This window comes from Lacerta agilis, chromosome 3 (assembly GCF_009819535.1).
Source record: "Lacerta agilis isolate rLacAgi1 chromosome 3, rLacAgi1.pri, whole genome shotgun sequence".
NCBI lineage: Eukaryota > Metazoa > Chordata > Lepidosauria > Squamata > Lacertidae > Lacerta > Lacerta agilis.
Genome location: NC_046314.1, coordinates 87,607,912 through 87,752,090, shown reverse-complemented (window position 1 = coordinate 87,752,090; position 144,179 = coordinate 87,607,912). Strand labels below are relative to the sequence as shown.

The following is a 144,179-nucleotide window of genomic DNA, read 5'->3' as shown; positions in this document are numbered from 1 at the left end:
CTAAGGCAAGCACTCCTGGAATTTTGGCATACCAGATTATTGTGATTATCCATTTTGCCTGTATTGTTAAGATGCCCCTGCTCACATCCTGGAGAAAGGTCCCTTCCAACACCTTGCATGCAGTGCAACTCTTTGCAATATTCGCACTCTAGGACTGGGCCAGTCATTCTGTTTGAATCTACACCTGACTTGTCCAACAAAGTGACACTGGGGGGGGTGCTGTTATGTGAGAGAGGTAATATGATGGTGTAAAGGGGGAAATTCAATTTGGAAGACTGGAGAACAGAAAGAAAAAAGGAGGAAAAGAGGGCAGAATTCTCTTACCAAGAAAAATAAGTGAGAAGGCAGAGAAACAGAAAAGAAGGGAAGGGTATAGGTGTGAAAGGGAGAGGGGATTATGGGGACATTTAAAATATGTGGCATGGTAGGAACAGTTCATGTAACCTGACTGAACTGTACATATTACTGGAAGTCACTAAAAAGTGAATTAATTAATGATGATTTATTGTCATCTTATGCTAACATAAAAGTTGCCCTGCAGGATGCACTGAAGGACCATCTAATCCATCATTCAGCCTCTGACAGATGGTTCTGAGAGGCTCACAAGCTGCACATGATGGCGATCCCCAATTATTTTTCAGCAAATTAATCTTGCGGCAAACTTATGCATACACAGTGTTCCTGATACAGAAATAAAAGTGGCCACATAACTGTAATCTTAGACTTAAATCTGAACTATTCTTTCACTAGTCAAATGTATTTTCCAAACTGGAGGGGAGTGAAAATGAAACACATTTCCTATGATGATCTAAAGCGTTTAGACAGATTATGAAATTCTCCAGAAACTTCTATTTGAAAAAGCATTTTCTATAAACTCTTCCTAAGCACACCAAAATCACAAAAAGAAAACAAAAGTATACCCTGTGTTAGATTCTACAGTACAAGAATATTAATATCATTCCAATTAGGACCAAACAGAATAGCATGCTTAGTCAAATGCATTGCAGGGGATAGAGGAAAAAGCACAGCTGTTCCAAGTCTGTTAAGAATCCTCGTCTTTCAGCAGAGCCAAATGCAAGCCAAACTGGGTAAAAATACTTGGATTTCTGAACAACTACCCTGTGGCATTTTCAGTTTGAAATGTTAAAATCCAGATTTCTGGGTGTGTTAAGAACTATTTTAGGCAATTGCCCAGCAGCTACAGAGGCCATTCATGAAACAGGCACTCATATATAAATATGGAAGCAGTATACACCACTCTTGCAGTCTAAGGTGGAATAGCCGTGCAGTTAAAGTAAAAACCCATTAATTACTGTCAATTGCATACACATAATCAAATAGATGGTCAAAAGTATCCAACAGTTCCATGCATTTCTCACTATAGTTAAAAGTTACAAATAAATATGGGTGGGAAGCTACAGCATGAGAACACTCCAGAAACATGTACTTAAAGGCCTGTCTCTCCCCATATGAACTGACCTGGACCCTGCAATCATAATCTGAAGCCCTTCTTTATTTGCTCCATCTGTGAGAGTTCTGGAGGATGGCAAGACAAGAACAGGGCTTTCCAGCAGTGGCTCATTTGTGGAATGCTCTCCCCATGGAGGCTTGCCTGGTGCCTTCATTATGTATCTTTAGGCACAAGGCAAAGTGCCCTCCTCTCCCAGGCCTTATGCTAACTGAACAATTGATGGCCTTTTAATTTTTTTTGGGGGGGGGGTAATTTTTTTGTTACTATGCTTTTGTGTTTTTATATTGCAAACTGCCTCGTGATCCTTGTATGAAGGGCAGAGTTTGGCTAAACTGCGGGAGGCAGTGGAGGATAAGGGTGCCTGGCGTGCTCTGGTCCATGGGGTCACGAAGAGTCGGACATGACTGAACGAATGAACAACAACAACAACAACAACAACAATAATCCAAGTCATGCCACTAGAAGTCAGTTTTTTCTTCAAAGAAGAAATGCCTTTGGTTATAACAATTATAATGAATGAATCACTATTCATTCATTCAGGTTATGCATCATTTCCATTGTCGAAGAACTCTAAGAAATACCTAAATTTGGAATGAAACACTTGAAAACTTTCAAAAATCATTTACTTTTAGATATCCTAAATATGAAAAGGAAAGAAAAGAGGGAGGGAAAGATGCTAGTGATTTAAAGTCGTAACATTAATTTGTGTTGGTGTACCAGGAAATGAGGCTCAGTAAACATGCATGCCAAAAGAGGTTATGTGAACCAGCAATCGCATGGCTTCTCAAGTGGCATGAGATTTTATCAGCAATACACCTGAAAGAGTCAATAATGGGTGTTTCTGAGCAAACGCTCCCAGATTCAGCATTGTGCTTAGTCATATATCCTATACTCGGGAAAAAATATTCATTAATATGAACCTTACAATAGGCACTCACAGATTTCCTGTTAAGCTTATTCTATTCAGCAGCATTTGTATAACTGTTAGGCTCCCAGATAAAGTAATGTACAGTATCTCTTGCTTCACAGAATGTCCTTTCCAATCTTAATTATTTTTTTCTTCCTTCCCCTCTCCCCTCCCCCAATTTTAGTGCTTCTTTCTCCACTGGTATAGGCAGAATAGTCCAATGGTGAAGAGAATGGGGAAGCTGCTTTTGTTACATATTAGCTCAAAGTCCAACAGTCACAAATTTTACAGAAGCATGGGATTAAAATGGTTATTCTGTATCAGCCTTGCTTTTTTACAGATAGGAAAAAAAATAGAAATTGGGGAGCGGGAAGGGTGTAACTAGCTGTCATCTCAAAAATATTTGCTATACAGTATATCACAGGTCCGCCAAAGTAGGTAAGTGACTTCATTTGATAACGAATCACCCAAGTAATAAAGCAACTGCGAGACTATGCAACAGTACAGTATATGTAAGTTATATCCAAAAGATCAGGAAAAGTAGGCACTGGTGTAACTTTTGCCCTCAAACTCCCTACTTATGGCACAGTAATTTGCTATATTTGTGTGTTTTCAGAGTTTAAGTTTTGGAAGAACAGTTTTATGATATCCAGAGCTTTGGTTGTTCTCAACTGAAGGATGGAGATTCTATGTAGATTCTAGATGTTTCTTCTACCTTATAACAGCACCAATACATTTTAGTTTAGCAGGGCAAAACACCCCCCTCTCCACCTCCACCCCAAGTCCTAACTTCCATGGTTGTCATGAAAAGTAATATTTGAAAAGTACATTGTTTTGTTATGAGTTTAATTAATAAACTTAAAAACAAACTCATGGCTCTTGTAGACAAAATACTGGATTAATTCTTAAAGCTTCAAATATGCTTAGGCCCTATTTGGTTCATTAATCATGTCATAAGACTTGCAACATAGCTTCTAAAATAGTTCAGATCTCTCTATTTTTATGTTTTTCTAACCAAAAGCATACCAAGTATCTCAGGATGGAATAGGAGGAATTCCTAAAATACTTGTAGATGCAGCATTAAATATTTCTCTCCTGTTCCCATTTATTAATTTAGCTTCAATCCTCTGAAATTAAAATAATCAAACTTCAGCCGTCAGGCCAAACTATACATATGTTAAACACACTTCTTTTTAAAGCGTCTTTAAAGGTGGCCACTTTTAGTCTGAAAGTTTAAAAAAAAAAACTGCACAAGGACCTAATCAAGGATCCTGCACTTGTTTCACATCTCCTTGCCAGCCATTATTTACATCCAAATATGGTACAGTAGCACCTCTGGAGAAGACTCCCTGGAAAAGACCCTGATGTTGGGAAAGATGGAGGGCACAAGGAGAAGGGGACGACAGAGGATGAGATGGTTGGACAGTGTTCTCGAAGCTACTAACATGAGTTTGGCCAAACTGCGGGAGGCAGTGAAGGATAGGCGTGCCTGGCGTGCTCTAGTCCATGGGGTCACGAAGAGTCGGACATGACTGAACGACTGAACAACAACAAGCACCTCTGGGGGCAAAAAGTAGCCAGGGGAGCTTTTTGTCAGGAAGTGGAGGAGAGGAGTACAGAATGGATCAGGGCCAATGCAGCTGCTTTTCCTTCAAAATAAGAGTACCCAGATTAAGCACACATTTAATGTCATAAATGTGTCAAAGTGTCTCATAAAAAGGGCATGTTGAACCTACCACCCTCCATCTTGAAGTGTGCAAGTCCAAGGCTTGCAAAGTCAGCAAGCAGATGTAAGCCCCAAGAGCTTTACAGCAATAGCTCCTAGGCTTAAGTTCAAGGCAAGGAATCCTGTGGGTGACCTGAGCACCCTGCATGCCCCAATCTGAGAGCAGTGCCCAGCAAGATGAGGCATAACTTCTTCTGTCTGGGAATACTTTCTCGCAACTTTCCTCATCCTGGATACAATCATTGTCAAGGGATGAGACTCCCCAGGAGGTGAAATTCCCACCACCAGAGATGCAGGCGGCTCTGCCCTAAACCCAGGGTTGCTATAGGATAGTGGCTTTCCACCTGGCTGTTCCCATCCCCATAGCTCCTCCAAAAGCTTCCTTTCCTCCCTGGGGCTTTTGGCTTGGCCCTCTACACCTCTGAGCTAGAGACTGCCAGACTCCCCAACCTGCTGCTCCCATCCAACCTGTTTGTGTAGGCCACTCTTCCTGCCCCCTTTCCTCTTTGTCTTCTCCAGTCCTACTCTCCATGCTCCCTTTCTGCTGCCTTCCTGGTTTCTTCGGGCCATTTAATGGTTCCCAGTGCATTGAAGCCACATCCCTATAGTGACCCTTGACAGCACGCACTTTTTACAAATCTAGAGCTCACCTCAGATAGCTCAAACCATAGTTGGCTTGCAGTGAATACAACATTTAGGTTGAATTTCTAAGTTCTTTTCAATTAAGAACTATGTATGTGAGAGTGTGTGTGAGTACAGTCTCAAGTATATGCCAGCAGTTTCACAGTGGAACAGCAGGTGTGTCTTTTGGAGACCAAAGCAGAATTCCTACATTAACAAATGGTCCTACATTTATCATAGGCTCTCCAAAGCAGTCACAATAAAACTAGTCAGTACTTAGCAAACCGTACAGAAGCAGATCAAAAATAGATGTTGTAGACAAGGCCAAATAATACGGGGGGGGGGGACTGGAGAGAGAGACATGTCAGGAAGTTAGTGCTGTAGCATTCCTAATTGTAGGTTTGCTCTGCATGTTGTTCTCACTTAAAATTGTAACTTCAGCCTGACAGTGTGAGCCCACAAATGGGATACTCCCATGCTCTCCTCCCATCAATTACATTTCATGTTTAAATATTTAATGTCAAATATATTAATTCAGTGATTAGATAGACTACTATAAATGAACTCAGCCTCAGATACAAGATTATAGTCAAGCACATGTATATTGCTTATCTCATCCTCCAGTTCCAACTCTGAAAAAATATATATGTAAATTTCTGATATATATCCAGTGTATATATCCTTTGCTTTCAATGAGAATTTTCTAAACAAAATCGAAAATTCTTTCTAGTAGCACCTTAGAGACCAACTGAGTTTGTTCCTGGTATGAGCTTTCGTGTGCATGCACACTTCTTCAGATAGAAGTGTGCATGCAGGTATCTGAAGAAGTGTGCATGCACACGAAAGCTCATACCAGGAACAAACTCAGTTGGTCTCTAAAGTGCTACTAGAAAGAATTTTCGATTTTGTTTTGACTATGGCAGACCAACACGGCTACCCACCTGTAATGAGAATTTTCTATTTAACTTTAATGTACTTAGGTCTTCACTTTGCTGTGCTTAAGTCAAAACATCAAAATGTAATTACCAAGTTATAGTAGTCAAACACTAGTAGCATATAATACAGCCTCTGATAAATACAAGACTAGCATTAAATGTCAAATCTCTCTTTAAAAAAAGATGAGTTGCTTGCTCTATTTTTTTAACATTTCCAGATTAGCTATCAACTGCATGGAATTGGAAGTTCAAGTACAGTACTTTTAATAGTAAGGTGGTCTCAAAAACATTCATTTCTGCATTTATTATGCAAAGCCTGGGAAAGAAGTAACATTCACCACCCCCTGCCACATGCATGTGTAGAAAACACTTCCACATATACATACTGGGTGAAGGACATTCGCCTCCCCCATAGCCCTTCATGCTGCTCCAGGAACATCTTGGGTAGAAGCCTTTTGGAGGAGGGATACATGTGACTGCTTTATGGAAGGGGGTCCTTAAAAGTCTCGATGTGCAAGTAGAGGTACTCAGGCTGCTCAAGACTGCAGCCATAATATTTTACTTCCCACTAATAGAAAAGGGGAAAATTCCAAATAGAAACATTTTATATAGATTCCCCCATATCATGGAATATGCCACCTTTGGTGGAATAGAACCATCAGCACTTTTCTAACACTGGAAGTATATCAATGACCAGATCAATAATTCTGAATTACTTATAAAATAACATAACTATAATATAGTAGAGTCCAAAATATGAAGTTGTGTTTTTTCTCATTGGTATAAAAGACTGTAAATCATTAATAATGCTAATTATTGTGGTGGTTGTCTATACACATATTTCCAACAGGAGTAGCTGAGTTTTAACCGTGATTTCCATACAAGTCACAGTTCGTCACCTGACTTATTCTTGCCACATTATTAGGTGCTTATGATATATATTTATCTCATTTATTAATTTAAGGTAAAGAGGCAGAATTATCCATGGCATGCTGAACATGTCATCTCTGAAAACCCCTGCAGGCTGTGATGACATTGGTACTTCAGTTTTGGTTTGACGCTATAAAATTGAGTTATTGCCATCTTAACGCATAAGGCTGTACAAGTGAGAGTCTAGGTTGTGCAACAATGGGCATACATTAAAAGTGGTGTCATAATGATGAGCTATTGCAGACTAAGGTGTGAACCAAGATCCTTCAGATCTCACATATTCTATGAACTCAGAAGGTGGCCTCAGGCAAGCCACTCCCTTTCAACCTCAGTTACCATTGGCAATATAGAGATAATACTACCAACTCATGTTATGTGGTTATCATAAGCATAGCTAAGATAAAGTACATTAAGCATTTTGAACATGCTACAGCACTATATAAACACCATTATAATCATTTTAATAGCTTAAATTACTCTATATGATTTGCATGTGACTTACTAAGAAATTAAAATAGTATTAGGACTGCAGCCTTAAAAGTTTCCTACTTGTAGCTTTCATTCCAACCCTAGAAATAATGCTGATATCTTCCTTTAAGGGGGAATTTTTTTAAAAAAAATTAACCGATACCACACTTTTCGCATTTATTTCACTGCTGTATTACTTCTTCTAATCCTCTGCATCCTTGTCCTAAGTTACCTCTTCAAGGGTCACCAGCGACAACGGATGCTGTTATACAAAAGGAGGACAACATGCTTTGCATTCTCAAATCTTTCCAGCTGGCAGGCTCCAGTTGCTACAAGGAAAGGATCTCCTTATTCTGTCACTTAAATGTAACTAGGGTTCAGTGGATACTAAAATTGTTCATGTATACATGGAGTACACTCAAATAAACAAAGTGGCTCAATACCAACATTGTTATGTATTTCCAGGATTTATAAAGATTGGTCCTCAAGGATTACAAAATAGTAAGTTATGAATGAATGAAGGTGTTCTGTAAGGATATTTTTATATCCAGAGTATTTTTAAAATACTTTTTTAAAAAATAAAGAAGACATTGTGTGTTTCCATAAACAAAAGCATAGAAGTATATTTAGAGATCAACTTATGTTAAACTAAAAACAGCCTATCCCTGCCATCTTTTTTCCACTACTCCCACCATGATTAATATGTAAAAATTAGCTCTACAATCTTTAGCTAGCAAATTATGCTGATTACAACCCTAACATGAAGTCTTTAAAACAGTAAACTGTACATGATAGTCCTGGCTTTAACTAAATACAAACATGCAACTATAAACCATTCTATACATATTTTACCATTCTGCTGCCACACATTTTCATTCTGACATGCATTTTAAAGGCAAGTCATAAAGAATTTTAGAAGATCACTCAGAACTAAACTCATTTGGTAGCCATCATGAAACCTAAAAGCTGGAAAAACAATAACCACACAACAGTGTAAATAAAATGTGCAACTTATTAACAAAATGTGTTATCCTTTGCATATACATCTTTAAGCACGTTACAAATATGATAGCATTTCCAGGAAAACATTCTTTCCACCTTCAGTTTTGGAAACTATTACAAAGCGGCTACAACAGAAGAAAAGATGGGTCTGCAGAGCCACTCCATTACCTCTGAGAGACCAGTTCCATTAGGCTCCTCCCTCCCTCAACTGTCAATTAGCAACAGCCATTCCATCAGGCTGCAGCAGAAAGATAGGAAGAAGTGTTAATCCAGCTCTGCTGGGAGATCAGTTCCAGCAGGCTCTTTCTGACCCATTTCCATTTAAGCTGGTCATTCTAATAACTTCGCAGCCAAGTTTGCTCCCTCCCCATCCTCAATTCCGTTTGTGTTATGTCTTTTAGATTGTGAGTCTGTGGGCAGGGCTGCCTTGTAATCTTATGCATGCCACAGGGAGCCACTTTCCCCTGAAAACACCAAAAATGTTTTAAATACATAAAATAATCATCCTCCTGATCAAACACAATAAGAGGATTGAACAAAATCCACATCGAGCCCGTGTGAATGACTTCAAAATGATGTTTCCTACTGAACTGCTACAAATATGAGTGAGCTGCTGCAGCCTTCACAAATACTATTCACACCCATCAATGTAACTGCAAATTTAGGTGAAAGCAATGAAAATTCAGGTGCTCAGCATGATTCCTCAAATAATTTTTGTCCCAAAGAACTGTCCCTAAGAAATTAATATAAAAAAGCTGAAGACAGGTCATGAGAGCAAAAGCTATAGCCCTTATTCCTACATTACATTTCCTGTTTCCCATAAGCCCTACAGGAACTGCACTATCCTACAATTTGCCTTTAAATACTCTTTGTTAATATATGTACTTGCTTGCCTGCTCTCTCTCTGTAAATTATATAACCATACATTTCAAACAAACTGAGTATCCGAAATGAATATTTTCCTTCTGTAGTTGAAAAGTTTTATGTGAGAATAAAGTAAATTTAAAGACTACAGAGGCACATGTACAGAAGTATTAAAATCTTCATGATAGTATTTTATCTTTCTACAGTGTACAGTGTAAGTTCCTAATGAGTGTACTAATTTAAAAATCTGAAGTTACTTCGAGAATCATGAAACAATATTCATTTGTCAAAGAGCTCTCACTGAGAGACTGAAAGATGTACGTTCAATGTGATGGAGCCTTACTGTCATAAGTTTATCCTGCTTCACACAGATATTAATCTATTGATTTAAACCTGTTTGGTACAGCATTTTAAAAAACATTTTACATAAGAGAAACTGGCAAACTTCATTTATACAACCAGGTTAACAATTTCAATCTAGTTTTCTTTTTAAAGGCATCTAATCAGGGATATGACCTAATATCAAGCTGCAACTGTTCTAAACTGTGCCAGAAACAATACAGAAATGTCTAGTATTCGAATTGTTTCAATGATGCTTAATCCCAAGTAAATAGGTATAAAACTGCAGTGTTAAGTAACACTTAGGCTACAATCCTTTACCCACAGAGATCAATGAGACTTACCCAAGAATAAACAGTTCAAGTCTGGACTGTTAGTGCCTAAGCTGCCTTAACTATCTGTACACCAAAAATGAAGGAAAAAAGAACAACCTGCTATGCTTATTTTGATTGCAGGGCACACAATGGCTTTCTTTCAGGGATTTTATTATAAAGATCCTGGTTATTTGAAGTACCGTAACTAGCTTAAACCAAACAGGTTTAAAAAGTTTTCTAAAAATGTTTCAGTCATTTTGTACTATTTTGGTCAAACATTTTGAAAAATACATGTTTATCTACAGTATGACTTTGACATTTGAAGGTCATACAATAACTGTTCTCATGTGACTTCATCTCTTGTGCTCTAACTACTGTATATTTAGAAGGAAATAAATAACCAGCCTTGTCATGATGCCAGCATTGTTCAGTCACCAATTATCATTTGACTTTCATTAAAAATCCTGAAGTATTACAATACTGTGTTTAGAATGAGAAAATGCGCATTTGCCTGCCTACCAACTTTACATTTTTACAATGTGTTTTACACAGGTCAGCAGTAGCTGAGGATACTGGTACATCTGACCCTTTTGTACTCCCACTTCCCCAATTTTTGCAGATATTGCAAATATTTCAGGTAAGCAACATACAATTTCACTACCTTTTAGCTAAGCAAACTTATACATATATATATAATAAGTAAGTCATACGGTGTTCCACTGTCACTTATTCTACAGATGTAAACTTCAAATGCAGAGCCTTAAAAGGCCCATCATCAAGACCAGTACTCCCTAGATTTGCACCCGAGATTCCTGATGTAAAATTATGGTTATTCACCAGGTTTGTATTGTAAAATACCAACACAAAATGACTTAGTAACTATAAACTCTAGCTATAAACACATGCAATCTTAAAAAAATAATAATACCAAAATACTAAAAGTAGACAGGAATGTCATGTTTGATCAAACTTACCCCATTCTAGATACTCCAGAATATTCTTCTCTCTCCTCAGGGGTGAATTATTACATTCATCATAAAGGCAGATGAGTATATCCAGCAGCGTTTCCACACTAAAGCATTGCCCATTTGTCTGAGTTGGTCCATCCAAAATAAACTGTTCCAACTGTCTCAAGCGTACCTCTCCAGACATGATTGCTTCAGTTCTTAATGGGCCTCTCCTCAATTATTATTATTGGTTATTTTTGAAAAATCTAACACATCAGAATGTTTCAGTTTCTAAAAAGTGTTTTGAAAAGTCAGTGCTTCTTCAGGGATGGTGTTGAAGGTACAATGCATCTCAAGAATTCCCACTCAAGAGTACTCTGTCTTGGTCAGCTGTTTCCACACACACACACACACACACACACAAGCATATACAATATATACAGGATATTGGAGAAAAATAATTACCCTAAAATCTCTTTTAATACATTTAAAAAGAGAAAATATATATTATACATTTAAATAATATTAAAAAGAAACCCAACCCAAGACTGAATCCACTCTTCTCTCTCATACAGATGCGATTTTATTCTCTCTTTTTTTAAAACGTCTCCTTCATTCAAAATTCAGATCATGCAACGTAATCCCGAAACGAATCCTTACTGCATCATTAAAGTGTAAAACCCCCATCCAATTTGCACCGGCAATTCACTTTTCAAGGAAAGAGCAGCAGAGGGAAAGATCGCTGGAGATGGGGAGAGGGGAGGCCCCCGGCGAAAAACAAAATGCACAGGCTTGGGAAGGTCTAGCGCTGGAGAATATCCGCTGCCGCCTCCGCCTTCGCCGCCACCTCCTCCACCACCACCACGGCTTCCACCTCCACCACCTCCACCTCCACCACCCTTTGGAAAATGCATCAGTGGCAATTCTTCAGAGCGCGGGGGGTGGGGAGAAGAGGAGGAGCAGCAGCAGAAGGGCAGGAAAAGTCCCCGGGAACGGAGCCTTCTTCTTCTTCCCCTCAGGGTCGGGCTCCCTCTCTCTTCCGTCGCACCAGCTCCTCTCTCCGGCTACCCCAAAAAGAAAGGTGAAGCCTTCATTTCCTCAGGCCGCCGCTCCTTCTTCCCGCGGGTGCATTGGGGGGGCCCAATATTCGCCCTCCCTGGAAATGCCGGCCAAAGGGAGGCTGAGTGAATAATCCCTAGCAAATCCTTTCCATGTCGCTGCTCCTTGTTTTTGTCTTGCGGGTGGCGGAGGAGGAGGAACAGGGTGACACAGCCGGCTTCCCCCCCCCCCACCCTGCCGCTGTTTTCCCAATCCGAGTGCCGCGTTTAAGGCATCTTCTCAGGGCGACGCGCTGGTGCTGCAGCTTCCCGGCCTCCTTCTTCTCCTCCTCCTCCTCCTCCTTCTCGCAATTGCCCGCCCGCCGCCGCCGCCGGTTTCCTTTTCCTTCTCTCGGCCTCCGCTTCTCCCCCGCCCCGCGGCTGCTCCTGACGCCCTCACGCACAAACTGCCGCCGCCGCCGCCGCTACTGAAGTCTCGGGATCCAACATGGCGGCCTCTCTCCCCCCCCCCCCTTTTCTCTCTCGCTCCCCAGCAACTGAGCGAGCAGAGCAGCGGAGAGGACAAGCCGCGGCTGTTGGGAACGAGAGAGAGCGAGGGGATAGAAGGGAGGGAAAGGGGGAGCGAGGGAGAGACGAGCTGGCTTCGGAATGGCCGAGCCTGGGAGGGATGCTGCTGCTGCTGCTGCCGCCGCTTCTCTCGCAGCACGGAATGCAGGGATACAGGCGGACTGAGGGGAGGGGACGGCAAGCGCGGAAACGCCCTGCGGGCTGCTGCAGGACCAGGTTGCTAAGCAGAGCTGCGAGATTCTCTTGCTGCCTCTTGAGCACCTCACGAAACTGGCCCCCTGTTTTTTCTTGTCTCATGGATCCCTCAGAGGAGGGATCCCCCCACCCGCCTCCCCCCCTCTCTCACACACAAACACACACACACAGTCCCTTAGGGCTATGAACCCCCATGCCTAGTTTGCATTGTATGCTCCCACCTCTTAAAAAGAGCACCCTCCCGGGTTGGGGGCTCTCTCTGTGACAGAGTTTTTAATAGCCCCCCCCTTTTATTACTTAAAAACGAAAAGGAAAGTCATTTTTTATTTTTTAGAAAAAGGCACTTGGGTGAAGAGAGCACTCATCATTTCAGAACTACGGCTCTTGACTTTTTTTTAATGAATCACTTGAAAATGAGAATTAAGAGAGAGAGAGAGAGAGAAATTAGGATGGCCTTGATCCCCCTACGTTAAAGGTGTAATTGTACCCAATTCCCCAGGAGAAAGTCTCATTGAATTCAGTGGGGCTTTCTGAGTAGACATATTTAGCATTGTGCTGTTAATATTCGGAAGGTTTCTTTCACACGGTGTTGTCTACACAACCTTATTTTCCTTATTCCCTTATTTTCAAAGTGCCCGCAGAGGATCGCTACTCAAAATGCAGGGTTGACAAAGTAACCATAGCTGTCAACCCTCCCTGCTGTTTCCCAATGCTATAATAAGGGAATTTCCCGCAAAAAGGGGGAAAGGTTGACAGCTATGAAAGTAGCTATCACACTGATTTGGCACTTCCACCACACACACTGAAGCTTTTCTAGTAGGTCCTTCCAGCACTTTCCATTTTTAGGTACAGGTGGGTAGCCGTGCTGGTCTGCCATAGTCGAAATAAAATAGAAAATTCTTTCCAGTAGCACCTTAGAGACCAACTGAGTTTGTTCTTGGTATGAGCTTTCGTGTGCATGCACACTTCTTCAGATACATTTTTAGGTAGTCCTCTTTCTATTGTATGTGTATTTTCTCCCCTGCTTCCCCACATTCACCCTTACATTTCTTTCTAGATCCTGGTGTCTCTTCATCCCCTGTGTGTGCTGCATATGCATGGGCATGGGCGGGGGGGGGGTGAAGCTGCCCCCCCAGTTGCGTAAATAAATTTTAAAAAAATACTTAACAAACTGACCAATCGCATCACAGATAACTCTGTTCTGCCCCCCAATATAAATCCTGCCCCCTCCAACATAAATCCTGGCTACTCCATGTGCATAGGCACACAGTCTGCAAACACAGTAGTATGGTGGGGACATCATGTTTTAATATACAGTGGTACCTCTGGGTGTGAATGGGATCCGTTCTGGAGCCCCATTCACATAATGAGCAGTCCGTATCCTGAGCGCTGCGTCTGCGCATGCTCGCCGTGCGATTCGGCGCTTCTGCACATGCGCATGATGTCATTTGACGCATTGGCGCATGCGCGAACCGCCAAACCCGCAGGTAACCTGTTCCAGTACTTCCGGGTTCGGTGGGCTCGTAACCCGTGACGAACGCAACATGCAGCGTTCATAACACGAGGTACGGCTGACTGTACAGGGAGACAAAGGTGTATTAACAAAGGCCAACATTTCTAAACAACTTTGTAGTAACTTGCACTTTTAGAATTACAATAATTTCACAACTTCTTCCTGAAACACATTTTTCCATATTTTCTCATCCAGGGCAATAGACTGTCTTTAAAGCCAAAGCTGCCGTTTGGGGAAACGGCAGGCTTTGTAATAGAAATTGTCTGCAACTTAAATATAAAAAGGGCTAATGGATTTCCATTATGCTAGCATGTCATGCCAAGGTACACAAAGGTATAAATAAAACCAACACATATTAAGCCCATAAAACTTAGTGTTTTATTCCAGATGTCTTGCATGATAATATCACCCCATCTTAAAGCATCATCCCATTTCAAAAGTTCCAAGAAAATAATGAACTAACAAATCTAAGTTGTGGGAGATAACATTGGCATAGAAGATTATTTCTACACCCAGTGGAGTTTTGCTTTCCTGCAAAGTTTAATTATTATTTTTTAATGTTATAAAGATTTATGTTGCTATGAAACAACAAAATGAAACCTTTAAAATGTTTTGGAGGATTTATGAAAAGATAGTACAAAAGAGGAATGATGTATTTTAAAAATGAGGACGGGTAAGTAGATACTAATAGCACAATTGGAGACATGTCTACGCAGAACCAAGTTCCATTGAGCTCAATGTGATTTACTCCCAGAGGGTTTCAGCTTAATCCTTGGAAGACAAGTATGGGTTTAAAAATATTTTTTCCCTGAGTCAAGCTTTGCATATTTGTGCAGGGAAAGAAATAAATGGTTGTTGCTCTAAATTTATCTAATGGTATGCATTAATTGAGCACTGATGCTCTGTTTAAGCCCTAATCTTCAAACAGATTCATTTCAGCAGACATTCACAGTGACAATCATATAATTTAGCCCCTATTTTGCAAATCCCACATCTCCTATTAACATTTACTTGAAAGTCCAAAGAACATGGTCCCACTAATTTTTATGAAAGTCCAAAGAACGTGGTCCCACTAATTTTTTTTTTTTTTGTCATCTTTGCAGCTTATTCTTTCACATGAGCTGGATCACAACTGATTTTATTATGAGGCTCAGCATCCAGTCATATAAACAGTAATAGTCTGAATCTTTTGACTATACTTACTACTTCTAAAGACCATTTCCCAGCTTCCCCACTTCATAAGCATGAGATTTCCCTCTGTTTAGAATGCAACAGTATAATCTAAAGCAGGGCTGTACTCAGCTCTAATGAAAGCAATTGTAGTTGATTAACCATATGAGTTTTGCAGCACAATCCTAACTATGTTTACTGAGAAGTCCTACTGAATTAAATGGTGCTTACTCTCAGGTAAGTAGGGTTACGATTGCCGCCTTTAGTCAATAACTATTGACTCTGCTACTGACAGCAGAGCTTAGCAAAGCAGCAGGACCACCACTTCATCCACTGCCCTGCCAGCCAGGCATGCCAGCTGGGATAACCAGCCTCATACAACCAACTTGCTTAAGTCTACCTTAGAAGTTCAACTTTCACAAGCTATTATTGAGTTCCTATACCAATAATTTAGGAACTTACACCACTTTGGAACTAAACTTAAGTTTTACTGCCTGTGCAACTTTTTCTGAATGCTTTATGGAAAAGCACATGAATCTGACCTTTGGGGAGTTTGTATGTAAACTATTTTTAACTTACCAAATGTGTAGCCTTTTTCTGTGCTAGAGGAAGAGGGAAACTTGGCAAGAAACTTAGAAGGTCATATTTTAAACGTCTAGCAGCCTATATCTCCATGCTTTGCATTGCTGCATATTTTGTGATCACACATTTATTTTATATCCTGTGTAAAGATTTGTGATTTTGGCCCCCTTTGGACAATGGCTTTGGACAAGTCATTATCACATAGCCTCAGTTCCTTGGTGCATAAAAATGGAATAAACATCTACTTCACAGGTTTATTGCGTGGTCAAAAAGAATAAAAATCAGAAAGCAATATGCAAAAAACCTATATAAATTGCAACCAAGGGAGTCAGCTCCTGGAGGTTGAAGCATTGGGGGGGGGGAGTTAGGGGGCCAGGCCCCCTCAATGATCAAAGGGTCCTGCGCATTACATTCTGACTTTGTGCGACGTCATGTACATTCGTCATGTACTACAATTCCCACCATCCCTGACCACTGGTCTTGCTAGCCAGGGATGATGGGAGTTGTAGTCCAAAAACAGCTGGAGGCCCAAGGTTGGGAAACACTGCTCTAGAGAAGGTGGCACCTCTGCTAACAACAAACTGCAAAAGAACACAGTACCGTACCCTGTAATGCTTGCAGGTTTGTCTGTCATGATTAACTGTTACTGAGTAAGGAAAAGAAAATGGTAACAATGTATTTGTTGGGACAAACCAAGATTAGAGCTTTTTATGTAGAGCTCTTTTAAGTCTGAAGTTTTACTCTGAAGTCACATCAATCAACTGGTTTGCCAACAATGCAAATATCCTCTGTACGACACAGAAGATAAAAGGTGCGTCGTGTGACTTAAAATATCTGTTAAGAATAGCACGTTTATGTATGTAGATAGCTATCTCAGCTGTGCAGCTGTAGTTAAGTATCTGTCAGTCTATCCATTACATTTGTATATCATATGATATATGTAAATGAATATGTGCTTGTATCATAGCTATTTATGGACATATGCACAGATAGTATGGCAATGTATGCATAGATAGGCATGATATAAGCACATATTAATGCAGAGAATTTAAATATAGTTAAAAGTGCTATGCTGAAAAATACATGCCATCTGTTTTCAATCAAAGCATCCTATTTTAGATGAACAGTGGGATCCTGAGTCTGGATTCTTGGATTCCATCCCTGTTTCTGCAAGGGAGCTTCTGCGCCATGTGTGTACAGTACCTTCCATGCCCCATGCAACTTTTTTCCACTATTTGCATAGAATTATAGAAAAGCTAAGAGGAGCGCTGAGCATAGAGGCTGTCTGGCAAATGATAATATGGAAATTGATTTTAAACGTTCCGTATTTCCATTTTAATACAAGCAGAGAAAACTTGCATGCTGGTAGACTGTAGTCAACAGAAGCAAGATAAATCTCTTGAGTTGCGTTGGAGTTTGGACATTTTCCAGAGATGGCAGGAAAGGAAGCATGAGTGACACACCTGCCACCCCCCAACATATTTCTGTTTGAAGGGGGGGAAATATGTGTGTTCTTTTCCCACATTGGGGGAAGAGTCATATTTTGCTTTCAAATATGACTCGCAAGTGTGAAGATGGGAAAAGAGACTGAATCCAAAGACATTTGAAGCGGCACTAAGTGTGTTTGAAGATTTGGTGTCACTAAACCCACCGAACTGACAAAGATCATCAAACGTAGACTGAGAGTTAACACTTATTTATTCACAGTAATGATAAATACTGGACCCAAGTAGGAATTAATTTCTCTGCTGACTCCCGAAGGAACAGAATTTCTGACATGGATAACACAGAAACCCAAAGATATCTGTTCCACAGTAGATCAGTATTAAAATGGAATCAAATTTTGGAACACAGATAAGTAAGTTACATTACAATGGCTACTCTTAAACAAAACAACAGACAGTGGAGAATTCTGCCTGCACACCTGGAACAATTCCACCACTGGTCCATCCAGTGTCCAATTCTCACTAAGTTTTGGGAGAAAGTGTTTGACTGTATAAATATGACTATATAGGAAAACTTTAAAAATTCAGAGGAAAATATTCTTCTGAATTATAAACTATTAATGGAAGTTGACAACTGAATAATGAAAATGGACTCTAGCTATGAACTCTGCAGCAAAGAGACTGGTCCTGATGAACTGGAAGAACAAAATTATGGCCCTCTTTAATCAATGGATTGAAGACATGACACCACTCACAACATATGAACAGATTGCTTATAGATGCAGACTTTGTTTGGGTAAATATATTGATATTTGGAATGTGTTTATACAGAATATAGTAGGTTATTAATAATAATATGTGTATAAGCAGTGCTTTTTCTAAAAAATGTTTAGTGGTATGCATACTTCTGCGTGTAACCCCCCCCCCCCGAAAAAGCACCTTGTATAAGCATATACAGTCAAACTTTGGTTCTCAAATGGCTCTATTTTTGAACATTTCGGTTCCCGAACACTGAAAACCCAAAAGTAAATGCTCCAGTTTTTGAATGTTGCTTGGAACTCGAACGTCCAGTGTGGCTTCCGCTTGAGTGCAAGAAGCTCTTGCAAACCAATCGGAAGCTGCACCTCAGTTGTTGAAGGTTTCGGAAGTTTAACCGTCTTCCTAAAAGGATTACGTTCGACAACTGAGGTTTGACTGTATAAGAACCATATATGTATTAACATATATTGCACTTTTTTCTTCTCTTTTTCTTTTCCTTTCCTTTATTTTGTATAACTGAAAAATAAATAAATAAGAATATATTAATCAACACTGCATTTTTTTAAAAACAACAACAACAACACCAGTATCCTATTGCACTAGTCTTCTTATTCATTTCCTGAGCCTTTTAAACCTAAAACCAAAATTTAGCAGGATGTAGGCACAATCGTATGTGCTGAGGAGAACTCAGTGGGACTTTGAGGAAACACGTATAGGATCAGGATGCATGGTAACCAAAACAGCAATTCTACACATAGAAGACAAGACATGAAAGCATCTTGACAACTGGGGTTGGGGATGCAGAGTCCTGCAATAAGCAGCCAGGTAGAGGAGCAAGTACTGTCTCTAGGGCCACCTCCTCTTTCCCTAGTCTAGAATCTAATGCCAGGCAGTCATACAGAAAAGTGCCTTTAGAAAGCACCTGTGTGAGAACCCATAGGGAATAAGGGAGGGGAAGCACAGAGGCAAGGAGAAATGGCTTTCTTGCACTGTTTCCTTTCAGCCATGACAGTTGAATTCACTGCTTACCTAATGTAAAACTTCATATAGGATAGGCTAGTGGCTCTCTGACTTTTCACAGCCAGAGAATCCTCTCTACATCCAGTTGCATGCTGAAGAACCCCTGTGCACTGCAAAGAATTCTAGGGCATTTTCTAGAAAGCACAGACTGCTTATGAAGATGATTTGCCAGGGCTTTTCTGCCTCATCATTGCTTACTTGCAAACTGGGAGTGTGCCTTAGAACACACCCAGCACTGCCCCAGAGCGGTGCATTGCACAAGAAGATCAGGAGCGGTGACTGAGCAGGGAGGTTTTTCTGCTTTTATGGATTTTCTCTCTGAGAAACACCTGGTGAATCTTAAGAGTTCCCTAGAACAGTTTGGTTGCCATTGGAATATGCCATTGTTTTCCATTCATGTTAGTAGGAGTGTTTAATGTAGATATTATATACTAAATTTATATCCCATCCTTCCCCTTAAAGGAGATCAGGATAGCAAACATCAGGTGATAAAACAATAACAACTTAAAAAAAAATTCAGTACAGATGCAGACTGGGAAAGATTTCAACTTAAAAGGCTTCAACTTAAGAGGCACCGAAAAGACAGCAAAGGTGATTCCTGTCTAACATGCCAAAAGAGGGAATTCCAAAGGGTAGCAGCCACAGCACTGATTCATCCATTGTACACAATAGACCTCCTGATAAGGTGTTATCTGCAGGAGGTCCTCACCCAGAGGTTACCAATTCAGTATACAATGGGTACACCAATTGTTCAGGTATGCTGGTCCCAGGCTACACCCAAACCAGCACCTTGAACTTAGCCTAGCAGTTAATTGGCAGCCAGTACAATCCTTCCAACAGCGGCTGACCTAAGACACTTTGTTGCTTGTTGTTGTTGTTCAGTCGTTCATTCGTGTCCGACTCTTCGTGACCCCATGGACCAGAGCATGCCAGGCACGCCTATCCTTCACTGCCTCTCGCAGTTTGGCCAAACTCATGTTAGTAGCTTCGAGAACACTGTCCAACCATCTCATCCTCTGTCGTCCCCTTCTCCTTGTGCCCTCCATCTTTCCCAACATCAGGGTCTTTTCTAGGGAGTCTTCTCTTCTCATGTGGTGGCCAAAGTACTGGAGCCTCAACTTCAGGATCTAGTGAGCACTCAGGGCTGATTTCTTTAAGAATGGATAGGTCTGATCTTCTTGCAGTCCATGGGACTCTCAAGAGTCTCCTCCAGCACCATAATTCAAAAGCATCAATTCTTCGGCGATCAGCCTTCTTGATGGTCCAGCTCTCACTTTCGTACATTACTACTGGGAAAACCATAGCTTTAACTATACGGACCTTTGTCGGCAAGGTGATGTCTCTGCTTTTTAAGATGCTGTCTAGGTTTGTCATTGCTTTCCTCCTTTCTTTAAGAATGGATAGGTCTGATCTTCTTGCAGTCCATGGGACTCTCAAGAGTCTCCTCCAGCACCATAATTCAAAAGCATCAATTCTTCGGCGATCAGCCTTCTTGATGGTCCAGCTCTCACTTTCGTACATTACTACTGGGAAAACCATAGCTTTAACTATACGGACCTTTGTCGGCAAGGTGATGTCTTTGCTTTTTAAGATGCTGTCTAGGTTTGTCATTGCTTTTCTCCCAAGAAGCAGGCGTCTTCTAATTTCGTGACTGCTGTCACCATCTGCAGTGCCAAATGGCATCTGATCCTTACTGTAATGCTGGTGATTGGCATTTTCTTCCGCTGTTCTTGAGGGCAGCAGCCTAGGTCAGGGGTCGCAGGGCAAGGCCATGTGGCATACATCGCTCTGTCTTCCACTATCTTGCTGCTGCTCCCCACCCACCAGCACTGGCTGCCTGAGGCAGCCACTTCACTCTGCCTAACGGTAGGGTCGGCCCTGAGCCTAGCTAATCCAGAGGCTTCATACTGCATGTGAGACACAGAGGCTGATGTTGCATACTTCACATAGACATTTGTGCCTGAAGAGAGTGCTGAGGTTTGAGAACCACTTTGTTCAAGGTAGCTCCCCAGGCTAGGTCCCAGCCTCACTCTGCAAGTTTTCTGGTTCAAATACTGAGCACCCTGGCAACATCAGACAGAGAGAGCAGTTTGCTGTTATTATAAATCAATGTATGATTAAATGTCTGCATATTCCAAACCACAGTCTTCCTAACATCCTCATTGTTCCAAGTTTGATGAGGATCCAGATGCCAAGGAAATTTTCCAAAAAATGAAATGAAAAAGGTGGAGCGGGGAGTGAGATTTGACTCTGCTTATTGAAACCTGCAAGGGATCTAATACAGTTCTTCAACGTTTTCTTTGAGGACATTTTCCATCCCTCTGCTTAATGGATCATATTTACTTTTTCCATTTTGTTCATAGTTGCTGCTCTGACTATTTTCATAGTCAAGGTTAGATGCAGGAGTTCTGTTTTCTCCCTTACCCTCCAACTAATCTCATAATCCTCACCCAAGTTGTTGACAGAAGCCAAGATGTAACATGTAATTTGAATACTAATTCCTGCTCTTTCTTTGCACTTTTCCTTGTGCATTTATTAGATTAGCTAAAAAAATCCTGATGGCTGTTTTTTTTATAGCAACACTGGGAAATGGGGAGCCATGAGAGTACCAAGGGCTGGCTTAGACGACGGAAAATGAAACCTTTTATCTCCACGTGTGGTTTTGAGTCTGGTCTAGGTCAGTAATAAGTCAGAAGCTACCACAATCCGACATCTGGGTGGTGATACATGTGGAAAGAGCCTGTCACAAAGAAAACTCCAGCCAAATGACAGACTGCCATTAAGCTGACGTCTTTGCTATAATTCATTTAAATAATCAAAGGCAGCCATTCCTAAGCAGGGTGCCAAGAGTGTACTGCTAGTGTGCTTTGAGAAATAAGTGAAATGAGGAAAAGTTCCTGGGATTCCAGAGTGCACGCCCTCAATCATTGCCTCTCTGCAATGATTCACAACTTTGGCCTTGTTTCCTGAAGCTGCAGGTATGTAATTTCATTGTGAGTCTTGGGCAGGTGTGAATGGAGCATTCAACCACTTTTTATGTACAGAGGTAGCAGAATTATCTGGCCTCTCAGTGTGAGTCAGTACTAATTAGGATATTGTCAGGGTTGGGCCAGATGAGGAGGAGTGGTGGCAAAGTGGTGAGGCTGCACCCACGGAAGAACCTGGGGGAATGGAGGAGTTCGTACCTGGAGAAGACTGGTGGCGGCACTCCTCAGAAGAGGAAGAGTCAGATGGAGAGGGGGAAAGACCAGAACAGGAGGAGGAGGAAGTCGAGCCAGAATCAGGCCCTTGTGAGGAGAGAAACAGCCCTTCCCCTCCTCCCTTCTCAGCTGTAGAGCGTAGAGCTGAGAGACGCAGGGAACAATTAGAGGCAGCTGCAACTCGTAAGAGACGTGGTTACAGGCCAGCTACTTAAGAAAGGCTGGCTCCTCCCTTCACTAGCACCTGCAACTGCTATGCTGAGTGCATGGTTGCTCTTGCTTGTTCTGTTCCTGATTCCTGGCTTGTTCCTGACCCTCGGCTTGTTCCTGACTCCTGGCTTGTTCCTGACCCTTGGCTTGTTCCTGGCTCCTGGCTTTTCCCTGACTGACTTGGCTGGTTCCTGACTTCGACTGTTCTGACTTCAGCTTCTCCTGATCCCATACTGATACCTGACTTCAGCTGGCTTCTGACCCGGACGGTTCGACCTTGGCTTATCTGACTGACTGCTGCACTTCAGCACGCCAACTTGTTGGCGCCCTAACAGATATACACCCTGGACAATGAGTCCGCATTCGTGGGGACACTTGGCTAAGATGTCTTCAATCTCTCTTTCTTTCTCCCTCTCTCATTCTGAATGGAATCTAGTGATTGAAGCATGCAGCTGTATTGAGGCAGTACCGGGTGTTGACATTTTGTGATCCTAACAATTCTGCGCCCGGGGCAACTGCTCCTGTGTTCCCCCCCTCCATGCTACGCCACTGCCTCCAGTCAGGACACCTCTTAAGGGGCATTTGAAAATTACAAGAACCTCAACTTCCTGCCTTCTGACTGCACTAGACATCTAGCTGGACAGAACTTGGAAAGTGTCTGCAGTATGCAGAGTTGAGAATGGCTGATGTCATCCTTCATGCTGTATTGTAAACACAGACTGGCCAGAAGTGACTCAACATGGCAGGTGGCAGTCCAATGCACTGCCTCACCTGCAGCAAGATAAAGGGGAGGTTCGGTTGGCAGAGGAGATAGAGGGTGATATTGGAAGTTCTTAAGAAATGCAAACAGGATATCCTTGCCTTGATGAGCACATTCTGTTAGCAATAGGTCCTTGCCCTGCTCAAAGGGCTTGGATTTCACATGAAAGACAAAAACATTATTTGATTTCATAACAGTTTCATGCTTCCCGGCTGATAATAATTTATTCCCAGTGGGAATTGTTTGCTGAATTAAGGGTGTTGTTTGCATTAGATGTGGTGTTGGATTCTGGAATTAGTTGGGTGCTGTAACTCACATGAGCTGGGTATCATCAATGACTCTCACACGTTATCACTTCCTCAGTCCAGCACTGTGAAATTCTTATGAATCAAGCCAAAAAAAATCATATAGTCATGGGGCATGTGCAGAATTCCAGCTGAACTGAGCTACCTGGTTACAGGATATGGCAGAACCCTAAGCAGGAATGGGTTGCTCTCTGTAAAGGTTCCTGTGGAAGGTCCCGATGATGAGCTTGGTGTCTGAACTCTGACTAAAAGTGGCAAGGACCCTCTGTCACTCCTCTGAAGTAAGAGATAGTGCCAGAGCCCAGGACACTTTTCAAGCCCCCCATCCCAGCCTTCTCACACAATCATCACTTTTGCTAAAGAAGCAACTTTCCTCACCAACAGCAGCTTGAGTTAAATCTCATTCATCTTTGTATTGATTCCATATTGGATTTCCATATAGCTGAAGGAGCATCTCCACCCCCATCGTTCAGCCCGGACACTGAGGTCCAGCTCCAAGGGCCTTCTGACGATTCCCTCACTGCGAGAAGTGAGGTTATAGGGAACCAGGCAGAGGGTCTTCTTGGTAGTGGTGCCTGCCCTGTGGAACGCCCTCCCACCAGATGTCAAGGAAATAAACAACTATCTGACTTTAGAAGACATCGGAAGGGAGCCCTGTTTGGAGAATGTTTAATGTCTAATGTTTTATTGTGTTTTTCATATTCTGTTGGGGTATAAATAAATTCTTATTCTTATTCTATGTTATTGAATGTTTTCTTTCACCACTGGACTTTCCCCTAGAGAACAAGCCAAGACTTCATTGAACCAAAAAGAAAGAAAAGAAAAGAACCACTTAAACCAATTATCAGACTATACAGAGTTCTGGTTTGCAAGATCAGGATGAGGAACCCATGCTTCCCCGCACTATTGCTGGACTACAGCCTCTGATCATTGGCCAGGCTGGCTGGGGCTGTTGATAGCTGGAGTTCAACAACATCTGGGTGAGGGGAGCAAAGCTCCTCTGTAATGCTATTAAGTAGTTTACCAGCTATATTTGTATATATGCTAAAATAAAATTCAACTAATATGATATGTGACCCCCATAACATTGTATTATTTCTTTTTCCCTTTCTCTAAAGTGTTTTAAAACGGCAGCTGCAAGAGAAAGAGAAAGGCACACCAGGAGAGGGAGGGAAAAACTTCAAGCTGAATCCTCACATTTTATGCTTGAGTAGGACAGAAGTCCTTTCTTCTTGCTGTAGACCTACTCTGTGGGCATCTAACTGTGACTGTTGGGAAATAAAAGCCGGCGACCTCATGTCATAGGATTGCCAGCAAATTCTGGGGGAAACTGGAAGTTTGGCAACAGATGCTGGGGTTCAACTGAGCTGAACATACCACTAAATTTGGATGGGAACAAGACAGTAGGAACCTACTGGCCTAGAATAGTGCTCTGTCATGCCAAGTTGTTGTTGTTCAGTTGTTCAGTCGTGTCCAAATCTTCGTGACCCCATGGACAAGAGCATGCCAGGCCTTTGTCCATGGAGTTTTCTTGGCAGGGATACTGGAGTGGCTTGCCGGTTCCTCCTCCAGGTGGATCACATTTAGTCTAAACTCTCCACTATGACCTGTCCATCTTGGGTGGCCCTGCATGGCATAGCTCATAGCTTCCCTGAGTTATTCAAGCCCCTTCGCCACGACAAGGCAGTGATCCATGAAGGAGCATGCCAAGTTGTACTGAGATGCATAAAGGGTCTCACAGCTCACGAGTACTACAGCTTCCACTGACTCCTGTTATGCAACGTATGAGTGGAACCAACCAGATGCCCCTTGTCTTCTGCAAGCTACACAACCCCAACCTGGACATTCCCTGGTCCCTAAGGCGACTATACTGTAGGAGCAGCAGGGAGGGTGAACTTTATTCACAGGTTACACTAAGCACAGATTATTCTAGTCCCTGGTGCTGCTTATCAGCCATGCACAACAGAGCCTAGAGGATTCTGGGAAGGCACAACATTTCCTTGCATAAAAGAAAAGATATAGCAGAACCTAGCAGGAGTGCGGACTGCAAGAAGATAAAACCTATCCATTCTGAAGGAAATCAGCCCTGAGTGCTCACTGGAAGGACAGATCCTGAAGCTGAGGCTCCAATACTTTGGCCACCTCACAAGAAGAGAAGACTCCCTGGAAAAGACCCTGATGCTGGGAAAGATTGAGGGCACAAGGAGAAGTGGACAACAGAGGACGAGATGGTTGGATAGTGTTCTTGAAGCTACTGACATGAGTTAGTGGGAGGCAGTGGAAGACAGGAGTGCCTGGCGTGCTCTGGTCCATGGGGTCACGAAGAGTCGGACACATGACTAAATGACTGAACAACAACAACAAAAGCAGGAGTGCATGAGAGGCACCTTCCTGGCACCATTGCATTCACTGAGACTGTGGATAGGGCAGTGTGAGACACAGGTGAGGTCTGGGGAGCACTGTGTTGGTGTTGGCATCCTTGCAAGTGTGCACGCAAGTGCAGGCCATCATTGCTGTCAATCTATAGCTCCCTTGACCTCACCTGTGTCTCATCTTGCCCTGTCCCCATGAAGATAGCTACTTGCCGCTGAGAGGATGCCCCTTCTGCTCCCTCCTTATGTACAAACCCCAATAATTACCCAGTCTCAGAGCACCAGATGGGTTCAAAAAGTGCAGCTGTTGTGAGAGAGAAGGAACTTCCTTATATTTTGCGATTGCTTGCAGCAGAGGCAGAAGCTTTCTAGAAATTGGATGTTCAGCTCTATGACTAAACATGGTGTAACACGCCTCTCTTCCTCAACACTTTCAGTTGGGAAACCTACAAGAACAAGACTTACTGGATCACTCAGGATTAAACACACAGCAGGTGTTGTCACCCATGTTATGGTCTGGGTGTTTGGGGAAGCCACCACAGCTGGCGTTTCCATAAAAACTGGGGGAAAATGAAATTAATGCAAATCAAAGAAATAGCTTTAATCCAGTCTCCTTTTTGAAATGAAATCTCCACATCATGTTTATGTACCATAAAAGTCAAGGGAGTGCAGTGCCCTATTCAAACAGGGAGGAGTTCCCCGTAGGCATTTAAGCAATCTTAAATGGAACAATTGCTTTCTTTCCTCTTGAGTTTCCTCCAGGCATTTTATAAGTAAGAGCTCTATAGTTTCTGTTGACTACAGCAGGAAACCAGGGAGATGTCTGTCCAGCAAACCGAAGCCAGACTTCAACAGAAAAGCTGATTAACTCTGGGAAAACAGTAATGTAAATCTCCACCCCCCCCTCACCTCCCCGATTTAATTCCCCAGCCTTCCTCAACATGTCATTGTATTGCACCACAGCTTCAGCCTGATATTATCAGGCCCCATAGCGCACTAACCCTTTTTTCATCATTAATGAAAGATTTCTGAGTTGCCAGACACAGTGCAAAGGTTTACGGGCTGATATTTCTCTGTGTCCGGAAGGCTAGCACGAGGCCTACAAACCTCTTAGACCACTTAAGCCCTTAAGTGGAGTTAAGTAATACAAGGGACATGCTCTGGCCCTCAGCAGAGAGAGGAATTTAGAGCTGGTCAAATAAGGATTCTTGGATTTATTTATTTTTCTTCTTCTTCTTCTTTTAAAAAACCCCATTTTCTTTGTATTAATGTTTTCCAAACACCATGCATGTGTACTTCTAGGGTCACCAGACAACTGCCAAATTGGCTGGGCTGGTTGTTTTGCTTTCCGGCCAGCTGGAGAAAAGCATGGGGCAATGTTGTTGTTTTGCCCTCACCATTTTTTCCATGTTCTATATCTCTGTATTGTATTGTCATGCATTTGGGGGTGGGTCTGGATGATCTCCCAAAGAGTCTCACTCCTACCCCAGCCGCCCTGTGAGTCGATAGCAGCCTTTCTCAATGTGGTGCCCTCCTAATGTTTATTGAACTCTGACTCCCATCAGCCACAATCAGCATGGCCAATGGCTAGGAATGCTGGGAGTTGTATTCAAAAATTCTGACAGGTTGTGGAAGGCTGGTTTATGTGTGCCTAGATCTTGCCTGGGCATGTCCCTGTGTTCACTGATGGTTATCAGTTATGGTTATCGGATAACTACTGTGAATGGGCCAGAAAGAGGGGGGGAAGATGACTCATCCTTTAGTCATCTACCTGGCCAGCAGTTTTGAATTCAGACCGAGTCATTCAGAGCAAAGGGTCAGAGCTATAGATTTTCTTGGAACCTCTGAAGGAACTGAGTGTCCCCACAGAAACCTAATGGGGGATCAGGATCTGTTGGAGTGTCAGTGGTGTGAGCCCTTCCATCTTCTGCTCAGACATGGAGCTTTAAAATATGGACCTGTGCCTGGAAAGAGACGGGCAGAAGGTAAAGTGCAGATAAGCCCAATTCTATGCCAAACCCCCCAAACCCCAAAGTGAATTCTTCCATTTTTGAATGCACCTCGGAAGTTGAACGGCTTCCAAGGCACGTTTCTCCATTTCCCCCATTGAACTTGCTGGCAGCCCTTTGATCCTTGGTTTTAGAACATTTTGGAAGTCGAATGGACTTCCGGAATGGATTACATTCGAAAACCAATGTTCCACTGCACATGGATTGCACTATTAGCAAGTTTTCAATTTTGTAATAATAATAATAATAATAATAATAATTCAATTCTCCATAATTGTTAATAAATTTCAGTATGCAGTTTAATAAGGATTCCCTTTTTGGACATGTTTTTAAAATGCCAAAGAAGAAGAAAGAATTCCCAATTAGAATATTTGCTTTAGTTTTATTGCTTGCTCTTCAAAGTAGACTGCCTTATAAATCAACTCTCCAGTTTGTTTATTTGAAACACCCGTGGTATTGAAATACCCTAGAAGTTATGAAACACCTTCCATGAATAATCTGACATCATTTACATCCTATACACAGTTGGGAACCACCTAAATCACGCCTCTTTTAAAGACATTTGTTTTTTGTTTGTTTGTTTGTTTGTTTATTATATTTATAAGTAATATCTCTCCCCTCCTCATGCTTGTGAACATAGGCAGGTAACAATAGTTTAAATTTTTTTTTAACAAAAGTTAAAATGTCACAATTTACCCAGGAGGACACCATACAGAACAGAAAGGCTGCAGCAGTTATTGATACCTTCCCCAACAGTACCAAAACTTTACTCAGCAACATTATAGCAGCTACATACAATAGAATATATTCCACCAGTCCACTCTAAAAGCCTGGGAGAGTAAAAGTTGTTTGAATTGGCACTGAGTTGTATCAAACTCCATGAATGGTCCATCAGTGCAAGGATTTCTGCTTGCACAACAGAATGTTCCCCTGCCTCGTGTTCCAGTTTTTCTAGGGGTTCCCCTAACCCTCAGGAGCAGATTTGTGGAGGTCACTGGGGCTAGTCCTTGTGCCAGTGGGATGTCTTAGTTGAATACTGCCTATCAAAAGGTGGACAAAGATGGCAGCAATCATGTTTCAGAATGGGACCGAGTTCCATATCTGTGGTCCTGTCACAGAAAACCTCCTATTTCAGTTTTCACTTGTTTCACTCATATAATAAAAGTCTCTTTTTAACATGGATGCAACTTCTGTCAAATCAGCAAATCCTGGGAACTCTTGTTATTCTGTTCATGTGCTGGGAAAAGGATGATGTCTCATTTCCCTCAACATTCTGGTTATTTGTGTGTTTCCTTTTGTCTGTCTGACTTTTTTTTTTAAGCAAAAGGATGTGTGAGAAAATTGAGCACTGATGGAACTGAAGCCTTTCATCATGCACTAGTCATGTCTCTGAAAGGTTCAGGTGATCAGGGCCATCTTTACCCGGGGGCGCAAGGGGTACCGAATTCTGGGGGGGGGGTACTGTATACCGGTTCCTCTTGATGGGTGGCAGTGAAAAGGAATGGAGCAAAAGTCCCCACCCTGCTCCTCCGTCACTCTGTTACTCTGTAGCATCAAATATTCCCAACAAGTCAGGAAACAAAAGCAGTTTTTTTTCTGCTGCATCATCGTTACAGGTGAGCAATTCCTCCTCCAAAATCAACTTTGGCTTCCCCCTCCCAAAAAAGCTCAACAACTTTGAATAAAAGTTAATTTGGGGGCGCTGGGTGGATCTTTGCACCCCGGGTCGCGCATATGCTAAAGACAGCCCTGCAGGTGATTGATAGTAAGTGGACAGTGCTGATTTGCTTATTCTGTCTTCCTAGCTGGAATATAGCTTTATGACCAAGGTAAAATCCCCCTGCTTAATAAGGATGCAATCTTGAAATCACTTATGCATGTATCTCAATTTTGGGGAGTGGTGGCGGTGGTGATTTATGAATGCAGGATTTTAGCGCAGGAAAATCCAGTGCAGAGAACAGTTCAGCATGCACTGGATTGTTTACAAAATGTGCAGTGCCCTACAGCACTGGTTCCCAATTGGTGGTCAGCAGACCCCAGGTGATCTGCATAACCCACCCGGGGGGGCGGGCGGGGGTTTGCAGCACCAGTCACATACACCAAAAACTACTATAGAGATATCAGAATTTTGAACAGCAGGGGTCTATGGCTTGGCTTTTGAAAAACGGGGGTCTGAAGTACTTAGCTAACTGAGAACCACTGTCCCTACAAGGCATGAGATTATCTTGGGATCACTGACGGTGTGTCCATGGACACAATAGCACTTTGGAAGTCTTCCCCTGGTGCCTACAAAGCCTTTGAAACCTCTGCCCAGTCACTGGCCCCTTTGCCATGAGATAGCAAGGGTGGTTTCCTTTCCTCTTCCCAAGTAAATGCTAACTTGTGAAAAAAAGTCTCCTTTGTAGCAAGCCACTGTAAGCTCTAATTTGGTGATGGTTTGGGGGACCATATATAAAATCAGGCAAATCAAGGGGGATCTGCTTTTATTTGTACCAGATCCAACTTTTACCCAGACCCAGTGGAAAAAAACAGAATGGGAGACAGATAAGAAATCAGAAGTGATGATGCCTGGTGCATTCTCCATCAACATGCCCAATATACTCACATGCCCCAAAAGGTTGGCAATCCCACATTATGTTAGGGCGCCAACAAGTTGGCGTGCTGAAGTGCAGCAGCCAGTCAGATAAGCTGAGGTCGAACAGTCCGGGTCAGAAGCCAGCTGAAATCAGGTATCAGTACAGGGTCAGGAGAAGCCAAAGCCGGAAACTGTCCAAGTCAGGAACCAGCCAAGTCAGTCAGGAACAAGCCAGGAGCCAGGAACAAGCCCGGAGTCAGGAACAGAATGAGCAAGAGCACTCAGCATAGCAGTTGCAGGTGCTAGCGAAGGGAGCAGCCAGCCTTTCTTAAGTAGCTGGCCTGTAACCATGTCTCTTACAAGTTGCAGCTGCCTCTAATTGTTCCCTGCGTCTCTCAGCTCTACGCTCTACAGCTGAGAAGGGAGGAGGGGGAGGGCCCTGCCTGTTTCTCTCCTCACAAGGGCCTGATTCTGGCTCGACTTCCTCCTCCTCCTGTTCTGGTCTTTCCCCCTCTCCATCTGACTCTTCCTCTTCCGAGGAGTGCTGCCACCAGTCTTCTCCAGGTACGAACTCCTCCATTTCCCCAGGTTCTTCCGTGGGTGCAGCCTCGCCAGGGGGGGCTTGCCACCACTCCTCCTCATCTGGCTCAACCCTGACACATTAGTTGATTGTAGACCCATTTAAAGTAGCCTTGTCTTCTGCTTCCCAAAAAAGCTAAAGGACTTTTGGTACTTTTGGTACCTTGTTCTACCTTCACCCTCAGAGGCAGTCGGCATCTGGATATCAGTTGCAGTTAGACAGAGTGCTGTTGTGCTCAAGACCTGCTTGTAGGCTTCCTAAGGGTATCTGGCTGATCACTGTGCAAACAGGATGCTGGATTAGATGGGCCAGTGGCCTGATTCAGCAGGCTCTCCTTATGCTCTCTTGCACCTCATTTTGTAATTTGTAGAGAAGGTAAGGCATTACAATACCATAGATACAAATGCCAAGACTCCCCTTGTCAACGTTCTGAAATCTCAACTACCATTTCCATCAACTCAGTGGGAAGATAATTAACCTATCTACTATACCTGCCAACAGTTGAAAATGGAAATTAAGTCAGGGAAACTAGGTCAGGTGTATTAATAACTCCCTTCATTTAGACAGCATTTCAACATTACATGTTAAAAAAAGAAAAGAAAGCCTAAGTAGCCTGATTCAATGAGCCACAATACGGGAAAATAAGGGAATAATGCAGGACACATTTAGGATGCAATCATGTCAGTTTTGGAAGACTTTTAACCACATGCTTAACTTCCCAATTCTATCGTGCAAGTACTTTGGATGGGACACAAATCTGGCGCCAGTGTGCCATCTTAACATGTGACATGGTGGTGATGTCATGAATTGATCCATGATGGATGAATGCTGCTACTACACCAGCATCAATCTCTATGGCTGCCTGCATGCACAGAGACTTGGGCAACAGTGGCTAATGAATAGGCATGGGTGAGGCAACGGCAGTGAGGCCAGGGATGCTCTGGGGCTGTGGCCTTGCAGGACCACTGTCACCAAGCCAGGGCTCCCCTGTTCCTGTGTCCCCACACCCATGTTCTGAGAAGTGCAATGCTTCTGGGGATGCTGAAAGGACACCCTTGGACTCCCACCCCCAAGGAACCACCACTGGAGCTGGGTGATCGTAGAATCATGGAATTGTAGAATTGGAAGGGACCATGAGGATCATCTGGTCTAACCACCTGTGATTCAAGAATCTTTTGACCAATGTAGGACTCAAATCCACGATCCTGAGATTAAGAGTCTCATGCTTTACCGACTGAACTATCCCTGATGACTGTTTCTTAACCTGTGTGCAATCTGACACGTAAGAGTTTCTTTCTGGTTTAACAACATTTTAAAAAGAACACCACACACCCATGCTTTATTATTTCCTGCATTCATCTCCAGACCTTTTTACCATGGGAAGTGTTATTTTTGCAGCATTCCAGCGGCTGTTTCCTTGGCTCGACACAGTCACCCCCTCCCTTACCTGCAAACTTTGCAACATCTTCTTGGCAAATGTGGTATGACATATTATTACACTTAATATTCATATTTCAGATGTACTTGTCACTGTATCTCAGGTTGTACATTTTTTAAAAAAGAATGTACAAATGTAACTAAATATATAATCTCTGTTGACTCAACTCAGAGTTTGCCTGACATAATGTTTTTTGTGGTTTCATCCTCATGGAAAGTGGGAGTAAGAGCAGCTTGTGGTGTCTCATGTTTTCATGAATTCCAGAAGAGTGTTAGACTGTTATAAGGGAAACGGCACCAAGTCCTTTGGCACCAAGACTGATACATGTATTATGGCTCGAGCTTATGTAGGCTTGAGCTCACATCATCAAAAGCAGCTTGCATCTGATGAAGAAGGCTCTGGTCCAGTCTATGAAACCTTATGCTACAGTCAACATCAGTCTATCACAGGCCTGCACTAGTTCCCACCCATTGTCGCCAATCTTGGTGGGGGGTGGGCTAGCTTCATGTCGGGGATGGGCCTTCTAGGAACATAGGAAGCTGCCTTATACTCCATCAGACCATCTGTCCACCTTGCTCTTTATTGCCCACTGCACCTGGCAGTGGATCTCCAGGGTTTCAGGCAGGAGCTTTCCCCAGCCCTACCTGAAGACACAAGAAATTGAAACTGGGATCTTCTGTGGGAGATTTGCTAGTTAGTATATGAAGGGGTTATATCTAACTGCTAGAGTAGGCTCAGTGGGGTCCATAGCTGTCAACCCTCCCTGCTCTTCCCCACTGCTATATACATAGCTGTCAACCCTCCCTGCTGTTTCCCAATGCTATAATAAGGGAATTTCCCGCAAAAAAGGGAAAGGTTGACAGCTATGGTGGGGTCATGCCTCTTTATCCCTGTGAGGAAGGAAGTGGTGTTTTTCTTCTCTTCTTTTCCTCACTCTCTTCTTCACGATGCAAGCCATGGAGGAGGACATGCGTCACGATACCACCCAGCTTCAGGCACAGGTTTGAAGCTATTTTTCTGTATTTATATCCAAGAACCCGTGTTGTCTTTGCTGCTGCAATGAATCATACATGCATCTGACCTTGGATTATGTAAGTAAATAATTTCGGCCGCTTCCCAGGTATGACTCAATCTCTATTGTGTGTACTGTATAATCCCTCCTTCTACCTGGCCAATCCCCCTGGCAACACCTCCCCAGCCAGGATTGGGCGGCTGCTAGAGTAGGTGGAGTCCACAGGTATCCCAACCTGGGAAGGTGAAGCCAGACCAACTGCCAGGAGCTGCCACCGTGATCCAATGGGTCCACCCGCGACCTCGCAACATGCACACCCCATTTGATGTGGGGAACGCTCATTGCAGTGTGTGGTCTTTTCATTGCAGAGACGGATAGAAAAAGGTTTAATAGTGTATTTAAAGTCTTTTAGGGGTGTCTCCCATCGTAGAGTCTGTTCGGCCTCACACTTTGAACACAGGCAGTAAGCGGACTATTTCTTTGTCCCCACACTCGGGTATCTAGGATTAAATATCACCTACGATTTATTCCACATCACCTTCTGTGTGCAAGGCAGATGCTGTACCACTAAGCTATGGTCATTCCCCGAGAGAGATGGCTCCAGGTTTCCACTGAAAAATTGCCACCCTTCACCAGGAAAGTACGAGGTTGTGTGGGTGGGATTATTTTCTTAGGGGGGTGGCTTTGATAAAAACTGGGCCCCTGTAGTTTCTTTACCCTGCAAAGACCATAGCTTCCTGTCCAGGGCTATTGCCTCTCAGTCCCTTGGGGCCCCCACCTATAAAGAGTGAACACCTTGCTCTACCCTCAGGGCACCACTTTACCTCTCCAGACAAGCCTGGCCTTCACTATCTCTTCCTAGCCCAGTCCCTTCTTTTACTAGTATCAGCATCATCACATGGTGGGTGTCACTTCTGAGTACTGCCTGCCAGCCTGGATGTTGTAGGGGACCTCTGATTTGCAGAATATTTGGAGAAAAATCAACAAAGTGGTCTTCTGTCTCTAGGTGAGGGGGGGAAAAGCGGGACAATAAGATTTCCAGCCAATAAAATGTCTTATGAGAAAATGCCCTTCTGAGAAACAAGTTGTTCTATGAGGAGTAGAAGCAGCTTCTGAGATGGCTACAGTACAAAGGAAAGCATAAATGATTCCCTGGGTTACTGATGAACTGCTGAGTAAACAGGGATCAGCCTGAGTGTGGCAGACTTAAGGCTGACTGTGTGTGCAGTACCTCCTTTGGCCAGCTGCCCTAGTGGTGATCAAAAGCAGCAGCTAACCAGCTTGATGGACTTGTCGCTTCCTTTTCTAGCAAGCCGCCTTTTGTGGCACAGAGAATAGAAGAAGAAGAGTTTGGATTTGATATCCTGCTTTTTCACTACCCAAAGGAGTCTCAAAGCGGCTAACATTCTCCTTTCCCTTCCTCCCCCACAACAAACACTCTGTGAGGTGAGTGGGGCTGAGAGACTTCAGAGAAGCGTGACTAGCCCAAGGTCACCCAGCAGCTGCATGTGGAGGAGCGGAGACGCGAACCCGGTTCACCAGATTACGAGTCTACCACTCTTAACCACTACGCCACACTGGCTCTCAGTGGGAGTAGCTCTCAGTGGGATATTGTTGGGAGTCTCCCTGGTTACTCGGCTCACCGGTTCAAGGCTTACAGAGCCTTACTGGGAAAGATCATGTGGGTGTATTTCTGTTCTAAGTCTGTGGGTTCCCCCCTGCCCCCTCCTTACAGAAAAGTGCGGCTCTACTTTTAGACCTATAATTTATTACCAAGGGAAATATGTGTACAGTGTTATGTAAGAATTTGCTGCTGCTTTTTTTTCTCAACTCAGCCACTTGTCTAGCTCTTGAGGCATTCAGCATTCCATTATAACAAGCACTTGTTTTTCCAAGCAGAGGGTGACAATTGTTTCTGCCTTCACTCATTCACTGGCACTCCTGATTGAAATATCCATCTCCTGAAAAGGAGAAGCAAGCCCTGAGACTTGGTCTCAACTTTCTTATTGGAACTGAAAAAAACAACCAAGAGTCACGCAACACCTTGAACAAATCTATTGTGGCATAGGCTGCAAACCTCCCTGGGGGCTTACTTGATAAAAATGTAATGAATAAAACAAACAAAACAAATGAGCTTTGGTGCATCTGATATGTGGGTAAATGCGTATGCCACGCGTTATATAATCTGTCAAAGGGCTGCAAGACTCTTCGTGATTTTTGCTGCCGTAAGAGACTAGCACGGCTACCCCTTCGTTCGTAAATGGCATCCTTGACAATCTGTCTGAATAAAAATAAACATCGGGAAGAAAGAGCAATAAAGAAGAAGAAGAAGAAGAAGAAGAAGAAGAAGAAGAGTTTGAATTTGATATCCTAAGGAGTCTCAAAGTAGCTAACAATCTCCTTTCCCTTCCTCCCCCACAACAAACACTCTGTGAGGTAAGCGGGGCTGAGAGACTTCAGAGAAGTGTGACTAGCCCAAGGTCACCCAGCAGCTGCACGTAGAGGAGCGGAGACACGAACCCGGTTCACCAGATTACAAGTCTACCGCTCTTAACCACTACACCACACTGGCGAATGGTGTTGCAGCAGCCTGAGTCACAGCAGGTACTGGACAACCATTGCCCGTCATAATGGTTGAAAGAATCTGCCATAAAGCCAAAACCTAGAAAAAGAGCAAGTGGGACCTCCAATGAAATATTGCAATGTGGAGCGCTCCTGTTCAGGGTGCCAGCCAGCCACATCCTAAGCACACTCCATTCTATTTGCCCTCCCCACTGGATTTCCATCTCTCCCCCTCCATCAGCCAGTCAGCATTCCATGCTCACTTAGTATTTTCAGTGCTCATTGGCCTGTCCTAAAACCCTTTTTGGTTCCCACCCAAACCCTCCCATTCTGCCCCCGCCCCCCAAAATTCCGAGTTTTCCCTCAAACATGCTGATGCTTATCTCTTGTGCATGGAGAGTGTCATTTTGGCTACATGACTATGGAACTCCTTCTAACCATTATTAGAATATCCAACCTTCCTTAATGTTCTAGGAACATCTGCAGTGCTGGTCAACCCTTTTGTAGGACAGATTCAGACAGCCTGCTTGCACAGAGTTAAGGGAATGAGTTGGAACCTTCTTCAAAGGGCTGATATTTATGGAAGACCCTGGAAATGGAATTCCACACTGTGTGAGGGCAATCAATTTCTGCACAGAAGAGGTAGCCTGGAAGCAGCTGCTGTTGGGAGCATCATTGATTTATTGATGATTGAATACTCCCTTCCAGTTATAATTAACATATCATGAGCAAAACAACCAAGAGAGAAATAACCCCACCTATTAAGAGCTGCATTTTATTACAGGAACATGTCTGAAGATGTGCCATGGTTGCAACAATCATGATGTGGTACATTTTGAGCACATAAAGACAATAACGGGTCTCCAGATAACTAAATAATTATCGTTCATTAAACATTTGCCTTTTACCTATTCATTATAAAACTGAAATACATCTGTACATTTCCAAAACTTTGATGTACAGTAGGTACCTTTAAAATACTGAAAGAAAGTAAAGATGACTTACAATGTAATAAGAACAAGCTACCTCTTGTTGTTTTGACACTTGTTATTTTATCTTTGACCCAGGTGGCGCTGTGGGTTAAACCACAGAGCCTAGGGCTTGCTGATCAGAAGGTCGGCGGTTCGAATCCCTGTGACGGGGTGAGCTCCCGTTGCTCGGTCCCAGCTCCTGCCCACCTAGCAGTTCGAAAGCACGTCAAAGTGCAAGTAGATAAATAGGGACCGCTCCAGCGGGAAGATAAACGGCGTTTCCGTGCGCTGCTCTGGTTCGCCAGAAGCGGCTTTGTCATGCTGGCCACATGACCCGGAAGCTGTCTGCGGACAAACGCTGGCTCCCTCGGCCTATAGAGCGAGATGAGCGCCGCAACCCCAGAGTCGGACACAACTGGACCTGATGGTCAGGGGTCCCTTTACCTTTACCTTTATTTTATCTTTATCCCCTGATGGTATAACAGACAAGAACTAAAACTAGGCTGGATAAATAAATCACCATTCCCTTAACCAGCCTATTAAGATTTTCCCTCACAAAATTTCCCCTACTGCTGATAAATCAACTAAAGCTTTAGTTGATTAATCTACCAATTTAAGTCCTTATAGTTTGAAGCCTTTAATTAGGACAAGAAAAACAAAGTTCTAAACCAATTATTAATCTGTTCTTTATTTTTTATTTTTGTTCTGTTGAAGCTGATAAAACTTTGCAGTGCTATAAATGTTTTGTGTCCCACACCTTGAACAATTGTTTGCTTTCTGTCTCCTGACGTTTAATAGTTCTCATGTTAGGCCATTAGCAAGTCCAATGATCTGTACCCTGTATGTTTCTGTCTGAAAGGCAGATGCTGATGAATAAACACAAGAGCACACAGACAGCTTCTCTGTGGTGGTGATCTTTGAAATTTGTAACTGCTTTTTTACCTCAGCAGAGTATTAACAATTGGGGGATTCCCTTGAAGTTAAGATTTTTTTTTATTAAGGCCCAAAAACATACTGGTACATTCATACTTCTGAACACAGTTATATGTTCATCAGTGCTTACAGCAAACACTTAAATGTGTGTGGTCTGATTAGCAATTCACATTCTATGTGCAAATGTTATTTTGATGTGGGGAAAGAAAGACAGAACTGAGTCATGAGTGGTAATTTTTATGTCATTGCTATGCCTATAAAACAGCTGTGATTATCTATACCTCATGGAAATAAAGGCTCTGTGAAGCCCACTGTCACTGGTCAATGAGACAATTTGAAGATCTAGGAATATCTGGCTTGTTACTCTGGCTTGTGATCTGAATTTCGAGATCACAGCTGAGGTAAAAATATTGCCCTTCAGGTGAATCAAACTTGGGGTTTATGCCAAGAAGACTGGGTGGTAACTGGGAATGTTTACAGCTGTTGAGATGAAGGTAGCTCAGGAAGAACTCTGTGAGTTTGGTCAGGGAGGAAAGAAGGAGGAGTATGTAAGAAAATAAGATGAGCCTGCTAGATTAGGCCAATGGTTCTTCTGTTTCCACATCCTGTTCTCACAGTGGCTGAACAGATACCTGTGAGAAGCCTGCAAGCTGAACATGATGAGTGCAACAGCACTCTGCCCACCTGCGATTCCCAGAGTCTGGTATTCAGAGGCATGATGCCTCTGTAGTGGAGGTAGAAACCAAGCCTAGAGATGGTTGAACCATAGAGACCTGGGAGATCATTGCAGTTGCTGGAAGATGCCTTGCTGACTGTGTCCCAACGTACACTATAGCTGGTGGCAACATGGCAGCCAGCATTCTCCATGGTGCTACCCACTTCTTGGAATGAACCTTAAATGTGGCAGGCATCAGCCGTGGTTTGTTTCCGTTGCCTATTTTAAAAAGCACCTTCCTCCATGGGCATTCCCAGCTTTTATCTGACCCTCTATGCTGTAGCTTGGACATTTTATGGTAGTTTATAGCATTGTTTTATTGCAAACTTCTTTGGGAATCTAAATGCATCTGAGAGGTATTTTGAATAAATAAATGAAAATAATGAATAAACTAGGGGCCAGCACCCAACTATGGCCAAAGTGGAGCACTGTAAGGGGATAAGCAATACCTAGCCAGAGAAGACTCCTTGCACCAATAGGATAGAGAGGATCAGCTGATACTTTCTGTCCATCATAAAAGGATCCAGGCCAGGCTTCCTTGCTGATATGAGCAACAAAGTGACCAGCCCTGGGTGTCTGCATGTCACCTCCATCACTTTCCCCTTTATCTGACCTTATTCTCCTCTCCCTTTGTATTGCTCCACCACAAATGCACAGGTACTGGGTCTAGCAAGGAGGTGGAAGGAAAAAATAGTCTACACAGACCTGCCATTCCAGTTTAAAACTGAAGCTCATTCTACACCAGGAAGGCCTTTGTGGTAGAGAAACATGTCTCCTCTCAAAGATTTGTATGTTACTCATGAAGAATAATAGGAGGAGGAGGAGGAGGAGGAGGAGGAGGAGGAGGAGTTTGGATTTGATATCCCGCTTTATCACTACCCGAAGGAGTCTCAAAGCAGCTAACATTCTCCTTCCCTTCCTCCCCCACAACAAATACTCTGTGAGGTGAGTGGGGCTGAGGGACTTCAAAGAAGTGTGACTAGCCCAAGGTCACCCAGCAGCTGCATGTGGAGGAGCAGAGACGCGAACCCGGTTCACCAGATTATGAGTCTACCGCTCTTAACCACTACACCACACTGGCTCTCATGAACACCCCTCTGTCTCTTTCTAGCATGACTTTTCTGAGATTGATGGTACCAGCAGTGAAATCTGAATTTTTATTTTTTATAGAGAAGATCTTTACAAAAAATTTCACAGAAGGACACATGAAATTTTAGACACCTTTTTTTTGCTTTTTAATCAAAACTTAAAACCAAGGGGAATTATATTGTAATATTCCGTGTATAGTCAGGACTTCCTTGATAAACCAGACTGGGAATCATGCTAGGGAAAAACAAGTGACAGTCCTGTGGTACTTTAAAGACCAACAAATTTCATACGGCACAGGTTTACATTTGCCAAAGCCATGCATCTGAAGAAGTGAGCTCTGGCCCATGAAAGATTATGCCACAAGACTCTTGGTTATGATTGCTTAAGTTTGCACTGCAGGCCATTCAGAGAGTCCATATCAATCATTATCTGCTAGGAAGTTTGCTGAACAGGCAAACAGGCAGGGTGCATCAAAGGAGTTCTTTAAACAATGAGGTGCGATGAGAGATTATTTGCATTTGTTGGCACATAACATTTAGCCAACTCTCATGTCTATAACTACAGGAACTGAAGTCTATAATTTTGATACACAACAGCATCATAAACAAACACACACTTTATAAATGTAGGGATCCTTTCGTCACAGATGTTGAACTAACATATCATCACTAGCTATGACACAAAACCGGCAATGAGCAGCAAAGTATTGTGTATATTTTAAAACTGTTTATCTTATAGCTAGGGAAAAGATGCATGTCTTTACTCACATAAATCCTAAAATAAGCTTTAGAGCTGATTTTTTTAAAATTAAAAAACAACAACATGCTGAATATTACCTTTTTCTCTAACATGGGGCATAGCTTCTTTACTCAATGTTGGGTGGGCATATATGGGTTAAGGTGATCCTGCAAGTAAACTGGTCCCAAGCTGTTATTACCACAATACGAATTGTACTTCAACACAGCAAAAACTGAAGAGTCAGAGGTTCCTCACCCCAGGTTTAACCCCTTCAAGAGCTGTTGCCCAAGGAGTCAACTCTCCAGCCAATACTTCACATGGGAATCTGCATTCTTATTCTTCAGAAAGTCTCGTGCTAATTCCAGTTTGCTGCTGGGATTTGAACTCAAACTGCAGTGGGAAAGGCCTCATGTGCCTTTGGTGGTTTATGGTGCAGAGCTACTCCATTCAGCCAGAGCCCAGGACTTTATTACAACCAGATGGACAAACAGTAGTCTTGCTGCCAAGTGTATGCTCAGTCTTTCAAGAAACATTTTATCCCTGAAGTGGATTAGTGTCAGTGCTGCCAGGGGCAGATTTCGGGAGACATATCAGGAGCACAGAGACCTTCACTTGTATGCAACCTCAACAACCCAAGATGGATTTAGTTTTGGAAAAGGCCTTCTTATAAGTATATAGTTAAAAATTCCAGAAGGGTGAAGCAAACGATGGAAGAAAAGACAGCAGAGTGACTGGAGCCAAGCTGAGTCTAGGAACTAGTAAAAATGTTCTGTGTAACTCACCAGCAGATGACTTGTTAAGCATTCAAGGAAGGCCATGTGGAAAATACAGCCGTGGTCTGGACTACAGCTCATTTGCATACTTCATTGGCTTGTAATAGGCGCAGTACGCCTTATCATTTCCAGGAGCATAATAGATGCCAAGACATGTTGCACTTATTTTAAGATTTATATCTTCTGGAATTGTTTACCTTATTGGCAAACTCCCACTCCACCCAACACTACTTTAGATTGTCTACCCTCTGGCAAAGATGCATGTCACATCTGGGCTAGCATGTATTGTTGCAGCTAAATTAATGCCAAATACACTACACTTGCGGGGGAGGGGAGTACAGCTGATTCCATAGTTCAGCATTTTAGGTGGGAAAGGCTGACATAATCAGCCCTGGCCTCAGAGTAGCTGCTTGGGTTGGGAACCACAAAGTAATGGCTCCCATGGAGCTTGTGGACAGTGCTATTTTTTTTCTAGAAAAAAGAGTTTCTGGAAGAACTCACCTTTGTTCTCTTAGAATGGCAATGGTGCCCACCGGAGAGATGCCAGAACTGAGCTCCAGTGAGTTATGGCTGGGGAAAAAAGCCCTGCTTGTGAGAGTGTGTGTGAAGTGGGTCTTTCAGTGTTTGCAAGTGACCATTCCAGCATGTATTTTGTGACTCCTCTGTGTCTCCTGACTGCTTGGCAGAATGACGCAGAGGAGCCTAGTTTACTGGGCTTGCTCAAGAAGCTTTGTTACCTTGAGGTGAAGGACAAGATGGTGCCCCTCCCATTCCAAATACAAAACTTGACATGACTGGTAATTAAATCTCTTTTTGGTTGGTGATGGTTTACTATCCTCCAAAGCACCTGAGGGCAGGAGCCTGGCTGGGAGGTCACAGGGCAAGCTGTGAGGCATAGTCAGTGGGATGATATCCTCCCAGCAACTCATTGCTACTCCCTGTCCATCAGCACCTGCTGCACTTCACTCAGCCTAATAGTAAGGCTAGTTTTCTTGTCCTTATGATTTTTATTTTTTTTAGCCATGCAGTGCATTGACATGCTCAGAGTGTCAGGTGGACATTGTGATAAGCAGATCGCTCTGTCTGCATAAGTTAGACTGGAGGTCTTCTTCCATCCCTCAAACCACCTACAAGCAAACTTTCGCCATCCTTTAGCAAATTCTAGCACAATTGTCAAGTGTTTCCTTACCACCAGAGGGCAAACCAAAACAGCCAAACAGAAAGTCTTCCACAAATGAGATGTTAATCCAGAGCAAGGGTCAGCAAACTTTCAGCAGGGGGCTGGTCCACTGTCCCTCGGACCTTGTGAGGGGCTGGGCTATATTTTTTTGGGGGGAAATGAACGAATTCCTATGCCCCACAAATGCACCCAGAGATGCATTTTAAATAAAAGGACACATTCTACTCATGTAAAAACAAGCTGGTTCCCGGGCCATCCGTTGGCCAGATTTAGAAGGCGATTGGGCTGGATCCGGCCCCTGGGCCTTAGTTTGCCTACCCATAATCCAGAGTATGAAATGCAATATTAGTAATTGTCATCCATAAACCTAAACAACAACAACAAATCTAGGAAGAAGGAGGTCAGAGTAATCCAATGATGGTTGTGAGCTTCGGAATCCGCCTTGAGAACAATAGCAAGAGCTATCAAGAATTGCTCTTCTGAGTAGGGCTGGGATATATTTTCAGGGATTTGAAGAGGCTGGGCAATTATACTTTTTGAAAATAGATGGGTCAGCCTAGAATCACATGGTCTCAGATGCTGTTATTTCTTCCAACACACCACCAGGTCAGAAGTAAGTGGCGTTTTGTTCAGTGGGACCGAATAAAAATGGTGCTAAGGGATTGGGGGGCAAGGAGAGACAATCACCATAGCTGGCATATTTGGAGCCACCACCAAGCCTGTTGATTTTATAGCTATAAGATGTGATTATGTAGGAAAAGGGACTGCTAAAGTGGTCAGACCAGTCTTTCGGTTGAGTTCAACCTCCCTGGCTGGAAATGATGCTGCCAGTGAGCATAAGAGAATAACAGATGAGGGGCCATTTTGTCTTGGATCTGGGCTAGGGAGAGATGCTGAATCCAGAGCTATCTATTAAATAGTGGAATGACATAGCAGACGACACAGTGATTTTCAAGCAGCTCTCTTTATTCTCAGGCTGGAACAGAACTGAACTGAAGGGCTGAGCCAGCCTGCTTATATAGTACTCAGTAACATGCAACAGTAACAACTCTCTCTAGCTACCCAATCCGTGAACGGCACTCTCAATCCTTCATTTGCATGTGCAGACCTGAGTGAGAACTGCAGCCACGGTAGGCAGAGTGAAACTATATACACAACACCCCTAGTGGCCTAGGGTGAGAACTTCAATACATAACACTATCCCTATATTGTTGGTTTAAGGGGGGGGGGAAATAGGTGCGGAAGAATTCCCGGATGCCAAGTTCCAAGTACTCTTTAGGGAGAGAACCCCAGCAGATATTTAAAATCACCAAATATGCATCAAAGCAGGCTCCCTCAACCTCGGCCCTCCAGATGTTTTGAGACTACAGTTCCCATCATCCCTGACCACTGGTCCTGCTAGCTAGGGATCATGGGAGTTGTAGGCCAAAAACATCTGGAGAGCCGAGGTTGAGGAAGCCTGCATCAAAGTAAAGCATGGAAATATAGGCCATTAGATCTTTAAAATATGCCCTTGTGTATTCCAAAACTTCTCTCTTTCCCTAGCATAGAAAAAGGCTGATACCGTATATACCCGAGTATAAGCCGACCCGAATATAAACCGAGGTACCTAATTTTCCTACAAAAACCCGGGAAAGCTTATTGACTCGAGTATAAGCCGGTTCACCTTTGCCGCTGTGGAGGAGGAGGAGGAACGAGCAGCCTGAAAGCAGCCCTTTGGGCTGCTCCTTCCTCTTCTTCCTTTGCCAAGTTTGCATTTATGTGAGCAGTTCAGGAATGGAACAAGCTGCCTGGGGAGAGTAAAGAACCGCCATTCTTGTACACTTCTTAAGGAATGGTTGACTGGGGAGAGCAGGTGGCGGCACGAGCGGAGAGAAAGGGCTTCTTTCTCGCCACCCCCACCATCCGCCTCACTCGAGTATAAGCCGAGGGCAGCTTTTTCTGCACAAAAAATGTGTTGAAAAACTAGGCTTATACTCAAGTATATAGGTAAGTTAAAAGTGGTTTAAATACAAACATCAATTTAGAACATAAGCAGAGCCTGCTGGACCAGGCCAATGGCCCATCTAGTCCAGCATTTTGTTCTCGCAGCGACCAACCAGGCGCCTGAGCAAAGCCCCAAAGTAGGACTCAAACCCAGGAGCCCTCTCCCTTCCTGCAGCTGATATCCTTCTGGTATTGTGTGGGTGCAAATCTGGGGATTAGGCCTATTATATATATATATTTCCTGTCATATGCATCCTGAGGTCATGGTTCTATTCTCGAGGATAATTGGACAAAGCTGGCTACAGAAATAAAGGAACTGCATTCTCCCTTGTCTCGCGCCGTCTGCCCCCATCTTCATTTCTCATATAGTCATCGTGTTAGCAATGTAAAGAATGTGCCAACGGCTGGGGTAGTATTCAATATTTACTTAAGCCGGGAGCAACTTCCTGTGTCCACTTTTAGTCATCCACCTCCCTCTGAAATGAAATTCTGGACATGGTTCCCATATGAAATATCCCCTCACCCGCCCCCCCCCCCCGCAAAGTAGTTTGTCAACAATTGCTGGCACTGACATAAGATCCCACTGCTCCCATGGGATTCGTGAATAACTGCTGTTATGCACTGGCCAGGTCACTCCAATTTTAACAAGAACTGTGCTTCTAATTAAGGTGGTAGGCTGAAGCAGGGCATGCCATTTTCTGGAGTCAGTGGCAGCAAATGTCTCAAGCAGCTGAGGCCACCGTGTGGGTCTTGAATGAACTACAACCAAGCTGCCAAATGGAGACAGCAACAGAAAGTGCGTCGTCCTGAGCACACCCAGCCAAGGAGGACCAATTCAGATTTGTCTGAGAATACAGACGTTTCTTTTTGACTCTGGATTCTGATTCGAGAATCCTGTCAGCTGATAGGTGATAAGAGTTGTCTGTCAATCCTTAAAGCTAAGGTCCAAACCAGATGTTAAATACGTCTTTGCATTTAACATACTGGTGTAAAAAAATTAAAATGCAAATAGTATCATCCAGGGAGGGGAAGGGTAATATCTATCAGGATTGCGGCAGGTGGGGAATACAGTTTAACCCAGTCCTATTCTGTGCTAATCCTGAGAAGTATCCCTCTCTAATGAAGTTACTTGCACTTATAGGGCGGTGATTTGCAGATGATAGGTGTAGATTACTGACAACCTTGTGCATGTTTTTTGAAGACTCACAAGGCAACATTACAAGACTCAAAAGGCAACCAGCAGCAGAAATGAGCCCACAGGGCTGGCAAAGGGCCGTGGAAAACTTGGGCCGTGGCCTAATCTATCTTGTGGTGTTGCCATTACAGAGTTGGGAGACATCTCCTGTAGAGCTTCGTCCTTGAGAAACAGCAAACAGCAATCATGAGATCAGTCCTTGGTGAAACCAAAGAGTTCTTCCAGATGGCTGCTATTTGAAGTGGGAATCAACCACACACTGGCAAATTCAGGTTGTAGTTTTACTAGCTTTTACACAACAAACCCAATTACCCTCAAAGTGGACTGTTTGCGATAAGGAAAGTGATAGGAAGATGTGCAGGAAAGTGTGTGTTAACCCTTGCTTGAACACAGCATCCTCTAACCTCCCTGTAAATAAACAGGTCATCTGGAAGCAGCTGCAGTGGTGGAACCTTCTTGTTCCTTTTTATTAAAGCTACTCTTTTCTTCCACAAAACCAGCTCAACTTGTTCTTTTGTTGTTTCCTCATCCTTCTCAGCCACCCTTTGCTTCACTGTACTTCGTCCAACCAAAACAAAGCAGCTACAATCTTACCTTCAACTTTCTTACTAGAGCATACATGCTCATTACTGTAGTGCGCATGCTTATTAACTGCTTTCGTTATTGGGGGAAATTCAGTGTGAAACGATTCCTTATATAACACCTTGATGTTTGCAGATCACCTTAATGACATGGCTTGCTCCAGCTTTGAGTTCTTTTGAAACGCAGGATATATGTGATAAAAGTTGGTTATAGCTTAGTAAACAAAGTAGAGCCATTAAAACATTAGATGAGATGACTAAGGTGCGGGCTTCAAATCCCTGCCGAATAATAAATCTCCCAGGGAATTCTTGGGAAGAGTTATGAGTTCTTTCAACCTAATCTACTTTATAGGATTAGAATCATGGAATCATAGAATCTTAGAGTTGGAAGGGGCCCCAAGGTTCACCTAGTCCAACCCCCTGCAATGCAGGAAACTCAGCTAAAACATCCGTGACAGATGGCTATCCAACTTCTGCTTAAAAACCTCCAAGGAAGGAGAGTCCACCACCTCTCATGGGAGTCTGTTCCACTGCTGAACAGCTCTTACTGTCAGAAAGTTTTTTTTTTTTTTAATGTTTAGTAGAAATCTCCTTTCTTGCAACTTGAAGACATTGGTTCGAGTCCTACCCTCCGGAGCAGGAGAAAACAAACATGCTCCCTCTTCCATGTTAGAGCCCTTAAAATATTTGAAGACGGCTATCATATATCCTCTCAGTCTCCTCTTTTCCAGGCTAAACTTACCCAGCTCCTTCAAGCACTCCACGTAAGGCTTAGTTTCCAGACCCTTGATCATCTTGGTTTCCCTCCTCTGCACACTTTCCAGCTTGTCGACATCCATCTTAAACTGTGGTGTGGTTTGACTAAGGCAGAATAGACTGGGACTATTCCTTCACTTGATCTGGACACTATACTTCTGTTGATGCAGCCTAGAATACCACTAGCTTTTTTGTTTTGCTGCTGCACCACACTGTTGACTCATGTTAAGCTTGTGGTCCACCAAGACCCCTAGATCCTTTTCACATGTACTGCTAGTAAGCCAGGTGTCCCCCATCCTATATTTGTGCATCTGGTTCTTCCTGCCTAAGTGCAGAACCTTACATTTGTCCCTATTGAAATAGATTTTGTTACCTTGTGCCCAGTTCTCCAATCAGTTAAGGTCATTTTGAATTCTGTTTCTGTCTTCTGCGGCATTAGCTATCCCCAAACCCCCCGTTTGATGTTGTCTCCAAATCTGATGAGCATCCCCTCAATTCCTTCTTCCAAGTCATTTATAAAGACATTGAACAACAACGGGCCCAAGACAATAAAAGCCATGGGTTTAGTGGACATAAGATGAGCTTCAGGTGCATACAGAGTATCTCTCCCAAGTAACCAGAAACAGGTATATGATGTAAGGCATTACAGGAGGTAACCTGGTCCAAATTTTGTTAGAGCAATATGCCACCATTTCATTTAATGTTGTAATTTATCTCAAGAATAGAATAGAATAGAATAGAACAAATCTTTATTGTCACTGTCCCCTTGTGGGAAACAACGAAATTCCTCGGTTGCTATATCAACTCAGATAAGGCACTCCACATAATTAAAATACTGATAAACACAATACAATACAGAACAATATAACAAATAAAATAAGATGACTTCAAAGTCCAGAGTTTCCATTTAAGGCCAAAATTGCTCTAGGAAAGAAACTGTTCTTGAGACGGCTCATTCTTGCCTTCATTGTTCTGTATCTCCGTCCCAATGGCAGAAGCTCAAAGAAATGGTGACCAGAGTGTGATGGGTCTCTTGATATATCTAATGCCTTTCTGTGGCACTCGATAGTATATAGATACGTTCTAAGGTAGAGAGTGAACAGCCAATGATACTCTCTGCTGTTTTGATAATTCTTTGCAACACAATCCTATCCCGTGAAGTGCAGCTTCCATACCACACACATAAACCATTAAGTGAGCACGCTCTCAATGGCACAGTGATAGAAGGCAAGCAGCAGCTTTTGCGGAAGATGGACAGTATGCTCTGTCTCAAAAGTAGTACCAGCAATGGATAGATGAGATGTCTTTAAAGTGTCTGAGTTTGAGACGTTTAACTGTCAGCTTCTCTTGATTTCTCAATGGCTTCATTGCACAATGTAGGTTTCCAAGGGCATTCTTTTTTTAACTTTTCAGGACATCTAGTGAAACCGCAGTTGCAGTATTAGATCAGCAGAAATGGCCAGACAACCATCTCTTCCAAAGATCATGAACAACGGTTGCACGTGGCCCCGATAAACACTGCCAAAGTGCACAAATTCAGCTGACCCCGTTTTGAAAGTCTCTCCCCCCCTTACAAAGCTGTTTTCCCACACCAATCAATTCCTAGGTTCACTGGAGGTGTGTCCCCTTGCCCTCGCAGCTGCGGCTTCTTCATGGGAATCTTGCATTGGCAGGCACTCTGTGCAAATAACTAACTCATCCAGAGTTTCATAACATGGCTGTTGTTCACAGTTAAATTTGCCTGTCAATCACTGTCTCAAGTTACACAGTGCGGCAATTTTCTGCAAGCAGCCACTAGATGGCCAAGTGGAATTCTGAGAACTCTGAGTAGCCCAGGAACACACTTTTCAGTTCTGTGGAAGATGCCATCATTGTTGTTGTTTTCGTTACAGATAGACATTAGGGTCTAGCTAAATATGTTCACATTGCTCATAACTTTAGCCCTTGAGTGGCTGTCCCCTCAAATAAGTAGCCAGTGTGCCCCTGCCTCATTTTGAGTGGAATAGTGGAAGAGTGGCATAAGGTGAGGGGCATTTTAACCCTTTGCCCTTGCTGCAATCCTGTCCCATTCAGGGCCTCCTATGATATGGATGCGGGTGGCACTGTGGTCTAAACCACGGAACCTAGGGCTTGCCGATCAGAAGGTCGGCGGTTCGACTCCCTGTGACGGGGTGAGCTCCTGTTGCTCGGTCCCTGCTCCTGCCAACCTAGCAGTTCGAAAGTGCAAGTAGATAAATAGGTACCACTCCGGCGGGAAGGTAAATGGCATTTCCCTGTGCTGCTCTGGTTCGCCAGAAGCGGCTTAGTCATGCTGGCCACATGACCCGGAAGCTGTACACCGGCTCCCTCGGCCAATAAAGCGAGATGAGCGCTGCAACCCCAGAGTCGTCCGTGAATGGACCTACCTTTTATGTTTGATATATGAAATGGAAAAAAATCTCATTGCCATCATTGGGAGCTTTCTTCCCCTGGCAAACAGCAGACCCACCCCCAATTTAGGGGTGCAAAGGGTTAAAGCCCTCTCAATATGGCCCTGATGCAGCTTGTTCCCCCCACCCACACTAATTTATTGCGATGAAAAACCCAGCCACACAAGGGCTAATGGCACCGATAATTTCATTTGCAGTTTGGTTATTAGAGTGATGCGCATACATTTAAAACACCCTGCTTCCTGAATCTTGGGAACTGTAGTTGGTTAGGGGTGCTGGAAATTTTGCCTTTGTGATGGGTAAGCTACCGTCTCCAGGTTTCTTGGAGGGAGGAGAGTGCTTTGAAAGCATGGTGTGTATTCACCCACCATATCCCACTGTTCAGTTCCTTGGACTCTGATGCAAACTCTGCAAGAACAATTGTATTTTATGCAGACTCTAAGGGAATGAAGGGGAGCTTTGAAAGGGTACAAATAGAAAAGGAAAGAGGGAATGTTTTATCCTATGTGGTGGTCATGTGGGGTGGTAAAAATTTTCTGGGAAATGATATATAATGAGTTGAAAAAAATGTTTAAGATAACTTTTGTTTAAAAAAAAACCCAGAGGCTTTTTTGTTAGGCATTATAGGTGTGGAACTACCAAAAGAAAATAAAAGACTGTTTATGTATGCAATGACAGCAGCAAGGATGCTTCTTGCCCAGAGATGGAAAGAAGAACTGACCAGAGAAGAGTGGCAGACCAAGCTGATGGAATATGCAGAAATGGCAGGACTGGTGGGAAACATCAGAAATCAGGAGGACCAAGTATTTTTTAGTAAAGGTAATGGGACCCCTGACGATTAGGTCCAGTCGTGGACGACTCTGGGGTTGCGGCGCTCACCTCACTTTACGGGCTGAGGGAGCTAGCGTACAGCTTCCGGGTCACGTGGCCAGCATGACTAAGCCGCTTCTGGCGAACCAGAGCAGCAGCTTAGAGGCAGTTTATCTCCCCAAAGCAGCTATATTCCTGCCTACCCGCCCCCCGCCATTGGTGGGATTTTTTTACAGCCAGCAGGCTGTAGTTCATGTGATTGGTGGCTTTGTCAAGGGTTTTCGTTGATTGGTTGCTGCCTGCGATCCTTGAGACTATGTGTTGTTTCTGCTCCTTGTGCCATAGGAAGCGTTTATAATTCGTGTGAGTGTTCTTCTCCCCCCCAAAAAACAACTGTGATCCAAGCCCCCTCTAAAAGCTCTGCTAGTCTTGGCAACCCCCTCCCCCCAAAAAACTCTGGGCAATGCCCCCCCAAGCTCTATGTGTTGTTTCTGCTCCGCGTTTATAATGCGTGTGAGTTTTTTCTCCCCCCAAAAAAACAACTGTGTTCCAAGCCCCCCCTCAACAACTCAGGGCAGCCCCCCACTCATTTTATTACGGTATATTAATTATTATCCCATATTAAATTGCCGTGTTGGCACTTTGCGATAAATTAGTAGGTTTTGGGTTGCAGTTTGGGCACTCGGTCTCCAAAAGGTTCGCCACCACTGCCCTAGGCTCTGTGGTTTAACCCATAGTGCCATCCACATCCCAAGTATTTTTTAAAAGACTGGAATAACTTTCTAACGTATTTGAGAGATCACTGTAAACAGGTGAAATCATTGGCAGGAATACAATGAAATTTGTAATGTAACTTGGATTTTGGATACTATGATTATATAACAGTTAGATTACAGTAAAAGATGCAGGAGTAAAATTTAGAATTGGAACCCATGGAGAGTGTGGGGATAGCCAGCAGATGGGACGACCAGTAATTCTGGAGTTCCTGCTCCCACTGCGTCGTGAAAGGGTCCGCCGGCTATGATCTGAAGGTAGTTGTCGTGAGTTCTGAAGGTTGCTGAAGTTTCTGAAGGTTTTCTGCAGGTATCTGGAAGTTCCGAAGATTCCGGAGGTCTCCGGAGAAGAAGATAGACTAAACTAGGTAGCGGCCAAAACTTAGAAGGCCAAATAAAAGCTTTTTAAATAAAATGAAATAAATACTAAGAGACTGCAGTCAATGGTGAAGAAGCTCTCAACTGCTCTGTGCGGCTGGTTTCGCTTTCGGTATCTCTCTGGCTTGTCTCACACTGATGTTCTCTCTGGCTTGTCTCGCGCGTTCTCCACACACGCTACAGAGAGCGGAGGCTATTTATTGAAGAATCAAACATCGTCATAACATTTACATGAACCAATCACAACCTTGTCTCTATGCTAGTTTTTGGGCAGGAAACTAATTACTGACTGTTACATTGGCCAAATTGGCGCGCTTCGCCCAAACGCGGAGGGATCCATGCAGCAAAACTCCCTGCTGGATCTTTTGCCCTTCCTTCCTAACGCGGAAGGATATCCCAAAGTAAATACAAACAAACAGGTGCAGTAGCACCTTAAAAACATATTCCCACAGGTATGAATTGTGAAAAGGTGGCATACAAACAAAATTACGTTCGTGCGTATGTACCGTATAAAGGTAAAGTATCTTTGTCTTGGGAGAACTGCGATAGGCAAACCTTTTAGAAAGTGAATAAAATCTCACAATGCTGCCAAGATCTTCTCATCAGATGCAAGGGGCAGGAGGTTGGGAGCAGGAGGGAGTCTAAAGGTAAATGTCCAAAGTCCATTAATACGGATTTGATATTAAATGGCCAGTACCAAAGTTAATTGTTAAAATTCAAGGAAAGCGGTTGAACTTTGTGTCTGATACTAAAATGAAATGGGTTGGGTTGAGTCTCTTGAGCATAAAGCTTGATGGAACTTGGTTAGAATATCAGTTATCACGCAATATTAAGAACTTAGGTAAGAGACATGTGGTTATTAATCTGATTCAGTCTTGTTTTGATCGCTGCCAATTCATTCAACAGGAATAATAAACAAACTATTAAATACTGTAAATATCATATCTGAAAAACAGAAGAGTTTATGTCTTAGTTCTTCTGCAAAGAGCCGTGCAAAATTTGTAACCACAGAGAATTTCCTTAACTATTATAGAATTATAACCAAAATTTTATTAACACAAAAAGGGGCTTGATTCACAGTAAGGCTCCGTGGCTAACAAGACATTGGATATGGTATCAGATGCTTCCATGCATTTCTTGGCAGGGATACTGGAGTGGCTTGCCAGTTCCTGCTCCAGGTGGATCACATTTAGTCAAAACTCTCCACTATGACCTGTCCGTCTTGGGTGGCCCTGCATGGCATAGCTCATGGCTTCTCTGAGTTGTTTAAGCCCCTATAGTGATGCACATAGAGACCTATAAGTGTTGTGTATTAAGTAAGATATTCTGTCAGCCGGGTAGAGTACTGTCATTGGTCAATTTAAAGAGTACAATCACAATCCACAGCCTGATTGGGTCCCGCCGGAAAGTTTGAATATTATTGGTTCCCGCTAAAATGTATCTTTTCCCTCTGTACCAATGTGTCTATAAATAGAGCTTTCCCTACCCCCTATTCCCCAGTCTTGTCCTATCCTTACAATAAAGAGCTGTTCACTACGAAGTGTTGCTGGACTTATTGCTCCCAGAACCCACGACACAACATACTGGCGACGAAGGTGGGATTGAATTAGGCCGTCTGAGGGTTGTCGACCCTAGCGACCTGATTCTGGCGACAAGACTCCCTGTGACTGACAGGACAGATCAGTCCACTAAGATGGCAGCGTCACGGTTCATGGAACCATTTCATCCCGGAGCAACTGAGGCGTGGGATGCTTACCTCGAGCGTTTTGAATTCAGCGTGGCTGCAAAAGGGGTCACTGATGAGGATAAGAAGAAGGCGTTGTTCCTGAGTTGCTGCGGGGCAGAGACCTTTGAGTTGGCTCGGGCAATTCTGGCCCTCACAACACTGCGGGAGGCGTCGTTCGCGAGTATTACGGAACACCTCTCAAAGCACCTTAATCCTACAGCATCTAAGATGACATGGCGCATCGAATTCCATAAGAGACAACAACGACCTGGAGAGACGGTAGCAGTTTTTCTCACCGAATTAAGGAAGCTGGCGAGACACTGCAAGTTCGCCAACTTGGAAGAAGCCCTGCTGGATCGGTTTGTGTGCGGTCTTTGCAGCAGCAAGGGCCGCAGGCGGATTGCAGCAAAACAAGACATGGATCTCACGACAGCGCTCCGAGAGGCCATTGCAACGGAAAGTGCTGAGAGAGAGGAGCAAAACCCGGGCCAGCGAGCTGAAAAGAGAGCTGGAGAGACAACCCACACCGTGGACAACCAGGAAGTCAGCCCTAACCAAAGCCCGGTGCGGGGAATAGAGATGGTGCAGCAGGAGAGCACAGCAAAGAAAGACCGTCGGGGGGCATGAGAGAAGAAAGTGCCGGTTCCGAGAAGCAACGTGTCATGCTTGTGGGAAAACGGGGCACATAGCAAGGGTCTGCAGGTCGAGTGGCACGTCGGGGTCCGCAAAACCAAGGGGTCAGAGGACGTCCACAGCGACTCACCAACTCGACGATTGCAACCACCAATCGAGGGCAAAACTGTGCCATTTCCAGCCCAAGGAAAACCAGCTGTGCGGGTCCTAATTGAAGGGAAGCCGTGTAACATGGAGGTGGATTCCGGATCCGGATTTTCCATAGTCTCGGAGGACACGGCCAGATCGTTATTCCCTAGAGGTAAGCTTCCTAGATTGGAGCCCTTCCCGGCTACGCTACAATCCTATTCCGCCGGCTGCATAGACATTATGGGTATGTGCGCAGTTAACGTACAGTTCCGCGAGAGGGAGGCCGTTTTAAAGCTAGTGATCGCAAAGGGGAAGCGCACTAGCCTGCTGTGTACGGACTGGTTCCCGGCCTTAGGTTTGGGAATCTCAGGGCTCAACACGGTCCAGATAGCTCCCGAGACATTTGACACCCTGTACAAAGAATTTGGGGAGCTATTTAATGGAGAGTTAGGATGTTATAAAGGGCCTCCAATTGACCTAGAACTGGACCCGGGGGTTGCGCCAATCCGCCTCAAACCCAGGCGGGTGCCATTTGCACTACAGCCTAAAATAGAGACTGAATTGGAGAAGCTAATACAGCAAGGGGTGCTTTCACCAGTGGATTCTGCTAAATGGGAAACACCCATTGTCACACCCCTGAAGGCTAATGGGGATATACGAATTTGTGCGGATTACAAATGTACGATTAATAAGGCCATCAGGGGCAACTCTTATCCAATTCCAGTAGTGTCCCAACTATTAGCGAAGCTGGCTGGGGGCAAGGTGTTTGCAAAGATTGACTTGGCACAGGCATACCAGCAGCTTCCAGTGACTCCAGCGTCCACAGAAATCCAGACAATTGTGACGCACAAGGGCGCCTTTAAGGTGAATAGGCTACAGTTTGGAGTCTGCGTGGCGCCTGGCATATTTCAAAGTCTGATGGAGCGCCTGTTACGGGGCCTGCCAGGCGTCCTTCCGTATTTTGATGATGTGTTAATCGCGGGAAAGGATGCTCAAGAGCTACTGGGACGCATCCAGACGGTCCTATGCAAATTCAGGGATGCGGGTCTAAAACTAAAAAAGGAGAAATGCAGTTTTGGGGTAGCAGCTGTGAACTTCTTAGGATACAGAATTGATGCTGCTGGTATCCACCCCATGGAAGACAAGGTTAAGGCTATCGCCGCAGCACCGACACCTAGTAACAAGGCTGAGCTGCAGTCCTTCTTGGGCCTCATCAATTTCTATCACGCCTTTGTGCCACACAAGGCATCGATAGCCGAACCATTGCATCGGCTACTACAAAAGAAGTGTGCATGGCGTTGGGGGCAACCGCAACAGAGAGCTTTTGAAATGCTGCGGGGAGTGCTGTCAAAGGAAAGTACACTTGCCCACTACGATGCTGCTAAACCATTGGTGCTGGCATGTGATGCCTCACAATATGGCGTGGGGGCTGTCCTGAGTCACAGGGAGGCGGACGGGTCGGAGTGTCCAATCTCCTTCTATTCCAGAACCTTGAGCCCCACAGAGCGGAACTACGCCCAGATTGATAAGGAGGCACTGGCTATAGTAACAGGAATCAAGAAGTTCCATGACTACGTGTACAGCCGCCCTTTCACAATTCAAACGGACCACAAGCCTTTGTTGGGTCTGTTCAGCCCGCATAAACAAACGCCTCAAATTTTGTCTCCACGCATGCTCCGATGGTCCATCTTTTTGAATGGATTTCAATACGAACTGTGTCATGTGAAGGGTAAGCTGTTGTGCCATGCGGATGCACTGAGTTGTCTGCCACTACCTAGAGCAGCTGACGACGACCCAGCCCCGGCCGAGCACGTCATGATGATGGAGACACTTCCCGGACCACCCGTGACAGCCATCGAAATCGCTGCGAGAACAAAAAGGGACCCCGTCCTCGCCCGTGTCCTTGTGTGGGTGGGGAGGGGATGGCCAAGAGGGACTCAGGAAGAGAAATTTAGACCTTTCATGGCAAGACAAAATGAGCTGTCCCTCCATAAGGGTTGCATTTTGTGGGGTGACAGGGTGGTTATTCCAAGTTCTCTACAGAATGAGGTGTTAGACACATTACACATGGGTCATCCCGGCATGGTTAGGATGAAATCTTTAGCCAGGTGCTATGTGTGGTGGCCAGGCATGAACAAGGACATTGAACAATGGGTGCGCACCTGTCGAGCGTGCCAGGAGGTGCACCCAGAAATGCCCAGGGCCCCAGTGCATTGGTGGGAGCGGGCCAAGAACCCGTGGAGCCGGCTCCATGTAGATTTTGCAGGGCCGTATCAGGGAAAGGTGTTCTTAATCGTAGTAGACGCCTACTCGAAGTGGCTGGAGGTCTCGATTGTTCCTAACATGTCCTCAGCTGCTGTAATCAGGGCCCTTTGCCTTTTGTTTGCAACACATGGGTTACCCAAGACCATTGTGTCAGACAACGGGGCGGTTTTTGTGTCCCAAGAGTTCAGGGCATTCCTGGCCGATAATTTCATTTGAGGGGTAACTTCAGCTCCCTTTCACCCATCCTCGAACGGACAAGCCGAACGGATGGTGCGCACGGCCAAGGGTTCAATAGCACGCCTGCTGGAAGGGGATTGGTCTGCTCGCATTGCAAGGATGTTGTTCCTGCAGCACACAACACCGTGTGCATCTACAGGCAAGTCCCCTGCAGAGTTATTAATGGGGAGGAGGTTAGCCACAATTCTAGACTTCGTCCATCCGGACAAGGTGCCAGGCCGCTATGCTAGAGAGCCACCGGCTGCCGAGAATGATAGAACCCGATACCTGACAACTGAGGATTTGGGTCCGGAACTATGCAAGGGGGCCAGCATGGGTACCGGGGGCCAGTGTCGTATTTTGTGACATTAGAGGATGGCAGAGTAATGCGCCGCCACATTGACCAGCTAAGGCGCCGGGTTCCAAGCAGGGTAAGCACGAGTGGGGAGGAGCCGCGCACAACTCTGCTGGCGTTCAGTGAAGCGCAGCAGTCTGGCCAGGAAGGCTCCGGGCCACAGGTGGTGGAGGGCTCAGAGAGTCAGGAAGCTGAGATCACCACTGGTGAACCTAACCCGGTGACAACTAGTCAGCCTAGGGAGTCAGCTAGCGAAACAGTTCCAGCTGAGGTACCCGATGTTAGTGGGGAGAGAAGTTTGACCATGGATAGTCCAATGAGTGACACACCGGGGGTTAGGCGATCCGGTAGGATTCGAAGACCTCCGCAACACTTGAAAGATTACGTGCATAGTATCAACTGGGTGCGGGGGAGTGTTGTGTATTAAGTAAGACATTCTGTCAGCCGGGTAGAGTACTGTCATTGGTCAATTTAAAGAGTACAATCACAATCCACAGCCTGATTGGGTCCCGCCGGAAAGTTTGAATGTTATTGGTTCCCGCTTAAATGTATCTTTTCCCTCTGTCCCAATGTGTCTATAAATAGAGCTTTCCCTACCCCCTATTCCCCAGTCTTGTCCTATCCTTACAATAAAGAGCTGTTCACTAAGAAGTGTTGCTGGACTTATTGCTCCCAGAACCCACGACACAGCAATAAGCACAGCTAACTAGCCAGGCTAGAGGCCTTGTGCCTTATCTTGTGCTAGGAGCAGCTTTACTCCCAAGGTTGTAAACAACATTCTTAAGTGTCTACATTTGACAAGAGAAAGTCCTTTGTGTCCTTGCCTAATGAATAGGTAATGAAGGAAATACCATACATGGTATAATTAGTATTGTGTTGTAACTTTAGACTGGAGGAAGTTTATGCATATGTATTGCTTTAACAGATAACAGCTCTGTATATAAAGCAGGCACCACCCTTTTGGGCTTTGCTAGCAATAAGCACCCTTTTGTTATTCCTCAACGCTGCTGGAGTTTTCCCTTTCAGCCCAGACATTTATTTTGCTACAATAGAATGTCCCTATTTTTAACAGAGAAATGTTGGAGGGTAAGCAAATGTGATTTGAAACACAGTGTGTGTGTGTGTGTGGGGGGGGGACACACAACTTCATCAGGTTTTAAGCCCAGGGTCTAGCTGGCCCATGAGCCTCATTGAGGTAGTTGCCTCAGATGGCTGGGTAGGGACAGCTGGGAGGGGTGGCAGATCCGGAAAGAGAGGGGCATCCTTGTATGCCTTTGCCACTCATCCGTCAGCTGCAGATGGGAGCCACCACTGCCACCCCAGTCTCCCCCTGAGGAGGAAGGTCCCTCCACTGCTGCCACTGCCTGCTCCTCTCGGGCCTCCTTTTCTCCCCCATCAACTTCAACGTGCCAGGGCTTCCCCAGACAGTCTCTAGTTATCTCAGGCGGCGTTTGAGGAGGAAAAAGAGGAGTAGGCAGCAGCAGGAGCTCCCCTGCAATTTTCTGTTTGACCTCAAGCTGCAAAATGTCTTGTGCCTGCATAGGCCGATAACATGTACACAAACACTGAGGACTTGGGGGATACCCTTTCTACATGCAAGCCAATTTGAATTAGTCAAGTACTCCCACCAGTTTTCTGTCTAATCCTGTGGGTCTCAGTGCTGACTTAGAAGCAGTTCACAGGATCAGATCCCATGACTGGGGCAGACATCAATGCTACCGCTTTGTATCAAAGCTGGCTTCCAGCACTTGCATGTCACAAGACTGTCTCCTCTGGAAATGCTTAGCTCAGGTGAGTCACACAAGCGGCTTTGGGTAGGATGAGGCCGAGCCAGATTCACAGCACAATCCTAACCATGGTGGCTCAGAAATAAATATGGGGGCCCCAGTCTAACTGGGACTACAGAAGGGGGAGGCCCGTGCGGGGGGGGGGGCAGCAGCGTACACTTGCCCTGCTGGCTGGGGGTCCCACTTACACTGTCATGCCGAGAATGTCCTGTGCCTCTCAGCCGACTGCGGACTTCCAACTTGGGCCTCATACGAACTCTGCATGAGCCTGGCAGGGGGCACTGGGTTAAGTCCCCCACTGCCATGGCAGCGCAGGGTCCCAATCTGGAACAGCCCCTCCTCTCACAAATTTGTGGAAGGAAATAAATAATAATAATAATAATAATAATAATAATAATAATAATAATAATTTATTTGTACCCTGCCCATCTGGCTGGGTTTCCCCAGTCACTCTGGGCAGCTTCCAACAAAAGATTAAAAATACATTAAAATGTCAGACATTAAAAACTTCCCTAAACAGGGCTGCCTTTAGATGTCTTCTAAAAGTCAGATAGTTGTTTATTTCCCGGACATCTGGTGGGAGGGCGTTCCACAGGGCAGGAGCCAATACCAAGAAGGCCCTCTGCCTGGTTCCCTGTAACTTCGCTTCTTGCAGTGAGGGAACCGCCAGAAGGCCCTCGGCGCTGGACCTCAGTCCGGGCAGAACGATGGGGGTGGAGACACTCCTTCAGGTAAACTGGGCCGAGGCCGTTAAAAGTCAGCACCAACACTTGCATTCAATACAAAATAAATGTGACATGTACTTTGGCCCTTAGATTGCCACATGTTGACTCATAAATAACCAAGCGCTGATTTTCAGGCCATTAATTTCTCCACTGTAGTTAAGGTTTGAATCTCCTTGAAACTCTAAAACGCAGAGACCTATGACAAGGCACCATATTTCAAGGTCATTTATACATCTGCGCTGAGGCATAATCAATCACATTTATATAGGCCATTAATTAAGACTTGCTGAGCATAACTGTCCTTCATGTATTATACCTATAAGTAGGAATGACTTCCTCTTTCACAAAGTCTTGATTACATTAGAATAAATTCTATATACTGTACTTGGAAGTAAAACTCCTGATCAGTTCAACAAGAACTGCTTCTGAGTAAACACGTACATGAGCAGTCAGTCAGCATAACAAGTAGGTGAACAATGGTACCCTAAAAACAGAGGTGGGGACCCTGCAGACCTCCAGATGTTTTTGGACACCAACTCCCACCAGCCCCTGCCAGCCTGGCCAATAAAAGCAGCAGGTGCTGGGAATTGGGGCCTAGCAACATCCATGTTCCTCACCCCAGCCCAAAGAACTTTATTGTGGGAGGAAAATAATATGCATTCATATTTTACAGGTGATTCAGATATTGTCATCCTTTGGCTCTGTTTTACCAGCAATTGTCCCAGGTTTTCCCCTACTGCAGATATTCCTGGTTAAGAAAAACAATGGACCATTAACATATCCACTCTGCAGGTGTGGATATGTTTCTTCTTGCTATTTTCCCTTCCTTTTTTTAATTTTAAGGCTCCTCCTGTCGACCCCCCCCCACTTAACCAATTGCTTCTTCTTTCTACCACAGCTAATCTGATTTCAGGGCTCCTCCTGCTTGCCTGATGGTTTAATTACAGTCTACCACACCATACATTCAAAGCACCTGGCTTCCCCCAAAGAATTCTGGGAGCTGTAGTTTACCAGGCACAGAGCTACAATCCTCTGCACCCTTTAAAAACTCAACTTCCCAGGATTCTTTGCGGGCAAACACATGCACTTGAAAAGGATGGGCTGCAAAGAGGGAAGGAAATGAGTTGCAACTGTTTTGGATGGGCAGAATCTACACTTTAAAAAAAATGTATTAAAGCACAAAAAATATTTCATGGCTAGAAGAAAAGGTCCTCTATGCAGATTCCATTACTGTTTCATGCTGAGAATACGTAAGTAACTATGAGGGATTGGGGTTCGTGCCCACCGTGTTGTAGATTGGACATAAAGACATGTACATGTAAAAGCCCTGCACTAGCGTAGGTGCCCTGTTGTAAATTTTGGTTGCACCATAAAATGGAAAGGCAGCAGTGCTGAGCCCTCCCAGTTAGATGACTCGAGAGAAACAGTTTACCAGTTTTAACTAGTTCACTAGCTGTAGGCTTTACTTTAAATAATAGAGAGTAGCTTTAGATACACATTGTAAGGCTCCAGAAGACCTGAACTGGGAAATCTGGCAGCAGATTTCTCTGCACCAGTAAAGTAATTCTAGGGCAGAGAAAGTGATTGCTCTGCTCTGCTGTGTTGTCCAGCAAATGGTCAGAGAGGGGAATTGTAGCTGTTTGGCCCAGGTGATATGGAGAGCTTGTTGGGGTCTGGTTTAACTGTTGCCTTGTTCTTGGTTTCTCTTAACAACTTGTCATGTGGTGTATTTGCATTGCATTGTTTACCTTACCGGGACTTGCGTACTCACCATTCGTCCTTGAAACTGATATCTTGCAGGGCTGATGCTGCAGGGCTGTGACACTCCTGCTCCAATTATGTCCTCATCTATTAAGATGTCTTGGAAACTGCAACTGGTCTAAAAGGTGGGTGCCAGAATAATCCCAACCTCAATTACAGAGATTACTTTTTTTCTGGGTTCAATTTAAAATGCTGGTGCCAACCCTGGAAGCCCTCAACAGCCTTGGTAGGACCAGGTTCCTTCAAGGCTCAGCTTCTGAACCTGCCCAAGCCCTAAGACTGACTGCAAAGAGTCTGCTCTCTCTCTCTTATTATTGCTGGAGGAAGAACAAGTAATAGGGCCTTTTTAATGGCAATGCTGAAACTTAGAAATGCCCTCCCATTGGTTTCTCTTTCTGCCTTCATTTAGGTGGCTTTGGAAAATGAACAGGTATTTAAACAGGTATTCATTGTGCTTAGTGATTTGCTCTCTTAAGTTCCTTTTTGTTTAATCCTACTGCTTATAGTTTTTAATGGTAGGATTTATTTCTTAGGGTAGGGTTAAACAATCAATAAAACCTATCCTTTGCCTATGTATGTATTAAATGAAGAAACACTGACAATATGTAATCTAAATCTATGATCAAGTGTCATCTAAATCTGTGATCTAGTGTATGTTTACTATGGATATTTTTCTGGCATTCAAATCTGTTTCGTTGTATTCCAGCATTTGGATATTTTAGGTTTCATCTTCATTCTTATTCCCCCTTCTCCTTTGATTCTATGGAATAAACAGATGAGATTTTTCTAAACCATTTTTAATGGCTGGTGCAGGTGCCCTGATGGCCTTTGGGAAAACCAGAACAGATCATTTGGAAGATTATTTGTGGTTCTACCTCGCAAAGGTTTTGATGTGGCCAACCAAAATGTTTCCTCTTTTTAGGAAATGATTTTATCCTTCTCAGAGCAGTTTTCATGTAAGGGCTCTCAATTAATCTCAGGGGAAATCCCAGGTACTGTACTTTAGGCAAAGGCCTTTTGTGCGCAGTCTTGACAGTCCCTGCCATTCAGGCCACCCAGTTAAAGATTGCTGTTATGCTGGTGCCTGCAGATGTGTCTTTTCCATCAAAGCAGCTTGTGTCTCCCTTTTTAACCCTTATTGGGTACAGGACCCCACAAACTGGAAGGAACTCAAGGGATCATGCAAACTGAACCCCCAACTCAAAACAATATATATTTTTTTGTGGGATGGGTTACAGAGATGTTTTCCCCCTTTCACTTCCTCTCCTTGGTGTTCCAGGAATACCTGGGGATGGCAGAAGGCTCTTTCACTTCCCCCAGGAAATGCAGATTGAGCAAGGCTGATGGGTTAACAGTCCCACCAACAGCAAAGCAACAATCCCATCTTTCCGGGATGGGAAGCTATCTCCTAGAAGCAGTTCTGTGTTGTGTCTAAGTGAGGAAAGTACCACTTGCAGGTTCCTCAAAATAGTGCAATGACTTCATAAGTGAACTCGCATCAACTTTCAGAACCATGTGATTCTCACCACACGGTGACTGAAAACCTAGACTTTAATAATAGGAAATTGGTGGCCACCTAAAGACACAGAGGAGGAAAGTTGGGGTCAGGCTTGAAGGAAGTGCAGCAATAAGATTTTGCATCTAGCGATATGGAGCTTGCCTACCCGTCTTGCTAGGTGCTGAATGTGCATACAATATCTGAAGAGTCAAAATGTAGTGCTAGCAAATAGCTTTTGCTGCTTCATTCAGCTCCCTTGGCTCCACTCTTATTCTAATAGGAAGCAGAGCAAGTTCTAGAATGAGCTTCTTTGGGAGAGCTGGAATTGCTTGAGAGAAGGAGAGAGCAGGTGAGAACAGCCACCCCACTGGCCCAGGAAGGCAAGGGAAAGAATCAACCGACTTGACCTGGATGGTACTGTACACCTACTGGCTTCCCCTAAATGCCTAAATGGGAGCAGCCAGGAGAACAGGATTAAGTGCATCATCTTTATCTCAAATTCATCCCCTCCCTTTCCTTCCCCACCCACTTGCTGCCTGTCATTTTCCTGTGATGTGTACATTCCATTTTCCAGCAAGGCACAGGGATGTCTTATGTTCTGATATGTTTATCCACCTTCATTTTTAAGGGCTCAAGTCTCAAGAAGGGTTTCCCCCCTGTTCCAGCCCTTTCCCTGGGAAAATCCACTGTTTACATCAATCAGGGACTCAGCTATGTTAGTCATAAAACAGTGTTTTATAAACTTGTAACACTAGATGGTGCTGGAGAGCAAAAAAAATTATTCGCGGTTTTCCGTAGTGGGTTTTTGTTTTGTTATAACGATTTAACTTCTGACTTACAACATTTTTTTCCTATGTGCAGATCCACCCCAGGTTTTCAGCAGATTTACATCCCGCCCCCCAATTTAACGATATACAATGGGTTTTCCTGGGGAAAGGGGCAGGATGGGGGAAGGGAACCTTCCTGGTCCCTTGCCTACAAATCACAGTCTTGTGCCTAGAAATTGCAGCACAAAAAGAAGTGTGGATGAGCCCTATCACTCAAAATGCAGCCATTAGTGGTATTAGGTGCAAGCTCTTGGGATGGAGTGAAGGACCCTTGGCCCATGGCCCATAGGTAGACAGGCAAATCAGTTTAGTTTAACTATTTTTGGTTTCTACTTTTATTTCAAATCACAGATAACACTGTGTTAAATGCAGACCCCATCTGCACGGTACATCTGAAGCAGTATCATAGCATTTTAAACAGCCATGCCTTTCTCCTGAGAGTTGCTAGGAGACCCCTAGTCCCCTACAGAGGTACAATTCTTGGAGAGATTTAACAGTCAATGCCCCTTCCCAGGGGACTCTGGAAACTGTAACTCTGTGAGTAGAGTAGGTGCCTCCCAACAGCTGTCAGCACCTTTAACAAGCTGGGCTTCCCAGGGGAAGACACGGCTGCTTAAAGCGGTATGATACTGCTTTAAATGTACAGGGCAGATGGGGCCTTAGTAAGAGCTGATGTAGTAATTGGGCTGGTGGCGGAGAGTTGGTAAGGAGCCTTTATTATGCTCATGCAGTGAGGTTTTCTCCAGACAGTTCAGTGGGAGGCGGCACTTTGCATTCAAAGTGTGTGCACAGCGAACTCTCTTCTTTCCTAAGCCACACAGAGCGTATCTGAGTCCCTGCAGAACTACCGGTATTCTAACTCGCCTCTTCCTGCACAGCACCTGCTCCTGTTGTTGTTTTGAAACAGGAGTTGCCAGCTCTTGAACTGCTGCCTGCAAAGTTTGTCCCTTACTACTGAGCTATCCCCCTCCCCTTGGCCTCCTATGATGCTGCACTCCCCAAAGACCCCACACCTAATGACTTGTCTCCCCGTCCTTATGCTGTGTTGCTATTTCATGGCAGAGGGACCTCATTTAGAACCAGGAGTTGGAAACATCTTTGCTGCGAGACATATTCCTACTTGGTGAAAAGGGATTACAGAAATGGTGGGTGGCCTGAAAGGACACGTGAAAGTCAGGATTGCAAAACTTGAAAAAGCTTGGTTATAGGGAATTGGCATCCATTAGTTTGAAAAAGCTTGGTTATAGGGAGTTGGCATCCATTAGTGGTTAGGCCTCTTAATCTGGAATTTGAGTAATGTGGGTTCCACATCCTGTTCTCCCCGTCTCCCCTTGTGATGCTGGGCTACCCAGAACGCAGCCACATGACTGCATGCATTGATGGTTATTAGCCATGCTGTGGCATGTGCTCAGCTCATGTGCTGTGTTTGGGGCTCATCTGTGGATTTTAAGTAGGACCAGATGCTGTTTGGTAATGGCCGGGGGGGGGGGATGCGAATGCCATGAATAAATAAAAATTGAGGCCTGCTTCAGTACTGAATGGGTGTACAGCTGCACCTTCAACCATGTGCCAAATGTCATCCTTGCAGCTGGCTTTAGTGGGACTGCGAATAAGCAAGGTCATGTCGCCATCCTGCTTTCTCCCTGTTGCTTCAGTTTCTTCTTTAGCGTGTTGATGACTGCATTGTCCTGGTTCAGAGCAATGATGTAACGACAACCACAATAAAGTTTGTGTCAAGCTCAGACAGTATAGTAATGCCACCATATCATGCAGCCTTGTAATTATATCTGCGTTATACAGGTGCACACTGTTACTGCTTGCTCAACACAGCAGCTGGTGCTTGTGACTAAGATAGGCCTTAAGTATTAACAATGGGCATTGCAAAACTGTTAAGAAATAATCAATGCTGAGAACACAGAGGAATTCTGTGTGGGCCCTTGCGTGTGGAAATATACAGTACAAGTACCGTGAGGAAAAAATCTGAGTATATGAAACTGTCTTTTGATGAATTGAGCCATTGCTCCATGTCCCTCATTGTGGTCTGCTTCCACTGGTAGTGGTGCCCTGAGGTCTCAGATAAGGGGCTATTTTCCAGCTCTTGAGGAACTGGTGATGCTGCTGATTGCAGCTGGCATCTTTTGTGTGCCTAGTCTGTGCTTTACCATTTTGGTAAGGAGGCGGGTCGGGTTTGCAGGAGTTTCCATATGGTTCGAGTGGCTTGGGAGACTATGGGGATCTGGCAGTGAGTTCGGATCAATGGGATAAGAAAAAATGCTGCCCAGTTGACTGGTAAATCCCCCTCCCCTCTTAGGTAATGAGTACTCTAGGCAAATGTCTGGTGTGTAGTCTCCTGCCTTTCTTCCATCGAACTTGAGGTGTGATATTGGCTGGATAGCTCAGTTGGTAGAGCATGAGACAATCCCAGGGTCATGGGCTTGAGCCCCATGTTGGGTGAAAGATTCCTGCATTGAAGGGATTGGACTAGATGGCCCTTGTGGACCTTTCCAACTCTACAATTCTGTGAGGCTTCCATCCAGACAGTGCCCAGAGCCAGATAAGCTGTATCAGGGTTGTTGCATCATGTGCCTCTAAGGCAGAGGCAGCCATGGTAGTGTCTTCCAGATGATGTTGGACCACAACTCCCATCATCCCCGACAGTTGGCCATACTGGCTGAAGCTGAGGGGAGTTGTAGCCTAGCAACATGATGAGAGAAACCATGTTGGCTACCCCTGCTCTGGACTTGGAAGGAGGTTGACAGGAAGTTGGCTCAGTTTTGTGCACCTCTGGAAAAACTTGCATGTTTATGCCCACTTTATTGACGGAGAAATCAGATGCTCAAAAAGGCATGAGATGGAGAGTTGCCAATGGTCTTCCTCTGTGAGGGTCAGGGCTCCTTATATGTTTTAGAAGGAGAAGGCTTTTCTCGACCCTCTGCTGCACTGAGGACAACAGGTTTAGCAGCTGTTAAGTGATTGATAAAGGCCTGTGAGTACTTCTAGAAAGAAGATGGTCATCTTGTGATGTGTTGTGCACTTGCTGCCTCTGTTCAGTGGTGGCTAGGGAATGAACTTCTGAAAAAGGGTGTCAGTTCTGCAGAATGGTCAGATTTTCTAGAAGTTAACAGGATGGCTCTTCTCATTCAAAATAATAATTAAATCTCAAGTGTTTTTCGTATTCCTGAAGAGAGTGATGTGGGAAGGAACAGAGGACAGATGAATATAGTTTAGTAATTACTTAAACATCACTTGCATATCATTTGTGGAGAAAGCCCTGCAGTCACTTTTGATCAAGTCTGCCAGATTGATACCTATTCTGGGAATGAGACAAACATGTGGATGTTAGCAATTTCTACTTCTGTTTCTGTCTTTGTTGGACTGCTGACACCCCTATTTACTTCTGAGTAAGCCTGCATTAGATTGTACTGTGAGTACCTGTTCTGGTATGCAAAGGTGGAAGGCTGTTCTCTATGCTCATATGTTTCTTGAAGGCATTTGACTGGTGACTCCTAAGACCCTAGACCCGAGGGACCCTTGATTTAGTAAGACAGGAACCTGGGAATTGCATCACTTTCTACCTAGCTCAGTATTGTCTACACCGACTTGGCAGTGGCCCTTCCTGGAGGAAGTTGGGGATTGAACCTGCCACCTTTGATCTAGCAAGGCTTCTTTCACATTCTTAAGGGTGTGTTTGTTGTAACGCCAGCATTTCTTAGATCAGGGGTCAGCAAACTTAACGCGCCTCGGGCCGGTGTCTCCAGAGCTGATCATGCGGTGGGCCGGAGGGCAGGGGAGTGCGCACCCACGCTATTTCTGTCACACTTCCGGGTCGGATGTGCACCGGAAATAACGCTTGTGCATGTGCACAAGCTATTTTTGGTGCAACTCCGACTCGGAAGTGGGCAGCCGCGCAGCACAGCGCCGGTAAGAGCGGATGGCGCAGCAGGCAGTGGGGGTCACTGCGGACCGGATAAACAAGTCCCCCGGGCCTTATCCGCCCCACGGACCTTAGTTTGGGGACCCCTGTCTTAGATGATCATTATATTTGAAAAAAAAACTTACTGAGAATTTGTGTGAATCGCTTTTAATTCTCAGACATTGCTGGGCAAACAGCACCACAGTCACCATCAGAAAAAGAGGACCCGTTTTTGACTGGGTATGCAAGTTTCAGCACTTGGACAGATGCCATGGTTTCAAAAAGCAAGCAGTGACCGAGGCAACTCGCATTCAGCATTGGCGCCTGCCTGAGAACCTGCTGGAACGTGCCGTCTTCTGCACAGACCTAATGTAAACTAAGCGCCAAGAGAGAGGAACACAGAAGAAACCATGCAGACACACCAGAGGGGAAAGCGACTGCATTCCTAACCAGTGCTTGCACCAATTTTGTTTCACTTTGCACCCAACCCCCACAAAATATTGCAAGAAATAAAACCAGGGGCAAGGACACAGTTTAGCATAATTTTGTTTCCACCCAGCAAAGAAAGTTTGAAATGTGGCTCTCATTCAAGCTGTGGCCAACATGCAGACTTGGGAGTCAGCCCCGCTGAACTCTGGGAGTTGTCTGTGAATCAGCATGCACAGGATGTGATAGGACATATATTAATAGTCACAGCAGCTTCAGTGGAGATGCTTGCACAACTACAGTTTGACTTGAAATACAGAAGTACAAAAACAGGATTCCTTCCCCCTGCCTCTATCCATGAATGGTGTCCGTCACCTCATCAATAAGCTCAGTTATGCCAGAGATGGTGTTTGGCACAATACTGCAGAATGTACAAAGCAGGAGCTCAGCAGAATAGGATTCTGGACTAACATTACCTGGGTTTGTAGAGCAGAAGAGAAGCACCCTTGCCACTCACCAAGTGACCCAGGGCAACATTTCCTACCTCCTAGGAAGAACACCCATGACAAGGAAGCCAATGTAGTATAATGGTTAGAGTGTTGGACTCCGACCTGGGAGACCAGGGTTCAATCCCCACTCAGCTATAAAACTCTCTCTCGCCAACCTACCTCACAGGGTTGTTTTGAAAATAAAACAGAGAGGGAGAGAACCATGTTCGTCACCACTTTGGAGGAAAGGTAGGCTACAAATGTGACAACTGAAAGTAATAAAGAGGAGGAGACCAACCTGGCTCCATCCACAAGCCAGAGAAGAAACCTCAGAGACTTCTCCCCCCACCCCACTCACTGAAAACACACACACACACACACACACACACACCCCAACCGCAATCTGTTCCAAATACTAGTTGTTCCAGGACTGCAGAAATTAAGGGAGCAAATTCTGATTTCTGCTACCTGCCAGGACACTGAGAGCCCTGCCAGGAAGAACATCACAGTAAAGGGGAGACAGCTGGATTTGGTGTGGGTTCAATTCAGGTACAACAGAAAGTAATCTGCAGCACAGGAAAGAATTCTTGAGTTCACCCCTGTGAGATCCTGCCAGCACAGATGGAGGCAAGTAAGCTTCTGATGGCAGGAAACTGATAACACCCAAACTTCAGAGCACATTTATACAGTTCCTGAGAATCTTATCATAGGAAGATAATTACTCACTGCCCCATAGTTTAGATTGTGAGCCTAATTTGTCTTATTGCTTCTAAGCAGCCCTACAACTTCACAATGTATAAGGGTTTGCCCATGATCACTGAATTACTTTCCCTAAACATTCCTAAGAGACACATACATGCCTAGTTAAGGCAAGTTCTATATTTCCTTCAGCAAATGAATCCTAACATTAATTCATCAACTGTAGACTATTCTTTTAAAAATTAATTATAGCTTGAAATATACATAACATGTCATCCTAACTTATAATTCTACATCCATTAAAACACTAATAAACCAAAACCAACACAGATTGTCAATTAGTACTCCTTTGTCTTACCCATCCTTCAACAGGGGAAAAGAAACTTTGGTTATATTGGTAGCATATGACTTAGTCCTATATTGGTGGTATCTAGCTCTCTTTTAATATGTTACTGTTGGTATCCAATTGGTCTTTTCCTGTTTGCTATCAAATTTATAATCTCTAATTGTTCCTAGATTTTCCTGACACTTTCCCATTTGCTTGGGTTCCTACTCTGTTTCCAGCTCATGGCAAAGAATATCTTGGCAATGGTCACAAATAAAATTTGCACCTGGTATTCCTTTATAACTTATTGGCCTTGTTTATAATTTAACAGGAATAGTAATGGTTCTGCCACCATCAGGATCTTAAAAATATGACCATCCCCTGTACATTTTCCAAAAGTGTTGCAATTTATTACAAGCCCACCGCACATGGCAAGAGTCTCACTTCCATTCTTGACATGTCCAGCCCTTTCCATCAGCTGACTTGTTGACCACTTTTTTATGGAGTCCAGTGCCATTGGGCTGCCATCTTAGTACAATTCTCTTTATAAGAGATTGCAGTTGAGTAGTTTGAGCACATTTGAAACAAATGCTCATACTACGCCTGGAATCTTGCTGTTCAGATCCTTGTTCCATTTTGCCATCTATCTTTAGGTTGTTACCTTGCATATCTTGGCAATTATTTTATATAGTTTTGATAAATACCTGGGCTTGTCAGCCTCTCATAATAATGCTTCAAACATGGTCGGTCTTCTCCAAATATCTTGGCTTCTATCTATCTAAGCTATTCAGGAACGAATTGATTTGTATGTACTTCAATCTGTCAGGTTCGAACCCTAATTTATCACTTGTCTCACTGACCTTTCCAGTCCTGAAATGTTTCCAACTGATTATTATTCCCAAACTCTAAGTTGCAAAGCTGCCCATCTTCACGACTATTTCTATCTTGACATCCATGTACCCGGTTTATCATGTTTACACATTCCATAATCCAAATATATTGACCATTAACTGATGGAGAAAATGTTGCCTTTATGACCTTAAATGATGGATCAAGCATTTCCCAAGCATCAGCTAAACCTTTAACCTCAAATATTAGCTTTATGGTAATGTATGTTTATAAAACCAATCATTCCAGCTTGTGAATTAAGCTGGTATCTGTTACCCACAATTTATTCTGAACTTGCTTTGAGTTAGTGTCCTTCCTTCATGCTGTCACAGATCCAGGGTACCAGAGTCTGTTAGTGAATGGTAGAAATTAATAAATGGTAGTATTTAGATAATATTTGGAGAGTTGAAGGGAAGATTCCAGGCCAGCAGAGAAATACTGGATAGAGACAGAACTGCCAATATATTGACCAGTGGTTTAGACTGATTCATGGGAGAAAAGGGTATCAATGGCTACTAACCATAGTGACTGTACTCTGCCTCCCCAAACTTGGGTCTCCAGCTATTTTTTTGGGCTACAACTCCCATCAACCCTAGCTAGCAGGACCAGTGGTCAGGGATGATGGGAACTGTAGTCCAAAAACAGCCGGAGGCCAAGGTTTGGGGAACCCTGTTCTAACTGTGTGAATCACTAGCCATGGGATCTCATGATCAACATGCTTCTTTTTAAGTTAGTGAAATCTGCTATGAAGCTATAGCTAGGTGGGTGGCATGGGGTGGCAGAGACGGTAGAAGTGGTTAGAAAATCTACCCAGGAGCTGAAAGAACAGGAGCACGACTTGTTGGCAAACTTTCTTGTGCCAGGTTCTGGGTGCCCTGATCTATTGAAACAGCAATGTACTTGAAGAGTGATTCAGTCTAATCTTGTGCCATAGAAAGGGGCGGCGACTTTGTTCTGTTCAGCTTCTCCTGTGCTATCATTAGAGAGGGGGAAAAAAAGGAAAGAGAAGGCACAGCCAAGTGCAGTTGGCACGCCTCCGGGTGGCTCTTATATAACCTGGGCTCTCCCAGGGCACTACCGTTGGAATAAGGTGAAAGATTCTTAAGGAACTCCTTCTATTGCTTGGGCTGCCATTGCAGGGATTCAGATTGCTGTGGCGCTGGGACTGTTCGGAAAAGTGTGATCTGGGATCCTGCCCTGCTCTTGGATGAAGTTAGGAAGCTGAACAGGATGGCTTCAGATGAGCTGGTCTTCTTTGTCAATGGCAAGAAGGTAGGGGAGCCCCCCCCACACACATTGAATTTTCTTTTGTTTGTATTTCAGCCCATGGATTAACTTCACGATTTGCAGATTGCAGCTAGACAGCCTTGAATATTTGTGAAACTGAAAAATCATCATTTCTAAAACAAACGAACTTTATTGAATTACTAAAAGTTTTTTTCAGTACAGATTAAGGGAGACATGTTAATCAAATGACCAAGTGGAAGGTTGCGGCTATTGCTCTTTCTCTTTTAGAAAGATGGTATAAAACTTTCTTTTAGTCAAAAAATAAGAATGATCAGTAATGCTTTTCAGCCTGTTTCTTCCAGAGAATGCTTCTGTTTCCTTGCTGAAATAGTTACATTTTAAAAAAGATAGACCCCAATAACCAACCAATTTCCTAAACTTACATTGAATAAAGCAGAATAGAAGGAGGCTACTGAAAGATGCCCGGTGAATGAAGTGCATGCAAGGAAAACCACCCTGTGTGTATGCTTTCTATGTCATTTTAAAAATACGACTACCTGTAATGTAGATAACTATTCTTAACACCCTCTGCCTGTAGCTTGTCCTGCCAGCAACAAACAACTGAGTGACAGCGCTGGGCAGTTGCTGTTGGACTGATACCCTCCCTAAATTAAATTACAGAAGCAAGCACGATGATTGCTACAAACCCACAGCGATTTCCACCTCCGCTTAAAGAGATCAAATGCTAGCGATTACCAGTGAAGCAGCTGCATGCCATGGGTTGGGTGGCAGGTTGTTCCATTCCTGATGCATGAGAGAGAGAGAGAGAGAGCATTGCACCTAGTTGTTCTGTCTGACCCAGCAAGGCTATGCTTAGGTTCATTTAGCCGGAGCTGCCAGACTGTGTAGAGGTTTTGCTCCGGCCACGAGACTGCAGTACACAAACTGAAACGAATCAGGACCTCCCCTCTATAAATAGTGGTATTAATCTGATTCAACATGGTGGAATTCTGTTCCTCTGCCTGGGGCTGGAGCTGACCTTCCCGAGCAAACAGATGGTTCTATGTTGCTACTGCCCCGTGGTGTCAACCCAGGGCACACCGTTGTGTGCTGGCAGCTCCAGAGAGCTTCCATATGCGTTGCACGGTTGGGAAGGGCCAGGGGTGGAGACGGGGGTTGAGCTGCATCAGCAAATCACAGAGCAAATTGACTTGTCTGCCCTGCGCTTTGTCCTTTAGTGACTGCAAGGCTGCACCTAGGAAAGCAGAGTGCTGACACCTGACTGACCTAACATTTGGGCAGGAATCTGGCCCTCTCTGCAGTGTGTGTCCTACAAGTGTCACTCTAAAAAAACCGGTAATAATGGAAGGCTTAACAGGAGTCAACAGCTCTTCCAGAAGCACCAGGGCACAATTGGGACCCCATTTACACACCTGTTTCTGAGATGAATTGTGCACCTGCAACTCATAGGGTTGAAGGCTGCATGTACCTTGTCCTACCCCTGCCCCCCCCCAGCACCTCTTGCTAAAAGGATATTGGGTGGGAAGGCAGGGCATAGGATCTCCAGCAAATGTGGTGTAGTGGTTAGAGTGCTGGGCTCGGTCCTGAAGGACCAAGGTTCAAATCCCCACTCAGCCAGGAAGCTCACTGGGTGACCTTTGGCCAGGCACTCACTGTCAGCCCAGCCTACCTCACAGGGTTGTTATGAGGACAAAAGGGTGGGGGGAGAGGAGAACTAGGTACATCACATTGAGCTCCTTGGAGGAAAGGTAGGATATAAATGTAAAAAATAAGTCTCTTAACAGCTAAATTGGATCAGGCAATGCTGGGGCTAGGTGGACCTGTGGTTTGACTCAGCACAGGGCTGCTACACAGGAGCACAGGAAGCTGACTTACACAGTTGCACCATTGGTCAATGTAGCTCAGTATTGTCTGCACTGACTGGCAGCAACTTTCCCAGCCCTCCCTGGAGATGCCAGGGATTGAACCTGAGACCTTCTGCATGCGAAGCAGATGCTCTGCTTCGGAGCCGCGGCCCTTTGTATTTGTGCAGCAGACCTGTGCCGCTGCCTCCCTATGCCGTTTCCACTTGAGTTAGGGCTGCTTCACACATCGTATATTTTAAACCGCATTTAGATATTCTGACGGTAAGCGCTGTTCGGCAGTGGAACGGTCTCCCTCGGGAGGTTGTGGACACTCCTTCCTTGGAGGTTTTAAAGCAGAGGTTGGATGGCCACCTGATATGGATGCTTCAGCTGAGATTCCTGCATTGCAGGGGGTTGGACCAGATGACCCTTGGGTCCCTTCCAGCTCTAAGATTCTATGATTCTAAGTGCACGATTGAACACACCACTGTTGCCCCGTTTTTCTGCATGTTTTTCACCAGTGGTGCATTTCACAAGACCAGGAAATTGCCTATGGTTAGTACCTCCAGATAGGCTGGTATTTTACCCATCAGCCCACCCATAGGGATAGCTTGTTTTGGTGCACATGCTAAATAAAACCGACCAAACCTGCAAGAAGTGTAGTGGTTAGAGTGGTAGACCTAAGGGGGGCCAGGGCACTCAACCAGGAAGCTCCCTAAACCAGCCATTTACTGTCAGCCCAGCCTACCTCACAGGGTTGTCGTGAGGATAAAACGAGGAGGAGGAGACCATAACCTGGAAGCTCTGAAGACTGAGCTCTGTTGCAAACCGTTTGTTCTGATCCTTGCAAACACGGCAGCAAGGAAGGACCCGTCATTATGCAATGCTTACCGGAACAGGAGACTTGAAGTACATATGGGTGGAGCATTGCAACACACCCCCTGGGAATGTTGACCGAGAGCCTGGAACAGAACATGATACCTTGTCCTGCAGCTGGTGAGAAAGGTTACTTCGTCTCTGTTGCCGATAGCCTGACATCGCAAAAATAACCAGTGCTGCATTGTGCTGCGTGTGACTTCAAGGCTATGGGGCCGGGCGATAAGGGACAAATGATAAGATATGGCTTTCACAGAGGCACACAAGCTATAATGAAACTTCAACAGCCAACTCTTATTTCACAGGCAAATCTGCTGGTGTGTCTTTAAGCACCTGTTTAATTTCTGCTATGTATCGGCTGCCGAGATAATGTCCCTTGACCGCTTGAGAGTGCAGCATGATTGTAGCTGGAAACTGTCCTCCCCCCCCCCTTTTAACATCTTGCTCTTGGGGAAATAGGTGTGTTTACATGTTAACCACATAAAGATAAGGAGCAGTAGCATGGGAAGGGCTTGTAAACCATTCATTTACACACTGCTGCCCGGACAAAATGAATTCACCTACTAAAGCAGTTCAAAAGCATGAAGTGCAAGTAGATAAGTAGGTAGTGCTCTGGCGGGAAGGTAAACGGTGTTTCTGTGTGCTGCTCTGGTTCGCCAGAAGCGGCCTAGTCATGCTGGCCACATGACCCGGAAGCTGTACGCCGACTCCCTCAGCCAGTAAAGCGAGATGAGCGCTGCAACCCCAGAGTCGTTTGCGGCTGGACCTAATGGTCAGGGGTGCCTTTTACTAAAGCTGCTAGTGCTGTCTTACAGGGAAGCTGCTATGGGAGCTCTGAAGGGGACTTCCCTTGGAAAAACAGCATAAAAAACCGCACCCTCTCCTACGCTGTAGCTCCAATCCTGATGCCCCTCTCCCTTGCTTCAGTTTCAAAACATGCCTTCAGAAAATGTGCAGGACCAAACTGTGTGGTGCCTCAGGGAAGCCCACAAGCTAGGCTCTGAGGTTAATAGCTCTTTGTTGGTTTTCGGCTCTTCCCCAGCTTGTGTTCAGTGGTATACTGCCTCTGCATATGAAGGTTCCATATTAATAATAAATCCACTGTTACAGCGGATAGCTGCTGCCATCCATATATTTGTCTAACTCGCATTTAAAGCTGAATGAGTAGGTTAGCTGCTGTGATGCAGCAGCTAAAAAAGCCAATGCAATTCTGGGCTGCATCAATAGGAGTATAGCATCTAGATCAAGGGAAGTAATAGTACCACTGTATTCCGCTCTGGTCAGACCTCACCTGGAATACTGTATCCAGTTCTGGGCACCACAGTTCAAGAAGGATATTGACAAGCTGGAACGTGTCTAGAGGAGCACAACCAAAATGGTCAAAGGCCTGGAAACGATGCCTTATGAGGAACGGCTCAGGGAGCTGGGTATGTTTAGCCTGGAGAAGAGAAGGTTAAGGGGTGATATGATAGCCATGTTCAAATATATAAAAGGATGTCATATAGAGGAGGGAGAAAGGTTGTTTTCTGCTGCTCCAGAGAAGCGGACACGGAGCAATGGATTCAAACTACAAGAAAGAAGATTCCACCTAAACATTAGGAAGAACTTCCTGACAGTAAGAGCTGTTCGACAGTGGAATTTGCTGCCAAGGAGTATGGTGGAGTCTCCTTCTTTGGAGGTCTTTAAGCGGAGGCTTGACAGCCATCTGTCAGGAATGCTTTGATGGTGTTTCCTGCTTGGCAGGGGGTTGGACTGGATGGCCCTTGTGGTCTCTTCCAATTCTATGATTCTATGATTCTGTGATTCTAGGTGTCACCATGTCTTGTGGCATATAAGAATTATGCATATGATTCAAAAGTTGATTGAGCCCAGCGACCAGGATTAAGAAAGCAAGGGAGAAATAAAAAAGAAGCACTTTATGCTAAAGCGTATAATAGAACTGAGATGGCCCAGTTGGTTAGAGCATGTGGCTCTTAATGTCAGGGTTGTGGGTTCGAGCCCCACAAAAGATTCCTGCATTGCAGGGGGTGGGACTAGATGACCCTGGTTGTCCCTTCCAACTCTACAGTTCTATGATTCTAGGGTAAAATAAGATGAAGAATTCCCATAGATCTCAGTAGAAAGGGTAATACAGGAATCATAGAAATTGTAGAGTTGGAAGGAACCACAAGGGTCTTCTAGCTCAACCCCTGCAATGCAGGAATCTTTTGCCCAATGTGGGGCTCGAACTCACAACCCTGACCTACACGAGCCACCGATTCCATAGATAAATTATGTGTTATGTTTGTATGCCCTGAGTCTTCTGCCAATCTAGGTGATGTAAACATAGAATAAACACTTTTCAGTTGCTTGTGCAGTGGTAAGAGCTAAGAGCACATGACCACCTTACTGCGCATGAGTAAGAGATGTGCTTAGATAATCTGTTAATGATAATCACAACAGTGTCTCCATGCCCTCCAGCCAGGAAGAGAAATGCAAAGGAATGTTGTCCTCCTGACCCTAAGGGTAAAGTCTTTGAAATAAAACCTAAGTGTCTAGCTAATAAGGGCAGATAAAAGTAACCAGTATTGCTAACAACTGAGGCTGAGCTGGCTGGGATGTTTCTGATTAAGAGTTCTCCAGAACCAGCTCTTGCCTTTAGAGGTTCTGAATGAATTAAATTAATCAGGGGTCAGCAAACTTTTTCAGTAGGGGGCCGGTCCACTGTCCCTCAGACCTTGTGGGGGGGCTTGACTTTTTTTTTTTTGGGGGGGGAAATGAACGAATTCCTATGCCCCACAAATAAGCCAGAGATGCATTTTAAATAAAAGCACAGATTCTACCCATGTAAAAACAACAGGCAGGCCCCACAAATAACCCAGAGATGCATTTTAAATAAAAGGACACATTCTACTCATGTAAAAACACGCGGATTCCCGGACCATCCGCGGGCCGGATTTAGAAGGTGGTTGGGCCCCCGGGCCTTAGTTTGCCTACCCATGAATTAAAAGGTAATGAGGAGTTGCGTCAAATTGCGCTCCTTGGCCGGAGCAACATTTTGGCCTCAGGAGGCTGTGTTGTGGCGACATTTGCCCTCATTCCGACTGGTCATTATTAAGTCAATCAGACTTGAAGTCAATGCTTCCTGCACTCACTCTGCACTTCCCTTGTTGGGAGGGAAGAGGATCTCCCAGAGGCACTGTCACCACTGCCAGGTTGATAAAACAGGTGGCAGCAGCTTAAAGTTGGCAGGGCAGTTTTGTGAAACCTCCTGCCTTCCCCAGGGCATGTCAGTTTCAAAAGAAAACGTGAGAAGTCGGAACAAAGAAACTGCAAATTTTTTCTAAAATATACAAAATGGGACAAACTATAACAATGAATGCTGTCGTGAAGCGGATTACAGTAGCTGCAAATTTACAGCCTAGTGCAGCCAAACATCAAAACGAACAGGCTTCTAAGCACCATAAAGACATACATTGTATGGCCCAGGAACCTATCCAGTTTACCACAACAGTCAGCAGGTAAGCAAAACTTTCAACTGCCCAATGTGTTTCTTCAGTAGCACAGCTTGAAACATTAATTCCTAGGATAGGCAGTGGATACTTTTCTCCCCTGAAGGTGGATTTTAATCATGCCTGTAAAGCAGCTTGCATATACAACAACAACATGCAATTCTTTCTGTTTTGGTATAATTAGTAATTTTTTAAAAAATATATGGAAGGGCTTGATGGAGGCGAAGCGTTGGAAGGAAAGAAGCATATGCATACAGGGGTTCTGTTTCCAAAGAGGAAAGAGATGTCAGGAATCCTGCTTAGCAAACTGCAACAGTTACGACAGTTGGGTAAATTGTTATAATAACAATGTGCGCAGGGCATGGAATATCTGGGCATAGCAGGAAAGGATTAAAAAAGAAGTTGTAGAGCAAGTCAAACCAAATGAGAGACAGCTGCACAAGTGGTTATTGTCCTGACACGTTTGGAAAAATCAATCTCTTTATTGGGGAATTTCCTTCAGTGTTTCTTAAGAAGCTGCTTGGCACACCTTCTCTTCCTGCTAGAATTCTCAGAATGCACTGGGACAACAACAACAACTTCTCTGGCAGTTAATGGAGAATGTCGCCATTTTGGCTAATAGCCACTGAAAGCTTTTACCACTCATGGATTTTTGTCTAATCTTATTTTAAAGCCAGATAAGTTGGTGGCCATAACTGCCTCCTGTGGGATTGAGTTCTATTGCTATAAACCCTGTAAATTAAGAAATGGTAGGATTTTCATTATTTATTTATTTTTGTTGTTGTTGTTCAGTCGTTCAGTCGTGTCCAACTCTTCGTAACCCCATGGACCAGAGCACGCCAGGCACACCTATCCTCCACTGCTTCCCGCAGTTTGGCCAAACTCATGCTAGTCGTTTTGAGAACACTGTCCAACCATCTCATCCTCTGTCGTCCCCTTCTCCTTGTGTCCGCCATCTTTCCCAACATCAGGGTCTTTTCCAGGGAGTCTTCTCTTCTCATGAGGTGGCCAAAGTACTGGAGCCTCAACTTCAGGATCTGTCCTTCCAGTGAGCACTCAGGACTGATTTCTTTAAGGATGGATAAGTTCGATCTTTTTGCAGTCCATGGGACTCTCAAAGAGTCTTCCCCAGAGACTCTTTAGTATTTTTTAATTATTTAATTATTTTATATTTTATTATATTTTATTTTATTCTTTGGTATTTTTTTATTAAAGATTTCTTGATTTACAAAGGTAGTGCAATGTCTCTGTTGTATTTTTTCCATGTAACATTTTTACAAGTCAATTTCATTAGGAGGAAAACGGGGAAAGAGGTGGGCAGGATGGGGGGATGGGGTGACGATGTTTCTATTTTACCGGTACTTAATATATGTAGGGTTTGGTGTCAGCGTTGTTTGTGCAGGTTCTCTGTTGTTCACTTGTGTTCCTTTGGTGGTGAGAGAGGCCGGGGTTGGTGTAGGATGTGATTGTTCATTTGTGGTTGGCTGTGGTGGTCTTTGGTTTCCTGTGTGAGTGGGATGGGTGAGTGTTTTTGGTCAGGTTAGCCATATTGATTTGTATGCTGTCGGTAGATTTTTGTCATTGTTTTGTTGGGCTGTGTGTGTTATGAAGGGGAACCATATTGTGGTGAAGGTGTCTTCTTCTGTTTGTCCCTGTGTCAGTTTCAGGTTACTGGTTAGTTTTTCTAGTAGGGCTGTTTCTGATTATTTGGAGTATTGAAGGGAAGATTGGAGGTCAGTGGAAAAATATAGGCTAAGCTTCCTTTCCAAGCCAGGGCCTCAGTTGGGGTAAGAGGCATTCTTGAAGCTACTAACATGAGTCTGACCAAACTGCAGGAGGCAGTGGAAGACAGGAGTGCCTGGCATGCTCTGGTCCTTGGGGTCACGAAGAGTCGGACACGACTAAACAACAACAACAACAACAACAACATGATGACAAAAGGTGTTGATGGCCACTGTAAGAGGAATCTTGGGCCTGGGCAGACTGAGGTTGCCATGGTGAAGGGCTGTGTAAGAGAAGTGGCAGGAAAAGACTGCTTTTTAGCAAGGTGTGCTGGGAAGAAGGGAGAGAATAAAGACTGGGCTCCAGATTAGGCTGGCTGGCTGGGAGAGATGCCATAGAGTCCTGAGCTGCACTGCTGTGGGGAGCAAGCCTTGCTTGAGATGACCATGCTGTAAGATCTGGAGTCCTTCCATGCAAACTGAAGGTGTAAAAAGGTGAATAAATCATATTTCTTAAAGCTAGGACAGTCTCCATTGCATCTTCAATTCTCCAAAGGAGCACAGACCCTGGAAGCTTGCTACCACTCGACAGAGAGTGAGGAGTGGCACCCAACTTCTGTAACACTATGAACCATGTGGAGAAGTCCTGTGTCTGTCCTGATTCTTCCAATATTCAGCTTCACTGAATGTCCCTGAGTTCTAGTACTATGAGAGGGGGAGAAAAACATCTCTACTCTTTTCCTCCACACCATGCATAATTGTATGGAGCTCTAAAAATAAAAAGCGCCCACCACCCCCAACGCTGCCATAATCCCCAAGACTGTATGCTTTGGAGGAAGTTGCAGCCATGCTTAGCAATGCTGGGGATTAAATCTGGGACTGCCTGCCAAACCACTGTGCTGTGACCCATACATATGTGTACAACACATGGTTTGTAGGTACGTACTTTGCATTAGCCTACTGAGAAAGCCAGTGAAGGTCATATGCAAGCGGCTATTGCGCAAGAGCTGTTTTGTTGCGAGGAAATGGTTAATTTGGCTGAAGGCCGGGAGAGGAATTGGCAAGGCCCAAAGTGTTAAGCCAAGACTGTAGGAATGGAGGGCAACTTGAGGTGCCACGATGTCTGCTTTGCAGTAATAATAATACATGTAGGAAGAAAATTGTGGCATTTTGATCTTGACAAAAAGTCCTGTCCTGATCCTGTGGGCTTGCAATAGCTACAGCGGCAGGAACAAAGGCTTGTGCTGCCACAGGCACCTGAAGTTCCATCTAGAACCTAAGAGGCAAGGTAAACAAAGAAAAAAAGCCACTTCAGGTGTTGTCGGGCAGATTTTAAGCTTTTACTTCAGGGTATCCATGAGCGTCAGTTTGCTTGCCAGTACCTCTTATGGCACACATGGGGTGGTGTCAGTAAAAATCCCCTCAAAAAGTCACAATGCATGAAAGTGCCCATAGCTTAACTGCTTTTATTATTAATTATTATTATTTTATTTTATTTTATTTCACTTACAAAGTGACCCAAATCCCCTGCCCTCCAACCACCATACATATTTTGAAAGATAAGCGGTACCTGCCCCCTGTATATTTTGTACAGACACAAAAGGAAAAGCAAATGGGGAGGGAAGAGGGAAGCAAGCACCAGAGTGGCTGCTCTTTCACTGGCTAATGGATAGGACAATGCTGGTTTTCCCTTTGCCCTTATAGCCTGCCTTTCCGCTCAGAGAATACAGTACTCATGATAGTTAGCAAGACTTTTAGAAAAACAAGTAGAGTGTGGTGCTGATAACGCTAAGGTTGTAGGTTCGATCCCCTGCATATTCCTGCATTGCAGGGGGTTGGACTAGATGATCCTCAAGGTCCCTTCCAACTTTACAATTCTATGATTCAACAAAATAGAAAGGGGGAAAGGCACTTGGAGCTTCTAAAAAAATACCACTGAATAGGACAGAAATACCACAATATAGTTATTACCATACTATTATTTATTCCATTTTTTTCAATTTTATTAAAGATTTATTAGTTTACAGTCACCCAATAACAATAGCTCTTCGGATGATGTACAAAATGAAACAGGTTGAAAATCACAGTTCCCATAAAACAAGAATCCATCAAGCAGCAAATAAATAACAACCTTTCCAAAGAAAAGATCTATCAAGTCAAACACCATAATACAATTGCCTAGAAAACCAAAGGGATAAATCCTACAGTGCTAAAATAACCATGCCATAACCACAGCATAATGCAGAGAGCTCTTTTGTTTGTTTGTTTGTTTGTTTAAAATGATGGTTTGGGAGATTTACTGACAACCGTGAGAATTTTCTGACCTCCCAAAATACTTTCTGATGCTGGTGACTATAGCGCATGCATGAATACATATCTTAAGGAAATAATGTTTCTTGTCTTCCAGGTGGTGGAGAAGAATGTGGACCCAGAAACTACTTTGCTAAACTACCTTCGAAGGAAATGTATCTGATGTCAGCCGGCATGTCCTGCGTGTGATTTTAAAATGGTCAAGGCATAGATGGTCGTGCAGAATTTGAGCTTTACTTGAATTTAGAACTGGGCACCTGCTAATACAATTTCTCCTGCCATTCCTACACCTACCATTCCCACTCTCAATGATGCTTACCAAGGTTCAAGACTGAGAGCAAAAGCCTATTATGTGGAGATGGGTAGTCTCTCTGTTGTACCAACCCCCCCCCCCCCTTTTGGCTTCTGTCAGATTGGCTCTGAAGTTAGTTGAGCCACCTGCTCCCGTGACCCACAACTGAAAAACAGCTTGGCCTATTTCTGAGCGAATTTGACTTTGTAAACGAGTCGGTCTCCCTCGCAGACTTGGAAGCCTCCTGGTTGCAGTAGTTGACAACAAGCCATGGGTAGAGGGGAGGGTAGTCTCTTCCCGTCCTGTCTCTGATGCCAGGGAATGAAGTTAACTACGTTCCTCAAGGCTTCATGGTCCAGTGCATGGAAACACAACATGCCAGGTGCAGAAATATGTCCCTCCCTTTCCCCGTTTTCCTCATGGTTTGGTCCTGCTGGGTATTGGTTTGGGAGGGGAGTTGGATAATCAACAGATTGGTAGATGGTGAGAATATGGCTGGCTGGCTGGTTTGGAGGAAATACCTCTCTCGTTTGGATTAAAATTACAGCAAATTCTGCAGTGCTGGGGGTTCATAAGTGGTAACATAACTGATTTTTAGGGCCCAACTATTTGTTTTTTTTCCACACAAAAAAGGGCTGGCCTCTATTTTCATGGATAAGTGGCCATGTAGTGCTAACTAGATTAAGAATACTTTTAAGGCAAATGTCATGCATTTTTTCCATCCAAAGATGGAAGACATCCATAATAATGGATGCTAACATCCATAATAATTTTAGTCGGAACTAAACGTCTATGAACTATGTTGGGGAAGTGATGCCTAAATCTGATGTTTCTCTAGCTGGTCATGTGTTGTTAAGAAGTAAATACAGCATGTGTTTGTAAACACAATTCTACATTTCTTTTTCACTGGCTGATCCACTCCAGCAATTAAAAAAAGGATAATTCATATCTAGATATTTAAAACCATTCTTCTGTACTTTTGTATCAGCTGATAAATTTATTTGCACTAGCAAAAATAAATGAATTACCTCTAACCTTGGGCCTGTAGGAAACAAGGAAACAGAAATGGTTTGGGAGGATGATGAAAAAACCTAGCCCACAATATGTTTTTGTTTTGTCCTAAGAAAGTGTTGGATAGTCCTAGACAAATTGGATAACTCAATCTTTTATTTACTCTGTGCATCTGGAAACTGAGCCTGCTATAAGAAGCAGTGGCTGTAGATATTGAAGAATTTCTTGCTCCGTTGGTATGTTTTTCCTTAACTGCCATACTGTTAGTGGGCTTATGTGGAACCAAGCTGGGCTGCGGAGAAGGTGGATGTGGTGCCTGCACTGTTATGATTTCCAAGTTTGACAGATCCCAAAAGAAAACCATGTATCCTTTGAATGGCAAGTGATGAGATAGGTGAATGTGTTTCTAATGTAGGTATCTGCAGTACGGACGACAGATTCTCAGTGGATGGGGGGAAATGTAATTGTGCAAAGTCTGTTCCTCCCATAGATTTTCAAATGCATTGGATAACTTTGTTTGCTCTGTTCCTTTGAGGGGTGGCAGAAAGTTTGCCTATGATTAGGAACCTGCAGCCCTCCAGAAATTCTCGGACGCCAACTCCCATCAGTGCCAACCAGCGTAGCCAATGGTAAAAGATAATGCGAGTTGTACCTGAACAGTTTCTGGAGGGTCGAAGGTTCCCCATCTCTGAGCGATGGCCATCTAGGACAAAATGCAATTTATTTTAAAAATATTTGCCGAAGTAGCTGCTTGGCACTACGTTCAAGCCTCATGCAGCTCCACAATATGCCAGCTGGGTCTTCCTTTATGTAATCACGTGGGCTGCAAGTATATCTTCATTCATGTGGGAGTAAGCCCCACTGAGGACTTGCTTCTGAATAGACATGGTGCTTAGCATGGTGCTGTTAGTCTTCCTCTTAAAATGCCAAGAATTGGGGCTGGCTCACGCAAGAATCTCACTGTATAGGGTAGGGTGAACCAACCTGGTGTCATCCAGGTGTGGTTTGGCTCTCAACTCCCATCAGCCCCAGCCAGCATGGCCAATGATCATGGACGATGGGAGCTGGAATCAAGCAACTTCTAGAGTGTGGCAGCTTCACCACCCTTGGCCTGTGCAATCCTTTTGGTTTCCTAGAAATGGCAAAGCGCATGATTATGTTACGCACATCCGAATGTTTTGCCCCCTGCTGCTATCTTGATTTCTTAGCTTTAGCATCTGATAAGGGTGCTTATTAAAACCCACTGGCCTTTCCCGGATTTGTTTGCTTAGTAAGATTAATGTTTGCTTTAATGCAATGGACAGTTTTGTGCCAAAGTTCAGTAACGGTATAATGAGTGGAGTGAATCTACTCTTGGTCTCTTCTTAGCTCATCTTCCCTGCTTTGCTTCCCTTTGCCCTGTTTCTCTTCACAGCAGCACAAACTTAATTTAAATCTTTAGGAGTTCATAGCCCACCCCCCTTTTTTTTTTATCAAACTCACCCATTTTCAGAATGCTGGCTTTAGTAGTTTGCATAGTCTTTCTTTGGAAATGATAGTTCAGCATTTTGGGGGCTGGGGAACTGGGCAACTTTTTGGGGTTTCCTGTGAAAAGAGAGGCATGTAAGCAGTTTTCTGAGCATGAATTCCTTTCCTGGGTTGGGAACCACGTGCCCAAATGGAATGTGGGTGTATATCTGTGCGCACATCCAATGTGATACCTGCCTGTAGCGCTTGAGGAGTGTGTGTGGTATCTTCCCACCCATCTCGCAACACAAGAGGCACAGCAATCACTTCCATCCTATGTCTTGAGCTTCTAGTTGCATAGAACACCTTGCAGCCCATGACTCTATCTGGGTTGGAGCCCAAGTTGGATTTATACCACTTAGGCTATGTGCAGCACACCTTCCTGGTTTAAAACAAGCTCCATTAGTATCCTTGGGTGCAGCTCATCAGGCCCTGGAGATTTGAATTCCTTTACTGTAAAGTAGCTTGCCACTTCTTTTCATATCTCAGGCTGCAGCTCTCGCCTTGCATCATTTATCCTGTTATCGCCAGGTTGGTCACTGCTTTATTTTTGGGTGAAGACAGAGGCAAAGTAGGATCCGTTCCACCCTCTCTCTGTCACCCAATCATATTTCTCAATCTTATCCATGCAGGGGGCTTGCTACTCATAGTAGGCCCGCCTGATCTTCTCCCTGCAACTGTTGATTACTCCTGTGTACTCCCCCTTTGTGATTTCCTCTTTCTTTCCTTATGCATGCTCTTCTTGCATCTCAGCTCATCTGTAAGCTGCTTACACTGGTTTCTTTAAATGCCCCCCATTTTTCTTTCTTGTTGGAATTGTCTGCCTTTGTGTCTTCAGTATTTCACCTTTAAGAAACTCTCATCCATCTTGGACTCCCTTCTCTTTGAGTATTTCGGAACAAGGGATCTCACTCAGTTGTTCCTTAAGCTTCTTGAAATCAGCCTTCTTAAAGTTCAGAGTGTATGTCCAACACTCAGCTTTCCCTTGCCTCTGTGTCATAAAACACAAGAGGATATGATCACTTCCTCCCAAGGTTCCCAGTACTTCCACTTCATCAATCAGTTCCTCCCTATTGGTGAGGACCAAGTCCTAGATAGATGGTCCCCTTGTTGCTTCTTCCACTTTCTGGGAAATGTAATTGTCAGTGAGGCAATGGAGAAATTTGTTGGACCTTACATTCTTGGTAGAGTTTGAGTTCCAACTGATATTGGGGTAGTTGAGGTATCCCATGACTAATATATCTAACCTTTTTGAATGTTTGGTAATGGAAGGCATCATCCAAGTCTTCAGTCTGGCTTAGAGGTTTATAGCAGTAAGAAACAAAATAGAAAATTCTTTCCAGTAGCACCTTAGAGACCAACTGAGTTTGTTCTTGGTATGACCTTTTGTGTGCATGCACACTTCTTCAGATACACTGAAACAGAAGTCACCAGATCCTTAAATATAGTGAGGGAGTGGGGAGGGGTATTACTCAGAAGGGTGGTGGGAATGGGAGATCAGCTGATAGGTGTGGTCTCTAAGGTGCTACTGGAAAGAATTTTCTATTTTGTTTCGACTATGGCAGACCAACACAGCTACCCACCTGTAACTATAGCAGTAAGGTCACTGTTGTTTCCTGCTCCTACAATTTTTACCCATATACTCTCAATCTGCCTTCCATGCTCCAGGTCATGGATCTCTTCACAAGTATACACATCCTCTACAGATAATACTGAAGCCAGAGGAAATGGCAATGTGTACACAGCCTAATATGCATACCCTTCTGCAATATTTGCTTGCTAGGACAACTTGCTTCTGACCACCAATGTTGTGTGTGCAGTTTCAGTACAAGCCAACAGCCCATTGGCTTTCATTATTGTTACCAGCAAGCAATTTTACAAAGTGAACAACTTCCTTAACTCATGGCTCCAGACATTTTTCTGCCAATGCTTGTTTATTCCCTATCTGTGCTCTCCACCATGTAGCAGTAACTACCATTGAAGGCATAGGAAGCACTAAGACAAGGCTGCACCCAGTGCAGGTAAGGTGTGGTGTTGAACCTACATTCTAGTAGTCCCTGGCCTTCCATAATTCCTTGCCCAAGGCACAGTGAATTGCTAAGTCATATGTATTTTGTAAGCCCTTTCCCAATCAATTCAGGCATTGTATGACAGCCAAGGAGCTGGCTAAAGGAAAGAGGAGGATGCTCTCTAGTTGGAGAAATGTATATGGTTCACCAAGAGTAGATGCAGTTCATCAAGATGAAGTCATTGGACCCTTCTTAGCTATTTGGTAGTCATCTTGGGAGCAAAGCAGGAGTATGCTTATTACATTTACCAATGGCACCAAGTTGAAAAGTTAATGCAACTATGTATTGACCAACTATGCAGGGTGAACTGGGAAGCCTCACAGGAAAAATGGGCACTGCATGAAACCCATAGCAACAGTACTGTACCAAGATTGTGCTCTTGTGCACATGGGTAGGAGTATGAATGTGTTTTTTTCTTCAAAGCTTCAACCGACGAAAGAAGAAATATTATAGTGATTATGGTTGAGTACATCACTACTGGCAGTGAATCCTCAAATGAAGAATGCACAAGTTTTAGGCACATGTTTAAGCATGGTATTGGTTAGTATTGGTTAGTGATTACTTAAGAAATTAGGCCTCTGAACTCTGTGCCTTCTTCGGCAAGACGTTGTTTATTCCTGGATCAACCATTGTCATACTAATAAGAGCCTTCTGTCCTTGCATTCTTCCAGGAAAGAATAGCCAAAAGCCATGGGTCTCAGTGTGGTTTCTGCACTCCTGGCATTGTTATGTCCATGTACACGCTCCTTCGCAATCAGCCTGAACCCAAAATGGAAGCAATTGAAGATGCTTTCCAAGGTGAAAGGTTTTTGAACCTTACTAACTTTTGTCCAAACCCCACGACACAACTTGATTTTTTGGAGGGAGAGGGGGTTGCTTATATGATTGGAGAAGTGATGGGCTGTTACGTGCTTAACCCTTTCATCTTGGACATTAAGAAAAGAAAGCCAGCTGCCTTCAGCTGCTTTGCCATCCTTGGCAGTGGTGGGAATGGCCCTGTCATTGTGACTCAGCAGAGTATGCATGCCTTTTTAAATTAAAAAGCTAGCATACCCCCTCATGCATTCCAATTAGACTGTCCTTGCTGATGGAATTAGATCATTGCGGGGTGGGCGAATCATCTTAAATTAAAAAAAAAAAACTGCAAGGGAAAATACTGCACAGAATTTCTTCATCTCTTTTACCATTTGGCTCTCAGATAATCCTTGTACGGTAGAGAGCTTACAAGGCAAAATTTATTAACTGGTAATGTAGCAGCAAACATTTGGAAAGGAAGTTTGGCAAACAATTCAGGTCAATTCTGTGTTACCTGGAGGTTATGGTTGTGGTGCCATTTGAGATTGGAACCCCCTTTTCAAAGTTACCGGTATATAGAACCACAATGATACTTACTGATTTCTCTGGGGATGAATTCCCCTTTTGGATATCCTCAGATAGTTTAATGTCCTCCATGGTAGAGCAGAGCCAAAATAAATATCATTTTTTTCTTGTACATCCTTAAGTGACTCCTAACCTCTGCAACTTGATTTGGTGATTCAGGAAATCTCTGCCGCTGTACTGGATACAGGGCCATTCTGGAGGGTTACCGGACATTTGCAAAGGTAAGAAGCCAGAGATCGAAAGCATTTTGTAGAGTTAGGCCAGCTTTTGATGAATGCCAATGGATTATACACCAAAAATAGAAAAAAGTTGGTCTGCTGTGTCCAATGTTAGTCCTGCTCAGAGCAGACCCATTCATATTAATGGTTGTACATTAGTCATGTCTTTGAATTTCAGTGGGCCTACTCTGAACAGGCATATTCCACATTGCCTACCTCTGATTTATAGAGCTAGTACTTCTAATGGGGGGGGGGCAGGATTTGTTCTAAAGTCTGGATTTTTTTGGAACAGAACAGGATTCCTGGAGGAGTTCTGGTGCAAACTATTGAAATTAATATGGGATGTGAAAGAACACTGTGCCCTTCCGTGGCTCCCATTCATTTATGTAGGACCGGTGCAAGAAAACATCCTTGAAGATGATATCCCATGTTGGCAAATTTATTTTAGACTGGTGTTCACTTCATTAATTTAAGTGTGTTTAGGGAAAGGGATACTCCAGAAAGGAGATGGTATGAGAAAATCTGGATTAAGGGAAAGTGTCTTTAGGCAGTGATTTGCATGCCAAGGCTCCGTGATCCTCAGTTCCCTAGCGCAGTGTTTTTCAACCTTTTTTGGGCAAAGGCACACTTGTTTCATGAAAAAAATCCCGAGGCACACCACCATTAGAAAATGTTAAAAAATTTAACTCTGTGCCTATATTGACTATATATAAAGTAATTTTTCAATTTTTCCCACGGCACACCAGGCAACATCTCGCGGCACACTAGTGTGCCGCGGAACAGTGGTTGAAAAACACTGCCCTAGCGGATAATAAACACACGGATACAAGTATTTAGGTTTATGGGTTCAAATAGGCCACAACTTTATTGGTTACAGATGTGAGCGGTTTAGCTTAGACATTGCGTGAAGCCAGGCTATATCTCGACTCCTGCCCATCGGCAGGGAGTCCATCTAAGGGTAAACCACAAATAGGGGGAGTCCTATGACTTAAATCAAATAGGGGCACCCTGTGGGGTCCCCATTGAGGTTGTGGCATGGCCCTAGCATCAGACAGAATCCACACCCCCGGATCCCTTTAACAGGATACCCTTAATGAAGAGGGGCAGGCGGAGACTACAACCTCCCCTCCATCCAAACAAAGGCTTACCCAGTGCCTAACCTCACAAAGTTGTGATGATTGCTGTAAGGTAGGTGAAAGCCAAATGACTGGTGCCAATTTGCCAAGTGGGAAAAATTCCCACGCGGCCCCAACAATATGGCGGCTGACATTTGTCCATAGCAAGGTCGTGTCATAGAAAAGCATAAAAAGAGGGAGGGTGGGTTGGGAGATCCGGCGAAGGGCACGAGAGGAGGGCTCCCCGTGGCCACGCCTCCCATGGGCGCTGATTGGTCAGCAGGACCACCCATGGGCGGGGCCCTGCCCAGCACCAGTGACACAGCCTGGACAGTGATGCGGAGGGCACCGATTCCAACCCCTCGCCGGATCACTGCAGGGCCCCGGATGCCTGGCTGCAACACTGCCCACCTGGAAAAGGTGAACGGACTTGTAGCAGAATTCCATACAGACTATGGAGAATTAATGGAGGTATGGGAACCTTACTTTCCACATTTAATGAATGAATGAGCCCTAAATCTGTATGGTTAAATGGTTTCATTAGCAAATGTGTCAAATTAATATACCAGTAGCTTTGATGGAGCTTCTTTTGAAACATTTCTTTCCATCTAGGATGGGGGATGCTGTGGAAATAAAGTTAATGGTCTTGGCTGCTGCATGGCTGGAAAGCAAAATAATGTGGTAAGTTGGTTAATGGCTTAATGTTGGTTGTCTCTTAAACCCCTCACATATTGAGTGATGTACTTTAAATCACTGCAATTGGAATATTTCATACCTGTCTTTTCCCCAAATCACCATTGCAGATTGCTGAGGGTGCAGAGAATTCTGTTGAAAAATTCCCTAGCTGCCTCAAAACTACCAGGATTCTCTTGGGGAAGGGAGAATGACTATTCAAACTGGTTTTAAATTTTGTCGGTTATATTCTGAGATTCCTGTGTCAGGTTTCAGGAAATTATAGTTACTGTAGTATTGGGATTTCAGGAGCTTTTAGACCACAATTCTGTGCACACGTAACTTGAGACTAAGCACCACTAAACATACCCAGATTTACTTTCAAGTAAACATGCAAATGATTATGCTCTTAATATGCTATATGGTTATATATTATGCACCATCCATCACAGCTCTGACTTCACTCATTGGCTAAAAACACTGAAAAGTGGGAGCAGCTAGGCAGGGTCATCTCACATTAAATTACTTGGAAGGTTGCTTGAACATTTTGCTTCATAACTTTCTTTCTAGAAGGGTCAGAGACTTTGGGATGAATTCAGCAACATGCACAAGCATTTATGTTTGTCAGGTGGACTGATCCTCCTTTCCTCCCCTACATTCTCTTTTGGGGGTACTCCTGACCCTTCAGAGTGGAATGGGAAAGGGATCTGGGAGAAGGACGGGGAAAGCTCTGTTGCACTGCTATCCCCTAGTACACCGTGTTAGTTGAATCTGGGCCTTACTTTAAATGAAGAAGAAGAAAAGAAAGCCCAGAGTCTGGGGTACCTGCTGACTATGGGTCTGGTATACCAGTACCCCAGAACATGCCTCTTGGCACTCCTGGATATAAACATAAGTCTGCAACCATATTCACACCTGCCTGGGAGTTTGCTCTATTTAAAACATACTTATTTTAGTGGGGCTTATTCTCAAGTAAGTAGTCAAAACAAAATCGAAAATTCTTTCTAGTAGCACCTTAGAGACCAACTGAGTTTGTTCCTGGTATGAGCTTTCGTGTGCATGCACACTTCTTCAGATACACACGAAAGCTCATACCAGGAACAAACTCAGTTGGTCTCTAAGGTGCTACTAGAAAGAATTTTCGATTTTGTTTTGACTATGGCAGACCAACACGGCTACCCACCTGTATCAAGTAAGTAGGGTAAGGACAGCTGTATTTGTTAGGATTTTCTCTGTTCGTAATGGTCTAAAATAGTGTGTGTCCTTTTAAATCTTTTATGTGTATGCCTTACATCTTAGTAGTTGCTGTTTTAAATGGAACAATAGAACAAATGACATTTCATTTCCATGTAAGAAAATTCCTGATTCCCATGTTGCTCTTTCTCTCCCCTCCAAATAGGGTCAGGGTTGCTGTGGAGAAAAAGTGAATGGCTGTTGCATGAATGGAGAAGAGAACAATACTGTAAGTGCCCCAAACCTATTACTGTAGTTCCTCTTCTTCCATCTTCTTTTGTTGAAATAAATATATAGAATATCAAGCCATGCTTAAGCAAAGTACAGATGAAGCTATACCTCTATTTTTCGGTCTTGAAATGGTGTGCCCAGCAGCCTTTGGAACATAGTGAGTGATCTCTGAGGGAGGGAGGCTAAAAATGAGCTGAGCCCCTTCCTGTATCTTGTTGGGAGAACTGGTTGTGAATGGGAGTTAGCAGAAGCAGTGTACAATTTAATTCAACTGCAGTTGTTCTTGTTAGGTCATGGAGGTCCTCTGTGAACCAAGGTGTTTCCATGCTATTGATGTAATGTGTATCTATACTGTATAGCTAGTTAAACCATGATAAGTATATTAAAAAGTTAAATGTTCATTATTAAACAAATATTGTGATTGTTTCAAATCCTTTTGTAGCAAGGATTTTAATTTTTTTTTAAGTATCACTATGAGGATTTTACTACTGCTTGGTGTTGGGCTAGTAATATTGATATTTTTTGTATAAGACATACAAATAGTAATATTCTTTAACAGTGAGAAAATATATATATAAGCACTAACAAATGACAATTTCTTCAGGGATTGATCTCCTCAGAGCTGTTCAATCCATCTGAGTTCCAGCCTTTAGACCCTACTCAGGAGCCGATATTCCCACCAGAGTTATTGGTAAGAAAATTCTCGTCTCATAACTTTCTTGTGGTGTTCCTCCTGCATGGAAGATTTACGTATCCATTGACTTCTGTGCATGGGCTGAGAACATGTTGAGATGATGCACTGTCTTGGCATAATAGACCATGAATTCACTTCAGCCTCTGTAGTTTAAGCAGTGAATCACTTAAACACATGTGGGGAGAGGGAGAATCAACAACCATAGGCAAGATTGAGCCACTGATCTTTCAGCTTTGGGAAAATATAGTTGTACACAACAGAAGGGCTGTTATCTCTGAGAGTTTACAGTTCCATAGGGAAAAGCACTTCCTATGACCCAAGATATGAAGCAATGGAGAACAGAACAACTTGTATTTCCATGTTTGTGTAGACTGCAGTTGTTGCATTGGTATAACAACCCTAGGATAGCCTTGGCACAGAGATATACAACTTCTTAACTGCCTTTGTGTCTTTGTCTTTCCTCATGAAGTTCCTGGAGATGGACATACGATTATCCCATATTATTCCAACTGGCCTGTGGGGTAGGATATTCTGAGGTAGTGAGTGGCTGAAGGCCGTCCACTGAGCTTGAGTGATGGTTGTTAAGCTCTGCTGGTCCCCTGGTCATTCATTGTCCTTGCCTTGGTGGAGGACCCTTATTTGGGTCCAGATAATTGTCTTCAAATAGACACTGAGCACAGACAGGGGAAGGGGCAAAGCTCAGTGGTAGTAGACCCCAGGTTCAGTCTCTGGCACTTCCAGGTAGGACTGGGAGAGAATCCTGTCTGAAATCTTGGAGAGCTTTTACCAATATGTGTAGATGACATTGCGTTGGGTGGACCAATGGTCTGATTCAGAACAAGGCAGCTTTCTATGTTCCTACATGACAGGTGGGGACCACTACCAGTTCACAGCCACATCTAGGGGGTGGGACCAACCTGTGCATTCAATATGATGTCAAATGATTTGACAGGTGCATGGTCTGGCCCACCTTTCAAAGTTGGCCTAGCAGGGTGGGGGAGATACCTACCACACCAAAAAGGTTCCTCAGCCCTGGCCTATGAGGATAGGGGCATCTGAAAAATAGGCTGGCACATGCATCCCATCCAAACTTCATTCCTCCAGCTGCTCTATGGATGCTTCTGACATTTGTAAAACTCACCTAAGGGCAGTGCTGTTTTTCTAGAAAAAAGAGGTGCCGGAACTCACCACAAATATACACCTTGTTCTCTTATAATGGCAAAGGTGCCCACCTGAGAGGTGCCAGAACTGAGTTCCTGTGAGTACTGGCAGAAAAACACCTGATTAAGGGTCAAACTACACATGACAATACCACTTTTTCCCCCTTAAGCAAATTTGAAAGGTCTCACTTTCTTTATGGAATAAGAAGTACATGGAATAAGAAGTGGCTTAGGTTCATAATCATAATGATCTGCCCAAAGCATTGGAAGGTTAAACTTCAATGACTTTTGGAAGGCTATTTGCTACATGTATATTGAAGGACAAAGTTACCTTGTGGTGTTGCTTTCGCCTAAGATATGGTCTTGTTTTGCCTATGAAATCTTTGCAAGGCACCGTATAAAGGTGTGACACACCAAAGCACAACAATAACAGTTGACTACTTCTAACTTTCCTGTATCTTGTCATAGCTTTATGGTTTCAGTCTTGCTTCGCCATAGGAAGAATCAAACAGAGCCTAGATCCCTTGCTCCTGTGCCAACGTATTGTGATTTGAAGCTAAACCTGCTGTTGTTTCCTCAGACTCACACTGATCAGCCTCAGAAACAACTGTGCTTCAAAGGGGAGCGAGTGATGTGGTTTCAGCCCTCAAGCCTCAAGGAACTGTTGGCGCTCAAAGCTCAGTACCCAACTGCCAAGCTTGTGGTGGGGAACACTGAAGTAGGTAAGGAAAGAACTCAGTTTCCGTTTGAGTTTCTTTGTCAGTACAATGCAAAGGCTAAGGGTTCGTCCACACTTCTGCTTGTTCCAGGCCTAGAAAGCATGGGTCTGAGCAGTTTGCTATTTGCCCCACTGCTTTCCCTGGGAAAATCCCCTCTAAATCAGAGCAAATGTCAATCCATGGAAAATCTGACTGACATTTGCTCTGATTCAGCTGTAAATAGCAGGTTTTCTCTGGAGGAAAGTGGCGGCACAAACAGAAGTATGGACAAGGCCTTAAATTGCCTGCCTGGTTAAGAATTTACCTATGCCTTTCTTTAAACCGTCTTAAGAGATTGCCCTGCCTCCATTGTAATAGTTGAGATTTTTAATAGTTGAGCTTTGAGGTATAATTGATGTGATCCATCTGGAACATAGGAAACTGTCTTATACTAAGCTGTACCATTGGTCCATCTAGCTCAATCTTGTCTGACACTCACTGGCAGCAGCTCTCAAGTGTGTCAGTCCTTCCCAACCTGGAACCTTCTGCATGCAAAGCATGTAGTGCCTGATATTGGCATGAAGAATCTGAGCATGTCCCCACCCTTAGCCAGGCTCCTGGCAAACTGCACCTTCCAGTGTAGATGTTGGGGCTTTCAGAACCTAATGGCAAGTTGGGTCTGTTACCCTCTGAGAGTCTAGAGGTGACCTTTTACATATTTGAAAACAATGCACATTTTAGGTAAAGGGTGGAAAGTAGCCAGGCTAATTAAATCTCCCGATTTCTAAGTCTCTATTGTCCCCATTCTTGATGTTTACCCTTGTGGTTTGCTAATGCCATGTTAGCTAGAATCTTGTAATTTCCCTTAGAAATCAAACTGTGTGTGTTGAGGCAGTGTTTGTTGACTTTGCTAGCTGCAATGGAGAATCCCTTTGGCCCTTGACTTTAACTTCCATGGCAAAACAGTGCAAATGCTTTATGGAGAGATTGTTCAGGTGAAAGCTCTAAGAGTCAATATAGATACCGTCACAGAAAAGGCTTCAGTGGGCTGGGCCTGTTAACTAACAGCCCTGCTCTTTCATTGGTAAACCTGTAAAGTCTGGCCGGCTGCCATGTCTGCATTGACCTCATTGGATTGTGTTTCCTTGAGGTATTGAAATGCGGTTAAAGAACATGCTGTACCCTGTGATCATAGCACCAACTTGGATCCCTGAAATGAACTCTGTTCAACGCACAGAGGAGGGTAAGTAGCAACATGCTTATCGCCTCAGGAGACAGGCCGTGGGCCTGAGGAATGTGCAAGGAAAGACTTCTAAGCAATGCAAAGGATTCTGCATGTTGATTTGTCACTAATTAGGTCCACAGGCCTGTCCCCCGCCCACTGCTGATCTAGTGAGTAGGTGGATCCCCTGCTCTGATACCTTCTATGTTCCTGAGGCCAAGGTGTACCGATTGCATTTATGTAGGCAGTTCCAAAATGAAAATAATTGTCTACGTTGCATACGATTTGTGAGCATTTTGCTAAACAAACCGCCTCATTTTTTTCTTTAAGGGAGTGAACCCCCATGTTGTAGTGTGTCTGTGTCTGTCTGCGCTGATAACACACCCAGCACAGCATAGATTCAGCCACTCCTTGCCTTTCTCACAAAAAGTGGCACATCTGAAATAGTTTCCTGCCTCTGCAGCCTCTAAATGTGGCAACTGACTCAGTGGTGGCTGGTGCCCATTGGGACTGGTGGGGAAGAAGGCAGGGAGACCAGCAGTGGGAGGTCTTACTGCTTGTCTGGTTGTAAGTAAGAAGCCAGCCAGGTAGCTGAAGTCAGTTGAGGGCAGGTTGGGCACTGCCTCATATGGTCAAATGGACCAGTCTCCATTGAACTTGACATGCTGACAACTTTAACATCCTTTAACCGTGTTTAGAGCTCCTGGTGCACCAGGAACTCCCAAGATATAAGCTGAAGGAAATAAAATGCTTCAAAGAGCCTCTTGGTTTAGAGGTCTTAAAATACTGCCAATGCCTGCCAAGGCCTCAGGGCAGCTCTTTCATCTTGAGAAACTATGTTCTAGCTACCAGCCAAATCCCTCTTGTGTCTCTGCTTTTCCAGGAATTAGTTTTGGAGCCTCTTGCACTCTGAGCCACATGGAAGAGGTTCTGCAAAAAGCAGTGGCTCACCTTCCTCCTTACAAATCAGAGGTGTTTCAAGCTGTCCTAGAACAACTGAGGTGGTTTGCAGGGCCTCAGATCCGAAATGTTGCTGTAAGTGCTCTCAAGACCTTTTTTCTTTTGGTGTGAGCAAAGGCAGCTTTCAGGACAGTTGTTCCTTGAGAATTCACGCCAATACATTTGCACAAAACTTGCACAAGATTATACGGTCATTCATTCTGACGTGTTCACATGGAGGTTATATGACATTGACAGCTAGCAGTTGCTATGCTGCAGTTTCCAGTGTAATTTTCTGTCACTTTTTGTGTGTGCCAGATGACTCGCAGTCAGAAAAGTGGAACAATAATTGCACTGAAGTGCAGGCTTGTAATTTGTTGCTATTTTTGTTAAAAAATAAATAAACAGCCTATCTGGAAGTGCAGAAAGACTCAAATGAGAAAATAGCAGGCAGACATAATGTGCCTTTCCTTTGAATCTTGCCTTGCTTTGCAGTTTTACTTCCAGTTTGACTCTAGGCCCTTTGCACATTACTCACATGAAGGGGCATTATAGGCGAGAAGTGCTGGAGTTGGGGAAAGGCACTGAGCAAGAGAGCTCCAGAGTAGGGCTGGGGAACCTCAGAAAGCCCTGATGGATCAGCTCATAGGCCCACCTGGTCCAGCAGCCTGTTTTCACAGTGGCCAACCAGATGCCCTGGGCAAGCCTGCAAGCAGGATCTGAATACAGTCTCCCTACTAGTAATTCACAGCAATTGGTATCCAGACATATATTGTCTCTGATACCACGCTCTCCTCACCCCTGATTGTTGTCTGGTGCTGATGGGAGCTGAGATACAATGGAATATGGAGTATGGAGTATACAGTAGGTAGAGAGAGGCTCAGATTGGGTCCCGTTCTTGCAAGTGGGCTCCAGCAAATCCCTCACTCATGTTGCTCCACCCCCTGTGTTGGGTGCTGCCCCCGCCCGGATTTGATAATTCAGTAACAGTGTTTAAATGGAAAGAAGTATTCTCGCAATGTCTTTCCAGCTGCTTTCTAACCCACCCATGTTCTGTATTTGGTTTCAGGCTCTTGGGGGAAATATAATGACTGCAAGTCCAATATCTGACCTAAATCCAGTGTTTATGGCAAGTGGGAGCAAACTGACCTTGGCATCAAATGGTAAGCTTTAAGTAAGAATGTAGATGGTGCATCATCAAGCATCTTCTGGCTTGCTTAGGACAATGATAACAGCTCAGAGAATTTTGTACCTCGGTTCTTTCTGGGGTGAATCAGGGCCTGTTGTTTCCATCAGCTTTGGTGGACAACACTTGTCAGCATTGCTCTAGTAGACCCTTCTTTTGCTTTGTTGATTTTGATGGTGAATCTTTTCCAGGTCACTCTGAATGCTCAGATAGTCTCTAAATGCCCTCCAGATATTTTCTGTCTGTATTGGATTGATTTCAGTGTTTGACAGCTGATATTTTGCAGTGTTTGGCGGTTGATGTGAGGCAGTATTTTGTATTTGCCAGTATTGGTAGCTCATATGCAGTGGCATATCCAAGTGGTCACCAAATGTTTACACTGTTCACATATCAACATCTGTCAAGGAACCTCTGCATCCCTGTCACAGAATCTTTGACCATTGAAGAGGATTGTTGGACCCGTTCATGGGTGCACACTCAATTCACAGGGAATAGTGTTGGGCAACTGTACTTGTGTGCTTAAATGTGTGCCCTAACACACCCACACCATCCCTCTGTGGTTGTGTTTTGGCAAGCTGGGTTTGCTCATATATGATAAGGTGCTAAGACAAAACCCTCTCATTAAACCTTGCAGGGTGCAACTCTCCTGTTGATAATCATCTCCTTCCCTGTTGCCTCTCACTCCAGATTCCCTTTGAAGCCATCACATAACCACAAACACTTAGGGTGTATATATGAAACCAACCTGCCTCTCAAACGTGGATACCCCACCCAACACCCCTCCCTCCTTGGCTCCCACCCAGAGAGGAAAATCTATGCTAATACAACCAAGAGAGTCCCCACCACCCCTTGCTCCTCCCTAAAGGATGTTACCCCTTTGGGGTTTCCCCATGCTGGGGGTGCCCCCTGCCACAACAGTGTCTCCTTTTAGCCTCTGACTTGATACCAATTTCTGCCTATCCTGGGTTCATGCGTTTGCCTTCCCAAGTTTTGTCAGCAAGGATATCCTGCTTAACCCATTTAGAGTGGTCTTCAGGAGACCCTAACCCTGCAAAAAGATGCTGATGCCATTCAATACCTGACAGTACACAAGAGAGAAAAAAACACACACACTATGGGAATATACTTTACAGCATGACTGTAGCTGCTAGAATATATTCTTCCATTAAGTATAGCTCCATAGTTTCTCATTGCAGAGACCTAAAACCAGCAACACTCCCATTAAGAATGAATGAAATGGAATATGATGGTGGCACTGTGGGTTAAACCACAGAGCCTAGTGTTTGCTGATCAGAAGGTCGGCAGTTCGAATCCCTGCCACGGGGTGAGCTCCCATTGCTCGGTCCCAGCTCCTGCCCACCTAGCAGTTCGAAAGCACGTCAAAGTGCAAGTAGATAAATAGGGACCGCTCCAGCAGGAAGGTAAACGGTGTTTCCGTGCACTGCTCTGGTTCGCCAGAAGCGGCTTAGTCATGTTGGCCACATGACCCGGAAGCTGTCTGCGGACAAACGCCGGCTCCCTCGGCCTATAGAGCGAGATGAGCGCCGCAACCCCGGAGTCGGACACGACTGGACCTGATGGTCAGGGGTCCCTTTACCTTTACCTTACACATTCCACCTACTGTGTGCTGTCTTTTTTTGCAGAGGGAAGGAGGACTATAAGGATGGACGAGACATTCTTCACTGGTTACAGGAAGACTAAACTTAAACCTCAGGAAATACTGCTCTCGGTTGAGATTCCCTTCAGCAGGAAGGTGAGGTGATTGGAATATAGCCTTGCTTTGAAAGTTAGGTAGACAGCAACAGTTACTTTAATGGTAAGGCAAAATCTCGCTTGGTTCTACTGATCCATCCTTGAAGGAAAGGTGGGTATGTTATGATTCCTCAGGAATGCAGGAAGATCACAAAAATGAAAGGAAAATGAAGGAAAGACGGCACTTGCTAGTTCCTAGAAAATAACCAATATACTCCCCAGCTACTTCAAGTGAAGTACAACCCTGGGACATTTTGAAATATGCACAAGAAGGAGTATGTATGTAACACACACAGAGAGAGATTACCACATTCTTCATCCCCCATTGCTTCGCAGGCCCTACTTCTAGGAAAAGTGCTCATTGATTATTATTATTTTTTGATAGTTGCTTGGGATCAGCCCTTATATTTAAAATGGTATTATTTATTCATGTATTTATTTATTTATTTATTTATTGGTGTGTGTGTGTGTGTGGGGGGGAAGTTAGCCTAATTTTCAAGGAAACTCAAGGCAGCTAGTTAAAGGAACCAAGTTTGTTCCTCTTTTTGCCTATTTTTGACTGAAGTGAAAGCATTTGTTTGGGAATAAATAGTAAGGGTTAGTTGAGGACAAGTGATCTCCTCCAGCTTACAGTAGTTTTCCAGCAATGGAATTCCATTGATTTTAAGTGAGGTCATGTGATATTTATTTTAGGTTTTCTTTGTTTCCATTTCTCAAGGATTCAGCACTTGTTCCAATAGAGTATACCGTTATTAAGTTGGCATGGAATAACCGTTTCTGTGCCACAGATGAGGGACCAGAACAAACCTGTATTTCAGGGGTGAGGAACTCACATTCCTCCTCCCAACAGGAACACTCAATAGTCAGGGATTTTGGGAGTTGCAGTACAATGCCTGGAGGGCCACAGATTCCCCACCTCTACTCTAAATGGAAGGCAGGCCTATCCCCTTCCCCTGCTTTCCAATATGTTAATCAGAGTCAAGTGGCTTTGTTGCCACCTACCTGTAGAAATGTAACATACTGATAGCTTGCCTGCTCCCAAAGGGGAAATCAACCATCGGTCAGAGTTGCTGTCCTGGGCAAAGATGGGCAAAGATTGTGATCTCCTCTCTCAGTGAATCAGGCTGATTTGCACTTTATCCTTCCTATTTCTACAGTTCTGTGAGTCTATGTGCCAATCTGTGAATTTTGCTTTTTAGAAATATAGCTCACAGCACCCTCTGCTGTGCATACATAAAACAACATTAAATCCTGCTCATTTTAAGAAGTCTCATTTGGAAGTAACCCTGTCCAAGACTGCAGCCTCTTCTGCCATTTTACATATGGTAGTGTCACTTGACTGCATGGCAAACTGGGCACGAAACACTAAATTCTGATACTGGAAGTAATGTATAGTCTACTAGCCCAGGGCTACCTTAACCCACTCAGAACTTTGCTATCCAGACATTCCTACTTTGCTGTTAGTGACCAGTGTTCATAGAGAAGGAAGTACGTGAACAACTAGCCTTGCACATTAATTTTATGCACTGTTTAGTGAAGAGGTCTAAGTTGCAGAATGAATTTAGAGTGTGATGTTGTCTTGTGTTTTTACTATTTTTTTGTTGGGAGCTGCCCAGAGTGGCTGGGGCAACCCAGTCAGATGGACAGCAAGCAAGCAAGCAAGCAAGCAAACGAATAAATGGTTAATATTGTTGATATGCATTAACAGCTTCTTTTTTTGCACTTGCTGCCCTGGGATGGAAATGAAATACATATTTTTGGGAACTTTCTGGTTTTTAGTTCTGTGTATAGAAATGGACTATGAACCTGTCCATTCTCTTGATCCCACCTGTACTCAAAGAGAACAAATCAAGGCAAACATGTGTCTCCTTTTCTTCTCCTAGGGTGAATATTTCTCAGCATTCAAGCAAGCTTCAAGGCGGGAGGATGACATTGCTATAGTGACCTGTGGGATGAGAGTCCTGTTTCAAGAAGGAACTGATCAAGTGCAAGATATTAAGCTGAGCTATGGAGGAATGGCTCCCACAACTGTGCTGGCTGTTAAAACTTGTCAGGAGCTCATTGGAAGGTAGGAGATTTAGACCCTGGTGTTGTGTAACAGAGGAAATTATTGTTGCACACCACCCCAATCTCCAAGTGGTGCAAGGGGTTCCAGGGTTTCCCAGGGTTTGCATTGTCTTCAGAATGTGGCCCAATGGAGACTGTGGTGTCTTTATGATATATGGTTTATTGACACATATATGCAACCTTGAGCCTGTAGTGGAGAGGTTCACAGCATTAACACCCCCAAAAGGGCCTTGCTTCGTCCATCTTGCAGCCTTGGATTCAAACAGATTCTCTATCTCTCTTTCCAGCTTGCTGCTTTTTCTTCTGGCTCACATCACTTCACTCTTCAACTCTCACATTGTCCTTCTAACTATCTGTGAGCTCATTTGCCATCTCACACAGACCCCCTTTTCATTATTCCCCTTCATGGTCCATCGCCTGGGTGATCACCTCATCAGGAAGCTAGTGTGGCTTATATTTCAAAGCTTGCTGGATCCAGGGGTTAGAAGGGTCTTTGCATATGTCCTACCCCTTCATGGAAAAAACCAACAACAACCCTCATAACATCATGTATCTGCATGAGAGTCTTGGATGCCAAACCCCTTGCTGACAGTTTCTGCTACCGTGTTTTTATTTATTTTGTATTTCTTAGATTTGTATACCACCCTTCATCAAAAGATCTTGGGGCAGTTCACAAGATGAAAATACAAGATAAATGTTGACACCGCTGGTTCTTTTTGCCCTTACCCCATCGGCAATGCAGATGCATTGGAGATAAACATGGTCTAAGTTAGCAATGGGGAACCTGTGGCTATCCTTATGTTGTTAGACTACAACTCCCATCATCCCTGACCATGCTGACTAGAGTTGATGGGAGCTAGAGAACCCCACATAATCCGGAGGGCTACATCTCCCCTGACCTGGCTTAAGGACTGTGGAACAAATGAAATGAGTTTTGGGTTAATTTATGGTTTATGCCCCTACAGGGAGTGGACAGAAAAGCTCTTGCAGGAAGCCTGTCGCCTGCTGGCTGGCGAGATGAACCTGTCCCCTTCAGCCCCGGGTGGCATGGTAGACTTCCGACGGACCCTTGTCCTCAGCTTCTTCTTCAAGTTCTATCTCACGGTGCTTCAGAAATTGGGCAGGGAACTCAATGGCAACGCGAGTGGTTCCATCCTCTTGCTGGGTTGAGGTTTCAACAGGAATCCACAGTGTGTAGAGACAGATTCTATTGAATTCTAGGGGTTCCTTTAGAAATTGGCATACTAGAAGGCTGGAATGAGGAACCTTTGGTTCTTTCAATATTGTTGGACTCCCATCAACCCCAGCAGTCATAGCCAGTTATCAAGAATGATGGCACTGGTTGTCCAACAATACCTGGAAAGCCACAAGTTGCCCATCTCCACAACAGAGGAAATAAGACTTTTGTGGTAGGTGTTTTGCACTGTAGGTTCTGGGTCCTTGAAGCTTTCTGGCCTTTCTAAGGATATGAAGGCATGGTCTGGAGTGGGCAGTTGACATAACACACTAAAAGAGGAGGAGGAGGGAAAGGGGGAAATCTGGAAAGGAAAGGGGGACTTGCTGCTTACTCAAATCACTCCTCTCTCAAACAATTAGTGATGGACCAAAACTGGAACTTTGGGTGATTTGATTTTTTACACAAGTCACAAAGAGGGAAAGTTGCATAGGTAGTATTAACTGTTCATAAGTTTTTTTGGGTTTTTTTTGTTTTGTTTTTATAAAAAAAGAGTAATGCTCTGTGCAAAACACAAGAGGCATATGAGTAGACTAACACTGGATTTTAAATATGTTTTTACAGAATAATCTTGCTGATACGGTCCCTGCTAGGTATGCCAGCGCCACTCAATTATTTCACAAGGATCCTGTTAAAAATGTACAGTTTTTCCAGGTAAGTAAGAGGAACCAAATGATCAAGACCTGATTATGCCTTCCAGTTCCCAGCTCTAAAAAATGTGCTACTCTTTGTCTCCGTTCCCCAGGTCTCATATTGATCAAGAACTTATTCCCATTCTTACTTTGCCCTTCTTTCCTCTTATTTATTTGTTTAAATGAGCACTTCTTCCTACATAGAACGAGCTCTCCATGGGCTGAATGTGATGATGATTATTGTTGTTCCAAGCATCCTCGTGGCCCCACTGCCAGTATTGGAATTTTAGACTTTGGAGAAGATATTGTATTTGCCAGCAATATTAGCATCAACATTTGACCATTAGTCCTGGGCATGTATGAACAGCCTTTGGTTTTGTTACAGGAAGTGCCTCCTGGACAGTCCGTTGAAGACATGGTGGGGAGACCCCTTGTGCATCTTTCAGCTGCCAAGCAAGCAAGCGGGGAGGCAGTCTATTGTGATGACATTCCTCACTATGAGAATGAGCTGTACCTAACACTAGTTACCAGCACCAAAGCCCATGCCAAGATTGTGTACGTATTGCTTCTGCAACAGATACCGGTATATTTTCTTACACTAGTGATAGCCAAGTGCCCGCCGCTCTGTCAGTTGGAGGATCACTTCAGAGGGACCAGGCACTTCCTCAACTCTCAAGAATGTTACAGAACAAACAAATGCGTAGCCAGTTTCCATCACTGAGAGTAGCTTGCAAGAAGACCTTGGGCTGGAAGAGTCAAGCTGTGCTGTGACTCCAGTCTGCCACATAGCAGCTGGGCAACCTAGGCCATGGGTAGGCAAACTAAGGCCCGGGGCCCGGATCCAGCCCAGTCGCCTTCTGGCCCGCAAAGAATCCGAGAATCAGCGTGTTTTTACATGAGTAGAATATTTCCTTTTATTTAAAATGCACCTCTGCGTTATTTGTGGAGCATAGGAATTCGTTCATTCCCCCCCCCCCCCCAAATATAGTCTGTCCCCCACAAGGTCTGAGGGACAGCGGACCGGCCCCCTGCTGAAAACGTTTGCTGAACCCTGACTTAGGTTTGGGGACTTTGGCTAAACTTTCTCTAGGGAAACCTTTCTTCAGAGACTGCTTACATGAGCTGTGGGGCTAGATAATATAGAGTAATTCTTCTCTGTTTCCTCAGTTCTATTGACACCACAGAGGCCCAGAATGTCCCTGGTTTTGTCTGTTTTGTCTCTGCTAAGGATGTTCCAGGGAGTAACGTCACTGGGATTGCTAATGATGAAACCGTCTTTGCAAAGGACACTGTATGTAGTCACCTTTTTTTTCTTCCTTTTGTAAAATGTGCAAAGCTGTACCTAAGGCAAGAGTGGCTAACCTGCAGACTCTGGGCCAGATTTGGCCTGCCAGCCCTAACTGCTTTTTAAGATCTCCTGATCTGTAAATAAAGTGCAAAGTACCACATCCTCCTCCTCTTCCTCTTCCTCCTCCTCCTCAGATATAAAGATATTGATATTGTATCTTTAACAGCAACAACGCCCCTCTCCAAACAATACCCCAGACCAAGAGTCTGTTTAGCAGCCTCAACTCTTGTAGTTGGAGTCAGTCAGGGCCTCACTTTCCCATGCCAGGTGAAAAAGGCCTGCAAGGCAGGGAGCAGGTCTTCCAGGATTTGAAGCCAAGACTGGAGATAAGATAGGAGAGTGTGCCCTGAATCTCCACTTCATGCCAGCATTTCAAACTGCATTAACTGCTGAGTTGGGGGGGGGATGCGGGGTTTTTTACCCTTGAAGAGGAGGCAGAGGTTTTTCTCTCCAAGCTTAAGGCTATGATGCTTGAGATCAGGAGATAAAATCCACCTGCCTGTTCTTTAGAAGGATATTCCCAAATAATTGCTTATTGTAAGGTTTGCATGATGGTGCCTCACGAGTAACGCAGCAGGAGCCCAAACAGTCGTTTGCAGTTTTATTGTGCAAACTATTTACAGTGCAGAGCTACAAAATGCATGTCTGTCTCAGTCGCTGGCAGAATCTGGGAGTGGCCCCTTCCGGCTTCTCCCCCAGCATAAGAACTTCAGCACCCCAAGTCTTCTCCTACCCTCCTTGCGTTTCACCCCTCTGAGCGTGCCTCTCTCCTGACCAGCCGGGCGAGGTGAGTGCAGGGTCTCAGCAACATCCCCAAGCCCTCTCCCCGCCAGGCTCCCTGTTTGTTGCTCCTGGCTAGAAGAGGCGCTGGGGCTCTCAGTGGCATCCCTAAACCAGGCTGGTTCCTTCCCTCTCCTCCCCACTGGAGGTGTGGCGGCTTTCCCCGCTGGAAGAGGTGCTGCTGCTCAATTGACGTTGGGGCTCTCTGTATGCTAACAGACCCTCCGTTCCCCTCAGCGGGCCAGGTGGCAGTTCCCTGACACTTATGTTTCCTACATAAAAGCTTCCAGTACCTTTTCACCCCTGTACCCCCCTTCAGAAATTAATAGAAGAAATTCTGTAGTGAATTAGTAGATTTGTGCATGTTCAAAATAATAATAATAATAATAATAATAATAATAATAATAATAATGAAAAAATTGAAGAGAACCTCTACTCATGAAGGAGGATACGTGGGACAAGGGCTGGAATTAAAATAATTGCACAGATATCCTGCAAACTAATTGCAAGATGTTGATGCCTCCCTGATGAAGTATTAACAGTTATTCATGTCAGGAACTTCTTGGTAGAATTCTAAGCATGGGAATTAATGGCAGAAAATAGGATCAGGCACAAACTTGCTGTACTTGAAATGATAATCAAGGGAAATCGAGCTGGTGCAGACATATTGTGCAAGGCTTCCATCTTGTATACTCCTATGTGAAAAACAAGTACTTCCTCTTGAACTCAGTGGGTCACTTCTGATTGTGTGCATTGAAGTTTTACCTCCTACTGTTATTTAACTGCATATCTTAATTCAAAATCCTGCCCCGCCGCCTTTAAATGAAGACGCATTTCAAAGGAGAAGGAGAAGGAGAGTTTGGATTTGATATCCCGCTTTTCACTACCCGAAGGAGTCTCAAAGCGGCTCACATTCTCCTTTCCCTTCCTCCCCCACAACAAACACTCTGTGAGGTGAGTGGGGCTGAGAGACTTCAGAGAAGTGTGACTAGCCCAAGGTCACCCAGCAGCTGCATGTGGAGGAGCGGAGACATGAACCCGGTTCCCCAGATTACGAGTCTACCACTCTTAACCACTACACCACACTGGCTCTCCTGTATCCAAAATGAAAAATGAAGATGCTGTATCCAAAATGAAATGCCGCAGCACAAAGAACAAAACAGAACTGAGATTCCCAGAAGTCAGTGAATAAACTGAAGTCTTTTGACTTGTAGGTCACATGCGTTGGTCACATCATTGGAGGAATATTGGCAGACACACAAGAACATTCCCGAAGAGCTGCCAGAGCAGTGAAGATCACATATGAAGACCTTACGCCTATTGTCACCATTCAGGTAAGGTGACACTACTGCAATCCCCTTCTGAATGACTAGTCGAGATTTTTTAAAAAAATCCTTTGGAGGCAGGTATTTGAGTTTTTACTATTATGATTCTGATATGGATGGGTGAAAATAGAGAGATTTAGGACACAGAATGTTCCTTTTATATAATAATTTGTTTAGCTCTATACAGCTACTGTTTGTGTGCTATATGTGTATAGCCTGTGTTCTGTCCATAGGGGGCAGTCTTTTTCTGCTCTTGGGCCCCTTCTAATATACAGATGTTGGCCCCTATTCCATTGTGTTTTCCTACATGCACAAAGCCCATTCCTCATAGGCCAGAGCCATACATATATCCCCCAGGGGTGGCCAACTTCCAGGAGCCTGCGATCTACTCACAGAGTTAAAAACTGGCAGTGATCTAACCCCTTTTGCGGGGTTCAGGTTGAGGTTGTTGAGCTTTTTTTAGGAAGGAAAGCCACCCATGTTTTGGGGGGTTTGGGTCAAAGTTGAGCTTTTTTTTTTGGAGGGAAAGCCCTGTTTTGGGGGCTTCAAGGCAAAGATGTAGAGCTTTTTTAGGGGAGCCAACGCTGCTGAGCTTCTTTGGGGGAGCCAGTGATCTATCAGTGGTCTACCACAGACATCCAGTGATCTACCAGTAGATCACGATCTAACTGTTGGACATGCCTACCCTAGCAGATGGTCTCAGATTGTCTCCCATCCAAGCGTTGGCTAGACCCAGACCTGCTTAGCTCCAGCAGGGACACCGCTTGTGATTTTAAATGAAAGCTTGGCAGCAGTCATGGGATTATATCCATTGCTGTGCAGGTGGACTTCTGCAGAGTAACTAGAGGTCCACGTCCTCTTCTTCATCTTGCAACCCTCCATACACCCTCAAAACCTGCTCTGGAGGTCCTGCAAACCTCTGGAGAAGATTTTGAGGGTGCGTTGGAGGCTGTACTGTGGAAGTGAGTAAGGGAAAGTCCTGTTATGTGAGTGGAAGGCTGTTGCACTTATTTCAGTGGCAAGGTTGGATACTGATGTTAATCCCGATGAACAGGAGATGCAAGTAGGGTGACTGCATCCAATAAAGAGATGGATCTTGAAGCTCTGGGAGTTGTGAAGAATAGGGAATTGGGTTGTGTGCTGCTTTGTTCACCCCTGCAACAGTTAACACTGCTTCACCAAAGTGTTTTTTCTTCCACACAACTGTCAAAAGTAGAGGATCTCTGTTCTGTATTGCCCCTAATCCCAGATGCAAAATAGGTGAGCTTATGTTTTAGAATTGACCCAACCTTGGCTAAGTTATGCAGCACTTTATCAAGCAGAATGGAAAGGCAGAGATTCGAGGGTACACAGCTGTCTGTCGCACGTCCAAATATCTATCATCTTCCTGTAATTTTCCCAGGAAGCCATTGAAAAACAGTCCTTCTTTGAGCTTGTGAGGAAGATTGAGAAAGGGAACATCCAGAAAGGATTTGAAGAGGCTGATCATATTGTGGAAGGTGAGATCCATTTTTCTTCTTTATAAGGTTATGTGCATCTAAGAAAATCATTATGTTATGCAATCTTCACATGAATCATACTAGTGTATAATGCTTGAGATTCCGATTCTGGAAAAATGGTTAGAAATGGGAGAACCATCAGTAGAACATGTTGGTTTGGTCCAGGGTTTGGCCTAAGCTCTCCCCATTTCCCAGAATTGGGTGGAACTTGGCAACATTTCCTTCAGCAAACTGGTTGGTTGGAGGCTCCCAACTTGTCTGAGGGCTCCTCCAGCTTTTATCCTGATTTGCTTGTACAAAGCTTACATTGTGGAGGTTGGAGTGTATCTCATCTTCAGATATGTATGTGGGGAAGTTCTGTGACAAGGAGCGTTCATCCTGCTTCAAGAGTGCTTATACATCTCCCCATTATCATTTGTTCATTCCACACTTTTCAGTTCACACCACCCCATCAACTTCTTAACTGCAAAAAGTCCATTTCTTCTTAAAAGTAGTTTTGTTGCACTTGAATTGTGTGCAAATCTAAATGTCCTGGTATGCGCTTGAATCCCACCTACAAAATACCGACAGTTGGCTGTTTACTGCTCTGGCTAAGAGCACAATGGAGTGGTCTCTACTCTGGGAGGTGTGGCTCGTTTGAGGGCTCTTGCGATGGGAGACTGTAGACTGTTGCATGGCACCTCGATCTCTGAGCGGTGTGAAAGTCCAGGGAATCCAGTTTCTTCCTGTTAAGAGGAAATTAAAGAGAAGAGGGAAGGAAGAGAGGTTGTTTGGGAACTGGGAGAAGTTCCGCAGGTGGTGCGAGGTGGTGAAGGCAAGTCATAGACACAGGATCATCATTTCCTCCCGAGCACTCAAAAGAAGAAATTTGGTGGCTGGAAGGCTCACTTAAGTCCCCAACAATCCTTTGGACTTAAATAGTTGCTACATTGGGAGGTTTCTTCTTTTCCCCTTCCAGGTGAGATATATATGGGTGGACAGGAGCATTTTTATCTGGAGTCTCACTGCACTATTGCTGTGCCAAAGAGAGAAGATGGAGAAATGGAGCTCTTTGTATCTACCCAGAACCTAACAAAGACGCAGGTGAGGAAATCCCTTGTGAAAGTGTTAAGCTGGCGAATGAAGCCGTGAAATTGAAGTACAAAACCTGTGCAATATTGCTGAACAAAAATCCACCTGGTTCGCATAAGTGCTTTGTGATTATGTTTGTCTCCTTTTGTAATGGTGCTAAACAACGTATTTTTCGCTTCATAAGACACACCTGAACATAAGACGCACCTAGTTTTCAGAGCAGGAAAGGGGGAAAGCCCTGTTTTTTTGAGGATCAGCTGAAAGTGGTGCAGCTTCTTCTTCAAAGAGGAAAAGCCCAGTTTTAATGGGGTTAAACTCACAGTTCTGCAGCTTCTAGTCCTACAGCCATTTCTACAATTTCCAGACAGATAATCTAATCAGCCAGTCACATGTCGCTGGGGAAACAAACAGCCTCCCTCTGCATTCAACAATGGAGACCTGAGCAAGGGGGCGGGGCTGGAAAGGGAGCCTTATCTCTCTCCCCGATCACTTGCTGAACAGCTGTTCAGTGGCTTCCTTTCAACACCCCCTTCTCTCTTTGTAAAAAAAAAAGAGCACGATCTGCTTTTGGCCCCTAGGCAATTCGGCTCCAGGGACCATGCATTCGCTACATAAGACGCACAGACATTCCCCCTCACTTTTTAGGAGGGGGAAGGTGCGTCTTATGGAGCGAAAAAATACGGCACTAGATGCTTATGAAGAACCCACAGGGCAGCGCTGGAGTAGAGCCATCCTGTGGTTTTTGTGGAGTACCATCTTTCGTTGTTCCGTGATTTGAGGTTGCCCAGAGTGTGAGATTCAGTCTCCTTGGCCAGCTTGGTTCGTAGGAATTTATGGCCTGGCCTTCTGTGAATTTGTGTGACTTCAGTTTATTTGCGGCACACCCATTTCCACCTCAGAAGTATTCTACCTAAGATGTGGAGCCATCGACTGGTTGGGACAAATGACACATGATGTTAAATGCATATTTGCATCTAACATGCAGGCTTTAAAAAGCGCATTAGCATCCATGAAGGATGGGCTGAAGATTAATGGGATCAGAGAAACAGAATGTAACATTCCCCTCGTCCGCTGTAGACTTTGTACCAGTGGGGAATCCACCAATACAGATGTTAATTTCAGTAGAGGAATTTTCCTTAGTAATTCCTCAGTTTTACTTGCAGTGTCAGAAACAGCGGTCCCCTGGATATCAGTTGCTGAGAATCATTAGTAGGGAGAGTGCTATTGCATTCAAATCGCTCCCATAGGCATCTGGCTTGGCTGCTTTGAGAACAGGCGCTGGACTAGATTCCCAGGGCTCTTCTCATGTTCTTAGGACAGCAGCCAGGGAAATAAAGCATTAAAAAAATATCTGCCTGCCTGCCCTGAAACCACAGCTTACCAGCACCTCCCTTGATAATGCTATTTGCACTGGGGGGGGGACTCTTGAGTGTTAAATTTGCACTTTCAAAAAGCTGCATGTTTGTGGAGAAATGAAGGGATTTATATTTTATTCTTCAAAGCTACCAGTCCTTCTTTCCCACTCAGCTTTGTAAAAAAGACCTATGTAAATAAATAGACACCAAAGAGACTTGGACTTCTAGCTTCTTTGTGCTATTAATTACAGGTGAGCCAGTAAGCTGGCCAAAGATGTTTCAGAACAGTACTAGAAATTCCAGTGGGATGCTCATTAATTGGTGACACTGTATTGTAGTGTAATGTCTTTTCAAGAGTAGGATTGCTGTTGTGACTCTATTGTTGCCTGTAGGCTGATGTGTTTTTTTTTTTTTTGGTATCAGGAATTTGTTGCCAATGCCTTAGGGGTCCCGTCGAATCGAATTGTGGTTCGAGTCAAGAGAATGGGAGGAGGATTTGGAGGCAAAGAGACAAGAAACACTATTGTCTCTACAGCTGTAGCAGTGGCTGCAGATAAGTAAGTTGCGGCGAATGGGGCTTCTGATTGGCCACATTGGGATAACCTGAAGTTGAATATTAGGACACCTCTTTGTTGTTTATGAGAGGATCAGGATAATGGACTTGTTTCAGATCTAGAACATCTGCATTTACTTTGGCAGGACAGTTACCCTGCTCCTTTCACCACTTAGGAGTTCATAACTCTGCAGTGATTCTGAGAACATCGCATAAGAACCTAAGAAGAGCCCGCTGGATCAGGCCAATGACCTGTCTAGTCTAGCATCCTGCTCTCAGTGGCCACCCAGTTGGGAAACCCTCAAGCAGGATTCAAGCACAATAGCACCCTCCCCTCCTGAGGTTTCCAGCAATTGCTATTCAGAAGCATTACTGCCTCTGACTGCAGACTGAGCAATAGCCATCATAGCTAGCAGGAACTGATATACTTTTCCTCCATTAATTCATATAATCCTCTTTTAAAGCCATCCTAGATGATACTGGAGAAGATCTCCATTTTCTGTCATGCATACAGCCTCCTATTTGAGAGGGGTCTTCAGCCTGAAAGCTCAAAGGCATGAAAATTTTGTGAATTTTTTTCCATTCCTTTGTAAGAGAGTGAAACAGTGTGAACTAGACATCCACATGACTGAGCACTTTGCGCATCACCCTCTTTATTTGTGTTGCTGTAAGCATGTTGGGGAACAACTCTTCTCCAGCACGGGGAAGAGCAGCAGCTTCCACTGCTGGGAAGGAACATGATGGAAACCAGTCTACAGTGGGATTTCGCTTTTGACTAGTTTGCTGTGAATTATAAATGTGGTGAAGTATTGTAAATGGTCAGCCCACCCACATCTTGTATCTTTGGAGAAGGCCACTAGTTTAACAAGGACTAAGTTTTGCAGTCATCAGACTCCTGGATCAACAGGCTAAAGGGATTCCCCCTCCCCAACACAGCTTTGATACTCAGAACTATTTATATCTTCCCTGGGATAGCCTGCCCCTCTCCCTACTTCACAACAGAACATGTTTTTCTGAGTTTTAGATGTTAGCCCCAGTTCAAAAGCGGGCCTTCGATGTGGTCGAAACTAAATCCAGAAACAAAGATTTCCCCATTTGTGTTTGTGAGGTTATTTTTTTGTTCTTTTAGGGTTTTTTTGTCCTTTTTATATATCTCCTTTTTGTTAAAAGAAATTTGAATAAGACTTTTAATAAAATACTTCAGTTTTTTTAAAAATATAAAAAATAAAATAAAATAAAATAAAATAAAGAACTGCAAGGGTGAAGGACCAGCATTGTTTGGTACAATTGGGAGGTGAAGGAGTAAGTGCATGGAGGTATTGGAGGTGGCATGGGGTTGGGGTGGGGTGTAGTGACTTCACAGCTGTTGGGGCGGGGGAGCAGAGCTGGACAGTAATAGGTCACTGATGGACAAATCAGAAAAACTCAAGCCAAATTTAACTTGATCTAGCATGTTCATCTTCAGGAGACTCTAGGAAAAGTAAATGAAATGTATCTTCATGGTTCATTGCAGGAGAAGAATTCCTCCTTCTAAGGCAAGCAAAAAACAAAAACAAGCTTAATTATTAAAGTGAGACTGTTAATTTTCAAAACAGTTAGTTCTGGAGGCTTTGCCAACACACTAATTCTGCATCAGAGAAGCTACCAGAACCACCTGGAACCCACTGGATTCCTGTAAGTTCCGTGGTGGACAGAGCAGCTGTGGTCCTCCAGATGTTATTGGACTAAACTTCCACCATCCCTGAGCATTGGCCATGCTGGGCCAATGGATATCTCAAATTTGTGTTTTCAGGATCACCACTGTTATTGTGACTGCAGTCTGTTTTAACTGTTTTTAATCTAAACATTAAACTGTTGTAATCTGCCCTGGGGCATGCCGATGAAGAGCAGGTAATAAATTTAATAATGACAATGACAATAGGATTTGGAGTTCAACATCTGGGAGACCATAGTTTTGCCACCACTGATGCAGAACTTCTGGATTTCAAAACAGGCTCTAGAAAGTGTGGGGGATCCAACCTTCAAGTCAGAACTATAGAATAAGATAATTAGTATTGGGTACTTTAGGCAGAGCCTTTAAAAGCAAGTCCTGCAATAATTCGTTTTAAAGTGGCAATTCCAATTCACTGCCATTGCCCAAATCCAGAAATTCTGGAAATGGATCAGTGAGTAAGATTCATGAAATAACAGGGTTAGAAAGAACCCTTTTGAAAGAACTTGGAACAAGACAGGAAATTGCCATTTGCTGATGGAAACAAAGTGATTGAATAAAAACACTGGGAAGTGAAAGATCTACCATTAATTAAAATATGGAGAAATAAATGCTAGGATGTTTTCAGCTGTCCACAGTAGACTTATTGGATAAAGAGGAAGGATGATAAAGTACACATGATTCCTCAGTGAATTTTTCAATATTGGAGCAGACACACTGGAAATATTAATTACAGCTTTGTCAATGAGACAACTGCACAAATTGATGAACTGGGCACCAGGCAAGAACTTTTTTTAAAAAAAAAATTCCCAGGCCTTCTAACTTATGTTGTAACTTCATATTGCTTTAGCCCTGTGACATTTAAATTTCTCTGCGTTTTAGTTTTAATTCATTAAGGCTGCCCTCCTGTGTACATTTATCCGGGAATAAGCTACACTGAACACAGTGTGATTTACTTCTGAATAAATATGCATAGGATTGTGTTGTTAGTGCTGCAAAATCTCTCTCCCCCCCTTACTCTGTTTCAAAGTCTTTTTTTTATAATGATGCTGTATATTCAGTGACCTTGTCTCACCTGCATTTTATTAACTTATTGTAAGTTTTTTAAAAAAAATCCCTGTAAGCTATTCAAATTCTGTTTTTGGCATGGCCTCTAAATTGTATATATGTATGTATGAAAATAGGAATGCGGGTGGTGCTGTGGGTTAAACCACAGAGCCTAGGGCTTGCTGATCAGAAGGTTGGCAGTTTGAATCCCTGCAACGGGGTGAGCTCCTTTTGCTCCTGCCCACCTAGCAGTTCGAAAGCATGTCAAAGTGCAAGTAGATAAATAGGTACCGCTCCAGTGGGAAGGTAAACGGCATTTCCGTGTGCTGCTCTGGTTCGCCAGAAGTGGCTTTGTCATGCTGGCCACATGATCCGGAAGCTGTATGATGGCTCCCTCGGCCAGTAATGCGAGATGAGCGCCGCAACCCCAGAGTCAGACATGACTGGACCTAATGGTCAGGGGTCCCTTTACCTTTATGTATGAAAATAAATTGTGTCATTTATATGACACAGGCTCATTCTCAGCCTAATTTTGGTGCCCTTACAGGACTGGTCGCCCAGTAAGATGTATGCTGGATCGAGATGAAGATATGCTGATTTCTGGTGGAAGACATCCCTTTTTGGGGCAGTATAAGGTAAATTGAAATGTTGGTTGTTGTTGTTGTTGTTGTTGTTGTTTTAATAGAAGTATGCCATCTTGGGAAGGTCACATAAAAAAATGTAAGGGGATCTTTAGGTACAATGCATTGTTCATTCCTACACAACAGGGATGGCCAACCTTTTTTCAGTTGATGGCCAGTCACCCATCGCCAACCCTGTGGGGGCTGCATGTCAAAGATGGGTTTGGCCAAAGTGGTTGATTTGGAGTCTAGAGCATTTGGAGATACATGGACCACCAGTATTAGCAGTACAGTCGTACCTTGGATCTCAAACGTCTTGGCTCCCGAACAAATCAGCTCCCGAACGATCGAAACCTGGAAGTGAGTTTTCCGGTTTTCGAATGTTCTTTTGGAATCTGAACTTCCGATGGGGCTTCTGCGGCTTCCAATTGGCTGCAGGACCTTCCTGCAGCCAATCAGAAGCCGCGGTTTGGTTTCTGAACGTTTTGGTAGTTGAACGGACTTCCGGAACAGATTTCATTTGACTTCCAAGGTACGACTGTATGTGGAATGCTGCAGATAGGGAGAAGACCACCACTATACAGGACCACTGGAATCTACCAATAGCTATCTTTTAGACTTTGGGTTTATGGAGCATGAGGTATAAGACTGTAGCTCAGTGGCAGAGCACATGTTTTGCATGCATCAAAAAAATCCCGCGTCAGTAAATCCTGAAGAGCCACTGCCATTCAGTGTAGACAGTAGTGAGCTAGATGGACCAAAAGGTCTGACAGCTTCCTAGATTCGTTTCTTCCTAAAACATCTGTAATTGTAACAGTTGAATTCTGTATTCCTCCATCCTTTGTTTCTTCCAGGTTGGCTTTAAGAAGAATGGAAGGATTACTAGTCTAGACGTGTCATATTACAGCAATGGAGGGAATTCTGTTGATCTTTCTCATGGCGTGAGTCAAGGATACATTCTGCTCTGTTTCATTTCTGACTCTGAGAGGGAGAAAAAGCAGTTTGGGGTGACTGGTTGAGAAGCATACCCAAGCTTCTGTATGTACACACACACACACACACACACACACACACCCTGCACCTACCTCCTTCAGTCTAAATGGTCCCATCCTGAAATTGTGTTTCATTAAACAAAGATCATTTGTCCCCAAGCCTTCTCTAGTGGGGACAGTTTTAATGTTTGGTGCAACATCTTGACTACTACTTAACTTGCAATTTCAGTTAGGGATTTAAATAGAAAGATGACAGTATTGTTGTAAAAATTCAGTGCTGCCAATATTTATTTATTTATTTATTTGTTTATTTAATTGTGTCTATACCCCATCTTTGCCTCCAAGGGGCTGATAGGCTTACCTATTCTTTAATTAGTTGCCACAACCACCCTGTGTGATAGGCTAGGCTGAGAGGCAGTGACTGACTCAAGGTCACCCAGTGAGCTTCATGGCCAAGTGGAGATTTGAAATCTCATCTCCCAAGTTCTAGTCTAATCACTGCACCACGTAATATATGAGGATGAGCATACATTTGCTGCATTTGGTGTGTGGGTGAAAAAAACCAAACCATGTAAATGATTACTTGTTAGTTAGTGCAACTTATGATTGTAGAGTCAGAAGAACAAAAGCATGACTCGTAAATTAAGTCATTTTTCAAAGTTCATAAGTCTATTTTTGACCTGCTTTTTATTATTGGTCACCAGGTTATGGACAGAGCATTGTTTCACATGGACAACTCATACAACATTCCAAACATCAGAGGCATAGGCAAAGTCTGCAGAACCAACTTGTCCTCCAACACAGCATTCCGTGGGTTTGGGGGTCCCCAGGGAATGATGGTTACCGAGTGCTGGATGAGTGACATTGCCATGAAGTGTGGGCTGCCAGCAGAAGAGGTATGCGCAGGGCTGGATTTAGGTTTGATGAGGCCCTAAGCTACTGAAGGTAATGGGCCCTTTATATGTCCAGCTGTCCTTTGTCAACAACAAATTGTTGCTGGTTTTTTGTGTTGAATATATACTATATGGTAATTTATGGACCTAATACATAGGTATCTAAAGCCATTTGCACTTTTTGCCATGTAACTAGTCCATGCAGAATATAGGCACTTCATATATAGGTAAAGGTAAAGGGACCCCTGACCATTAGGTCCAGTCGTGTCTGACTCTGGGGTTGCGGCGCTCATCTTACGTTACTGGCCGAGTGAGCCGGCGTACAGCTTCCGGGTCATGTGGCCAGCATGACAAAGCTGCTTCTGGCGAACCAGAGCAGCGCACAGAAACGCCGTTTACCTTCCCGCCAGAGCGGTACCTATTTACCTATTTATAGATACTTGCACTTTTGACGTGCTTTCGAACTGCTAGGTGGGCAGGAGCTGGGACCGAGCAACGGGAGCTCACCCCATCGCGGGGATTCAAACTGCCGACCTTCTAATTAGCAAGCCCTAGGCTCTGTGGTTTAACCCACAGCACCACCCGCGTCCCATACTCCATATATAGAAATGAGCAAACTAGTGATATTTTAGGGAGCAGACTAGCAGACAGGGCCCATTACTTAGCATAGGAGCCTTCACAACACAAAACACTGTTGCTATATGTAGGTTTTATTTTATTTGTTTTTTATCATATATTTTGGAAATGTAAATCCAGGGTTTTTTCCCTTTAATTTTTTGGGGGGCCTCCAAGAGAGTGGGACCCTAAGCTATAGCTTGTTTAGCTTATACGTAAATCTGACGCTGGGTATGTGCTCTTAGAGGAAAAGGCTGGACATTTCCATAAACCCTGCATGCTTCAGCAAAGGATGTTAAAGAATTGAGATTTCACCAGTCCGGTACCCGTGAGTTCTTTTTGCAGCTTTACATTGGGTAACGTAATCTCAGCGTTGACATGGATTGTTAGAGTCCTTTATGGGTTGGATATCAAAATGATATTACATATCAGAGGTGTTGTGTGCCATTCCTTTATACTCCAGTGGGAAGTGGTCCTTGGCCTCCTTCAGCACAACACTTCACCCAGCCGGAAGAGTGAAAAAGAGAAAGAAAGAGAGAAAGAGAATGAATGGGTGAAGCAGAGAGAGGGTGGGTGTCTGTGTGCTTCTGTTTTTTTAGGAATGGATGCATGTGTATGTATGTTTGTGTGGATGGATGTGTGTGTTTGTGAGATGGATGAAGTGTGTGTGTGTCTGTCCACTTTTTGGTTTGGCTGTACTGACCACCATTGCTGTGTAGCCCCCTTCTCTGAAGGGAATGCAACCCTTGACCCTGAAATGGCTGCCCACTACAGAATTTTGGGGGAGCTGATCTCCATGTTTAGGAAAGCGTGTTTATGATCAAGATGCCCAGCATTCCACATTCTGTTAAAGTCATTCTTCCAAAAGACTCATTGATGACCATGGCCATGTGGGTTTTGCTTTGGAAAGGTTCGAAAACTCAATCTCTATAATGAAGGAGACCTGACTCACTTCAATCAGAAGCTAGAAGGATTCACCTTGCGAAGATGTTGGGATGAGTGCCTTGCAAATTCAGACTATCACTCCAGAAGGAAACTCATTGATGAGTTTAACCGGTAGGTATCTTGCTTTTCAGAGTGATATCAGGTATACTAAAATATTCTATAAAGGCCTAATTAGTAAGCCTGGAATTAAAGTCTGAATCAGATTTCTCCCCCATCCATACAAACCATCTCTGCAGAAGTTGTAATAATTTGGGGAAAACGTTAACCCACTGTGTTTTAAAAGAGAAGCTCAAAATCAATGAAAAGTGCAATGTTGCATTTGTTGATTTCAGTTCCCTCCCTGGACCCATTCCTATGAAGTTTTGTTCTAATGCAAAATTGTGCAGGAAAAGAGAGCGTGCCAGAGAAAGCAGTTTAGGAATGGGTGCATGCTTCAAGGGAACCAGAACCTGACATTGTTCTGTTTCCCCAGGAAGAATCGCTGGAAGAAGAGAGGCATGGCCATTATTCCAACCAAGTTTGGGATCAGCTTCACAGTTCCCTTTCTGAATCAGGTTGGCAAGCACCATTAACTGTTACAGCTGGGCAGCAAGGTTCTGCTTCTGTCCATCTTCAAGATTCTCTAGTAATGGGAATGTTTGTAGCGATACATCCACGGCACATTTTAGTTCCAGTGTGGTGTTAGATCATGACACTGTCCCAGCCATCCACCAGTCTGCCTTCATTCTTGTGCATCCTTTGTGACTCTTGTTTTGCTAATGTTGTTGGGGGGGGGATGTCAGCCCCCACCCTAGTCAGTGAATGCATGGGCTGAAGAGGAATCAGGAAATGAAGTAGTGCTTTCTTAAGTATTAAATCAATCAAAAGTTAATTCTTAGGCTTATTGGATCATTTCTATCTTCTCTCTCTCTCTCTCTCTCTCTCTCTCTCTCACACACACACACACGCTTCTATCCAAAGTAGCATTCAATCTCTTGCACAGTGGAACTCCCCCCCCCCCCAAAAAAAATCTGCTCTGGGGTTTCTTGCAAACCTCCAGAGCAGAATTGAGGAGGGCACAGGGCAAGCACAGAGGGAGGAGAAGAAGGAGCAGTACAGTAGCATAAATGTAAATCCTTGCGATAATGGAACAAAGGCCTTGGATACTGCCTGAAGCGAGGAATGTTGATTTGTATGTAGACGGTGCCTGTGAAGTGTGCGCCAGAGAGCTCGTGTGTCAAAACAGTCTTTGACAGCCTCTCTCTCGGATCTATGTTGTAGGCTGGTGCCCTGGTACATGTGTACACAGATGGGTCAGTGCTGCTCACACATGGTGGGACTGAAATGGGCCAGGGCCTCCATACCAAGATGATCCAGGTAAACTATGAATGCATTAATTGTCTGGTGCTGTTTTGATTAACATTATCCATTAAGCAGCCTTGTTTAGGGAAGTTTTTAATGTTTAATGTTTTATTCTATTTTTAATCTATTGGGAGCCACCCAGAGTGGCTGGGGAAACCCAGCCGGATGGGCAGGGTATAAATATATTATTATTATTATTATTATTATTATTATTATTATTATTATTATTATTATTATCATCATCATCTATTAAATGCATTAAAAACTTACTGCAGCATTCATTTTCAGAATGTTGTCTTACAGATGTTGCAATTCCCCCCCCCCACATCCATTCTAGTTTAAATGTGGATATGTAGGGTGGAATCCAAAGAATGGGCTCCTTTGGGAGGAATTTAATAATAAATAAACTTTTACTCAGGGCAGTCATGGCCATTAATGTCTACCCTGAGTAAGAGTTGATTAACTACAACCCATACTTTCTCACAATGTATGGAGGTTGTGTAGCAGGATTACAAAGCAGCATTCTTCAGAAGCGTAGCATCTTTCCTGTGTGTATTGATTTTACTTACAAATATAAATTAAGATGGATCAGAAAAATACCCCACAGTTGCTTAACAGGACAGAATACTGGACTATTCAAAAGTCTTTGGAGCTTTGTGGACTTTGAATAAGAAGAATTGTTTCAAGTCCTACGAATTTCATTGGTGGTGATGACAACTGCGGTGAAGTTCACGTTTGGGCATTGTCTCTCTACAGGTTGCCAGCAGGACTCTTGGAATTCCCACCTCCAAGATCTACATCAGTGAGACAAGCACCAACACAGTGCCAAATACATCTCCAACAGCTGCTTCTGTTAGTGCTGATATCAATGGGATGGCCGTCTTGGTAAGGGGTAGAACTCAACACACTGCTCTACAAGGGATGCTACCGATTCTGTCTGCAGTGCACTGCATTTGCACCCCAGAGAGAATCTGTCTCGTTGCCTCTATGAAGATATGCCTTGTGGGAGGCTTCTAGCAGACTTTGCTTTAGGAGGAAAGCACACTATCAGCATGTGTGCTGCTTAAAAGTGCCCAGTGTGGTGACTTTAACAGTAAAGGAGCCAGCTATGCGTATTCTCTGGTGATGTGGCGAATGTTAGGTTATTTCCAAATTGAACAATGGTATTAACTTTCATCTAGATTGATGAAAATGAGAATACCTGGTGGCAATTTGCTGTAATATCAAAAGATGCATTCTAATTGCTTTGAATTATCTTTCTTTCTTTCTTTCTTTTAGAATGCTTGCCAGACCATCCTGAAGCGATTGGAGCCAATCAAACTTGCTAAGCCAAAAGGTTCCTGGGAAGACTGGGTATGTTTGCGTCTGCTGCAGTTTGGAAGCATGGTGTGGATTTGCTATCATTAGGAAAATCTCAATTATCTACCGGTATTAATTCATTGTGGCGTGACAGGGGCTAAAGGAGCTAGTAGGGAACTGGCTGATATTCTTGCAACTCTTCTGGCAGTTCTATAAGCCCCAAACAAGTACCAAGTTTTGTGACTTCAACAAGAGAAATTTGGGGTTCTATATACCCAAGGTGCGGATGCAATTGATACACCTCTGAATTGTGATGGTTTGTGAATCTTAAGCAGCTTCCTCTCCTTGCTCCTTCCTTTAGCTTGGTCCCTGTCCCACTTTATCTCACCATCTTGTGCCATCACCATCCTACACTGGCTTTCTGTGGTGTGGCTTCAAAGGGCTGTTGCTGGTGAATGAGTCTGTTCTGCAGCAACCTCTGCTATAGGATGGGGTGTTTTCTTTACACACACACACTCACAACAGAAAACAGTGCGTCCATATGAGTTGGTGAACATAATTTTGTCGTGATCAGTTCTTGTGATCTATTTTATTGGGGGCTTTAGTTTTTCTGTTATGAATTGTATTTAGTGTTTTGTGGTGCATGTAAATCCCTCCATGAACTTGAGTGGCATTCCTGATGTTGATTTATATGACGATGATAATGTTAACAACAGATGATGGTGGTGGTGGACTAGGCTTTTGAAAGTTGCCCTTAGATTTTTTTTCCCTTCATGATTTGCAATGAAGATATTTCCCAAGAGTGGAGTCTGTTTAACAGCTCCATTTGTGCACTGTTTCACAAAGTTGGGCCTGATGTGTCTAGAGGTGTCAAATGTAAGGTTTGTTGATAATGGTGCTCCCCTTTTTGCACATGGATAGAGTGCACTCATTTGTATTTTATTACAAATTTGTATTGCTAGCTTTTCCAGAATGCATTGTAGCTATTTTGGTTTTCTGTGTTTTCATTAGGTGTCAGCAGCCTACTGTGATTGTGTGAGTCTGTCAGCTACAGGATTTTACAGGTGAGTCGGCACAGGACCCAAGTGGGATTCCAAATAAATGGTTCTAAATGTTATTGAGTGTTCTTTATCTCTACTGGTCTGATAAGTGTGCTTATAAGAAGAAGATATGATCTAGTAATTTCTTCCATGAAGGCTGTATTCTATAAACTTTATGTGCCTGCTAACTTTTCCTTGGCACTAAAGCCATCTGCAGTCTCTACTTGACCCGTGGCATACATACCGTGTTTCTCCTAAAATAAGACACCGTCTTATATATTTTTTTCGCTCAACAAAACACAGTATGGCTTATTTTCAGGGGATGTCTTATTTTAACCGTGTCGCATCGGTACGCTGCATAGCCACGCCTCTCCAGGCTGTTTTAATGCGAGGTACCACGTCACTATGGCTTATTTTCGGGGTATGGCTTATTTTTGGGGAACGGCTTATATTTCGCAAATGCATAGAAATCCTGCTATGGCTTATTTTATGGCTATGTCTTATTTTAGGAGAAACAGGGTATGTAAAAGCAGTTCCCATTCATTCAAATCAGACCTTAAAGTGTTAAGGCTCCAAAGTAGAATCAACCCTTTAATATTCCCATTCTGTAAATACAGAATTCAGAACTATGCATCTCTTACAAGCTTCAGAAGACCTTAGATAAGGTGTGGGGAAAGTGACATCCTCCAGACATCCAGACTCCAATTCCCATCAGCCCCAGACAACATGGGCAAGGGTTGGGGTGATGGGAGTTGGAGTCAACAACATCTGCACAGGAACAACATTGGCTACCCCTTGCCTTGGATCTCTTAACTATCTACCAACTTAGATTTCAGTTTACTTTATTTAAAGTGCCGTTTTGGTGTAGAAACTCAGACTCCACAAGAGTTTTCAAGCTCACTTGCTGATTTTTTATGTGCAACATCATTTGCAATGCCCTACTTTCTGCGGTAGTTTTTGGGAATCAAACAGGCAACCAATTTAAGCTTATAGAGCTGAGTGAAAATGATCTCCTCAAATTATCCACACTATTTGTGGGTGGTTAAAACCGGAGGAGGGCATTTTACTGAAGACTGAACTTCTCTAACAGTTTTAGGTGGAGCTGGAAAAAGAGGGGAAACATTTAAAATTTGCAATAAATTAATTTTTGAAATGCTTTGTATTGCTTAATATTGAAAGGAAACTCGATTATTAGTTCATGCTTGTGAATAAAGGAAGTGAAGGACTAAGATGGGATGACTGGAAGGAGTAGAGATCACGTCCATTGCTTTCTTCAACATTGTTAAACAGTATTAAAATTGGATCTGCCACTGCATCCAGAACAGGAGCGGCCACCAAAGGGATGTGGCCTGGGGAGAGGCCCAGGGGCCAGACAGAGAAAGCTGGAGGGCTGCATTTGGCCCCCTGAGGTTCCCCATCCATGGCTTATCATCATTATTGTTCCATAATAATGTAGTAGGCCCAATGTTGTAACATGAGTGAAGAGGAGGAAGCCTAGTTCTAGAGGTATATGGACAAGAGGTTGGAGAGCAACTAAAAATCTGTTATGGTTGAAAGAGAAAAAGGGAGAGGTGGGGATCTGGCCTGGCATACTTCACAGAGCAATCAAAGGCATGCAGATCTCCAAACTTTGGCTAATCATGATTACTAGCCTGATCCTCAAAACTCCCTGAATTCTTGTTGATTCCAGTAACTTGCATTTTTGCCCATCAGGAAGTGATTCAGTGGGGTAAGAAAAAGTGATGAGTAAAATTCCTGCAGATTTCATTTTTTCCCTTCTTTCTTGCCACCCTTAAGAATTCCAGACCTTGGGTATGACTATGAGAAAAATGAAGGGAAGCCCTTCTGCTACTTCTCTTATGGTGTGGCTTGTTCTGAGGTTGAGATTGACTGTCTGACAGGTGACCATAAGGTAAGTAGGCTATGCAGGTTTGTCAAAAATATTTCTTTGTCCTGGAAAGTACCTAATAACCTGAGTATATTTGATAAGGAAGTTTATTTCCAGCTCTGGTATTCGTTGAGTGAAAGACCTGACTGTGTATATCAGGGATGGGCAACCTGTGGCCAACCAGAGGCAGTTGAACTCCAACTCCCATCAGCCCCAGCCAGCATGGCCAGGGATGATGGGAGGTGTAGTCTGAACTTCTGGAGGAAATGCAGATCACTACACTATAGGGCAATTATATACTTCACAGTGATTATGTTCTGCAAAAGGTTTCCACACAAGCCACTAGCTATGAAGATTTATACCCGTTTCAAAGGCTCCAGGCATCTGATTTCCAACCAAGAGAGCCAACACATTTTTGCTAAAGTGCTCAAAGCACTTCATGTCTATTTCTCCATGATCTTTGCAATAATCCTGTAACTTGGGCCACCTCTCTTAGCTCAGGCTAGGCTACCAGTAATAAATAGTGGCTTCTCCCAGACAATATGGCACATTCATGTCTGAGTTGAGAGTTCATCTGCTCTAAGTCAGAGCTCAGACTCAGGGCTGACCCTGACCGTTAGGTCCAGTCATGAATGACTCTGGGGTTGCAGTGCTCATCTTGCTTTACTGGCCGAGGGAGCTGGCGTACAGCTTCCAGGTCATATAGATAGCATGACTAAGCCGCTTCTGGCAAACCAGAGCAGAGAACGGAAACGCCGTTTACCTTCCTGCCGGAGTGGTACCTATTTATCTACTTGCACTGAGTGCTTTCGAACTGCTAGGTTGGCAGGAGCAGGGACCGAGCAACAGGAGCTCACCCTGTCATGGGAATTTGAACTGCTGAGCTTCCGATCAGCAAGCCCTAGTCTCTGTGGTTTAACCCACAGCGCCACCCGCGTCTCAGACTCAGAGCTACTATGTGACGATTCAGGTTCAAGCAAGATTTGGGGAACGTGCACAGCTCAGTGGTAGAGCACCTGCTCTGCATGGAGCAGGTACCGTACTTTTCCAGGTAGAGCTGGCGAAAAACTCCTGCCTGAAAAGCTGGAGAACAGATTAAACAGTACTGAACTAGATGGGCCAGTGGCCTGACTCTAAGATAGCCTCTTTTAACTGATTGCATAAAGTGAGTCCTGTACTTACTCAGCCTTTGCTTTTGCCAATATTTAGAATGTCCGCACAGACATCGTGATGGATGTTGGCACCAGCTTGAACCCAGCTATAGATATAGGGCAGGTAAGCAATACAACACGATCCTGTTCTGTGCCGCTGAAGCGGGTCTGCATGCTAGCTAGATTATTAAATCGGTCAATGAGCAGCAACAGGCCTGATAAACAGCAGCATGAACTGTTGTGGCAGGAGAGGTGGTTAGTTGCTAATTTATTATTAGCTTGTGTTTGCTCATCAAGATTTCGCCAAATGATTCATTTCTGCACAATGGCTGGAAAACAGGGGGGGGGATTAGATCTAGTGTTCACTGCACTGTTCCCAAGTTTTTGTTTTGCATTCTCCAAGTCAGTTACTCTAGAGTAATTCTATTTACTTCAATTGCCCTTGTGGCGTTGGCCATTCCTTCTGAATAGGATTGTGCAGGTGGAGACAAAAGGGTTAACAAGATGTCCAATAGGAAGTCAGAGGCGGAGCTTATTGGCTTTTAAGACTCAGCCCAAGGGGGGGGGAGTTAGTTCAGTAAGGGTTGGTGTGTGGAACTTTGTGGTGGGGAGGTAGAGGAGTTAAGAGTGAGCTAAAGGCAGAAACGAGACTGAGAGGATAAAGTGTAACAGTGTATTTGATATCGAAAGCTTGTTGGTGTGTGAAAATAAACTCTAGATATTCTTTGTTTAACTTAAATCCTGACTGAGACTCAGTGTTTACCAGGGGGATCCTGGTTGGTGGCAGCGGATTAGTGGTGGCACAGGGTCAATAGTCTGTGGAACGACCAGGGGCTCTGTGTGATCGCCACAGCCCTATTGCAGCAAATTGTCAAAGGAGTCTTGTTTTGGAGAGACTAAACCTCATATTTTCAGGTTTATTTTTCATTTTAACCTGCAGACCACCTGAACCCTTAAAACTAGATATACTAGCCTAAACCTGAGGCTTCCTGTACCAGCAACTAAGTACAGAAATTGGGCTGGTACAGATAAATTTGTTTATGAATCATCACTCATGATGACCATATGCCATAAGGTCATTCTGCTATTATCCCATAAATATTTGGACTACCAATATTTATTACTAATACCAGCATTGGCAGCACTCCTGCCACTCCTGCATAATGTTCATTTGGCATCAAACATGTCCTAGCCAATGAGAAAAATTAACTGAAAAGTTCCACATGGCTATGGGATGGAAACTGCCTTGGTCATTTTGGAAGACTCCTACTTCTCAACTCAGTTCTGATTGGGGAAGCCCAGGAGACACCAGTGGCCTTGGGTGGCATTCAAATAAGTTTTATTCAGAGTAGACTAGTTGAAATTAATGAGCATGACTGAGTTAGGTCCATTTATTTCAGTGGGTCTGCTCTAAGTAAAATTTAGTTGAATACCACCCCAGGAGTGCTCTCTATCAGCTTTTGTTGGAGAGGGATGGTCTTGCTGTGGTGATTTAGTCATGTCCAAACAAGACGACTGTAATATGCTCTGTTTCAGGCTGACCTTTTATTTTGTGTGCAAATTGATTTTTGTGTGTTTACATTTACAGATAGAAGGAGCCTTTGTCCAAGGAGTTGGGCTTTTTACCCTAGAGGAGCTGCGTTATTCCCCAGAAGGCAACCTGTACACCCGCGGGCCTGGAATGTACAAAATCCCTGCATTTGGTGACATCCCGACAGAGTTTCACGTGTCTCTTCTCCGGGACTGTCCAAACAGCAAAGCCATCTATTCATCCAAGGTACAGTATCATCTGGAGCTGCAACTTTCCCCATAGACATTGCACATTTTGACACAAAATAAACATCAGTGATGGAATGAGGAATGCTATTTTGTCTTATATTTCTTAGAGCAGGGGCTCCCAAACTCTGATCCATGAGATTCATTCAACTGGTCCATGGCATATCTGGGTTGGGCAAAACTATGTTCTGGGATACAACCCATGTACTAAAGAGACCAATGGACTATAATAATGTGGCTTGATCTTTACACAATACCGCCTTCTTCTGGACCTACATGCAGAAGGTCCCAGGTTCAATCCCTGGCATCTCCATATAAGGCTGGGAGGGAACACTTCCTGAAACCCTGGAGAGCCACTGGCAGTCAGTGTAGGCCATGGACCAATGGTGTGAGATGGTCTAAGGCAGCTTACTATGTTCCCAGTACTGTGGTACCTCGGGTTACAAACACTTCGGATTACAGACTCCACTAACCCAGAAGTAGTACCTCGGGTTAAGAACTTTACCTCAGGATGAGAACAGAAATCGCGCACAGGCGGCGCAGCAGGCCCCATTAGCTAAAGTGGTACCTCAGGTTAAGAACAGTTTCAGGTTAAGAACGGACCTCCAGAATGAATTAAGTTCTTAACCAGAGGTACCATTGTACTGGCCATGGGTACTGCATACTGTGAGCTGTGAATTAGTAGTGGCTGGAGCAATGCTTGATGCTCTTCAATCTCTTTAGGCTGTCGGTGAACCTCCCTTGTTCCTGTCAGCCTCTGTGTTTTATGCCATCAAAGATGCCATCGTCTCTGCCAGGGAAGAATCGGGACTGAAGGAGCCATTCCGACTAGACAGCCCAGCTACCCCAGAGAGAATACGCAATGGTTGTGTGGATAACTTCACCAAACTGGTAGGTTAACTGGCCTCTTTTCCCACGCTTTAATCTTCTGTAATGCAATTCAGTAATCATTCCTTGGTTGTCCGCAGCTTTCATTTCAGTAGGTTCCCATAACACTAATTAATGAATACTTCACATTTGTATGGCATCTTCAAGTGTGCCATACAAATGCGTTGCTCATCATCATCATCATCAATAATAATTTTTTATTTATACCCTGCCCATCTGGCTGGGTTTCCCCAGCCATTCTGGATGGCTTCCAACAAAATATTAAAAATACGATAAAACATCAAACAGGACTGCCTTCGGGTGTCTTCTAAAAGTCAGAAATAATAATATTTTTTGTATTCCTTACAACAACCCTGTGAGGTAAGCCGATATTATTATTAGGAACAGGGGACAAATTTGATTCAGTTGGCATTTAAAGGCAAACTTACCTAATTCACACTTTTTGAAGCAATGGGTGAACAGAAATGTAGCCATCCATTGAATGCCTCCCAACTCGCACTTTGCTACATTTTGCAAAGAAGCCAAACAATGTGTACAAAAATTCACATGGGACTGAAACCAGAGCCTTTGCCCACATCCTTATCATGTAGTCAGTGCTATTTTTCTAGAAGAAGAGATGCTGGAACTCACCATGAACGCCTCCCTTGTCTCTTAGAATGGCAATGGCACACACCTGAGAGGTGCTGGAACTGAGTTCCAGTGAATTCTGGCTGAAAAAGAGCTTTGCATGTAATAAATGCCAGTCAGCCAAATTCAGTGCTCAGCTTGGCAATTTTGTTCTACCCCTGATTGACACAATGTGGTTGTCCTCCAGCTGTTGTTGGATACCCAACTCTCATCAGTCCCAGGGATTATGGGAGTTGTAGTCCATCAGCCCCTGGTGTAGAAGATAAGTAAATCTGAAGATAGTTACATTCTGTAGTTGCCCAGCAAAGGCCATGCCAACTTTGGGACATGGTCTAGAAATTTCAGATGAAGGCAACTGTTTATAATCCTTCTCTTTCAATTGCTTCAATCTTATTTTTTTCTCCAGTGTCCATCTGCTGAGCCGGGCACCTTTAAGCCCTGGTCTGTGAGAGTATGAATGAAGTAACCTCTAGGAACCATCTCCACTCATCAAGCTGGTTTCACCTCAGGGGACCAAAAGGAAGCAATGACTCACTGCTGAAAACAGATCTGTATTCCTGCCCCTGCCCCTGCCCTGCAGATTCATGAAGCTTTATAATTTAATAGCTGAATCGTCCATTGCCTAAGGAAAGGGTTCCTGCTGGTGAAATACAGCTGGTATGAAATGTAACAAAGAGGGGAAAAATGTATGGTTTTGCTCTCTGTGAAATCTGAAATCCTTACATAGTTCATTTAAGCTCATGGCAAAGATAAGAGAAACCCGTTTGCTAATATGTTCACTTTTAAAGTGTAATCATGACATTCAATGAAATGCTAATTTGAATAGATTATGATGCAGCCAGTCCCTCCCTTTCACTTTTCCACCCTTCATCTTTTGGATGCATGATTGCAAGCAACAATGAGGGCAGGACCCCATTGCATCCTCTCTCTGAATCATAAGGATGTGGGAAGTTCATTAACATCTAGCTAATGAGATCCCAGCCTCCACTCCCACCTTCTGCTTTGCTTTTGTATGCTGAGGATATGAGATAACACTGGAAGGAAATGCACAAGGGTCAGCTGATGTCATGATCCTCAGTATAGTTACTGAGTAGTTAGATATGTTTATTTCAGTACCATTTACTCCAAGTGTGCTTGAAGCTGATGTTTAAGAGAGTTAGGGGGAAATAGCTATTACCCAGGTGCTTATGAATTATGGAGAGCCAGTTTGCATCCCATAGTTAAGAGGGCCAGGTCAAAAAGTGGCTAGGATTCCTGTATCTTTTATTGGCTGTGCAGAACAGATGACAAGCTATGTCTGCTGAAATTCTCTCTTCTACGCAATAATTAGAAGAGCAGCAGTCTTGCCCTGTTTGTGCATCCGGCCACCTCACTTATGGTGCATTCCCCTCATTTGGTTTTGTTCAAAGTAGACCAGGGTAAATCTGCTAGGTTGCAAAAAATATGAATGTGTTGAGGCTCCCAAGGGACTGCTTTCACACATTACTTGGCCATACAGAGGGGTTATGAAAAACACTCCATTAAAAAGATATTTAGTTAGGCTTTCCTTTATATTCTCCCTAAGCTATGATGCTTTGTGCAGGAGGCACTAAATCCTATTTGCTAGCCATTTGCAAATCTCCTAGAGTTAGTTTTATATCATTCTGCAAACTTGTCGTCAAAGTTTCAGGTGAACCCCTCTGAGTGAACCGAAGCAAATTGTACAGTTATACCTGAAATTTCATGCGGATTGGTGTGATCAGTTGACAAAAGAATGGTCCTCGAACGATGGCACAATGCAGAGGGTCTTGGCCAGTTGGCCAGGTTTGCTCCGAGATTAACCTGTGTTTCCCAAAGGTGTATTGGTTCATAATAGAGCTGTTTGAATGAAAAGTCTGCACTCCATTTTCCCAGGCCGCACAATGTTGTATTTCCTATGCTAAACACCTCCTTTTCATATCAAAACAAAACAAAACAACCTTATGGGAACTAGCTCTGAGAGAGAATTAAACATGAACTTATCCCCGAAATGTTCAGGAATCAGTGCACTGCATCGTTCAAGGAAAAGGATTTGCATCATGTCTTTGGGACAGAATTGTCTTGTTGACATCGGATGTGCATACTCAACATTCACAGATGCTTCATTTTCTTGATTGCCGCTAGTAAATGGCGTTCTCACAATGTAAGGAAATAGCCTGCCAGAAGCAAATATGTGCCTGAGCCGATGACAATTGAAACACTTGCTGCTTTTCTAAGGGTTTGCTTAGTATGCTAATATGCCCATCTTGACTAGGGGCATTAAATGCTCTTCTGGAACTGTTTAATAATAATGAGCTGACACTATTGCCATTTACCAAAATGACTCCTAGCTGTTGATAGAGAACAATTCCTGTTCCTGTTGGAACAAACAGATCAATCATGTCTCCCGTGCTGGTGTTAACTCTCCTGACTTTTGTGGTTTGTGTAATACTTGTGGCGCAGGGAGTGGGCATATTCAGAGTCCATCCCTAGTGCAATAATTCTGCACTGCATCTTAAAGCGTGACATTCTCTCATGCAAGGAGATCCATCCTTGACATTTGCTCTCATAAACCAACCTGTGGCTCTTCTACAGGTTTCAGACCCGTAAAAGGTCTTTTTTAACAGTACATTTTGTAGGACAAAGGCTGAGGTTTCTCTCCCTAGTCCACATAATATCTTGCTAAGCATAGAAGCAAACTGAAAGCCTGTAGTACGATATTCTGGAAAATATGAAGAAATAGCAATAGTAACACTGACCTACAATTGTCAGTCCATGGTAATAACAACAAGTTACCAGGAAGCACGTAGTTTTGCTGAAACTGAGGACTTTATAGAATCTTTTAAACAAACTCTCTCATGAATTAGTGTCTTTGTGATCTGAATGTATAATGTATAAGAAACTCTGCTTGAAATGAACTATTTTGGGGGGGAATAAATGTGATTTGAAGAGCACTTTGCAACATTACTCACTGTCATTATTATGGGGGCTCTACACTGTGGATGGCCGTGCCGCAAAATGTTGATATGGAGGGCAGAAGATTTTTTTGCCCTTTGCGTTGGCATTCCCTATCCCAAATGCAGTGGTTTATAACACCATCCAATTTATAACATGAGAAGAATGTCAAGCATGTACACATATGGGAGAAAACAAAAGGGCGCACATATCGAAATGAGGTAGACAGGAGGCCAAATCTGCTCCTGACTACCTCAGAATCAACCCTTGTTCCTTCCTGCATCACTCCATTGTGGGTCCTGGTCACTTAAGTCCCTGGTCTTAAATGACTTTACTAGGAACTGCAGGGGACATGCAGTGCTGTTGTGCTCGTGTCCTGGTTTCAGGCTTCCCACAGGCATCTGGCTGGCCACTGTGAGAACAGGATGCAGGACTAGATGGCCTGATCCAGCAGGGCTGTCTTACGTGCCCCCCCCCCCACATGCTGTTAGACAAGCTCCCACCAGCCCCATCCAGCATGGCCAGTGGTCGGGGGTGATGGGAGTTGTTAACCAGCAACCTTTTAAGGGCTGCAGATTCCTTTCTCGTGTTCTAGGGCATGTAATAGCAGTTCAATTGCTATGGAAGCAATTACCCTAGAGCAGGGTGGACTCTTCCCTACTAGAGATCTTGAAGCAGAGGCTGCACAGCCAGTTGTTTGGGGGTGTGTTTCATCTCTGGCTTTCCTGCATCCAGCAGAGAGTTGGCCTATATGGTTTACCGGACATTTCAACTTGATGGTTCTATGCCAGAATCTTGGAGCAAAATATTACGTGCCACATGTGCACAAAAACTAGTGTTAATAGTGCTTTAAACTCCCATAGCGTTTCTCTGTTGAGAGCCGCCCAGAGCAGCTGGGGAAACCCAGCCAGATGGGTGGGGTATAAATAATAATAATAATAACAACAATAATAATAATAATAATAATAATAATAATAATAATATCATCACCATCGAAGTATTCCATAAACAACCACGAACTTACTGCCCTTTAAGTGCTGATTAAAAAAGGATTATGGAAGGAGGGGTTCTCAAAAGATTGAATGGTATACCAGATACAGTAAGGAAGGGTGGATTAGGTTTTCTTATGGCCACAAACCAAGAAAAAATTATATATTGTGGGAAAATAACACAATCAGAACACAGCCTGTGAAGAAAACATAAGATTCACAGGAGAACCAGCATAAAAAATACTTTTATCACCTGCTTTCTAAGAAGTATACGCACATCATTCATTTTGTTCATCACTGCGAAACTTGTATTAGGTCAGCAACCAGAGACCTGTAAGTGAAGTCCAGCCCTCAGAGGCTCTGCATGTTCCATGTTGCCAACCTAGAGGCAAGAGATATGGGGAAAGTGCCATTTATGGCAAGAAAACTTACATGGAGTTCACTATAGCAGGCTGAAGCTGCACACTCTCACTCATGCTTTCAAAGTAGCTCTCCGGGCAAAATGGATGCTGACCAGGAATCTCTGCTGACCAATGAGTAACGTAGATCCCCATTCTGTATACAAAAGAGGTTGTCACTAGACAGGCTAATTTCTGCTGCATTTGTCCTTGATCACAGTAAAGGCTTTTCTCTGTTCCTTCCAGTCAAAACAACCCTAACTGCTTCCTGGAACGCAAGTGAGGTTCCAGAGCAAGCTGCGGGGAAAGCGAAATGCGTGATAGTCAAACCGGAAAAAGTGGCACAGTCCTTTCCTCTCCCCGAGGGACAGTTGGCTGAGCATCTGCTCTTCTAGCCAGTGATAGGTCCACCGGATTTTGGAGTCTATGAACTCGGGGATCCGGATATTCTCCGGAAGCCCAGCCCGGAGCATTAAATGGCGCACCTCGTTGTCAAGGAACCCAAACATTATTACGTAGTCATACCGCACGAGGCACGGTCTGCACAGACTGACTGACGGTGTCCACTCCTTGCTGTGATTCCTGTACCCGCTGTATAAGATGTACTGAACAAACTCCTTGAAGTTCAGGCCGTCTGCCATCCCATGCATGTAAGCGGAGATAAGTCTCTGGAAAGGCTCCCTGACAAACATCACTTTGGTGTAGGACTGCATTATAGCCTCCATGGAGGTCCGGTTATACTCACTCAGTGCCTTTGGGCTGCCAAACTGCTGGCGGTGAGGAATTGGCACCTGCAGGCTAACATTTTTCTCCAGAAGCATCTCCAACAGCTGCTCCCAGCCTTCCACCCCAGTGGCTGGGGTTTTGCAATACAGGAACTGCAGTTTGTGGTTCACCATAATTGAAGACAGGGCCTGGGAAGCTTCCTGTTGGGTAGGTGGGAGTCGGGTGATTTTACCTCTTTTGCTGCAGAAGGACCTCAGCGCTTTTTTCCTGAGCTGCTGAATATGCAGGAGACTGTCAAACGTCTGCGGGATATCTTCCGCATTCTCCATGGCCAATCTGCCTGCAAAATAGGATCGGAGGAGGGAGCAGAGTTTGTCTGTGCAAGGGAAGGGTGCGAAGGACTGTGGACCCGGGATTAAATTATTCTCACTGGCTTGCACGGAAGCACAATTACTATTCAGTTGTTTTATTGCCTATTACAAATCGAAATGGAGTCCCCTTGGACGTGCTTTGTTTTTTAGATGCCATGCATGAATCTGTAAAATGCTTTCAAATTATTATTTAATTATCTTATTGCATTTATATCCCATGTTTCCCTTCAAGGAGCTCGAGGCGGTGTACCTAGTTCTCCCGTCCCTGTTTTATCCTCACAACAACCCTGTGAGGTAGGTTAGGCGGAGAGGCAGTGACTGGCCCAAGGTCACCCAGTGAGCCTCATGACTGAATGAGGATTCAAACACTGGTCTCCCAGTTCCTAGTCTGGTACAATAACCACTATATGTCAGGGTTGAGCCAGATGAGGAGTGGTGGCAAGACCCCCTGGTGAGGCTGCACCCACGGAAGAACCTGGGGAAATGGAGGAGTTCGTACCTGGAGAAGACTGGTGGCGGCACTCCTCGGAAGAGGAAGAGTCAGATGGAGAGGGGGAAAGACCAGAACAGGAGGAGGAGTAAGTCTAGCCAGAATCAGGCCCTTGTGAGGATAGAAACAGCCCTTCCCCTCCTCCCTTCTCAGCTGTAGAGCGTAGAGCTGAGAGACGCAGGGAACAATTAGAGGCAGCTGCAACTCGTAAGAGACGTGGTTGCAGGCCAGCTACTTAAGAAAGGCTGGCTCCTCCCTTCACTAGCACCTGCAACTGACATGCTGAGTGCGTGGTTGCTCTTGCTCGTTCTGTTCCTGACTCCTGGCTTGTTCCCGACCCTTGGCTTGTTCATGGCTCCTGGCTTTTCCCTGACTGACTTGGACTGTTCTGACTTCGGCTTCTCCTGATCCCATACTGATAACTGACTTCAGCTGGCTTCTGACCCGGACTGTTCGACCTTGGCTTAACTGACTGACTGCTGCACTTCAGCACGCCAACTTGTTGGCGCCCTAACACTATACCACATTGGCTCTCCAGTCAATGTGAATGTTAAATAGAAGAGTAAAAGCAAATATAATTTACTTGAGTAAACAGGACCAAGGAATGGGCATTTATGAATATCTCGCCATATGAGCAAACTAACACAACTACTGCAGCAAAAGGCTACAGAAGTGTGAAAAGCTTCCTCTGTCAGAATCCTTCATTCTAAATAATTGTTAAAAGTACAGCCTCTGTCCTCTAGTACTCTTGAAGACTGAACTCACGAGGCACTTGGCAGAACAAGAATGCATTGCTGGACTGCGTTAGGCTATAATTGTTTCTCAGATTGTCTTCTTATGGCGGCGGTGAAACCTACCTCGGTTCTGTGGTGTGTTTCTCCCGAGAAGGTGGCTCCACCACAACAGGGAAATGAAACCCAGAAAAGCGAAGATGAGGAGTCGAGCAAGGAAGCGCATGATCTTGTCTGCGCTATCAAAGTGAATGGCTGCTAATGGAAGCAGAGAAAGCAACCTGAAGCAATGTCAGCAGGAGACCCCTTGAGTGTTTACTCTGGGATGAAGCAAGAGGGTCAGGTTAAAGTACTGTTTGCACATTCGTGGGCATTGCCTGCTTATCTGACTCTCAGGGAAAACTGGGACTGATCAAAGAGACCCAAATCATAGCTGTGCTTCCAACATATAACATGGGAAACTGCAAACAGCTTCAGGTGTCTGTGGGGAATGGCCAAGGCTGACATCTTAATCTAAATGGAGCCGTTTATCCTCTTAATACATGCTTGTAATAAAGCCTATGAACAGATGTGAATGGCTCTCCGGTTTTTTTCTTCTGCAGAATATTTGTTATTGTTTCTAATAAAGCATTTTTAGCCACCATTCAGGGTTAATACCTTTGCAAGGCGGCTTACAATACAATAAAAACTATTTTAAATGCAACAGATTGATAACCCCAGCTAAAAAGAAGAAGGGGAAGATGCTTCAATCACTTTCAGTTCCCCATTGCACCCTTATATTTCCACCAAAGGGTGCTCAAACCATGATACTTTTTAAAAGCTGTGGATGCCCAAGCATCAAAAATTGTGGATTGTCTAAAAGAGGTATTGCCCATTTCCTCTCCTACAGGCATGTCTATTTGTGTTTTTAAACATTAGCTTCAGTATGTGAAGATTTTGATGGAAACAATTCTTACATTCAAGAACAAGGAAAGGAAAGGCTTGCCTGCTGAAATTACCTCCAGAAGACTCAGAACCTCACACTGAGCTTCATACTTTCTGGCTAAAAATGGAAGATTCACCAAAGAAGCTTACATGGAAAGGTGGAACAATTTTTTTTTTTAAAAAAAGCTCATACCAGGAACAAACTTAGTTGGTCTCTAAGGTGCTACTGGAATGATTTTTTTATTTTTTTATTTTGTTTTGACTATGGCAGACCAACATAGCTACCTACCTGTAAATGGAAAGGTGGAATTCACTGATTTTACAGGCAAAATCAGGCGGTGTTCTGGCTAGCTTGCAGACTTTTGCAGTTTAGTAGCATGGCACACAGTGGGAAATGGGGCACAAAAGATTGCCCCAAATTTATCCAGTTCACACTTTAGAGCTACCACTTAGGCACTGCCGAAAAAGAGGACACAGATCTGTATACAAACTGCAACTGCTTATTTATAGGGCACAGATACAAATTTATTTCTCAATTTAAATACAGAATACATCTCACCATAGTGGAGAATAAGACTGTGATCAGCATGAATGCACAAACGTAAGTCGCGATAAATGCATTGCAATAAGGTTGTTTTTACACACTGAATATTTATTGTTAATTTTATTATAGTTATATAGCCAACTATCAACACATCTCCCCTGGGTGGCTTACAGGACAAAGCCTAAAATACAATATTGACATACAATGCAATCAATGAAAACAATAAAATGCAGCAAGGAACTTTCACTTTTGTCAGAGAGAAATGCAACCATTCAACAAACAGCTGGATAAAATTAAAACACAGGCCGCAAAATCAAAGCCCAGATTTTAGTTGCTTTAAAAAGCTAGTTGTTTAAAGTCACGGGTGAATAAGTTTCACTTGACAATGGAAAGACCATAGAGAAGGCACCAGCAAGAAGGTCCTCTGCTTAGTATCCCTCACCTCATCTCAACTGGGGAGGCACACAAAGCAAGGGCTATGAAGAGAATCTTGTTTGTCTATAGAATATCAGCGCAGGTATAAATCAACAAAACCCACATAGACTCGAACCTCTACCCAGACACCAACTAAATAATGGGGTGGAGAAAAAGGGATGATTTGAAATAAGGCTGAGAAAGAGCTGCAGAAAATACCTTGGTTATTCTGTCTGGACAAGGTTCAGAATACTTATCCTAGGGTTAAGTCAAAGATGAAGGTTGCAGGTGGGAAGAAGAGGGAGATCAGATGAAAGCTCTGTGTAATGCAGCATTCATTGCATTCTGGTTCAGTGGCCAACCAGATACCCATGGGAAGCCCACAAGCAACAGCAAGATCACTGTCCTCTGACTGATGTGCCAATGGGAGCTCTGGGGACAGAAGTCTTACGTGGGCTGAACAGACAATGGAAGAGTAGAGATTTGTCGTTTCTGTTGTAACATCCATATCTGTGATGGAATGTAAACACACTAAACGATATTAGTCCAAAACCACGCTTGACCATAATTCAAAGAGACGTGAAATGCACTGTCCCGCTTTAGGGATAGGAAATGCCAGGAAGAGTTGCTCTCCCCTTGTCAAAAACCTTGATCCCCTGCCTCTGCTCTTGCCACCATTTCCTCTCAAGGGACGAACTTGAACTCCTACCCTCTCACTCTTTCTACCCCATTCTCCCAGCTGCACCACTGTTCTCAGACTAAAGTCATAGAAGCACAGCAGCACAGACTTACAACCTGGCACCCCGTTAACTAGAAAAGGATTCAAGGCTCTCAGTTTGAACCTAACATTTTCAAAGCATTGGAAAGATGTCGCATTTTCAGTGCAGGTTTCTCACCAAGAACCTATAAGAAAATGCAGGTGCCGAGGGGTGATTTTCCTGAGGACTGGTTCTCCAGAGATATTCTGCAGACAAATGTGTGCAGTAAGCCCACAACATACATGCATTTAACCTGTGCACATTCAGCTTTAAGTGGTTGGCAATACTACAACAACAACAACATTAAATAGGGCATGGAAAGGGGGCAGGTATATGGGGGGGGGGGGGAGACTTTGGCAATCCCACTTGCCGTTGAACCCATTGTGTCTTGACTATACATGATTTTCGCTTTAGGCGCAATCCCCAGAAAGAAACCGCCTCGTAAATTGTAGGCTTCCTGTACTCAATAATTATTATTTTTTAAAGGCACAACAGATAGGAAGGCTGAACAGAAAGTAAAGACTATTTCACAAAAATAATTAAGCACAACTCCCATCCAGAGTTTTGGGGTCCATCAGGGATTGGAATGTTTTTCTAAAGCATCAGGGATATATGCAACAGGAATTTCAGACATTGCTTGACTGAACAGTGACAGAAACTATCACAAAGCTCTCCAGATCCCAGCCAACTCTGCACCTTCAATCTGTATCAGTTCTTATCAACAAATACCTGGAAGCCTGGAAGATACTAGGACAGAACTAGTTGCATCTCATCATGAGAAAGTACTGGGGCTTTGCTTCACATCAGTTTCCTCTTCACATCTGAAAACAGCTCTAAGCCAAAAGGTGACCTAGCATCACTGCAGGCACAACTTTGGTATATTCCCTTCCCTTCCCTTCCCTTCCCTTCCCTTCCCTTCCCTTCCCTGTTCCCAATTTTCTTTCTGGTGGTTTCTCACCCAGCTAGTTTCCTCTTAGATGGGGGGATGAGATGGGATGGGAGATTCCCGGGAAGCTCATGACCTTCCAGCTTCACTTTTATAAGATGATTCGCCAAAGCAAATTCCTCATCGTCCAGCATCCCATCGTCATCGATATCAGAGAGTTTCCATATCTTGCCCAGCACTGAGTTGGGCAGCTTGGACTTCACCATCTCCCTTTTGGCATTGGCCCCTGTTATTTTCCCATCAATGGGCGACAGCGTGTAGAAGATCTCGTCGTACAGGGGCTTATCTCTGGCCACCACCCAATCTGCATCATCAATTCCTTCTGCTGCCCCTTCCCCATAGCCATGGCCAAATGGGCCGTGGAGGGTGCCTTCAAAGGCTCCCCCTTTCACCATCTGAGCAGGCCTCCGGGACTCCTCCTGACGCACCAGGACCATGAGCTGTGCAATGTCATTGGTCAGCATATCCTCTACTGCATCCAGCAACTTGGTCTTTAGGGGCTGGAACTTGCTGAAATCCTGAGCTTGCAGCTGCTCCTGAAAAGAACATCACAAACAGAAGTGGGGTGTGTGTGAGGACTGTTGTATTGTTCATTGTACCATTCAATATAAGAGAGATGGCTACAACAATCCAGGCAGATCCCTTCTTCATATACTATCAGCTGCTTATTGAATACTTTTATATTTCAGTCAGCCGTGTTTGTTTTAAAATGCTACTGACCTTGGCTTTTTACCGCTTTTGATTCTAACATTGTGATCCTTTCAATTTTGTTTGCTGATGATTGCTATTTATAGATCTGTGCTCATTTCTATTTTTATACTGCTTCAATGTTTGCAATCGTCTATTCTGTAAGCCACTGTGAACAACTTTGTGGGAAAGTGGAGGAAAAGTAATAAACTAATCCAAGCCTATTGCTATTGTTAGCCTCACACTATATAAATCTGCCTACTTAGAAGACCACCTCATGCGTTTGACAAAGTGAGATCTGGCCAACAAAAGCTTATCCTGCATTGTGTGTGCTGTCTTTCGGGCGCCATGGGACACTTACATTTTGACGACAAAGATGTCTGTCATTCTGGATTTTAGAAGCACAGCAGGTCTTCCCCCTCACAATAATATTCTAAACAAAAAACTAGGTTGTCTTTCAGGTTAAAACATTCCGTTTGAACCAAAATGTCCCAACAGAGCAGAGATTGGTGAAACCTGCTCCCACTGTGGGCACACCAAAATCACTTATCAAACTATGGAGTGTATGATATGTCTGTGTGTGGTGATGTGCCACTGCTATTGTGGCAAGATCAAACATGAAAATAGCTTCCAGCCCTTCTTGCACTGTGGCTCAAAGGTGATTTTTTTGTGTGTGTGCGCGCGCATGTGCCAATACAGCTCCTTTCCAAGGGTGCAAGGGACTCTAGGTATGCCTCTGCAACAGACGCAGCAGCAGTGTTCATCTTTGCTCCAAACCTATTCAGTGCAATTGAAATGGAGCAGATTCTACCATGGTTCTTGGATTCTATTGTTTCTGGCCCTCACCTGCATCTTCTTCAGATTAGGAAAGTCTCCTGGCGAAATCTGATGCTCCTGTACGATCCGTCCATAGATCTCCCTCAAATTGTTCACGAGTTCTTTCTTCTTATTGTCTTTGCCAAACACCGACGGCATTTCCTTCTTAAGTGAGCTAATGATGTACGCATGAACCTAAGGGCATTTCAGGGGGTGGATACATATTTTATATGTTTGCAACAATGGGGTCACCAGAACACAGCTAACATATAATGCTCATGCGTACCCTCCCAACGGATCATCTGCGCTTCATTCCCATTTTCTTCTCCCTTCTCCTTTCCTACAGCATTCTACAGTTACAAACCGCTTTAGAGTTTTTCTGCCTCATTCATTCTCACTATGACTCTGAGGGTTGCTTGGGCTCAGAGGCTGTGATGTGCCCAAAGCAACACTGGGAGATTCATGGCTGAACCATTAAGTATGTATCAACAATGAACAACGACCAACTAGCCAACCAACCAACCATTGTGAGAGTCGCCATGAAATCGTTGATAATGTCAGAGACTGATGTGGTGGTCTGGATTCGAACCTCCATTCTGCTGTGGAAATGCATTGGGTCTGCCAGTCACACTTTCTCAGATTCTGAACGCGAAGAAAACCCGCCCAGCCTAGTAAAATCCCCACTGCAATTTCATAGGATCACCCAACATCCTGGCTCCATTCGCAGTACTTCTCAGTGGCTCAGACAGGGATAAACTGCCCTCGATGATATAATTGAGGCCCCCAAGATTCTCACTTTCAAATCCATAATTCTGCATAGGATCCCAGTCTGATCTTAATTCACTTTTCATTGGGTACTACTACAGCAGTATTATTACTATTGCTACAAGGGAAGACCAATGACTATGAACAGTGGTTCTTTTTTTCCAGGGTATTAAGTGGGCATTGTGCTGGAGTTGCTTGTGCATCTCATGCCATGCTTTGAACTGACCTAATCTAGTTATGCCCAGGATCTAGCTCCAGTTTAACTATAAATCCACCCCATGGGCCTGTTTCGTCATCCACGCTTGCGCAATAATGGCATGCAGAGGATTTCTAGATTTCGATTTCTGTGCAGTTTTGGGACTGATTTCTTCATTGCTAATTCCTCCGTGACGGGGATGAACTTTCTGCCAGCCTCCCTATAGAAAACTTTCTTCTGTGTCCAAATACCAAAGTACCTCAAGAAATCAAAAAGAATTAGAAATCTCAATTTCGACCACACAGTGGGAAACTGTTTTAACTGCTATAGCAAGGGTGTCTCTGGATCTTAAATTGAGGCTCATACAACAAAAAAGAATATTTAGAATATACTGGACCCCATTACGTTTGTTTAAAAAAGGGCTATCTGAGGTATCTAACTGTTGATGCAACAGGGACAATGCTTCTCTAAAACATGTGTTTTTTTCACTGTCCTACATTGAAAGATTTTTGGCAGAAGGTAACTGAAACCATCAACAGAACTGTACGGAACAACCTTACATTTACAGAGCAAAATATCCATGAATTATATCCAATGAATTATATGCTCAGCACATGGAACCTTACAAAAGGACAATATGAGTGGACTCTCCATACCCTTACCACAGCAAAAAGACTGATACTGATGAACTGGAAAAATAAAAATGCGGCTCCCTTCTAAGAATGGATTGAAGACTTATACAAACTCACAACATATGAACAACTTTCATATAAACGCAGACTTGCCATGGGCAAATTAAATGACATTTGGAATCCATTCTTACAAATACTGTAATAGGTTAAGATTTGGTGAAGTACAATAACACCCTTGTAAAATATACCATTTTGGGTTTCCCCCCTCCCCCCTTTGTTTTCCCTTCTGCACGGGTTCTGTTTCTCTTTCTCTTTTTTGTTTGCATCTCACCATGTCTGGTGCACATATAGTTATGCACTTTTTGAACTTTCAATAAAGATGTTTTGAAATAATAATAAAAAAGAAATCAAAATGTAAAACCCGGGCAGAGCCACTTGGAGAGACTCACCTTGGCTAGCCGTGCCCGTTTAATGAGATCATTCAGTTTCCGAAGAGCAGCGTTGCGGGGCAAACTTTGGATATCTTTGAAGAGATCTTGCTCCTCTGCCTCAAAAAGCTTGCGGTTATCTGGGATGAGCAACTGGTGGGACCAGAAGGAACCAATATAGACCCTGACTACCTCAGGCGTGTTGACAATCTTCCCCAGAGACCACATGAGAGCGCCATAAACCCTCATAAGCTGTTGGGTCTCGATCTGGTCTGCTTTGTTGAGCACGACCCTCATTTTATCTTCATGGTTCTTCAGGGCTTTGATGACTTCCGAGAACTCGTCTGAGATGTCTAGCTTGTGGGCGTCGAAGAGGAGAATGATGCGGTCCACCCGCTCGGCAAACCACTCAAGAACAGCAGCGAAGTCATAACCTTTTGGGGAAAGAAGACATCCCCATAAGAAAAGAGACAAGGCCGTATGGCAGAGGTGGGGAACCTTCTGCAGTCTGAGGGCCGCATTCCTTTCTGAGCAGCTCTCTGGGGGCCACATTCAGTTATTTAATATAATCTTGCAAGGTGGTGCAGATCTGGTAACATAGTTTACAGCTAGAATCATAGTTATTCCAAAACCTGGGGATAGATAGGCAAATGGTGGACACTAACTGGTCCATCACTTTACTTAAATCATAGAACTGTAGAATTGGAAGGGACCATGGGGGTCATCTAGGCCAACCCTGTGCAATGCAGCAATCTTTTCCCTAACATGGGGCTCGAACCCATAACCCTGAGATTAAGAGTCTTATGCTCTACTGGCTGAGCTATCCCAGGGCTTTAGCCAAGACCAGAGGCTCTTCACTTCTATTTTGGCAGCTACGCTGAACGGGATAGTTTCTCCTCTTTAAGCCCCCTTAACAAACTACTGTTCCCAGAATTCTTTGGGGGGAAAGCTACACGCTTTAAACATATACTGTGGGTGTAACCATAGCCCAAGGCTACATTTTAAAGGTCCTAGCATCACGTTTTAAATTAACAGTTAGAAACAAGCTCTCCAATGCCGTGATAGTAAGAAGCTGCAAGTGAGTCGCTGCTGTTAAAATTATGGCTTTATCTAGGAGTGTGGCACAGGTGTGGCAACAGTTGCCTAGGTTACACTAGGCCAGAAGGCCTGACCATTTCCCCTCACTTCCTGTTAACATACCAGGAAGCCTTAATCTGCACGTTATGTAAGCCACTCAATATCAGAAGCTGACGACTCCAAATTTGGTGAAAAGTCTTTATTTGATTTCATCATTAAACTTATATCCCCTCCTTTCCTCAAAGGAGCTCAAGGTGGCATACATGGTCCTCCCCCCTCCCCATTTTATCCTCACAACAATCTTGTGAGCTAAATTAAACTAAGAGACGGTGACTGGCCCAAGGTCACCCAGTGAGCTTCAAGGCTGTGTAGGGATTTGAACTCAGGTCTCCCAGGTTCTAGTCCAATACTCTAGCCACGCTGGCTCTCTACTTCAACCAAGTCTTGCGACTAAAGTCTCTGCTTTCGTTTAATGCACACAATCAAATTTTCAGATCCCATTAAGGAAAGTACAGTATCTCAGCAGGCCAAAATTTTCAAGAGCAATCCAAATGTGCAATAGTGAGAACTTAAGCATGCTTGGATTGCTATTAAACAACCACAGGGTGTTGTGGGGCTAATGAAGTTGAAGAATTCAACCGTTTTAGTTAGACAGGCCTGGACCACTTGGCGATTTTACCTTCTAGATCAACCCTACGTTTTCTTTGACTAGACTGAAGCCAGACCCACAATCCCAAATATTTAGTAACGACAACCCTGTTTAAAAGACCCCGGTGCAGTGCGTATGGTGAGGATTAGTTTGCTACATGCCTGAATAGCTCATTGCTCTTTTCAAAGCATTTCGCTTTATGAACAAAATAGCCAAGGCTATAGAAAGCAGATGGCTGCTCTGGTGTAAATACCTCCATATGGGCATCTGTGCAGACCGCTATAACCCATTTCTTTGGCTGGAGAAAATGAAATCAGACACTTGTTAAATGAAGAAACCTGGACAATGGAAATCTGGATAACAAACAGCCCATCTAGAAGACGCTTGAAGGAATAATGGCCTAAGCAAACAGGCCTGGTGTCCCAAAAGGACAACAGCTATTTCCTAGACTCATAGAACTGTAGAGTTGGAAGGGACCACAAAGGTCCTCTAGTCCCAATAAAAGCTGATTTATAGTTGAGCAAATATTTGTGCAGAAATTTATAGAAAAGATTTTATTTCTGGTTATTTTTTAACATGGCAAACAAACTCAGGAGAACTGAAAGAAGAAAATGATATGAATCAAACAAAATAATAACCACACACACTTACTTTAAGCTTGTAACATACAATGGACATATCCATAGAAGTTAATTGGTGCAGGTTCCAGACTACTGGGCCTGAGGGGGAAGCATCTCAAGTCTGAATGATCTCCCATTTTGAAAAACATGCCTACACACAGAAATGAAGTATAAGGTTCCAGGTGTTGTTGGACTACAACTCCCATCACCCCCATCTAGCTTGGCCAATGGTCAAGGATGATGGGAGTTGTAGTCCAGCAACATCTAAGGGCACCACATTGTCTACCCCGAGTGAGGTTAAGACTCTTTCCCCTCAACAGTGCATGACTTTTCTCTGTGTTGAGGATTTTTCATATTGCGGAAAGCAATCACAACATGAGGTATTTCCTTCTGCTACAGTGGTGCAGTCAAATTTTACCTAGGAGATGCATAAACTCCGTCCCGATTTCCCCTCTGAGATCCATTTTAAAGCTTTCTAGAACATTCCAAATCAGTGATCAAATGGACAGTATTGTAAGGCCACCAACTTGACTTGAGCATTTTGAAACAAGACATCAGCTGAAACCAAAAGAGTAGCACCTATGTTAATCCACCCCCTCCAAAATAAGAAGTTTCACCTTTACCTTACCTCGGCTAATTCTTTGTTTCTCCCCTGAAAGGATCCCTGGTGTATCAAT

The 144,179-nt window shown here is 44.0% G+C and overlaps 4 protein-coding genes across 4 annotated transcripts in view; 1 reads left to right on the top strand and 3 right to left on the bottom strand.

The window, feature by feature from the left end:
• CDC42BPA (CDC42 binding protein kinase alpha) overlaps positions 1-11,103 on the bottom strand; it is a 150,449-nt gene extending 139,346 nt beyond the window's left edge. The window contains 1 exon segment of the mRNA XM_033144641.1: positions 10,552-11,103. Within this exon segment, the coding sequence (XP_033000532.1) occupies positions 10,552-10,729 (178 nt within the window). The 5' untranslated portion in view covers positions 10,730-11,103.
• A 59,764-nt stretch (positions 11,104-70,867) lies between these two features.
• Positions 70,868-127,957, top strand: XDH (xanthine dehydrogenase). The gene is made up of 37 exons (XM_033144640.1): positions 70,868-71,096; positions 81,412-81,469; positions 82,885-82,981; positions 86,036-86,144; positions 86,864-86,990; positions 87,732-87,793; positions 89,518-89,586; positions 90,977-91,039; positions 91,646-91,732; positions 93,476-93,617; positions 94,744-94,836; positions 95,699-95,850; positions 96,824-96,917; positions 98,584-98,693; positions 100,576-100,760; positions 101,725-101,899; positions 102,558-102,647; positions 103,011-103,180; positions 103,793-103,916; positions 105,968-106,087; positions 107,481-107,577; positions 108,536-108,660; positions 110,427-110,560; positions 113,862-113,949; positions 114,789-114,875; positions 115,631-115,822; positions 117,345-117,490; positions 117,852-117,933; positions 118,640-118,735; positions 119,477-119,605; positions 119,999-120,073; positions 121,031-121,083; positions 122,857-122,971; positions 124,157-124,222; positions 125,687-125,875; positions 126,598-126,765; positions 127,796-127,957. Exons 1-37 carry the CDS (start codon positions 71,055-71,057, stop codon positions 127,844-127,846), a joined length of 4,062 nt encoding a protein of 1,353 aa, XP_033000531.1. The 5' UTR covers positions 70,868-71,054; the 3' UTR covers positions 127,847-127,957.
• A 3,450-nt stretch (positions 127,958-131,407) lies between these two features.
• Positions 131,408-134,361, bottom strand: LOC117044158 (carbohydrate sulfotransferase 8-like). The gene is made up of 2 exons (XM_033144639.1): positions 134,173-134,361; positions 131,408-132,794 (listed from the first exon to the last, which is right to left on the bottom strand). Exons 1-2 carry the CDS (start codon positions 134,270-134,272, stop codon positions 131,986-131,988), a joined length of 909 nt encoding a protein of 302 aa, XP_033000530.1. The 5' UTR covers positions 134,273-134,361; the 3' UTR covers positions 131,408-131,985.
• A 2,846-nt stretch (positions 134,362-137,207) lies between these two features.
• EHD3 (EH domain containing 3) overlaps positions 137,208-144,179 on the bottom strand; it is a 20,250-nt gene continuing 13,278 nt past the window's right edge. Inside the window, exons 3-6 of the mRNA XM_033144638.1 lie at positions 144,131-144,179; positions 141,178-141,590; positions 139,166-139,330; positions 137,208-138,168 (exon numbers count right to left, since the gene is read on the bottom strand). The exon at positions 144,131-144,179 is cut by the window's right edge and continues 49 nt beyond it. Of these exons, the coding sequence (XP_033000529.1) occupies positions 137,641-138,168; positions 139,166-139,330; positions 141,178-141,590; positions 144,131-144,179 (1,155 nt within the window). The 3' untranslated portion in view covers positions 137,208-137,640. The remainder of the gene's footprint in view (positions 138,169-139,165; positions 139,331-141,177; positions 141,591-144,130) is intronic.

Bases quoted from the DNA above. Each gene is read 5' to 3' on its own strand.
- XDH (XM_033144640.1), top strand. From the start codon at position 71,055: ATGGCTTCAGATGAGCTGGTCTTCTTTGTCAATGGCAAGAAG. The intron at 71,097-81,411 runs GTAGGGGAGCCC...CTTGTCTTCCAG, and splicing joins TCTTTGTCAATGGCAAGAAG to GTGGTGGAGAAGAATGTGGA. The intron at 124,223-125,686 runs GTAAGCAATACA...TTACATTTACAG, and splicing joins CAGCTATAGATATAGGGCAG to ATAGAAGGAGCCTTTGTCCA.
- LOC117044158 (XM_033144639.1), bottom strand. From the start codon at position 134,272: ATGCGCTTCCTTGCTCGACTCCTCATCTTCGCTTTTCTGGGTTTCATT. The intron at 132,795-134,172 runs GTAGGTTTCACC...CCTATTTTGCAG, and splicing joins AAACACACCACAGAACCGAG to GCAGATTGGCCATGGAGAAT.